The sequence below is a fragment of the Corythoichthys intestinalis genome, chromosome 3 (assembly GCF_030265065.1).
Source record: "Corythoichthys intestinalis isolate RoL2023-P3 chromosome 3, ASM3026506v1, whole genome shotgun sequence".
NCBI classification, from domain to species: domain Eukaryota; kingdom Metazoa; phylum Chordata; class Actinopteri; order Syngnathiformes; family Syngnathidae; genus Corythoichthys; species Corythoichthys intestinalis.
The window spans coordinates 20,413,218-20,535,067 of NC_080397.1; the positions used below are offsets into that span (position 1 = coordinate 20,413,218).

The 121,850-nt window shown below is 39.5% G+C and overlaps 3 protein-coding genes across 6 annotated transcripts; 2 read left to right on the forward strand and 1 right to left on the reverse strand.

Annotated features, from left to right (window-relative positions):
- Window positions 1-7,936: 7,936 nt before the first annotated feature.
- oxct1a (3-oxoacid CoA transferase 1a) lies at window positions 7,937-77,440 on the reverse strand. 2 transcript variants are annotated; one of them, XM_057831946.1, is made up of 17 exons: window positions 76,936-77,440; window positions 75,894-76,002; window positions 74,280-74,370; window positions 71,045-71,180; window positions 70,733-70,882; window positions 70,285-70,391; window positions 67,684-67,744; window positions 52,490-52,597; window positions 50,758-50,872; window positions 50,225-50,319; window positions 49,341-49,389; window positions 49,080-49,152; window positions 40,033-40,108; window positions 29,126-29,215; window positions 27,321-27,401; window positions 8,691-8,792; window positions 7,937-8,616 (listed from the first exon to the last, which is right to left on the reverse strand). In XM_057831946.1, the coding sequence occupies exons 1-17, from the start codon at window positions 77,029-77,031 to the stop codon at window positions 8,581-8,583; spliced, it is 1,575 nt and encodes a 524-aa protein (XP_057687929.1). In that variant the 5' UTR covers window positions 77,032-77,440; the 3' UTR covers window positions 7,937-8,580. The 2 variants fall into 2 exon arrangements, with proteins under 2 accessions (XP_057687929.1, XP_057687930.1); XM_057831947.1 differs by lacking the exon at window positions 76,936-77,440 and adding an exon at window positions 76,436-76,503.
- Window positions 77,441-88,889: 11,449 nt separating this feature from the next.
- rimoc1 (rab7a interacting mon1-ccz1 complex subunit 1) lies at window positions 88,890-107,653 on the forward strand. The gene is made up of 6 exons (XM_057832363.1): window positions 88,890-89,052; window positions 94,933-95,042; window positions 95,961-96,107; window positions 96,183-96,314; window positions 102,771-102,885; window positions 106,639-107,653. Exons 1-6 carry the CDS (start codon window positions 88,959-88,961, stop codon window positions 106,872-106,874), a joined length of 834 nt encoding a protein of 277 aa, XP_057688346.1. The 5' UTR covers window positions 88,890-88,958; the 3' UTR covers window positions 106,875-107,653.
- A 130-nt stretch (window positions 107,654-107,783) lies between these two features.
- fbxo4 (F-box protein 4) lies at window positions 107,784-113,450 on the forward strand. Of its 3 annotated transcripts, none has more exons than XM_057832361.1 (7): window positions 107,784-107,944; window positions 108,790-109,049; window positions 109,116-109,336; window positions 109,729-109,813; window positions 109,887-110,059; window positions 110,522-110,630; window positions 110,784-113,447. In XM_057832361.1, exons 1-7 carry the CDS (start codon window positions 107,804-107,806, stop codon window positions 110,842-110,844), a joined length of 1,050 nt encoding a protein of 349 aa, XP_057688344.1. In that variant the 5' UTR covers window positions 107,784-107,803; the 3' UTR covers window positions 110,845-113,447. The 3 variants fall into 3 exon arrangements, with proteins under 3 accessions (XP_057688344.1, XP_057688343.1, XP_057688345.1); XM_057832360.1 differs by having other exon boundaries at window positions 110,437-110,630; window positions 110,784-113,444; XM_057832362.1 differs by lacking the exon at window positions 108,790-109,049 and having other exon boundaries at window positions 109,087-109,336; window positions 110,437-110,630; window positions 110,784-113,450.
- Window positions 113,451-121,850: the final 8,400 nt, after the last annotated feature.

The following is a 121,850-nucleotide window of genomic DNA, read 5'->3' on the forward strand; positions in this document are numbered from 1 at the left end:
TTTTATGTTCATCAGTTTATGATTGGGAATGGCAGATATTTTAAGTATTATTTGATGGATTCGCCGTCCGATTATTGGTGACAGTAGTCACAGTACAGAATAACAATTTAAGGTAAATGAACGGATAGGCATAATGTGATACGACAAAACGTCTATTTTGGAACCAATCAAGGGCATAAATTGGGTCTCAACATTGGTAGGGACGATAAAACAGCATAAACTGCATGTACAATTTTTGCTGGGGACGGGACATTAATAGGACCAAACAGATTATTGAACAGGGGTCAGGGCCATATTTTTCACGAATATGAACCTAATTAATTGATAAGCGAAATGATCAAAATAAAATAAATCTGCATTGATTTATACTAACTTTTTTTCGGTGAATTGGGTCACGTGATGCAATGTTCGATTCAAACCTTTGTTTTCAAAAAGTACTAAAGAAACATTTTGCAATGTAAGTCCCTTTATTTAAAAAAATGGGGAGCTATCCGAGAATGGGTCCACTTCTGGGGGACACTGGTGCACCCCTAGACTCAAACTAAAGTATTGTAATATAGAAGTGATTTGGGGGGAAAAAATCATGGAAAAAAAAAAATCTGAGATATCCTAGCACCGATCTACATCTGAGGCATCCTAGACTACCCCAAGACTCGAACCAAAGTACTCTCATGAAATTGTGATGTGTAATTTCATTTCACAGATTTTTTTTTTTTAATGTCAGTTCATGTTCATGCCAGTGTCCCTCTGAAGTGGACCCATTCTTGGGTCTTGCACTCTGAAGCTACCACGTTGCATTACGATAATGCACATAATGCAAACAATGATCCAAATTAGGGACGGCTAGCTTGACTTCATTGTTTCTTGTGGAGGCTGGAACAACACAGTAGTTTTGCAAGTTAGCATGTTCACACAGATTAATGCTTTGCTAACTCTGATGCAGGTCAGACTTTTAGTAGCAAAATTAGTGGTGTTTCCCCCACCTCCGCAAGATCTACATCTTTTTACATTAGTTACAGTTGCTTGTGCTGGCCGAAAAGAACTTCTAATATTCCTCCTCTTCGAAGAGGGTGGAAGAGGCGGCATGTTGTATTTTTGTCAGCGGGGTCGTGTGAGTGCTCGTGTGTGGAGATGCTCGTGTGTGGCAGGAGGAGGGGTTGGGGGGTCAGGTCATCAGCCAATCAAATGTGCGTTTGAGGGGAAAAAATGGAAAGTGAAAAGGGATACATGTAAGTCTGAACATAATGAAAATAATCCACTTAATAATGATAGGGTCTATTCCATCCTTAAAACATACGGGAAGACGATCAAAATTACCCATGTGACTGAACTTATTATATAATGACAGTAAAGTGGCTTAAAAGTTGGTGGGGACAATTTGAGCATCCTGAAAAGTTGGTAGTGTTATGTCCCTACCATCCCTATGCAAATCTACGTCCTTGGAACCAACAATCCGTTAGCCCACTATATCGAGCACTGTGGAGATTTTTACAATATCTTAGTTCAGTGATTGTGGAAACTTTACACATAACCTAAAGCAAAGTGCCTCTCCTCCAGACTCTGGGACCTCGATTTCCAAACAACATGAAAAACTGACTTTTATCAGAAAACATAACTTTGGACCACGCCACTCTGTAGCAGTTCAGGGGCGACACTCCTGACAATGTCTTTTGTAAGAGTGTGCTTGGTGGTTCTTAGAGCCCTGAGTCCAGCTGCAGTCCACCCTGTGAACCGTCCACCCAACACACACATTTTTCACTAGTCTCGCAATCCTCTGGAGGGTGTGGTTATCCCTATTGCTTGTAAGCCTATTTCTAGCACATCTTTACTTTCCCTTCGCTTGTCTATTCACTATTATAAGCTTGGACACTGAGCTCTGTGAACAGCCAGCCTCTTGAGCAATGACCTTTTGTGTCTTGCCCTTCTTGTGCAAGGTGTCAGTGGTTGTCTTCTGAACAACTGTCAGGTCAGCAGTCATTCCCATTATTGTGTAGCCTACAGAACTAGACTGAGAGACCATGTCAAGGCCTTGGCAATTGTTCTGAGTTTATTAGCTGATAAAAGTGTGGCACAAAGTGTCTTTGATAGTGAACATTTCCACAATTTTTAAATTTTCTGAAATACTCAATTTCAGATTCAGCCATTGACACCAACTCTCACAAGATGACAACAGATGCAATGAAATTCCGTTCGATGAGTGAGCATCGGGCCGCTGCAGACTTTGTTCTGTGCCGCCACTTCTCTCTCTTCTTCAGAAATTACAGAGCAAGTTACAAGTAGACACACATATATCATACAACATAGCAGTGGTATGACACGACACACAGATCACGTGCAGGGATTTTTTGTACGAGAAAAAAGGAAAACTACCAGTCATGGCTGGAGGGGGGGGGGGGGGTGATAGCAAGAAAAGGCGGGGGCGGATTGGAGGTGGGGAGGTTGTGTGTGAGTGCGCAAGTGTATCGGTATTTGTACGCAGTGTTGTTAATCTTACTGAAAAAAAGTAATTGATTATAGTTACAAATTACTTCTCCCAAAAAGTAATTGCGTTAGTAACTCAATTACCTGAATGTAAGAGTAATTAGTTACTTGGCAAAGTAATTGGTGATAATTACTTTTTTTTTCCTCCCAAAAAAATAAAATAAAATAAAAAAATAAAAAAACATTGGCCACACTATGTGAAGTTTTTTTTTTGTGAAGGTTTTTGGTACAATTGGCCCGAGCCCAATTTTTTACCCTAATTTACCCTTCACCCTGGATCAACTGTTAAAATTTGTTAAAATTGCTCCCATTATTGCATTAGTTCCCTTCTTTCTACTTTCGACAAATGAAAGTTTTAAAACTATTTCATCATTTACTGGACTGTCTCAGAAAATTAGAATATTGTGTATTCTAATTTTCTGAGACAGTCCTGTATATTGTTCTATGTAAAGGACGTCAGCCAAGGTCGGCCCCCCACATTTTTACCACGCCAAATCTGGTCCCCTTTGCAAAAAGTTTGGACACCCCTGCTTTAAATGGTGGATTAATGTACAGGACTGTCTCAGAAAATTAGAATATTGTGTATTCTAATTTTCTGAGACAGTCCAGTATAGATAGATTGAAGTCAAGATTTTGCCGATTTAGAAGTATTTTAGATAAAAAGTTACTTAGGTTCGTTAGGAAGGTTCTCTACAACAGAGCCGTGATAAAAGGTCTACTGCTTTAAGATGGCGGCTGTTTACTAACGCATCTAGTGCCGTGTCTGTCATTTTGCATCTAGTTATATCTATATACAGTATATGCAGTGTTGTTAATTTTACTTTAAAATAGTAATTAATTACAGTTACAAATTACTTCTCCCAAAAAGTAATTGCGTTAGTAACTCAGTTACCTGAATGTAAGAGTAATTAGTTACTTGGCAAAGTAACTAGTGATTTTTTTTTTCTCAAAAAAAAAAACAAACAAAAAACAAAACAAAACAAAAAAACAGGTCACACAATGTGAAGTTTAAAGGATTTGGGGGACAATTGGCCCTAGCCCAATTCTTTACCCTCCACTTAACTAGACACAAGGGTATTGCGATAACTAGCTAGTAACCTTTGCTATGTGTGGAAGTCATTTAAAAGTTGTGAATCAACCGTTAAAGTTGTTAAAATTGCTCCCGTTATTGCATTAGTTCCCTTCTGTCTACTTTAAACATGTGTAAGTTTTAAAACTGTTTCATCATTTAAAGATAGATTTAAGTTAAGATTTTGCCGATTTAGGAGCATTTTAAATTTAAAAAAATTACTTAGGTTCGCTAGGAAGGACCTCTACATCAGGGCCTTCCTGAGAGGTCTACTGCTTTAACATGGCGGCTGTTTACAAACACATGTAGTCCTTAAAACATGTTGGCAGTGCAGCAGTGTCTATCATTTGCATATAGTTCTATAATATGATATCTACCGTGTCATGTGGGCGTAGTTTGTCGGCTATGGCTGCAGTCAGGTATTATTGGAGCCACCTAGCATCGCGGTTGCAACGGCGTCTTCTCCACTCCTGCTCTGCTCTCGTCCCCGTGAGTCCGTTTCTCTCAGACTTTTTTTTTATTCAACCAACTTAGTAACGCATAGTAACGCACGCCTTTCCCGCCTCAGTAACGGTAACGGCGTTGCCAAGATCAGAAAAGTAATTAATTAGATTACTCATTGCTGAAAAAAATAACGCCGTTAGTAACGCCGTTATATTGTAACGCCGTTATTAACAACACTGTTTGTACGTGACTGTAGAAAAAATAAGAATCGCAGAGCCCTGCGACCGGCCTTGGGCAGAGATCAGGGACAAAAGATAGGAAGATCTGGACCGAACCGTGAGTCCACAGAGCCAGTTCTTGGTCTGAGCCTCGACGCGATCTTCCAATGCCTTGAATCGCACTGTTTGATCTGTGGTCAATTTGTTGATTTCCTTGAAAGCTGCCATCCTGTAAACTTTCCGGTAGAGCAGGGCACCTCCTAAGCCATGCAGAAGGAACCCCACAACCGTCACGCCAAACAGCCAAATATCCTCGATATATTCCACGAACAGGACAGTAAGTGGTTTCCAATGGCCCGATGAATCTCTCACGTAACCAGTGGCGAAGGTGCCGTCCGGTCAGGATGGCTCTCCTGGAGCACAGTGTCTTGGCGAAAAAAATCTTGTCAACTGCGCTGATAAACCAACTAATCAGATCCATTTTTGTATGAGAGACTAGCGCGGTGGATCCACAGAGGGAAAAAAAAGCAGACAGACTGCCTAAGACAAAGATAACAGCAAGCAGCAGCTGGGAGGAAAAAGACGTTCGCCCTCGTCGAAGACAGGAAGAACAATTTGTGGGTTTCATAGGTAATCGTTTATATACTCAAAATTAAAGAAATAAACACTTGAAATACAGTATGTCAGTCTGTGAGTAATGAATAAGTACAATACACAATTTATTCATTCATCCTCCATTCTGCTTATCCTTACAAGGGTCGCGGGGGTGGTGGAGACCATTCCAGGTAACCATGGGCAGTATGGGGCATATAGCCTCATTTGGTTGCTAGTCAATTGTGGGGCTCACACTTTCCGAAGGAAATTGTTGAACTAAACTTTACCATGATTTTCAAATATTTTTGACCAGCGCCTGTAAATGCTTTTGTGGTTTTAGACTGACAGTGGGACCTTTGGCACTTTTCAGTGGTATGACCAGAGACTACCATGACTGTTGTTGGGTCAGTTTTGCGTTACACAGTACGAACTTTATCGCATATATTTTAAAAGTTGTTTTAATCTTTTTGTACGGTATTTGAGATATGTCAAACATTGTACTTGAGTGTTGGAAATGGTGCCTACAAATATATACAGTACTATGTCATAGTTGAAATTTTATAGACATTTTCAGTTTGTAATGATTTAAAAAAAAAAAAAAAAAAAAAAAAAAAAGCCTACCAAAAAGTTAGAGTACACGGTGTATTTAAATATATTTTGGTATTTAAAATCGTTACTGTGGAAAGAATCGTTACTTGTTCATTTGTTGTTAAATGTTTTGCAAGAAGTAATTTTTTTTTTTTTGCACTGAGGGTATTTTTACATATGTATCTGTTCCCACCCAAATACTGCATCTTTGAAATGATACCACACTCATGATAAAAAAAAAATTAAAAAATCGTATAGTCAACTTTTTAATTTGTGAAAATATTCCCATTCACTTTCTTAAGCACAGCCTGCCTATATGTTTGATCAGATCAGTGTCTATAGGTTCTTATCGTATGTGTTCTTTTGATTATGTACTGTGTGCTACAGTACATGTAAATTTCCCCCTTGAGGAACATGGAGTGTTGCTCTGCAGTCACAGTCAAGTGACTCGTGAAGATGTACAATTAAAAGGTTACATATCCCGAAAAAGGTCAGTGACAGGCTGACAGCTTTGACGAGTATAAAAAATGATGGCCAAATAAAACTTAAATGGTTCATGGACAGAGTTGTGACATAAAACAATCATATGTTGAGCACTTCACTAGGCGAGTCTGCTACAATTCGATTCCAAAATGCGTTCAGGCAGCTCATGGTGGCCCAATCACCTTTAAGACTCAACTCAACCAATTATTATTTGAATTGTAACATCCATCCATCTTTACATTTATATTAAAGCTTGTCTTCATTAAGGTATCAGGTAAAAGGAAACCTTCCGGAGCTAAAAGGACCGATCCTCACTGCACCCTGCCTGGACTGGTTATCAACGGAAGTGATATTTCTAGAAAATACATTGCACCCCAAATATCAGGCACTAATTAAGGTGTTCAAATGAACAGACTGTGAAGGCTTTTGGTAAAAGTGAAAAAATAGTGTAGACTGTTCTCTTTAAAAGATGGTTTGCTCTGAACAATTTCACCGTGGAACCTTTGGAAGCCAAGAACAAAATGAAGTTAGACACGATAGAACTGGAAGTGTTAGTGGATGAATCAAGCATACGAATGAACATGTATCACTTGTAATATAGGGGAACTGAAAAGAACTATAACCATAAGACCAAGTCCTCCCACAATACATATATGAATACAGTTTTTTTTTTTTTTTTTTGAAACAATCCAATAAAACGATGGCGCAATGGAAGAAAAATATTTTATTCAAAGTAACTGAAACCTTTAAAACATGCCATTTAAGAAATAATTATAGATTTTTATTTTTTAAAATTACGTCCTTTAAATGTCATCCTCCTCTACAAATGCATTCTTGAAATCTGTTTGGATTTCTCATGGATTGCTGCAACATCTCAGCTGTGATATTGTGAATTTCATCCTGAATTAACTATGGTGACTAAAATTCCAGTGTTTAGTTGCTCAAGGTCAGTCTCGCAGTGCTGCCACTTCCTCATGTGCTACAATTTCCAACATCGTATCTTTGTGAAGCGGGCTTCTGTCACTCTCCCATCTCGGGATTCAGCGGGTGAATTGTATTTTCCCTGCACTTAACACGACGGGGCTAAAAACAAATGTTTTTTCATATTTGCTGTATTTTTCTGCCGCACTTTGCCAGTGTTCTGACAAATTTGGCATGCGTGTAACGTTAAAAATAACTGAGAATGCAGCAATTCTAAAGTACACACTACGAACTTTCATTAAAGAAAGGAATATTAACGTATGTTTGCCATGTTAGCTGCACACACAACTCCACTCAGCTCTCTCACTTAACGACTTTGCCGTGTTGCACATGTATGTTTATGATGTAAATAGATTTTTAGCACCGTTGGATAACATTAAGAGTCCAACTGAATATAAAAGAGGGCTTTTTTCACCGCCACAAAAGCTTTGGGAGCAAAATTTTATAATGGTGCATAATTTGACAACACCGGTCCGTGAAAAAAAGACCCAAATCACACCGGTCCGTGGTGCAAAAAAGGTTGGGGACCCCTGATCTAGACTGTAGAAGTCTAGACTATGCAGCAATTTGAATCCCATACCTCAGAAATGGAAGGCAAATACCTCAAAAGCAGAATGAAAATTACAAAAAACTACCGTAACTTTTCAGGTTTTACTCCATCATTGCCATTTAACGCTTTTTGCGTCACTGTTTTCCAGCCAATGAGCTAACTAGGTTACAATATTCAAGCTTAAGGGGCTCCAGTTGACTTATGAAGGGGCGTGCTGGATTAACATCAACAGCAGGCTGCCATAGGCACTGTCACTTTTCCTCCAGATTTTCCGCTTGATGGACTAACCCAGATGATCTTCTTCAACCCAAAAATGCCTGTGGGGCAGAATCCTTACAGTTATGTAATGACCCTCAGGTAACGCAACCGCCTCTCTCCTCAGCAAGGCAATTGTGTGGAGAACGTTCATGCAATCCCAATGCTCCATTTATAGAAGGATCTGACCTGCAGCTCTTTGCTTTGCTTTCTAATTAGAATTAATTAGAAACACCTTGAAATTAGTTCATTTCAATGAATAAACAACACATTTTTCCACAACTCAAACTGCTTTTTATTGCTTGTAAAAAAAAGCAGGGTAAGAGCACATTCTGGAGTTAAAAAACAAAACAAAAACAAAAAACAAAAAAAACTTAAGGGTTCTTATTGATTCTTCTTGGGTTACTGTCAGAAAAATAATCCAAAACAAAGCTGTTTAGCAATTTGACTTTACAATAACTTTTAGATTAGAAATGAATTGCTCCTTTTTCAACAATAGGTTTACAGTAAATAGGACTTCAGAAATTAAAGTTGGAATCTCATTGGACCAAAGAGACCAAAAGAAGTTACAAACAAAAAGGTGCATGATTCCAAAACGTACGCAATTGCATGAGGCTATTGTGCTGCCATTTTTGGTTATCAACAGAATTCAAATTGGCTCTGGCAGTTGACCATTCTCAGATAATTTTTTCTCTTGAGAGGCCTATTGGAAACAGGTTTTGATAGGCTTTTGTGGAAGATGCACCTGCTGTCTTTTACAGAATAAGTTTTAAAGCTACTCTTAATAATTCACAGCAGCAGACTTCTTTTTTGATGATTAACCTTACTCACTGCTTGATGTCAGTTTATCCAGAATCATTTGAAAGTACACTTTGACCTGTATTCGGAATATGACAACACAGAAAGAGAGATTCACTTCAGATTTGTTGCATAGGCCTCAGATTGGGTGAAACCTAGAAGACACCAGTGAAATAAAGGTTAGTCAAATTTAACATTTTACTATCTAATAATGTTTCTAAGGACTGACCTCAAAGTCTGTACCAGTGCACCCCTTGATGTCGTCTGGAGTGATCCCCTCCCACACTTCTATGAGAGTCAGCCCTTTAGCCTTATCCACATCAAACACGGCCTGAGTGAGGAGAAGCAGGCATTAAGAGAAGAAACTACTGGAAAATTGAGTGTTTTGCTTAATAGGTGTACTTGGAGATGCAGTGGGTGGTGAGGGTGATCGAAGTGTACAACAGGGCCCACAATTATCAAGTTGACCTTCAAGCTTTCGAAAAAGAATTCATTCCCTAGAGCAGACATATCCAAAGTCCGGCCCGGGGGCCAAATGCGGCCCGTGGTCAAATTTCATCCGGCCCCTAGCCTCTCATAAAATCTATAACGTCTGGCCCACACACAGACTTAATAAATTGGTCAGCAGTACTGCTGCAAGAATATGAAGTAGCTTACAAACTAAATGCTGCTCCTCATTTACCCACTAAAAAGCAGCAGCACTCTAAGCAACATTACCCCGTGTGACCCTTTACTTCCAATTTTCTAAAATGGCGACAATGAACAAAAAAAGGAAAGTTGACTGCCGACGATTCAAGGATAGGTGGAAATTGGACTATTTCTTCACTAAAATACGCAAAAACTGTGTCTGGCTCATTTGCAGAGACAGTCGCTGTTTTTACAGAGTTTAATGTGAGGCGAGATTACCAAACAAGACACGCTGACATGTACGACAAGATTACAGGAAAGATACGCAGCGAAAAATTGAAGCAACTTGAAGCTAGTTTAATTTCACAGTAGCAGTATTTCGCAAGAGAGTCGAAAGAGAACGCCACAAAGGCTAGTTGCGGGATTGTTGATATTATTATTTAAAAAAAATAATAAAGCAAATGTGACACACAGAATGTCTTGCTAAAATTTGCTTAAATATATTGTTCTACGTAAAGGACGTCAACCAAGGTCGGTCCCCCACATTTTTACCACACAAAATCTGGCCCCCTTTGCAAAAAGTTTGGACACCCCTGCCCTAGAGGATGCAGACAAGGACTTTAAGGTCAGCCATGCTTAGAACGCTGGACAGTTTGTGCATGCAAGTGTGTGCGACACTGAGCACAACGCAGCAGTTGACAAATTAATCACTGACAACATGAAACATTTAGTGAATATTTTCAGTGGTAGAAGAAAGTTGTCTCTCAATCTTTCCAACTTTTATTTTGCTTTTCCTCTCACATGCAGCAAGCTCTCTCATTTTTTCTTGATGACTAAGGCGTGTTCAAAGTCCTCTCCGCAATTGATCCCTCCAATTAAAAAAGCAAAGCGGATAAACAATCCGTGCCAGGATTAGCGATCAGGCAGCATAGAATAGGAGGTCAACAAATCTGCACTCACAAGTGTTTCACATAATACTGGGATATACACCTCACATAGCGGATTTGTGTACACTTTCCCCCTCCCACTCACTTATCTTTCTGGCTCTTCCCCCCCTCCTTTTTCTCCTAGGTCATCAGGCCCCCCCACATCGTGTCAACCGGAAATAAAACTAGCTAACAATAGTACCAACATATTCATAATTAATGTAGGCGTTCAATGAATTTCTTGTTGTTGTTTGTTCTTCTCTTATGTCTCTCTACTTCTCTCTTTTTCTGTTCCCCCATAACCCCTCCCTGTTCGTTGCTTTCTCTTAATAAACGAAACACATTGAATAATCGCAATAGGAGTATGTCCTACTTTCACGTGGTACATTAAAACTGTTCAGACCAATAGGATATTTAGATTCCCATTCTCCGTGTCAAGCAGCTAAACAGGACAGGTTAAAAAATATATACATATATAATGCGGAAATACAGATTAAATTGAGGGGACAAAAAAATATAATACACTTAGTGAAAATAAAGTCCACAGAAGGGGTGCATGTGAAAACAAGAAAATTGGTATTGGTCTACCAATTGCTCAAACGCCTGTTGTGAATGTGGTATTCAGCACGTTCAAAAAGCACCACAATATTGAATAGTTGGACATTATCATTATTATTCAATTAAAACGTAATAGTGCATTTAAGGTTCACACTGAAATATCAGCCAACAAAACCCCTGAGCTGTTTATCCCGGACTACATATTGTAAATAAACGAGCTTTTCTACAATGCTTTAATTTAACACTGCCAAACCATAGTCAAAACAAAAGAGCTTAAGTCTGAAACACAGGAGGAAGTGTTGCAGGGTTGCATAAGAGACTTCACAACAGAAGCACGAAAGACAAAGTGACCTGGGTCCTGTTGCTTCTCCCAGCAGGGATTGACAGGCCGAGGCCTCTTCCAAAGCCTGTCACGGATCAGCTCATTAGATTCACACACACTAGCATGCACGCGGCAGGAGGCCGACATCTCACTCCAAAATAGCAAGACAGATGGAATGACATAGGGAGTAGGAGGATATGCAGACACCGACACTTAGCTTGACTCAAGCATTCTCAGTCATTATGGAACATTAAACATTGGTCGGCAAAATAAGTTGCTTTCATACATGACAGGAGCATTTTAACTAGAGAAAAAAATGTGAATGTAACATGCTCAGTGTGGCATGATTTTGACATTGTCTTTACCTTTACAGAATTAAAAAAGAAAAAAAAACAGGCTATGTTCAGACTGCAGGGATATCTGATTCAAATCATTTCTCCTCAAATCCAATGTTAGGGCTGACTGATCACGCTATTTCTAGCAAGTAACTCAATCAGACTGTTCAGACTGACATTTCTCTCTCTGGCTGTTCAGCCTGTTTACGAAGAGGCAGTGGCTCAAAGACCAAAGCCCCTTTTGGACTGATATCCTGCGAAATTCCCGTGTAATGTGACGCAGGATTTACCTCTGTCATGGGTTTCAGACATGGAGAGATGTACCGGGAATTACCCAGGTTGGACACTTTTACATGTGTTTGCGACTCAGCACTCCCTGTGCATTGAGGGCGAGGGACAGGATTTTTCAGCCCGGACCCGGACCGATGGGCTGCCTCGTCCTCGCCTTTAGGTTTCAGTAGCAAATTAATTTCGCTATGTTTCCTGTTTAATTTTGCTACCTTTTCAGTTTGCTCTGTTGATAATTGCAGTGTTTGTTTACCGCTTTTTGTCTTACTGCGAAGAAAGAGGAAATGACGATCGGCCTGCCATGATATTTAAGTTATCAGCCTTCGCGCTGTGACCAAGAAATTAACCGGCTGATGTCATGCATGCCGCGTCCCAGTGACGTCCAGGACATTATTATAGGATGCGACCCGGTTAATGTCCGTGTCATCTCCATGTCAGTCAACCCAGGAAATTGCTTTCAGACATAAGGGCTATCTGTTTAAATCCCAGGACTTAACCGGGGTTCAGCGTATGTCTGAAAAGGGGCTCAAGATGCATGATGCTGCATTTAACCGACCAGTAAAATACAAAACGTTTAATTATGAGTAAGCGGTTAAATGATTAAACAACTAGTCGTGCACATCCGGAGTCAAAACCCATCTGAGCTATTCAGACTGAAAAGCATTTTTTCCAAATCAGATATATAAACTACCTCTTGTATGTGGTTTCAATTAGACTTGCAAAAATACGATTTCTGTGCTTTGTGACTGTTCAAACTACAAAAGAGCCATACAGTTGGTACCTGGATGGGCTAAAAATCGGATTTTGGCTGTCAGTCTGAACAAGGCCTTGGAGCAGGGATGCTCATACTTTTTTGCTCCATGAGCTACTTTTCAAGGAGACATCTCCCGCGATCTACCTTAACAGCGGGGTGGGGGTGCTGTATAACCCTAAAAATTTGGTAACACAACTTAATTAACTATGTGTGTACATTTAAAAAAAAAAAAAAAAAGTATTATTTTTTTGATGCCGCAAGCTACCCACACTAACTTTGCAATCGACTGGTCGATCGCCATCGACATAATGGGCCTACCTTAGAGCCTTACAAAGATCCTCAATAGCAAGCGGTATAATCGATTTTTATTCAGATTGTACACTGTTGGTAAAAGGTGTTAGAGTGGTGGACACTGCCGTTATTAAAATACAGTTTGGTGTTTTATGGTATATTAGCTTTTCACCATTAAGAATTTCAACTCGAAAATTTAAAACTTCCACACTGTCGTCTCTGGAATGTTGTTCCATTCCTCTTTAATGGCTGTGCAGGATATTGGTAGAAACTGAAACATGTGCAATGGGTGACATCCGGTAATTATGCTAGCCGTGCAGCACCTGGGATATTTCCAGTTTCAAGGAGTTATTTACAGATCCTTGCAACATGGAGGCACACATTATCATGCCGCAACATTATGTAATGGACATGGATGAATGACAACAACAGGCGTAAAAAATTCTTCATGATATCTCTGTTAATTAAAATCCCATCAATAAAATATGCCTGTTTATTGCCCATTATGTACTGTACACCTTCAAATGCCTTAACCCCACAGCCGCCATGGGACACTCAATCCACAATGTTGACATCAATTTTGAAGGTGTGGGCTAATATGGTTACTTGTAATCTGTGGTTGTGAGGCTGGTTGGATGTACTGCCAAATTGACAGGACAACTGGCATGACTTTGGAGACAATTTATGGTAGGGAAATGAACATTCAATTCAAGGGCTTCAGCTCTCCAGTAAGAATATGTAAAAACTGTTCAGAGTTTGAGGAGAATTTCAATTTGGTTGCTGGAGGGATAATTCTTGTCATTGCTGAAAAGGCCACAGATAATAATTTTGTGTGTGAACAGTTGAATAATTCATTGGGGAATAAATTACTACTTTTGTTGTGCTTTTTAACTTATCTGTTTTTTTTTTCAAAAAGGAAAATGGAGTACTTATGTTTGTCATTGAAGCAAGCAAAACTCAAAATTAAAAAAAATAGTTCAGCTAATTTAATCTGTCAATGCACATTTGAGTGAATGCTGATTCTTTCAACTAAACACCGACAGAATGTCAAAGTTCCGAATTGTGATTTAATGCTACCCCTCGCAAAACGTATGGAATCACCAGTCTCGGACAAGCACTCACGCAGACATTTTATCACGTAGAACAAACTCAGATGAAAAGCTTAAAAAAAATAATGAATCAGCTCAATGTGCAACTCTTTAGCATTCAGAAACACTAGAAGAAGTGAATAAAAAAAAACATAGTGGAGGTCAGTAAATGTAATTTTATAGAGCAAGTGCAGGGAAATATATATGGAATCACTCCATTCTGAGGAAAGAAATATGGAATCATGAGAAACAAACAAAGAAATAACAATCAAAACACATCTCTAGTATTTAGTAGCACCACCCCTGGCTTTTATGACAGTTTGCAGTCTCTGAGGGATGGACTTGATGAGTATTCTTCATCAATTTGGTGCCAACTCTCTTTGATTGCAGTTGCCCGATCATTCTTGCAGGTCAGAGCCTTGCTGTGAACCTTTTTTTTTTTTTTTTTTTTTTCCCTCCCCAATTTCCACCACAGGTTATCAATAGGGTTGAGATCTGGGATATTTGCAGGCATGACATTGACTAAATGAGTCTTTCTCCAAGGAATGCTTTAAACAATCTTAGCTCTGTGGCATGATGCATTGTCATCTTGGAAAATGACAAACATATTTTGATTTGAAGGGATAAGAAAGCTGTCTAAAATTTCAATGTAAACGTGTGCATTTATTGAAGATTTAACCACAGCCATCTCACCAGTGCCTTTGCCTGACATGCAGCCCCATGCAGATTCTTGACTCTTGACAAGGTGATGATGCTGGAACTTTTGTTTAGTGCTGTTCCAGTGAGATTTACAAAGATAACTGCCTGAAGAAGACATCAAAATTCCCTCAGTCCTTGATGATATGGGGCTGCATGTCAGGCAAAGGCACTGGGGAGATGGCTGTGGTTAAATCTTCAATAAATGCACAAGTTTACATTGAAACTTTAGACAGCTTTCTTATCCCTTAAATTGAAAATGTGTTTGTCATTTTCCAAGATGACAATGCATCATGTCACAGAGCTAAAACTGTTAAAGCATCCTTGGAGAAAGACTCATCCAGTCAATGTCATGGCCTGCAAATAGCCCAGATCCCAACCCTATTGATAACTTGTGGTGGAAATTGGGGGGGGGGGGGGGGGGGGGGGGCACACCAAGGCTCCAACCTGCAAGGATGATCTGACAACTGCAATCAAAGAGAGTTGGCACCAAATTGATGAAGAATACTCATCAAGTCCATGCCTCAGAGACTGCAAGCTGTCATAATACCCAGAGGTGGTGCTACTAAATACTAGAGATGTGTTTTGATTGTTATTTCTTTGTTTCTCATGATTCCATTTCCCCCCCCCCCCTCAGAATAGAGTGATTCCATAAATATTTCCCTGCACTTGCTCTACAAATTAACATTTACTGACCACCACAATGTTTTTATTCATTTCTTTTAGTGTTTCTGAGAGAGTTGCACTTTTCAACTGATTCATTATTTTTTCAAGCTTTTTATCCAAGTTTGTTCTACATGATAAAATGTCTGAGTGAGTGCTCGTCCGAGACTGGTGATTCCATAGTTTTTGCTAGGGGTTGTAAAATGCAATTTTCTATTTCCATTTGCATTTCAATTTAGTTGTCTGGGACTCTTTTCGACTGATTTAAATGAGAGTAAAAATTAGAGATCGACTGACATGGGTTTTCAGGGCCGATACCGATTTTTATTAGTTAGAGGGGCCGATAACCGGTTTTTGGAGACGATATTCATTTGCAGTAAAGGTGTAAAAATTGCCATGAAAAAATTGAATAATGCAAACACTGAACTTCATTGAAATGCCTAAAGCATGTTTATTGAATGAAACAAGTATAAAATAATAGCTCCAGAAGCAGAGGTGGGTAGTAACGCATTACATGTATTTCGTTAAATTTACTTGAGTAACTTTTTGAGGAAAATGTACTTTTAAGTGTAGTTTTACTAAGTAATACTCTTTACTTTTACTTGAGTAGATTTGTGAAGACACAACGCAACTCTCACTCCGCTACTTTGGGCTACACAAGAGTCATTAAATTTTTCCTCTTTACTCTACATATTAGATTTATTATTTTTTTGTCAAGCGATGCCAAGAGTAGCACTGCTAATTTCACCAATAAGACGTCGCAAAAATAATCACATGACTCCATTACACCAATCAAATGCAAGCTTGCCGTTCTATGATCACGCCAGCCTGTTCAATCACGTGGCGTCTTTAAGGCGCCGTAAAAAATGAAGCATTTGACATTGAGCGCTGCCCTCAATATGACCAGAAAGCGCAGATTTAAACCACTCTGCCCGTTTTTATTTGGCACTGATTGACCACGGAAAAACGGAGTTATGATCCTTTTAATTTCATAATCGTAATTATAAAGGAACCAATTTCTCCACTAGAGGGCACGCGTGCTCTTTGGACGAATAACGCTTTATTTCTGTCTTTTTTTTCCTCTCTCACACCAGAATTCAATGATTTTTTTTTTTTCGTATTTCTTTGGTTTAATGTGGTTATGTAATGGGTTATTGTACAGTATCATCATAACAACAGTTTAGGTAAGTTTGTGCTGAGAGAAAAAAAATACCATTGTTTAAAATAAATAAATAAATAAATCAAACAAAAATAAGCACTTACTCACAATGTTACTGATTACTTGAGTATTCTTTTCACAGCATACTTTTTTACTTGTACTTGAGTGCCATTTTTTGGATGACTACTTTTACTTGAGTAAGATTATTTTGAAGTAACGCTACTCTTACTTAAGTAAAATTATTGGCTACTCTCCCCACCTCTGTTTGGAAGTGCCTGATGCGCAATACAAATGTAACTCAATTTACAATTACGATTTAACCAATTAGAGGACGGGGTGTAGAGTACTCGTGCAGGAGACAGCAGGCAGGAGAGAGGCACTGCTGCATCTGAGCTGAAATAATCCAGTTTTAAATGGATTTTTTCATATCGGCCAGTCGGATTACGAAAAAGATATCCAAATATCGGCGTCGATAAACGTCCGGGCAGATAATTGGTCTATTTCTCATAAAATTGACATTACTCACCTAGTGGCAATCAATATTCATATGATGATGTAACATATTTAGACAATGTTGGATACATCCAATCTGTCAATTTAAACTGCACTACACATTGGATTTTAATCCACCACTAAATCTACTACGGAATTCTAGCCAATTAAAATTAAACAATAAAAAACTGTAATCACAAAAAAAACAAACAAACAGAAAAAAAAAAAAACAACAAATTGGTTGGGTATCCTTTCAGGACACCTTTATAGATAGACTACTGTGCCAGAGTGCAAGGGAAGTGCGACATTATTACACGTTAACAAAGATTCATCATCTTTTCTGTGTTGAAGCAGAAATGTACTCAAGTAAAGCTAGATAGACATAAAATAATAGGATATAAGATTTGGACAAAATGATTCACAAACTCCAGTAGCTATGAGCTCACTGGGGTTCTCTTACTTCTGAGTCACATTTTTATTCTCCTTGCCTTATTATTAAAGTAAAATTTTTACATCCTTGAATTTCTGCTGCTGATCCAGTAACATTGCTTTCTAAGTTTCTCCATCCAAGGACCGTATTCTACAGCATTAGGATTTTTCTGTAATGTGTAAGAGGGTGAACAGAATCGACATTCCTCGGTCCACTCGGATGGGAGTGGATGATGACAAATATTCATGTACAGTGGTAGTAGTAAAGTATCTGAACCGTTTGGAATTTCTCACATTTCTGCATAAAATCACCATCAAATGTGATCTGATCTTTGTCAAAATCACAGATGAAAATACAGTGTCTGCGTTAACTAAAACCACCCAAACATTTTTAGGTTTTCATATTTTAATGAAGATAGCATGCAAACAATGACAGAAGCGAGAAAAATAAGTAAGTGAACCCTCTGCCTAAGGAGACAATTGAAACCAATTCTTACCAAACATTTAAAGTCAGGTGTGTACCCAATCACTGATGAGTGGTATAAAGCTGCCCTGCCCACTAAAGAACACACACCGGGTAAGAATTGCCTTGATGAGAAGCATTGTCTGATGTGCATCATGGCTCGGTCAAAAGAGCTGTCTGAAGACCTGCGATCAAGGATTGTTGATGTGTGTAAAGCTGGGAAAGGATACAAAACCATCTCTAAAAGTCTGGATGTTCATCAATCACCAGTCAGAGAAGTTGTCTACAAATGGAGAGAAGACTTGCTTCTCTGTGGCCGTCCACAAAAGATGACGGCAAGTGTTCAGCGCAGAATACTCAGAGAGGTTTAAAAGAAAAAAAAAAAGAACCCGAGAGTATCTGCTAAAGACTTACAGAAATTACTGGCACAGTCCAATATCTCTGTGCATAAATCAACTATATGTAAAACTATGGCCAAGAATGGTGTTCATGGGAAGACTCTATGGAGGAAGCCACTGCTGTTTAAAAAAAAACATTGTTGCTTGTATAATGTTTGCAAAAAGGCACTTGGACACTCCACAGAAGTTTTGGCAAAATATTTTGTGGACTGATGAAACCAAAATTGAATTGTTTGGGAGTAACACACAACGTCGTGTGTGAAGGAAAAATGGAACAGCTCATCAACATCAACACCTCATCCCCAACGTGAAGCATGGTGGAGGGAGCATCATGATTTGGGGCTGTTTTACTTCCCCAGGGCCTGGACAGCTTGCAATCAATAATGGAAGAATTATTTCAAGTTTATCAGGATGTTTTGCAGGAAAACCTAAGGCCGTCTATCTGACAGTTGAAGCTAAAAAGAGGATGGATGCTGCAACAAGACAATGATCCAAAACACAGAAGTAAATCAACTTCAGAATGGTTTCAGAAGACAGGGTCCCCCCAGAATTTATAAATCTAAATTCAAGACTTTTAAGACCTTTTTTAATGCCATTTCAACTGAAAATTAATACTTTTCTTGCACCCATTATTTAGATCATATTGAATCATATTAAATAAATAAAGCACTGAACATAAAATTTAACCTCAATTACTAAGTGTGTTTGACCAAAGAATGCACATATATTGAAGATACAATTTAAACACATTTAAAGTAACATTATAAAGTCTGTCAGAATTTTTTAAAACCCACACACGCACACAATAATTATGGACAAAAAGAGGAGGAGGACAGGACTCAGCCATCTTCTGTAACAGGCTAGCCGCTAGTGCACCTGCCAAGACCCCAGTAAACATGGCTAACTCTTGAGTTAAAACGGCGAAATTCACATTCATTCGAAAGGCAAACCGAAATGTTTAAGCAGGTCCACTGCCTTCGCATGACCCATAAACTGCAACCTAAAGTATCTGGATGTAACTTGAACCCCTATCACATACTCCAAAACAACGGGAATATGGCGGGACTTAACCGTGCAGCAGTTGTGTGTGAAAACAATTTCCCGTGTCAACTGACATGGGAAGCAGTGTGCGTGAAAGCAGGCGTTAAATCCTCGGGTCACAGCAGATGGCTGATGACTTAAATATCATAGCGGCGGCCGATGTAACTTCCTCCCTCTTCGCAGTAAGAGGAAAAGCGGTAAACAAACATCGCAATTATAAACATAGCAAGCTGGAAACAGCTAAATTAAACTGAAAACATGACCAAAATTAAAATGTCAAATATTACGTCTGGCCGGGCCAGGGTTCTTTCTCGCTAACTTTTTGAAATAACTATATACCAACGATGTATGAATGATAAACTAAGGAATACTTTTTATAAAATAAATAATTTGGATAAAAAAAAGAAGGCGCTGTATGGTCATTGCAGAGCCAGAGCGTGCCAATACGCCCTTTTTCATCTCTCCGTCTGCGAGTCTGCAAAACCGCATCTGTTTATTTATTTTTAACAAACTTTTCCAGCGTTAGTTCGTTGTGTAAATAAATTTATAATGATCATAAAAATATGTAGTCTATTTAAACATTAAGAAAATGTGCGTTTTTTTCCTGCTAACTGAGAATTCGTTACAAAAGACAGGGTTTTATGCAGACATCGTCACAAACGTTATCACACAAAACGCGGGTCGGGCTTTAATACCCGCAGACCAGTTCGGGTCGGGCTTTTTTAGGCCCGATTTTACCTCTATCTTAAAGTCTTAATGAGCTTAAATTGGCTGCAGTTACGAAGTCGGGAATGCTCCCTCTGGAAAAAAAAAACACGATTTGACCAACATTATGTTTAACAAACTTTTCCAGCGTTATTTCATTCTGTAAATGCATTTATAATGATATTAAAAATATGTAGATTATTTAAACATTAAGAAAATCTGCGTTTTTTTCTGCCAACTGAAAATTCGTTACAAACGACAGTTACGACATCGGGAACGCTCCCTCTGGAACAAAACGCAATATGACCAACATTGTGACAGCTGATGCCGACCAAAAATGACGTAATATCCGAAACAGATCACCAATGGACTCATATGAAGTATATGAATGGTGGTCTGTTTTGGTGTCCAGAATCCACAATACTTCTGCCTGCAGGGTTTTCGTTCCACCGACAACCGGACGCATTCCCGATGCAGAGGTGGGTGGATTCTCCGTTTTGCCGGTTGTGGTGGTTTGGCACGCACGAGTTGCATTTCGATTTGTAGTGCAGTGCATCGTAAAAATTCTATGCGTCATCTTCGTTATGGATTAAAAAGAAAGAAAGAAAAAAAAACTTCGTCACGGATATAATTTAGGTTGCACTGAGATGTTCTTGAAAATTAAGACCACGGTGAAAAAAATCCAGACTTACAACAGCTAATTTAATACTTTTAATACCTTTAATCATGGAAAACTAAATTCAATGCTTTTTTAATACTTTTAATAATCCGCGGGGACCCTGGAAGAACAAATTACATGTTCTGGAGTGGCCAAGTCAAAGTCCAGACATGAACCCAATTGAGATGCGGGTTTCCCCTCAAAATAACTCAAAATATAGCCATTAATATCTAAACCCCGGCAACAAAAGTGAGTACAAGCTTCTTCGGAAGACGGTACACAAGAAAGCCCGCCCGTCTCCTCAGACCATAGGACACGGTTCCAGTAATCCATGCCTCTGTTGACATGTCTTCAGCAAACTGTTTGCGGGCTTTCTTGTGTACAGTCTTCAGAAGAGGCATCCTCCTGGGGTGACAACCGGCACTCCTGTGACGACATGACATTTTGGAGGGAAAATGACAAGCAGTACTCAATTTGGACATTTAGGGTTGTACGTGGTTTCTAAGGGGTGTACTCACTTTTGTTGCCAGGGGTTTAGATATTAATGGCTATATTTGAGTTATTTTGAGGGGGAAATAAATTAAATCCATTATATAAGCTGCACACAGACTACTTTTCATTGTGTCAAAGTGTCATTTTGTCAGTGTTGTCCCATGAAAAGATATACTTAATTATCTGCAGATATGCGAGGGGTGTACTCAATTTTGTGACACACTGTATGCATACATACATAATATACATCCGCATGGCCTTTTAATAGGTGGAATTTACATCCCTTAAAGCAGTAATGTGAAGTAATTTCTACACATGCCAAATAGGGTCACAAGTAAAGTAATTAAACATTGTCCAACAAATAAAGCATGAAAAAATAATTTATATGTTGTATATTTGACAAAATAATCGCTGTTCCTAAGTTCGAGCCTGAAAGGGGACGAACCCGGAAGTGATACGTCACACCGGGAACATCGATGGCAGCTCCATACATACGGCCGCCATCCAAAGCCCTTCAAACAATGATTCAAACAGCAATATAAGCGATAGATCGAGCGCAAGGGAAGAGATCCAAGTTTTTGGAGAGTTGGAGGAAGAAGAGGAGCTTGGAAATTTATGTTGGACCTAACATGTATTAGCCAGACGCTAATCAGGATGCAAACAATGTGCCTAGACTACCTGACATGGAATGGATACAAGACCAATCGAGATTACAAGATTGGTAAGATATAGGCTGTTATTATTTTCATTATTTGAAGATGCAGGCATTTGCACATAATTTTATCTTTTTGTCTATCTGATGACATTGTTAAAAAAAATAATAATCAGACTTCGTGTTCATTTTGGCAGATCCGGCAGCTCTCGTGCATATAAAATAATAATATAAAAACGTTGGGGAGAAAGAAGGAGATGAGTCGTTGTTATAGCTTGACCGAGTGACCCACACGACACCTTTATTGGCTTTTACAACTTTACTCAACGTCTTGCCAAGCGACTCTGAACAACAAAACTTTTCTCTCTTTTAGTCAAGGAGTAAGGCACAAACAATAACACATCTAAATGATATGCGTACCCTCTACTGGTGAACTCCCGTATTACAACTAACACAATAATATCCACTATAGACCCTACCCACCGACGTCACAAAATCACGTGCTCGCTGTATGGTTCCGCCCCCTTGTCCGTCATTTTGTGTCTGTATTATCAATGGTCTCAATTGATCGAGCAATTTATAATGCATTTCATGGAAGACCCCGTGCTTTTGGATGCCGTAAACTCACTTGATGCGTTGCATAAAAGGCGTTATGTGGAAAAGCTTCAGTTTATCCATTCGCCAGATCCATATTTGATGCCTAAATCGACGTTTTTCGACCCGCTGTCTCCGCCGTATTTGCCTGACATCTGCTAGCTACCCTGATATGTACAACTATCTTGTCCACACAAAATCAGCCTATTCTCACGAAAGTTTGAAAAACTTTAAGAGCTTGGAGGCTTATAAATACTTCGTTGCTGGTTGGGTGAAACAGGTCCTCGTCCACGAAAATTCGGCAGGAATCTATCTTGTGCTTGGAAAGGTGAGTTACGAAATTTTCAATTCAAAATCTTTTGTTATTGCTAACATCCACTGTCAAGTCTAATGTATTTCATGTTGTTTGTCAATGGAGTTAGGGCTTTTAATGTTTATATGGTTTAGCGATAGCACTCTCACTACACACATACGTGTATGTTGTCGGCGATTAGCCTAGCAATGATCTTAATTGTTGTTGTCAGCCCCAAACCCTCTAAATATATATTAAATGCATCTTACCAGATATAAAATGACTACTACATAATCTGTGGTAATCGTTTGGAGCCCAGTTTTCTCGTCGAATTGCAGCAGCCCATCTCGCTCTCTTCTCTCCGGGTCTCTCGCAATCCGGTAGAACTTCAAGTCTCTCTGTCTTCTCCGTCTATCTTCTCTGTTATTGCAACCGACCGCCACACACGCCTTCACCATTTTGATTATTAATGTTAACGAGCAGAAAAACACGTCGTAAATAGGAGGAATGTACGTAGCCGTAACAGGTAAACATGATATGTTGACGGACAATTGGGCGGCACCAGTCAGGAGGAAGGAGTTGTGACGTCACGTGGGTAGGGTCTATATCACAGTCGTCGATGGCTTTCGCCACTTTATTGTGGCAACAATAAGAAAACACAATAATAGCAGACTGCCGCCACATTTGACCGCGAAGTTTTGCTTCTCGCTGATCTCCTTCTCGCCTCCTACTCCAGCGTCTCTTAAACGGATCGTGCATAGTGTCTTGTTATGAGCTTTTTGTTTACAAATGTATCGAACACACGACAAGCTGACAACCTTGTCTCTTTATTAACACTTGGAGCAGTTCTTATGGAAAAGTAAGAACACGGCTCGGGGCACTCGGGAGGAAGAGGCGTCTAATGGCGTGAGGAAATGTAGTTTTTTCACACAAGCGAACAGATTACAAAGCACCACTTCAGTGTTGTCCTGAGACTACATTTCCCATGATTCACTGCGTGACCTGCGCGCTCGCTGATTCGCTGCCAGACATTAAAAGCAACTTGTCACCTGTCAGCGGCTCTTGTACGTAAAACACAAACTAGAGGGCTATCAAGCGATCACCGTGAAAGAAACGCCGAACCGTACAAATACAATGCAATGCTTGAAGCATGAAGGTGGAAATACATAATACAAATACAAATAAATGTGCACAAACTCACCGGCAGTGTGTGTCTCTTACTGCAACGTGACCGTGAATTACCGCGACGCCGACCCGCTTATGTGCACATCCACACCCCTTTCCCGATTGACAGTGGATTAACCCTTTCGGACAAGATCGTAGATGACGCACAATTTAAACACGCTTAACCTAGCGAACGCAACAACAAATATGATCGGGGATTGCCACGAGTTAACTTTCGGCTAACGTCGCTAACTTATACTGTTCATTCCACAACAGTTGGCAGCTCTGCTTTGACAAAGTCATCAGTCATCTATCCAAAAATCACACTTACTTTTTGGCAAATCCTTGATCATAAGCAGACCGGTTAAGGAAGCAGGCATCTTCGAAGTGTTTGCAGCAGAGAACATTACTCGATGATGGCGTGAAATTCATTCACCTCGTGCGAACGAAAGATGTCCATTTACGTGCCCTGCTATCCTTTGGCCACTCATACAACTTTTCGTTTGAATGAGAACAAAACATCGCCACACACAGGCGTGGCATCTAGGCATGTGCCGGTTACCGGTTTCACGGGTTACCGTGGTGTGAAAACGTCGCGGTTTCAAAACCACTAAAATTTTCCGTCAGACCGTAGTACGGTATTCGCTATTTTTCATGTGTCAAAAATGCAGCCAGAAGTGGCTTGGCGCGACAGCGCCCAGCCCCTCCCGTTTGTTGCTGTGTGTGAAAGTGACGCTATCGGCTTCACAGCCAGTGAACCCAAAAACAAATAATCCAAACATAATTTAATTTATTGAGCTCTCAGATCATGGTACGTGGAATATACTAAATTAATACATTTAAAACGTACAATTGTATCTTTCAATGTGTGAGTAGCATCAACAGATTAGCACCATGAAAAGTTCGCCAAAAACAAAACAAACATTTTCCTTTCAAATTCAATATACAAACTAACTAAAAGCTTACAAAGACGAATGTTAGCCTAGGCTTAGCTGTGGGAGCAACTTCGTCGAGTGTTACAGCCACAGAGTGAGAAAACCAGCTTGATTCGCTTGAATGAAAGGGAAAAGGGGATAGCATCAAAGATCGCTAATTGCAAAAGATGCTCTTGCCCTAAGCACAAATCCACGTTCGCTGAATCAAGGAGAGGTCTCACTCCCAATGTTTTTTTGTTTGTTTGTTTGTTTAGATGAAACCTTTCCACAACAATATTTACACTTTAAACGAACTTATACATTTTTAACTTATGAATTCTTTGTTTTTTAACACATAGGCGTGGCATGTAGACTAGAGCTGACACAGTGGCTGAAAATGGCAAAACTTCACTTGAGCTTTTCCACCCTAAAAAAAAAAAAAAAAAGTCATGCAGTAGAATTTAAAAAAAAAAAAATTCAGAAGTAGTTTTACTTTTTTATGGAAATTATTTTGTTTTTGCTCTAATCTTGAGCAACTTGAGCTGTGGCTGTGGGTATAGTCTATAAGTTATATTTATTTAAAATATTTGTTTTTTTATTGATAATTTATTTTAACAATATATTCATGTTCCAATTTGCAACGTTGCAATGTTCTGATTTTTTTTTTTTTAATCCTGTTCAATGGAGAAAAAAAAAAAAAATTAACCCATACATCTCAAAATAACACATTTTGGAGCTATAATTGCAATACCGTGATACTGTGAAACCGCGGTATTTTTGCCCACGGTTATCGTACCGTCAAAATCTCATACCGGCACATGCCTAGTGGCATCTTACCGAAAAGCAATGCAACAAACAATACTGTTCTATGGCGGACTACCCTCGCACTTCCCGGTGTGACGTAATTTCCGAAGATTGCCGATGAAAAGCATTTTCGTTGTCAAGGGCGTTGCTATGGGTTAAACAAAGAATCTGGATGCCTTGCGTTAAAAAAAATAATGAAAATATGCTTATAACTGTTTAGCCATTGATATTATTCAAAAACATGGTTGGCCAACCTTACTTCACATTACAGCTTTAAATGATGCAGGATACAATGGGTTCTTTCTCAAACGGCACTGCATAATTTATAGATTTAACAAATGTCCTTGATCACAATTGAAAGAAATTCTTTCATCTGTGGCAAACACTTTGGAATAAAAACTCTTTAAGGATGTTGACGGTTTAAGCGTACTTTTAACCCTCACATTACATTCACTGTAGGTATTACACCTGTGTGCCTACAACGTTTAATTAAAGCAAAGTGAGATCAAATAGGACAATAATATTTAAGCATATTAATTTTAGTTCCATCATATTCAAGCAGGAGCAACAACAATTAAAGTGGCGACCTCAAAGCAGGGATTAAAGCTTCAATAAATGAGATAATGAGAGAAGACAGGCCTCAGTGTGAAAACAAAAACACTAAAGCAAAATCAATAACTAGCTTCCTAAGACACTAATTGGTACTAATCCTTCAACTTGACTTCATGAGTGTGTGTGTCTGCATAGGGGTGTGTTTGAACACATGTGTGACATATCCTGAGTCAAGATACCTAAAAGTACCATCACAAACAGGGTGGGTTGCATACATAAATACAAGCAATAATAAGAAAATTCTTCACACTGTATAGAACATGGCTTTTCAATACAAAATTTGGAGGATGATCGATTGTATCGCATTGTTCACGTTGGTATTCTATCTCTTGCATCTGTGATTTCAGTGGTTTCAATTTAAAGATGCTAAAACGAGTGGTAATGGCTTTTTAAAGAAAAAAAAATTAAACACAAAGGTATACTCTCGCTTTGACATGGGTCATGATTGCAGCTCTTGGGGAGAAATTATTAGCAGTTACTTGATGAAAAATGTACAGTGGTACCTCAACATACGATCGCTTCGACACACGATCTTTTCGACATACGACGTAAAATATGACTCGCCATTTGTTTCTACATCCGACGACATGCCCGAAATACGACGACATGACAACATCGCAGACGGACGCACGGCAAATTTTCTTGTAGGAGAAATAAACACAGGTTTCAAAAAGGTTGGTACAGGTGGTGAAACAAGGAAAAAGGTGACACCATTGAAATGAAGATGCAAATTATAGAAAAAAAAGAGCATGGAGTGCGCACCCGTGAACTGGCTTAACAATACATCGCCAGTCTTTATAAGTAAGGATGACAATATTATTGAGCTCACATCACCAAAGAAATCGCCAGCTTTGTCAGGTGTTTAGAATTTATTTCATAACTTATCCAACACAAAACAGCTACTGTCCGCCGAAGTTGAAAAGAAAACATTGAAAGCGAAAGTAAACTCAACCACGCCGCTCCCGCTCTCTGTCACGTCAGCCACGCGGTGCGTTCAAGTACAGAAAAAAAACATCCGCCACATTAGAACCCGATTCGGTACACTATTACAGGAATTATTATTATTATTATATTATACTATTATTCCGATTTTTATTCATACTTTTTTTGTTTTGCTATGAGTAATTGCCATTTGTAATATTACCAGCAGTATTTATTAAGGATTTAGTGCCGTGGAACGAATTAATGGGATTGTAATGTATTCTTATGGGAAAATCCTGCTCCACATACGACCATTTCGACTTACAAACAAGGTCCTGGAATGAATTAACTTCGTATATAGAGGTTCCACTGTATATTGAGGACAACAAGCATTAAAACCACTAAGTCACAGAACAATTTCACTTCTCAGTCCATTACAGCTCATTAATTTTGTCCAAAAGCGTACTTCTTTTTTAAGAAGGCTGCTTTACACTATTCATGTCAACTAAACAAATACACACCTTTTCTGTAATGATCCGGTCCACGCACTGCTTTCCTGTTAGAGGCAGAAGGCACTTGTCCAATATCTTGTGTTTACCTCCCTAAAAGATATAAGCACATACAGTATCAGTGAGGAGCCATTTACTCAGAGTCGCTTCAACAGTTATCCATAACGATTGTGTTGTAGTTTGACCTTGCACTTAGATGACGACAGTATCCCAAAAATCTGACGAGTCTTTTAAACAGACTCTCTGATTTTAAAATCTAATGGGTTTCCATGATGCTGGCACGTATCATGGTAGGAGTGAACTCTGGTAAATGAATTCCGGCGTTACCTAAACAGCCGAAACTGGACACACTCGACACAGGAATGTTAAATGGAATGACTGTAACAGCATCCTCGGGTTTGGCCAATTGGACACATTTTTGTAAAAACCTGAAAGCAACTCAAGATCTACTACACCAGTGGTCTCCAACCTGGTCCTCAAAGGCCCACTGTGGGTCGTGGTTTTTGTTCCGGTCGATCCAGCACAGACAGTTGAACCAATGTGGTTTCTGCTAAAATAAGCAGCACCTGTCTGCAATCAACTGATTGCACTTGCCAGATTGGTGAAAAAGTGTTGTCATTTGTCTGGTTGGAATCAAATCCTGCACCCACAGCAGGCCTTTGAGGACCAGGTTGGAGACCACTCTACGACACAATAATAGAATCTTGTCATACATCATAACATAATATGACAAAAATACCCATGGCCAGATGTATGTTTCCTGGATCACTTCTTTCATCTTCAGAACTCTCTTCACCAGGCAAGTTGGACAAGGATATCAATCGTCAGAGATTTTCTTAAGTGATCAAATAATGGAGGAAAACCGACAGCTAAGGTAAATAGCACACACTAAAACTGCCTTCTTTAGTTTAACTATCAACGGTCTGCTGTTCGACGGGCAGTGCCATTTTGTTGAGTGACGTCAGATTGAAGCAACTCGTGAAAAGACTTCGCTACTAGTGCCTCCCAGTTCGAGTGGCGTTCCAATGATATTTTTCCTTGTCGGAGGTTGGGAAAACTCACGACTTCCCACCTTCCTCCAATGCAGCACCAGTCTACTGAGACTTAACTGAAGAATGGCAACATGGTGAAAAGTGCATTTCGAGGCTATGGAAACAGACTCAAGAAATGGGCAAATTAAAGTTTCCACAAATTCCCTATGAAAAACGAGGAACAATATAAACTATGGTTACTTGCTGCTGGCGACGACATAAACACACATCCGAGCATCCGCTGCATTTTCCTTTTACACGGCAGCGGAGCAAGCCCCGCAACCAAATCGTTCCAGTTTGGACCCCGGAATCAAAAGATTGCATTTTTGCTTTCCGCTTTCCGCACAATCGTTGCAGCTTGTTGTCCCAGCATCAACGGGTAAACGGGCCCTTTGTGTTCACCTGCTGCACCATCTGGACAAGAGCTAGGTGCCAGACAGGCTGCGATTATCTGGGCGCTGTGTGCATGTGTAGTCTTGTTTCATTGCTCTTCTTTCCATTTGCATGGAGTCACAGTCAAAAGTGTACTTTACTTTACCAGTCGCAGTTGTACCATTCTGACTAATCAGCTCTTGACTCCAATTTTAAACTCAGATTTGAATCAGAGAAGACAAATTAGCACCAGACTGGTATGCATGCTGACCCTTTTCTGCTTAAGAGCCACTAAGCAAACCATTAGGAGAATTACCATTAATCAGTCAGAGTCATTCACAGTCATTAGTGCAGGAAGTGGACACACGGCACAAGGAAAATGAGGGAGCAAACACACACTCAAATGATACAAACCTTTGCAGAGTGCTCCATGGTTACCACCACCTTGGTTCCGGCGCTGGCCACCAAATCCATGGCGCCACCCATTCCCTTCACCATCTTACCCTGAAATTCCATGGCAATGTAAATATTCATGATGTACTGCACATATCAAACAAACATAGCCAATCAAGTAACCATCATATGTTGCACCGCAAAGGAAGAAAAGATGTGAATAGAAGAATGGCATGTCACATGAATACAAAAGGTCTTAATTTACCATATTATAAGTTAATGTATATGGCCATTTATCCCACCAAAATTACACACAGAGGTCAGTGACTGGGAGGAAAGGTGTTTTTTTGAATGCCCATTCATTTATTTAATATCAAACTGAGCCACAACAGAGGATTCAAAGAGCCTCAAAAGCGTGTCCGGAGCCACGGGTTGTTGCGCCAAGCCAAGCTTGTATGTGGTCATATGAAAGTATTGTTACATCTGATTGGTATAATGGAGTCATGTGATTATTGAAGCGACATCTCATTGGTAAAACTGGTAGAGCCACTGTGGGCATATCTGGCAAAAATTCGATACAAATTTGATAACGAGGGAAAACTTAACGACTAGTGTTGCCCAAAGTAGCGGAGTTAAGTGTAGCGTTTCTTCTTCACAAATCTACTCAAGTAAGAAGTATGGCATGGTAAAGCTACTCTTAGAAGTACATTTTTCTCAAAGTTACTCAAGTAAATGCAATGTAATGTAATGTTACTACCCACCTCCAGTTTTAGGGTGCACACCCTAATATAACAATCTCAATCATTTATATTCATGTTTTATTGTAAGAGGTTATGTATATTTTGGGGGGGGGGCTATTTTGTGAGTTAATTCTTAAGAACGGTTTGCTAGTTTACAAGTGTTGGTATTTATTTTCTATACCTAAACATTTGCTGCAAAGTAATACGATGGATGAATGAATGAAAATAAAAGAAACCATTTATCTCCCGAATAATAGGTAACATTGTGCCTCTATGTACAGTACGTATTTGTAAGAATTTGAAGGCACCAGCTTCAGTCAATTAAAGTGGCGGAGCCCCAATGTGAATCAAGCATCAGATCACGAAACGAAAATTACTATAAGTGAGCACAAAATGTGACTTTCAAAATGTGATAAACCTGATACTTTAATACTGCAGTCACTTGGTAGAACTTTTTTTTACTCCAAGTGCCTCTGTTTCCCCAGTGAAACAGTTCTGAAAAGAGGAGGCTGACATGCAGATATTGCTACAGGGTGACGACTGAGTAACTGAATTAAAATCCCATTTGCTCATCAATCATGTGAAGAGGCTGCTTTGCCTTGCTCTCTGCTTGATAACCAGGGGATATATATATGCCAAGTTCTGTGCATCATAAGAATCCAGACTGCCTCCAGGGAGGCCAGCTGGGTAGGAAAGATATCAACCCAAAGCAGTGCGAGGGTGGTGAGAGGAGCACAGGGGCAAGTTGATTAAATTTAATATACAGTCACGCATCATCTTAAGAATCATCCTTGTAAAAAGCTGTAATGAGTCCCCGAAATGTGTTTATTGAGGGAAAAAAAACAAAAAAAAGAATCCACTTTAACATATAGCCAACTAAAACTGCAAAGAAGCTCTCCAATTTAGTCAAGTTTGCACTAAGTCGATCTGGATCGGTGTATCTATGGTTATACATAATTGAACCGAAATCGATCAGAATGCAAAACATCTTTTAGATATGCCGTTTTGATGAAAATACTTTTCTTTCAAATGTCTAAAATGTTTCAGCAACAAAATTGTTCGAAACATCAAAATTGACTAGTTTTTGCTTTCAGCGAAATGTAACCCATTCTGATAAATGTGTACATATCGTATAAAAGCGCTCAAAAGCCCTTGAATCAAATCGAGGCAAAATTTGTGATACCAGTAAATATTGCATCATTGTCCATATAGTTGATATTTTATCGTCGTGGAATTGGTGATTTATACACCCAGTTCAAACCTCGGTTTCTTCTTTTTTATTAATGCGCAATGACTTTAGAAGATACTTGTAAGAAATTAATTCATTCTAATGTGATTCATGACATTCAAAGAGCTCTCTCGTTTGATCACTGGCCCTAAGGAATGAACACGTTTGACCTGATACTAGCAAGTCTGACTTGTCTGCCGAATTGGCCTGTGAGCAAAGACACCTGTAAGTGCACTATCTTCTCAGTAACCTGAGCTCCTGCAACTCTGTCTGTTTTGTGTGTAATGTGTTTATGTACAAATGTGCTGAGAATTGTGATCAATATGTTCCTGGGATGAATGGTATTTTACTCTTTGATCTCCAGCTGCACATAAAGTCAATTTTATCATGATCTTTATGCATGGCGGGGTGCAAATATGGCAATGTTTAGGCCGAAAAGGAGCAATTCCATTCTGACCAAAGTCATCAAAGGCCTGATTACTGGATGTCCTTAACAATTATCCTGTGGTGTAGGGTGTTAGGAGAATTTTCCCTCCTGATCTGCCCAGAAACAGGTAACGAATCAAAAGCATAAATGCTAACCTTTGAAATAGACTATTAAATATTAAACTCCCATGTGATACATTAAAACTGTTCAGACCATAAGGACACTCAGATTCCTATTCTCCCCGTCTAAGCAGCTGAACAAAGGATAGTTTTTTTTTAACTATTTTCGTGTGAGTTTGGCAGACACAATTTAAAGGTGTAAATGAAAATTTCATATCGGTATATTTCAAATATGGTGATATGCTTAAATGGTTTTAGTGAGTACAGTGAACCCTGATATTTGCAGTACCTGACCAGGAAAAGCCAACATACACACACACACAAAATTATGGCCATTATAATTGCACTACTATTTATTAGACCCCTGAAATGCTTGAAATACAGCAAACATTAAGCAGTTTGGTGTACTGCCATTGTGGATGTTTATATTGTGTTGCTTACTCAGAGAAAGCAGAAGACTGAAAGGGGTTTTGGGGGGCAGAGAGAAAGCAGGAACAAACAAAAGAAATAAAAAAAACAACAACAAAGAAATAACATCATTAAATACTCATGCTACCTAATGTAAGTAGCGGTGCTATCGCGGTTATGACTATTCTTACCAGAGGACACATTGTGAGGGAGGGAGCCCCTAGTAACCGAGGGATAAGAAGAGGGAAGAGAAGTCTGATAGAAGTATGATAGGGTGAGTACGCAAGCAATGTAAGTAAGGCCTTATTTCTAAAATAATGAATTCCAATGCCTTGTAAGATGTGACAAATCAATGCATTTTTCACTGATTAAAAAAAAAAAATCCACCCTGATTAAAACATTTTGCGCGAGGTCATCCTTTTTTAAATTTGCAGTGGTTTTTTAAAAGAATATTAAAATAATATTTTTGCTTGATACATCTTTTAAAAATACAGTGCTAATACTCGCCTGTTTTATAAATTAATCCTTGCCAGAGGCAGTTACACTTGTGCTAGTTAAATAGGCTTTAAGAAAAATGCTGGCAGCTTAATGGCTTTTTGAAACCTAGAGATAATGTGGGGGACAGCAAAGAGACTGGATTTCTGGCATTGAACCCAGATTACAGGAGACATCTGATGTTGACGTACTGCTTGGTTGGCGCCGATCTGGACAAGTGGGAGAGGGAAAGAGAGGAGACGACATTGACGTCAGGCACCATTACCAGAAAAACACACAAAATGCTTTTTACTTTAAGCTTTTTTTGAAGAGAAGTTAAACAACAAGTTTTTACAAAGGGAGTATGGGTCAAGCAGTCTATGGCAGGGGTTCCCAACCTATTCCACTAAGGCACACTGTGGGTGCAGGATTTCATTCTTACCAAACAAGATGACAACACTTTTTCCCCAATCTGGTGTTTTACAAGTGCAATCAGTTGATTGCAGTCAGGTGTGGCTTGTTTTAGCAGAAGCCTCATTGGTTCAACTGTCTCTGCTGGATCGGCTGGAACAAAAACCAGGACCCACAGTGTGCCTTGAGGACTGGGTTGAAAACCCCTGGTCTATGGGGTCAAAGAAGTTTGACAAGTATCTCTAAAAAGGGGGGGGGGGGGGGGGGGTACAGTGATACCTGTATATTGCAGGACTTTCTTTATCGGCCCACCTACGAAAAATACTCTAAAAGGTGCCATTAGTATTCATACCCTTTGCTGTGACACTCATATACTGTAACTCAGGTGCTATTTGTTTCTTCTCTTCATCTTTAAGATGGTTCTACACCTTGACTGGAGTCCAGCTATGTTTGATTATGGTGATTGGATTGGATTGTGGAAAGCCACAAACCTGTCTATGTAAGACCTAAAAGCTCACACTGCAGTGCAGTATAATCAGAGTATATGAGAATCACGAGGTCAAAGGAATTGCCTGAGAGGGATCCTCTTTCTCAAAGACAAGTAATTCTTATTTATAAGAAGAAGATATTAAAACCCCTCTTAATGTTTTCGTTTTAATGAAATTTGTAAATTTAGTTTAACTGATAGGTTGCTATTCTTGTTGACATTGCAGTGCGGTGAAGTCACCGGGCCCGCTGCTGAACTTCCAGCGTGTCACTCGTTAGCTACCCCAACATGTCGTCGGTCCTGCCCTTCCAATTTGAACCCGAGCAGAAAAGTGAAGAACAGGACAGGACTGTCGGTGGTTCACAAGACGAGCAGCAAAGGCAAAACGCAGGAAATACCTGGTACGACAAGAGTTGGGGAAAACTGGTGATGTACTTGGGGCAAGCGCGTCTCAATGACAACGGAGCGAGAGAGTGTATGCTGTTGAGAACTCTGTTTTTTTTGGTGGATCTTCAAGGTGAGCTATTGCGTGATCGAACCTATTCCAATAAAATTATGTAGATTGTTAGCATCCAGAGCTGTTGTGTGCTTTACATTCAGTACAGAACAAAAGTTTGAACACACCTTGTCATTTGTGCATTTTTATTTTCATATTGACATTATAAACTCTCACCGAAGGTAATAAAACTTTGAATGCACACGTGTGATAGTTAGGATTGGAGTCGTGTCGTGGCTGGCTGTCCTCATTAAATTCGTCATCTGACGGGAACAAATCCTGGGATCGACCTGATGAACTGATAGTAGAGGTGAATTATTAGCTTCCTCTGTGACTAGCGGTACGCCCGAAGGTTCGCCTACCACTGTAACGACAGGAGCGGCTTGCCTGCTAAAGAGAGCGGCCAGCAGTATGTCTTTGGCGCTTTTTTGCGCGCATTTCACTCGCTATCCAAGTGCGTTAAGGCTTCTTGTGAGGGAAAATAGTTGGAACAGCATTTGAGTTTAGTCTCCGCTTATATCCAGCCGCTCTGGTGAGAAAAATGGCGTGAACAAAGCCTTGGGTCTTTGGGAAAGTTTTGTCAGACTACAGGCTTTTTCCTAAACCTTTCTCCTATTTTTGTCAATAGGAAATCTGTAAAGACTTACATCACTCCCCTTGTTTCCATTTGACTGGAAATTGCATCCAAAAGCAGCACATCGTGGCATTTTACTTAGCGAGTTTAGGCAGCAATACACAATTGTTGTACATAATTCGAAATGTCCCACTTATGTCATCACTTCGAGCCCGCAAAACATGGCGCAAACTATCGGTCAAAATATGTACTAAATATTATAAAATATTGCCATTGACTTAACATTTTATGTGCTTCTAACAGCATATTTTAGTACAAGAGAACAATTATGGTTTAATAGAGCCTACATGTCTTTAAGATCGAGGATCCCTTGAAGAGATTAGAGACAGAATTGTGGCAAGGCACAGACTTGAATATTATGCTGCACTTAAGATTCATAAGAGCACTGTTACCCCATTAATCCTTAAATGGGGGACGTTTAGAATGACCAGAACCCTACTTAGAGCTGGCCCTCCGCTTAAACTGAGTGATCGGGGAAGAAGAGTCTTGGTGGAAAAGGCAAAGAAGAACGCAAAAATCACTGTGGTTGAGCTCCAGATATAGTCAGGAGATGGGAGAAGGTTCTAGAAAGTTAGCCATAACTGCAGCTCTCCACCAGTTGGTGTTCATGGCAGAGTCGCCTGACTGAAGCCTATCCTTGGTACAAAATACATGCAAGAAATCAGAAAAAGTGTTTACCATCTCAAATAGGAGCGTGACTTCTATCAAAATGGTGATGTATCACGATACTTTGTGTCTCAAAAGGTTATCGAGATGTTCCTGCCAGAATACGATACATTGTTTTAGAATAGATGTCAGCAGCCACGTTTACATGCTGACTTTTATTCATACCAATTCAAATCATTCCGAATGGAAATTTCACATCAGCTGTTTACATGTCACTTCATCTATTCCGATCCAGCGTTTACATGTGACTGCCTTTATTCCGAAAGGACGTTTGACAACTGCCGTCTGACATGCGCAGATTAATCAAAACAAAGCGTCACGTTGCAAAACATGGAGATCGATCGTCAGATCAGCTGCTGTTTTAACTTTTCGAGTGGAAACAAAACTTCAGAATGATACGCCGTTCATTTAAAAAGTTGTGTGGGTGCGCTGTGCGTGTGCTTGGAAGCCATGTTGCAAGTGACGTTACTTACGTCACCGAGTGACGTCACCACGTCAGTACGGAGCATGCGCAGAAAGAACGCAACCAGACACCATTCCGCTTCCCTGTTTACATGATATAATTTTACTTCTAATCGGTTTGGGAAAAGGAATATTCCACCCCTGTGAATCTGAATGAAATTCCATTCGGTTTGGGCCTGTTCATTCCGAATGAGGTGTTTATATGGAACACATTTATTCGGTTTGAACAAATACTCCGATTGTAATTGGAATATTTGGCTCCATGTAAACGTGGCAATGGAGGGGGGAGGAACCATCAGGTTGTTTCCAAAATCTTCCACTAGAGTAGTGACTGTGTTAGCTCATTGGTTGCAAGATAGAGTGGACGTTTAGCGTCATCAATAGCACTGAAACAGAGCATTCACAGCAAGTCTTACCAGTTTTGGGGGCATTTATTGGTCACTTCATGTTCATTTCAATGCAATTACAGGTAATTTCTTGTTGATTTTGGGTTAATTCCTATTCATTTAGGGACATCCTTGGGTCACTTCGTGTTAAAAAAAAAAAATTTAAAAAATCAACAGGAATTGATATGCAAATTCCCCAAAATCAACAGGAAATGACCCATGAAATGCCCCAAAATCAACAGGAAGGCACCAAAAATGTTGTATATTGTAGAATGATTTCCTTCCCCAAGTATCGATAATAGTTGCATATCGTGAGATAATTGTCATCATGAGTCTTGTATCGTAAATTGTATTGTATCGTGAGGTACCCAGAATATCCTACTGTGAGAAATAAATCTGCATTGTTTATAATACATAACTTGTAATTACCTTTGTTTTTAGTTTACTGTGACTGTAAAACTCAAACAGCAGTGGCATTATTAAGCTTGCAACCATTTTTTATGAAGAATTCTTCCAATATCTTTCCAACTGATGCTTGTTGTCAAGTACATTGGGTGAATAAACTGCCACATATTGCTTGAGTACACTGCCACCATACACTGCTCGTCTGTCAACCAGTGTCCTGAAATGGAGCAACTTCAAAGATTTTTTTTTCTACATATGGAGCATTGTAAATCAAGGTAGCCCAGCAGCTACCTTGCTTTGCTATTCAACATGTCTGAAAATCTCTGGTGACTGACACAAAAGGCACTCCATTTAATCACATTGCAACAGTCTGCTGCTCGCCTTGGTTACACGGCCAAATAATGATGTGCATTAGATGAAAAGAGGGGACTTTGAATTATAATCAATAATTGTGCATGCTAGCGTGTGTGTTGCTCTACTTCCAATGATTTCTGGCTTCAAATGAGTTATGCAATAGCTTTTGTCTATGAGCCAGACAGGGATGTGTAAACAAACAATTTTGCTTTAAAATGGGCCGTGGTTAAGGTAGGCACAAAAATGTGAATGTGAAGTCTGATGGCTTTACAGATTTGACAATAAGCACAGATACGAAGGATCCAAATGCAAAACTAACATCACCAGTGACAGTTCCTTCAAAGCCAGAATGGAGAGCAGAAAGGGAGTGTCTCTGAAGATTGGGGAATTTGGGCAAAAGTCTTGTAAGGTTCTGTATTCCAAAGGGAAGCCTATTCTTGTCTTCATCCAAAATTCACAGAGGACAAGACAGCGAACGCAACAGTTCATTGTCTTGACTGCACAGTCCTAACAGAAGCATCTTCATGAAATCGGAGCTTGACAATTAGACGCTTATTGCATCGTTTACAAAGCCTTATATAGGGGATGTTTCTGACTGTGACTGCAGGAATGGGATTGGCAGGGTCTGATTGGCCATCAAGCCTTCCACAAAGGTGGACTATCACACATGTAATGAGAAAGCATAATTAATGTTGGCCAATTATCCTTTATATGCCTCTAAGCTTATGAACAAGAAAAGCAAGGCACAGCAACATACTTATATGAAACACACAATGTCATCAAAGCAATTTGTTTATATTTGAATTTAAAACAGTTGTACTGTAATTTATAGCTACCAAATTTACCACAGTCAGTCAAACAGAGTTCAGCACCCAGGTTTCATCAATGGTTTAGTCAACTGTTATGTCAAAACTTGCAATACATAATTGGTTAATAGAAAAAAATGCTGTTTAGACAGCATGTCAAAAAGATTGTATTTCAGATTTTAAAACACAACGGGTGCATGTCTAGTGACCAGGAAGACTTTTATTTTGTGTGAAAAGTTCGGTACAAGACCCCTACATTTAGGAGAGCTTGGTCCAGCCCTAACAGCGCAATTATGATGAAACAGCATAGCAAATTTTTACTGTATTCTACTCAAGCGCTCCCTCTCAACCCATTGTTGATCCAGATGTTTCAGCCTGAGTGGAGATGTAAAAGCATTTCAAAGCCCTCAACTGGAAAATGTTTATCTGCATTTGCATATTGAAAGCATTCGAAATCTAAATCACGGCGAGAGCTGCATCCCCGACTCCTACGTTAAAACATTTCCAATTTCACGCTATGCACCTATCAAAGATAGTGAATAATTTTCTTTATCAGAGACTGGGGATTGTAATTCACTTCATCCTTCTTCAAAAAGGGGGGATCATGACAATTGAGGCATAAATGATGATTCATGTGTGTGACTGAATGGTCCACAACCAGTATGGCCAAAGATAACTGCTGTGTAAAGCCTGAACAATTCACAGCAAATCCAGGATATTCGACTACCATGTTAATTAGGCATGACCATAAACAAATAACAGAATTGCAGAGGTTAATAGAAAAATATAAGAATCTATTGAAAATGTTGTTCATATCTTTGCCAATAAGGACAGATGAATATTTCAATCATGCAGTGCCTGAAGCAAAATGTACACTTCAGTCAAGCGAAAAACTGCAATATGCCAGGGGCATTTGTGTCGAGCCCCACCCCCAACATTCTGTACAGGCTTTAAATGGGTTCTTGACCTTCATAATCATTGAGGAGGCTGTGGCCGCCCTGGTCCTGAGACCAATCGACCTGATCAAACATCTTGCAAGAAACCCATCCCCAAATCATGACACTCTTAGCAGATGCAAGCCAAGTCTGAATCCGAAGAATAATCACCATATCCTGGTCGAGAAAATGGCTACGTGTACATGCAAACAATATAAGGCTATTGCTAGGCAAATATTCCTTCTTTTTTTTTTTTTTTTTTTTTTTTAAAGACATTTTGAATGATCAATTTTCATGTGTGAGCGTAAAGGGTTGTAAATCAATTGGTATATTACTTTTTAAGTCAAACCCACGACATCATGACACACAGAGAACACCATACTGAACTGTGTAATTCCAGCAAACTCATCATTTTTCGCTTGCCTTCTTGTAAATCTTGCTATTCCAGTACTTACCACTGCCAACAATTGACAACGTTCAAGTCTTTCATGACACTAATGAAGTCATGAGTTTCTTCCTCACTCCAAAGATTTTTGTTGTTGATTTTCACAATGTATAATGTATCAATAAGGATTTCCTTTCCTCGGAATAAGATCAAGATTCCTTGCGAATGGAGCACGTATAGAACACGAATGATTCATTAGAAGAAGAGGATAGCTTAATAGCTGGTTACATGGCCAGATAGTATGTCTTGAAAACAACCCATGGGTAGTAATCAGGGTCACAACCCTTAGTTTTGTGGATCAATTATGTAAAGACTGGGCATCACAGTGTTGGACAAAGAGCAGAGGAGAGTGATGGTGATAGATGGGGGAATCCAAGCTAAAGCCAACATCCAGAAGAAGGAAAACGAGAAGGTGGAGAAGTACTAAGGGCTAAAGGAACAGATGTAGAAGGTGAACGATACAGCAGCATGGTTCCCATGATACTGGGAGGAATCATGGCAGTAACCCCCAAACTGGGAGAGTTTCTCCAGTAGATCCCAGGAACAACCTCTCAATCCACAGTCCATAATACACACAAACGCACCTCCACCCACCCCCCTATGGCCAACACACACTCACACACACTAACACCCCACCTCCACTCACACAGTGGTAGGAAAAAGTTTTGGCAAATAAATATTTATGTTCTTCATATTTTATTAGAATCCATATATTTGCCGTATAGTTTTTAAATAAATACATTTTAAAGTAATGATATCTATATGAATTGTTTATTTCTACTTCCACTGCTGAAAAAACCCAAGAGGAAACACTGCAATGTATCTGTCCGATGGTTATTATTATTATCATTACTATTATTATAATTTTATTTTTTTAAATTTTTTATTTTTTTTAATAAAGGCAGTCATAAAAATTGGATATATTCTCTACATCTAAACTTCACTTGAAGTATGAAAGTCAAAGCCAAGTAAGTGTTAGTTCTTTATGATGGTTGGCATCTGAACCCAAAGAATGAAAAAGATTGAAGAGAAAAACCAAACTTACTGGGATCATCCAGTTGGCAAGGTCTCCAAACTTTGAAACTTGCATGGCTCCAAGCATTGTCAGGTTGATGTGGCCCCTGAGCAACATAGACACATTCAACAGAAGACAGCTGAGTAAGGCATGTATTTTACATCTCGGTTAATGTCATCCACAGTAAATAGTAAATGAAGTACACTTCTACACACCCTTATCTGTACTATCATGGTGCCTAAAGTGCTTTGCAAAGTGCTCACATTCACACATTCATACAGTACATACAGCTGCAAGGCCTTGGGAGCAATTTAGGGTTCAGTATCTTGCCGAAGGACTCCCTAACAATTGACAGTTGGAGTCGGGATTCAAATCACTGATACTTCTGTCACTGTTGGCGCTGCCAACTGTGCCACAGCTGACATGGTAAAAACTCAATTTTTCTTTGGAGTTGTGATGGTGTATTAACGTGCACAGATTTTTATCTACAGTATTTTACAAACTTTTTCTTGGTTGTCTTAGAAGACGTGTTGCCTCTCATTCCAGCTGGTTTTATTAGTTTGTCAGGACTAACTAAGCAAATAATGAACCCTATACAAATGGGAGGTGAAATGTTCTACAAGAATATCAGAACAGTCCAGTTGCCATCAATTCAATGTCCTAAGAATGCAATTACTCAGATGAATAAGAATAATCACAACCTATATTACAAAGCCCCACCAACTCGAAAAGGGGATCGCCGTTATTACAGCATACACTGCTGGCCAAAAGTATTGGCGCCCCTGCAATACTGTCAGATAATGCTCAATTTCTCCCAGAAAATGATAGCAATTACAAATGCTTTGGTAGCAAAATCTTCATTTATTTTGCTTGCAATGAAAAAAACACAGAAGAGAATGAAAAAAAATGAAGTCATTATCATTTTACACAAAACTCCAAAAATGGTCTCAGCCTAGTACTTGGTAGCACAACCTTTAGACAAAATAACTGCGGACAACCGCTTCCGGTATCCATCAATGAGTTTCTTACAATGCTCTGCTGGAATTTTAGGCCATTCGTCTTTGGCCAACTGCTCCATGTCTCTGAGATTTGAAGGGTGCCTTCTCCAAACTGCCATTTTCAGATCTCTCCACAGGTGTTCTATGGGGTTCAGGTCTGCACTCATTGTCGGACACTTTAGAAGTCTCCAGTGCTTTCTCTCAAACCATTTTATAGTGCTTTTTGAAGTGTTTTGGTTCCTTGTCCTGCTAGAAGACCCATGACCTTTGAAGGAGACCCAGCTTTCTCACACTGAGCCCTGCATTATGCTGCAAAATTTGTTGGTAGTCTTTTCAGACTTCATAATGCTATGCACACACTCAAGCAGTCCAGTGCCAGGGGTAGCAAAGCAACCCCAAAACATCAGGGAACCTCCGCCATGTTTGACTGTGGGGACAGTGTTCTTTTCTTTGAAGGCCTCGTTTTTTCCTGTAAACTCTATGTTGAAGGCCTTTTCCCAAAAAACTCAACTTTTGTCTCATCTGACAAGAGAACATTTTCCCAAAACATTTTTGGCTTTCTCAGGTAGGTTTTGGCAAACTCCAGCCCGGCTTTTTTATGTCTGAGTCAGATGTGGGGTCTTCCTGGGCAGACACGGCGCTCCGCATACGCATAACACGCACTGCGCGTAGGGCACCAACTCTGCCTGAAGGGGCACCAAAAAAAAAAATAAAGTGTGTAAAAAATCCTAAAAAATAGTAATTGTAACAATAACAACAATATATAGTATTTAAAATAAAACTTTGTAAAGCCTGATAAATGCAAGTAATACAAATATAAGTAACATAGGCTCATTATTTAAACAAAAAAAGAATCTCCTGTGCGCCCTCTCGTCAGTCTACCTTTAGTGCCCCCCCCCCCCCCCCACGAATTCCCTAGTGGTTTGCTCCATTATGCTTCAGTCGCAAATTTGGCAGAAGTTTATTCTTGAAAGGAAATGTGATCGAAAAGACAACAAGAGTCGGGGGCGGAAAATGGGAGGAGGAAAAAGCAGCGAGATGATGCCTGCGCATCACTTGCAGGTAAGAATGTTTTTTTTTTTTTTTTTAAACAATTGTTTATTTATTATCAGCTACGTTTACATGACTACAATAATCTGATAACTGGGAATAACCAGGTCTTGACAATAATGAGATTTGACGTATTTACGTGCACTTCAGTGATGTGATAATCAGGAAAAACCTGGTTTACATGTTAAGTCAATAGTTCGATTTCTTTCCAAGTACATGACATAAAACTCTAGGTCTCAACATAGGCCTTCCTCCATGTCTACCAAAAACCCATGCTTGCTTGAAGTTGTCCCACTGAACCTCTTCAAATGCGAGTGTGGCGATTGCGTTACACAAGCTCGCTAACTGCAGAGTAGGCCCATAGGCTGAAAGCGAATCAGTTTGGCGTCCCTAAGGCCTCTCTTGCGACATCCGTTTTTCCATTTGTACACATGCTCAGAGATGTAAAATAGCGGTGTTTATCAGATAAAGGATAGCGGATCATGCTATTTACATGACCACTTGAATAATCTGGTAACTCCAGAAATCGGGTTATGATCGGTTTATTAGTGTGCACAACCAAAAAAAACCACTCCAAAACGCTGTGGTGGAAATGATGTGACTTGCAAATTCATTGCACAATGAAAATTATATGGAATGTTACTAGACATACCGGTAGTGGTTTTATACAACGACTATGTTCATACCGAAATTTTTCCATTAGTAAGAAACCGTAGTCATTTTCGAGAGGTTCAGAGGCCAAGAGCGACATCTACTGGTGAAACTAATTAGAAAAAAAAAAAACAATCTTAAAGCTATGTAGATTTCCCCTTTCATATTCATTGTTTCCACATTATGTCCAGAATGTTTATATGGTGCCCTATCAGTCCATGTCTATAAACAGGGGTGCACATAAGTGGTCCGCATGCGCGCATGCGTACCGGACGTAGACAAACGCGCTGGCCCTCAACGACTTCCATACGCTTTTGCGTACCGATGGCTAACCACCGTATTTGCGGCGGACACGAGAAAATAACTTCTCAAAATGTCAGAGGCAGGCCACAGTGAGTAATTACTTCCGTGTTCCCCCACCCCCGTCAAAAGACAGACAGACGACAGAGACGTCACCGGAGCTACCGAAAAAAAGGACTTTTGCTGAAAAGTAGGAGGTACCATGGCTAGAAGCAAATGATGCTCGCACGGAAATGCGGTACATAATGTGCTGTGAGAATCCCAATGTCGCCGATAAGAGCAGCGCATTTTATGTAGGGTCAAAGAATTTCAGCCATCCAAACTTTGAAAAGCACGAAAAAAACAGAGTATGTGGCAATTAAGCAAACTATCGATGTCAAACAGGACCCCGCTCGCCCTATGGACAAGTGGCGGAATAAAGGTAATGAAAAGCGACATGCACTGACAAACGTGTTTTTGCTCGCATTTTACAAAGCTAAACATGCACGTTCAATAAGGTCTTATGAGGAGGACATCCCACTTTTAAAAAGGGTTGTGGGAGCCGCATAATGCCCTTTATTTTGAATTGGTGCTTTTTATTTCTTTACATTTCACTTCAAAGTAATGGCAATTTTGTTGTGCCAGTTGATGTTAATCAAGCATTAATTGTTAATATAATTAATTAAAGTTAATTGGCTCTAAGTAAAGCTTGTCATAAATTTATCGCATTAGGCGGGTCGGCTCTCAAGCTCAATGAGGACCAAGTCACATCTCCAGGTCCTCCTCTGAGAACCCTGGCAAAAAAATTATGTGCACCCCTGTATATAAAGGTATAATATTAAAGTTATCATGTATCTGTGTTTTAAATATGGGCCTGCATAATTCATTCATTCATTCATTCATTCATTTTCCATGCCGCTTTTCCTCACGAGGGTCGCGGAGGTGCTGGAGCCTATCCCAGCTAACTACGTGCAGTAGGCAGGGGACACCCTGAACTGGTTGCCAGCCAATCGCAGGGCACAAGGAGACATACAACCATTCACGCACACACTCATACCTACGGACAATTTAGAGTGTTCAATCAGCCTACCATGCATGTTTTTGGGATGTGGGAGGAAACCGGAGTTCCCGGAGGAAACCCACGCAGGCACGGGGAGAACATGCAAACTCCACACAGGAAGGCCGAAGCCCGGGATTGAACCCTTGATCTCAGAACTGTGAGGCAGACGTGCTAACCACTCAGCCACCGTGCCGCCGGCCTGCATAATACTATAATTAATTTTGACAAATGTTCAGATATTGTTCATGTCTATCATTGGGGGGTTGGATGGGGGGCTGGAGGGGGGGGGGGGGCACCACAAAGCATTTATGCCTAGGGCACCAAAATAGCTAGCGCTGGCCCTGTTCCTGGGTATCCTACCATAGAGTCCCTTTTCATTCAGACGCAGACGGATAACACTGGTTGACACTGTTGTACCCTCGGACTGCAGGACAGCTTGAACTTGTTTGGATGTTAGTCGAGGTTCTTTAACCATCATCCGAACAATCTTTCATTTAAATCTCTCGCAATTTTTCTTTTTCGTCCACATCTAGGGAGGTTCGCCACAGTAGACTTGTAGCCTTGAGATAGCCCATGCTTCCTCACAATTTTGCTTCTCAGGTCCTCAGACAGTTCTTTGGTCTTCTTTCTTTTCTCTATGCTCAATGTGGTACACACAAGGACACAGGACAGAGGTTGTGTCAACTTTAATTCATTTTAACTGGCTGCAAGTGTGATTTAGTTATTGCCACCACCTGTTATGTGCCACAGGTAAGTAACAGGTACTGTTAATTACACAAATTAGAGAAGCATCACATGATTTTTCAAAGGGTGCCAATACTTTTGTCTGGCCCATTTTTGGAGTTTTGTGTAAAATTATAACAGGTTTTTTTTCCCCATTCTCTTTTGTGTTTTTTCCATTGCAAGCAAAATTATTATTGAATTACGCGAGAGAAACAATGTGGCCCTAAAAATGAGCTGTTACATTGACCACACAGTAAATTTGTCATATTATCACATATCCAAACACGTCAAGAACCTTCCTTGTTCTAATGGCTTTAATGTTTTTCATAAATGAACTCACCGGCTGCCATTGACGGTAATAGACGTCAAATCCATTCTATGAAAAATTGATTGGACTTCTATCACCGTCAACAGCACTGAAACATATTCAATGTCTATTGCTGTCAATGGCAATGATTAAGTTCATTTCCGATAATTGGTACAGTATCAACATGCATGAGTGTATCTGCTAATTTTAGGTGTCGTACCCAGAGGTTGCGCTAGACTTTTTCGTTGTCTGTCATTTTGACTGACAGTGTCATAAAAATCCGGTCACAATCTATTTTTATCTGTCACTTACATTTTTAAAATGATAATAATGACATATTCAATAGTATTTAGTTTTCATTCATTTTTAATTAATATTCTGTCCGAACAAACTTAACAAGAGGCAAACAGACAGCGGAGTGCACCAATCAGCGACGGGCAGACGTGCCGGTTAGCAAAGCGACGAGGGCAGAACGAGGGACTTGCGCTGAAGTAAACATACGAGGAGAACGGAGTTTATTCAACATGGCTAGCGCGAGACAGACTGTTGTCAATGTCTCGTGTCGATGTGTTTTAGCTCATTTAAAACTGAATTTACCGCGGATTGGAACATATTCTCGACTCTCCCGCCATCCGTGTTGTTGTAGAGACGACTTTCGGCGCGCAAGAGTGACATTGCTCGTGAAGAACACGTCACGCAAATAAACAAATCTGATTTGTCGATTGATTTTGTACCTACTCGAGAGGCTGTGTCCCAGACTTTTCTCTCAGTAGCCACGTTTACATGCTGACTTTTATTTATACCGATTCAAATCATTCCGAATGGAAATTTCACATCAGCTGTTTACATGTCACTTCATCTACTCCGATCCAGCGTTTACATGTGACTGCCTTTATTCCGAAAGGACGTTTGACAACTGCCGTCTGACATGTGCAGATTAATCAAAACAAAGCGTCACGTTGCAAAACATGGAGATCGATCGTCAGATCAGCTGCTGTTTTAACTTTTCGAGTGGAAACAAAACTTCAGAATGATACGCCGCTCATTTAAAAAGTTGTGTGGGTGCGCTGTGCGTGTGCTTGGAAGCCATGTTGCAAGTGACGTTACTTACGTCACCGAGTGACGTCACCACGTCTGTACGGAGCATGCGCAGAAAGAACGCAACTAGACACCATTCCGCTTCCCTGTTTACATGATATAATTTTACTTCTAATCGGTTTGGGAAAAGGAATATTCCACCCCTGTGAATCGGAATGAAATTCCATTCGGTTTGGGCCTGTTCATTCCGAATGAGGTGTTTATATGGAACACATTTATTCGGTTTGAACAAATATTCCGATTGTAATTGGAATATTTGGCTCCATGTAAACGTGGCAAGTGTTTGAAAAATACAGGGAGAACAGTCTGGCCGTGCCAGGCAAACACTCAGTTGCCTTGACATTTTTCCGAGTAAGACCAACGACGTCATGCATCAAGAGAGAAAATAGCTAATTAATATGCTCACTCGCCACCCTGTGGTCTGGGGTGTGAATTGCAACCTGTCAAAATGACGGATGGACTTCAGTTTTTTCCGTCACCATTTTAAAAAAAACGGTCAACGACGGAAAATATTCGGTTAACGCGACCCCTGGTCGTACCATACCACTATAACCATTAAAAGTTTAAAAGTGATTTTTATTTTATTTTATTTTTTTGAAGGGGGAAAGCATTGCATTTCCAAGGGACCCACTCAAACTAGAAGTGGGAATCACTATATTATAAACCTAACAACATAACTTGACAATAATAATTATTTTGCATACCAACAAAGGACCCATTGAGTTTCTAAAAGGCTCATAATATGTGCCAAGAGTCTGAGGTTTATTGTATGGTCATTGCCTGTGTGACTTTACAGTGCTGTTTACGAGCAGTATTGGATCTACACAAGTTTTGTGTACCCGTACACAGAAATGCACACTCACAACTAATGTGAGTGCAGGTGGGCGATATCAGACAGTTGACAAATCAAAAGCAACACAAGTGTTTGGGAGTATTGGCAAGGCTGTTTTGTACTTACATTTGATAAAGAAGGCTCTTTGTAAATATGTTGGGTTAATAGTAATTGTGGTTAAAACCTACATTGGTTTTTATCAATTAAACCCTTGTTCAAAAGCATATACCGTAAATTTCGGACTATAAGCCGCTACTTTTTTCCTTCATTTTGAATCCTGCAGCTTATGGTCCAGTGCGGCTAATTTGTTGATTTATTTAGTTTGATAGGTAACATTTTATTTGAGAACCGCCTCATAAAACTGGCATAAGACCGACAGATCGAAGACATGACACTATTATGGGCATTACTGAATGCTTATGACAGATGTCATTAAGTGTTGTTTAGGAAATTGTGTAACTAACTCTATTTACAGTGCCTTGCAAAAGTATTCGGCCTCCTTGAATCTTGCAACCTTTCGCCACATTTCAGGCTTCAAACATAAAGATATGAAATTTAATTTTTTTGTCAAGAATCAACAAGTGGGACACAATCGTGAAGTGGAACAACATTTATTGGATAATTTAAACTTTTTTAACAAATAAAAAACTGAAAAGTGGAATACTTTTGCAAGGCACTGTATATCCAGCTTGGATATTTTATATCCATTCAAAAGTGAGATAATTTGTCGGATAACACTAAATGACATCTGTTATAAGCATTCATCTTTGCTCAGGACAGTGTCATGCCATAATTATGACTGTCTAATGGCAGTCTTATGGCGCCACTGTCATATAAAGTTTTACCAAATACCATAACTTGCAATTAATGAAACAGCTGGAACAGTAACTGAAGAAAATATTGGCACAGAACATGAATTTTGATTGTTATTTACTGTCTGTTGCGCTGCAATGCATGCTAGGAGGCCTGTTGGACAACAACAGTGTTAACAGCAGGTGGCAGCAGAGGTTGACTGTTTCCCTCAAGCAAGCAGTGATGGCCAAATGAAGCTTCTTGAAGCAATGAAGCTATGCAGCCATTGGTTCAAAGCTTCATGGTGGTTCATTTAGCATATGACAGTCGTATGATGTCGCTGTCATATAAAGTGTAAATAAAATAAAATATATCCCAAAACAAAATAATAATATCCCATAATATAGTGAGGACAGCTGCGGCCTATAGTCCAGTGAGGCTTATCTATGAACAAATGCTGTTTTCGTGCCAAATTTGGTGGGTGGCGGCTTATAGTCAGGTGCGCCTTATAGTGCGAAAATTACGGGTACTTTTTTTCCCCAACTTTTTTTTTCTTTCTATTTACCTGTCCTGTTCAGTTGCTCAGACATGGAGAATATGAATGAGTGTCCTTATGGTCTGAACAGTTTTAATGTATCACATGGGAGTTTGGTACGTATACTCCCATTGTGGTTGTTCATTATGCTTTATTTATTGTCAAAAGCAGCGAAAAGGGGGGACATAAAGAAATATGGGAATAAGACATACAGTACTTTGAGGAAAATATTGATATGGAATATAGTTTACCGTAATTTTCGGACTATAAATAGCTACTTTTTCCATCATTTTGAATCCTGTGGCTTATAGTCCAGTGCGGCTGATTTGTTGATTTATTTGGGTTAATAGGTAACACTTTATTTGACAGCTGCGTCATAAGACTGTCATAAGACAAATGATATGACACTGCCATGAGCATTAATGAATGCTTATGAAAGATGTCATTTAGTGTAATCCGGCAAATCATCTCCAGTTAAATCTTTTACTTCCATTCAAAAGTGGAATAATTTGTCTTATGACACCGCTGTCAAATAAAGTGTTATGGTTAATATCTTTTGTTTTAAATATGCCATAATACAGTGAATATAGCTGCGGCTTATAGTCCTGTGCGGCTTCTCATGCGAAATTTGGTGGGTGGCGGCTTTTAGTCATGTGAGCCATATAGTCCGAAAATTACCATATTCGCAGATCTAAACTGTAAATTTTCTGTATTGCCTGCACATTTGATTTTCAGATCTTTTTGAGTCTTACCCTCGAATCATGGCAAATGACTCATCACTGGAGAAATAGGCAGCTCCAGGAAGCACTGTAACAGTCTCCTTTCCTACAGAACATTGAAACATCTTACATTGAGCTGAGTATTTGCCTAAACGAATGTACTACATGTTAAAGATTAATGAGCAACACCAATCTGTGAAATTGATATTCATGCTGTTTAGTGTGTGTCCTTGCTTCATTTTTTCTTTTTGCTTTCACTACAAATTAACATGGGCTCATATTGATTGGCCTCACCTGCATTAATCAGGTCTGCATCTACTTCACAGTCAGTTGGATATGGACCCTGCAATGATAAAACCAAGATAAACTAGGATTAGATTTAGGTTCACACAGCGACTCAATAAGCTTGGACACAATCACATTGCACTGCCTCGACAAGACTTTGATTTGTGAGGGGGAGACAGTTGTGCTTCACTAGTTCTAAACTGGCACTCATAATCAAAGACATTTTTACAAATTGGTTATTGCCATGGACGCCCACACTCTCCTGTCAACAAGTGATTGTCGAGTCATTCCATCACAGCTGCAACATCCTTTTCATTGGACTAAGACAGCAAATAATGATTTCATAAACAAAAAGAAAATAAGTCTAGCTACCACAATGAACTCACTTTAAATAAGGGCTCCAACTATAATTGGCCCCATGTAGCCATTTTTATAGGCTGAAGGCCTGTTCAGTCACCATTCAGGTTGTTATTACAGATTGAAGGCCTGTCAAGTTACCACTCAGGTTGTGTTTGTTGTTCTCGTGGACACTAACTTTGAAGTCCCACTCTTTCAGCATTTGTGAACCGATCATCTCGAAACTTGGTAGCAATTTGATGTGGACCAATATCTATCGATCCTTGGCACCATTTTTTTTTGTTTTTTATTTTGGTAACAGGGTTGAATAATTAATTGCAGAATTACAGTTAGAGGCTACCCAGTAGAGGGCAGCGTTCAGTAGATTAGGAATTTGACAGTAGAGGCAGGCGCATGCAGCACAGGACTTATTGGTGCCCATGTTGTCTGTCGGTCATGGGCCAGTAGAGGGCAGCTTCAGCTTGTAGTAGCAAGTGCTTTCCTCTACAGAGGAGCAGAAGGGGAAAAAATGAAATACTAAGAATAAAAAAACTTACCAGTCCTAAAATTCCATTTTCGCTTTGCAGATGTACAGTTATGTCTGGTTTAATGAAATTGCTAGCTAACATAGGGATGCCAATACCAAGATTAGCTGGAGAAACTTTGTTAAGGATCAGATTAAACATGCAAAGAAAAAATGTAAAGATTTGGTGTTTACACTCTGTGCATGATGGGAGGGGATGTACAGTAACTAAAAAAAATAAATAAATTAGACTATAGATATATATATACTACAATATATACAATATATGCGTTGACTTTGTCTCTTATTTGCAGCTGTTATTGGCAGACCAAAATTGTTTCCTGGAAAATGGTAGTAAAATATTTGGGTCTAATAACAGATTAATCAATCAGCTGACTAGTTTTCAAATAATACAATTAACTGACATGTTGACAATTTATTATGAAAGTGGGAAAGGGCTAGGAACATGTGTAGAGCTTCCCTGGGCATTTATTTGATTAAGGTGGAGTAACGCCAACAATTCTGGGATTTAAAATAAGTTAACAGCTCTATCAGAAAAAAGGATACCATACATTCCATCTTCAAACTCCAAAGCTGCACGACGAATGATCCTTTCTCGGACAATATCAGAATCCTTCTTTGGTTTTGGCTTTTCCTCTTGGATTTTCCTTACTGTGCGTTTCTGGAGACAGTCAAACACTGATTAACTAAAATGTCTGGATGTGAAATTATAGCATTTGGCTATGGCTGCAATTACTGTACAAAAACACAATGGAAAACATCATTTACATAATGCGAAATACTGAGCAAAAAATGCATAAGTACACATGTTCTGCATGCATAAGAATGGGTTATGTGTGCACAAAAAACGTTTTTTTTCGTCATTTGTATTTTGTGCAAACCAATGTTTTCCATTCTCACTTCACCCATCATCGTTCGCTTACAATTTCGCATTCCCTTGCATGTGCAAAATATAACTGAAATGCAATAAGCGCTTAAAGGAACCATATGTAAGAATTGCAATTCAAGTATTTATAAATGACAATAATATTTCAATAGACTTTGAAAAATGTTTTTTGACAAATACTTATAACACGGTTCTCAATAGTTAAGTCTATATTTTCCCATTTTAAAAGTCAATTGTCACCCTGTAAAAGCTGTTTTTGTTTCGATTCTGCGTTTTCAACGGATGTCCCGCCTCCACCAATCAGCCAATTATGAAATAAATCCTGTGTCTGCGTTCAGGTTGCCAGAGCTCAGTAATCTGTAGGTTACCTAAACTAAGGCTGCTCCAACTATTACAAACAGTCTGTTAACTATGTAATCTAGTTCTAGTGAAAGAAAATGGTTAGGAATCTCAAATGAATCATGGGACAGTCAGAAATAAGACAAGGATTAGTGGCATGCTCGTACTACATGCATCGAATGGGGTCGATTGACTGGGGGTAAAGCGAGTGTATCTTTAAGTGTTTACATCTGTTGGTCTTTAATTGAAATGAAAATGGATGCAGGAATAAAACGCTTTTTAGGATGCTGTTGATGCATTACAAAATGAGATATTTCTTTGCCATGTGTTTATATGTTAAGAAAAGTAGCTCTTCCTCACTCCTGTCATGGCAATAGTTCACGGATATCGCCTCTTTTATCTTTGTTAACCTGCCTCGCTAGAAATGATTAATTATTCATGCAACAATTTAACCCCAGTGCAATTTGAAACTATGTTTAAAGACTGTAGTATGTACTCATTTATTTTTTTGTATGTATAAGACATACGTTGTAGTCGACACATGCTGTATGTTTACATGATCATTGCTAACATTAGTCTGTAGTTTGTTAAGCTTCGGTCTTTTCTGATTTAAATGCCTAGCAATCATATGGTTGCTTTAAAAATGCTTACCAATTATGCACACCCCTGGTAATAATCATGTAGCACATACAGCATATTCACTTAAACTTCTGATGTATTAATATGTACCAGTAACCCTAATCCCCATGTCTGTTCTTTCTAACTGTCCCCTTAAACCTTTTTCAGCATAGCTGTAATTTCAACAAATATCCCAATTTAAACAACTACAGAAGTATTTCAAACTATTGGCCTTCAGATCTGTTTTTCTGTGTGACTTTGGAGAAGACAGTTCACCAAAAAAAGAATAATTATCTTTTTAATTCTTATACTATGAAGGCAATATGAATCAAAATGTCATGTTATAAATACAGTATACTTTGCATGTAATTCTCCTTTTAACATCCTTTTGTTGTATTCTGGTAAACCAGATTTGCATCAAACTTTGCTTTATACCTCAATCCTTTTTTCGTAGCTGCCTCCCTGGACAACTCTGTGGACATAGATGCTGGGGATGTGGATGTCCTCTGCGGCAAAAGTACCAACATCCACCACTTCTTCTACCTACAAAGAAGGAAGTAGATTAGATATTTTGGAACACTTTCAACATTTGTTAAAGAACTGAGTACTGACACCTGATAATTATCAGTCCGATAATAGGAATTTCGACGTCATCCCAATAAATCCAATAACATTATTAATAGGACCAATAATATGTACTGTGCTGGCTTTACACAGCAGTATGGGAAATCAGTTGACCATTTACGGGGCATTGCTGCCACCTGCTGGTCAAATTATTCGCTGCATCTATTTTTTTGTTACAGTTTGGCTCACAAGCTCATTCACTTACACAGTGCGGTGTCTAGCCATAGCACTGACAATCATGAATGTGTTCTGTTACGTTTCCGCCTTGAAAATATACAGTACTGTGCAAAAGTTTTAGGCAGGACATCTGCCTAAAACTTTTGCACAGTACTGTATATTTTTATTATATTATGTATATACAGGATATACTGTATGTATATATTTTGCCCAGGTGGAAGCTTCCATGATCCTAATAAATTTAATAATTAAAAAAATATATATACAGTACTGTGCAAAAGTTTTAGGCAGGTGTCCTGCCTAAAACCTTTGCATAGTACTGTATGTCTGTAAGTATTTTATGTTTACTATAACATATGGATGTGCAATATATGTTTACTTCTGTGGTGAAGGGTCATATGTACAGAACTTCATAAGTTGTTGTGTTATAGAAGCCAGCCAATACTTAAGGCTAGTAGCTCAAGCAAGTGTGCTATGCTATACATATAATAGTTCTGTATACTGTATAAGTGCATTGTGCAGTTTGTTGTTTCATTGAATATGTTTATTTTCTGTTGTACTTTCATAATATTGAGACGAGTGTCTTCCCATAAAAGCAAGAAAAGACCAAGGCTTGTGGTTTATGGAAGTGCATTAATTGTTAGCTGGCTGTTTTCGACAGTACATGTACTTTAATATTTTGGGCATAGTGTCGGTGGATTGGGATGTGTGCGTTTGTAAATCAAGTACTCCCTTTCTGTGACGGCACGCTCAAGTGTGCCGCTCGGCTGGCGAGAAACACATCTTAATAAGCCACTTAAAAGATGCCAATCGCTTCGATAGTGTTTTAAAAGTGTACGAGGACACACGAGCTGTGAATGAAGCTGCACTGGTTGTTTCATGGACCAAGACCACAACAGTCTCCTCTCCTGTAGTACCAAATATTTTTATCTGATGACAAAGCACAATACCTGTTGGGTTTAAGTTTTAGTTCAGTGCTCATTGTTCAGGAAACACATCTTCAATTATATTAACTAATTGATTGTGATTGACTCAAATAATATTTGAAAAAATATTGGCATTTTATTTGAAGTCAAGACTGTTCTTGTCTTTTTTTTGTTCATTGTAATAATGTTCATGTCATTATGAAAAATCTGGTGAGGTCAAAGGCAATTCTATGTTAAATCCAAAACATTTTTTTTAAAACCTCCAGTTGTTCAAAAACTCAGGTGAATATACATTTAAAAAATTATATATTATCGGTTATCGATATCGGTATCGGCTTTGAGGAGCAGGAAGTTATCGAGATCTGTTTCAAAAAATGGATATCGTGCACCCCTAGAACTGAGTGATATGGTCTTTTAAAAATGTCGCAGCGGTATTGGAGCCTCTCCCAGCAAACTACGGGCAGGAGGCAGGTTATGTGCAGGGCACATTAAGACAAACAACCTTTCACAGTTACAATAACACCTATGGAGTATTTGGAGTGTCAAATCAGCCTACCATGTATGTTTTTTGGGGATGTGAGAGGAGACCGGAGTTCTAAGAAATCAGATTTTTGATTTTCTAATCGATAACACACATCAAGCGACTACACTAATCACAGCAAGTTTTGCATTTGTTCATACAGCGCAATACACTCAAATTATTTCATTAAATACACAGTGATAGGAAGTATTGTGTTCCATCCTTTATACATATTTGGGGTGTGTGTATTTGACAGTGTTTTCCACATCGTGCCCAGAAAAAAAAATGAATGAATGAATACCTGAACCAACTGCATCACCTTCATTGTTTGGATACAGAGACCACAAGTGACGAAAGTGGGTTCAGGTTGACTTCAAGGAATGGATGTACATCGCATATACATACAGGTCTTTTCAATCCAACTAACATGATCCAAAAAAAAAGGGCACCAATTTGAGGTGAAATGGGTCAACACGATCCACGTCCAGGTACGAATGCACCTGCCCCTTCAATAAACAATGTTAAAATGATTTCATAAGTGAACCTGTTTGGGTAGAGGGCATCTTGGTGTTGACATTTAATATGCTCCAGCATCAAAAAAGCTGTATTGACTTTCACAGCAGGCAATGTTGAACACTTGCAGAATTGCCGCATGTAGTTCTTTGTACTTTTTTAAAAAGAGCAGAGTTGTCAACAAACAGTTCTGAGTCCAGTGGAAACGAGATGTGTTTCCCCTTTTCTTAAGACTGTTTAGTGATCACACTTCTAGCAGGGGAAAGCAATCAACAGAGCAAATGGGGACTTAGGGATGACAACATTATTTGTCCCCTTGCCTGTGTAACACGATGTAACCTACTTATTCCATTTACATGAGGGCCAAGCAGCCGTTCAGAGCAAATTGAATTTAATCTCGTCTTATCTCCACTTCCTCCCTCAGCACTTTGCGCTGAGAGGAGTCTGTGGCTAAGAGTGGATCTTGGCGTTGTCATGGATACGCAGACTTTGGGTTGGCGGTGACACAGCCAGTGCTCAGGACCATCAAGTCTTTTTTCCTTTCTCTTTTGATCGGGAAATGGTAAATCTCTGCTGTGAAAACCGGGCCATGCAAGATGTGATTGGTGCCGTAGCGGTAGACAACCAATAGCACAGTCCCACACATCCTCCCACATCTTTCCAATGAGGTTGGGCAGTCTTTTGTGAGACCAATCATTTGCATAGACGTCTTTATCAAGCGAGATTGAGCTCATCACTTAAATTGACTTTAAAATAGGCTAAAAGGGAAAAGAAATGTGACAATGTGGTCAACAATCTGAATTATGTATGACTTCAGCTCTTAGGTAGTCAATTTGGTTATTTTTCTTCATTTTATACAAAGTCCACTTTTTCCGTACCCCGTTTTCATCGATCACCCATGGCCGAGTTGCGACCCAATACGAATAGCATCCAATTAAAAAACAAACACAGAGTACAAAACTATGTGTGTGTGGTGTGTCCCAACCCTGAAAGATGTGCTCGGATGTGGTTCAGACAGCAGCCTCAAAACATGTGAAATGGTAATAAAAGAAAATCAAATGATAAACCCACAGATGCCCAGCATACACACACAAAAAGAAAATAACACGGAGGCAAATGAGCAGGTGTGTGGCGGGAGACCAAAAAAAAAAAAAAAAAAGCACACAGCACATTGATATTCCTGTATGCGTACGTCGATTTTCACATCAATGAGAAGAGAACAAGGAGAGCCAGCAGGAACACTATGGGAATCAAATTGTTCTCTAGTGATGCTTTTGTGGAGAGTTTCAGTGTTTTCTTTTTTTTTTGTCCATTAATATTGTTGGGTTACCTGCATATGAAGTATGGGAAAACAATCATGGATAATACTGTATGTAATCACACTATGCCTTATGACACAACAGCCATTTTCTACGTGCCTTTCCAGGACATGTAATGGCTGTGGATATTTGCCTTCTTCAGGCAATTGACTTCATAACTCTCATTGCAATAGCACTAAACAAAAGTTCCAGCTTCATCAGCCCGCCCAATGCAGATTTATCACTAAATATGACTTTCATCCAGTCATCCAAAAGCCAAGTCAGCTTTTCCCTAGCCCATTGTAACCTTCCTTTCTGTTTAGGTGTTATTGATGGTTTTCGCTTGATTTTTCTTTATGTAAATGCTGTTATATCCTTTAGACACTTTCTCACAGTTTGATCACATACTATGACTCCCCTTTCTTCCCATTCCGTTGCTACTTTGTAAAGTTGTGCTTCTTGCTTGAAGTTTTCTGTCTTGATACTTTTTATGTTTACTTGCTATGAACAACCTTGCATTGTAGTTTGTACTTGGTCCAGATTTTTGGACACAGTCGACTGTGAACATCCAGCTTTTTCGACATTGTGTGATAATTTAGCTTTTAGAAAAAAATGGAAAATACTTGTATTTGTATGTTTCAATTGAGTTCTCTCATGAGACATTGTTCAGGTCAATCTACTACATGGTACAAGAGCTCTCCAATGTGTGATCACTTCAGCTTATTAATTCATATGTGTTAGTTTTGGGAAATATTTTTTTTACAGGGTGATTCCATCATTTTTTCCCCTTAGAATTGATTATTTGATTTTCCACTCTGCTTGGACTGAAACAGTGACTGTTAGTGTTTGCCATAATCTTTCTTTTCTAGATTTCTTTTACTGTCCCCTAAAGCGAGAACATACAAGGGTCATCAATAAATAAGGTTAATTTATCAGTATAAGGACTTTTAATAGATAGAAGCCTACTTTTTTCATTTTTCTGTTTTACTTTTCTCACATGAATTTAATTTCTTCTGCAGATTAAAAAAAAAAAAAAAAACTTTAGCTAGTTTTGGCAATTAACATCATCATCATCAAGATACTTGACTGGTAAGCTTTGTCATTCTCTGCGCCCCGCCTGCCCGTAGGGGTCTGTGTGACTCAGCTTCATTCATTAAATATCGGTGGGAGTGAAACTCTCACACATGCTTTTGAGCACAATGCCGGATTTACATTCAAAAAGTACGAAATCTGGATCGCATACTAACAAGAAGGATTGTCTCAGGAGTGATTTGTTCGAGGATTCGAGGTAATTATTATATTTTTCGCACCATGCATGCATTTTGAAACATTGTGAAAAAAATCAATTGGAGAAGTTAGCTGCTCCATACCTCGCAATGTTTACGTAAAATAACTGCCAACTGCCCAGTTTTTGCTTTTGACCAAGAATCGAGAATTAAGTCCACACCTGGACCTATTAACACTAATGAGTCACATGACATTTTGGAGGGAAAATGACAAGCAGTACTCCATTTGGACATTTAGGGATGTAGTTTCTAAGGGGTGTACTCACTTTTGTTGCCAGGGGTTTAGATATTAATGGCTATATTTTGAGTTATTTTGAGGGGAAAATAAGTTAACTCTGTTATACAAGCTGCACACAGACTACTTTTCATTGTGTCAAAGTGTCATTTTGTCAGTGTTGTCCCATGAAAAGATATACTTAAATATCTGCGGAAATGCAAGGGGTGTACTGACTTTTGTGATACACTGTACGTAAAGTAAACAAATTGACCGTTTTTTAGCTTTTAACCAAGAGTCGATACTGTTTTACATCCATATCTATAAATAATTCATGGATTTAAGCATTTATTCACATGAATTTCAACATAAAAAGCTCTTTGTTGTGGACTTGTGGTAAGGCGGCGCCACAATGAACTCAAAAACGAGCCGCACATGTGTAATATTTACATAAAATAAATGCTACCATGCTAACTAATCCTGCAATGTAAAGGGATGCGCCACAATTTCATTGTTTGTTGTTGATTATGTTTTCATTGATTCTGATGTTAAATTGAGGGATTTATTAGCTGTTGAAAACTTGCAGTAAATAAAAAAAAAAAAAAATGCTATTTGTAATAGAAGTCCTCATACCGAAAAATTCCTCTTATTTATTGAATGACCCTTGTAGCAATTTATAGTTTGGGATCATGTCAATGATCTGTTTTTCCCTTCTATAATGCCGATTCCATCAATTTTGGCAGGAGTTGTATATCAAAAGAATGATTCGTTTCTACCATTACTAGCACAATCCATTGGTAACGTTGCATTGATTTAATATTATCCCCGACCAAGCAAAAGTGAAACCTAAAACTGCAAAGAAATGCACAAATGGGGGTAAAAATATTAATAAATTCTGTTTGGCTACTATTGACAAATGAATTGCTAATTCGAGGATGTGCATTTAAAACTAATGCTTTCCAACACAAGGATGAAGAGGTAAACCTTCAGTGTCAGGTCAGAAGTTGTGCAGCAACTTCACGCAAAAATGAAGAGAACATCACATAGACAAACATGGTCCCTCTTGACATTCACATCATGATGCTGACACCAGGTGCCTGCAGCCCCGTTTTGCCTGAGATCATGACATGCACGCTGCATTAAAAAAAAGCTCCCGTGCCTACTTTTTGGCCAGTCAAGTCAAAATGATTGTACTGCTTGAATTTTGTGGGTCATTTGCGCTCAGTTTAATGTATATTAATGGCAGTTTCTCTTTCATTATTAGTTATATTGTATTATAATTATTGTCACTATGAATCACATTGGCCATCTTAACTGAGATGCAACATGTAGTGGAAGGGAAAAGAGATGGGATGGCTAGAGGCGACAAGCAGATGAGGAGGACTGCGACACCACACTCTCATTATCCCCATGTATTTATAGAACCTCTATCTTTCTTCCATATGTGTGTCTACGTGCATGCAATTGGCTACGGCTTTGCTGTCACTTTTCCGGGGCTAGGCTCCGACACGCTCTCTCTGCCTGGAATTCTGACAACACAAGCAATCTGTTACCTCTCGGTGGATGCTTTACAGTATCCGAAGAAATGGAAAATAATATTTCAGAAACTAATATTGCATGTTTTCACTCAGACACACTGATAATTAAGGCCAATCATGAATAGGATAATTTAAAAGATCAAATACAATCTGTACAGGGATGCATGGTCTCCCACTAATTTGTTCAGACATCTAAAAAGTAATTCATGATGAAAACACATCAAATGGGAGTTCAGTAAGCCTGATTTTACACATCCTAACTATCAACAAGTAAAGTTGTAAACCTTTGGACTATATTATCGCATGTGCTTAAATTGCAAAAAGATGCGTAACTCGGGTCATTTTCTGGCTGCATGCATGCCCCCATCAACAGGCCAGGCTTGCACTGTGCAGCTATTCTGCCGTTGACTTACACACTTTTTCACTTGTGCACTTCAGAGGTTATTGTAACGCGCCATGATGGTGAAACTTCAGACAGAAAGACAAGGACAGGAGATCTCCATTCACTACACCACATTTCTTATGCATAAATAAACACACTTTCTTATGCTGACTGCAGTCAAGACACATCTTAATCACACTGAGGCTCATTAAGAAACCTCTTTAAGAATGCAATGATGTGATAAATCAATGTTTTTATTAGGAGAAACAATGCAAGACCAATTAACAATGAAAGGTGAGTGCTGTGATATCTGAAAAATGTTGCCTGTGATGAATAGCTAATTGAAATTGTACAAAATTATCGTATTCTTGATAGAATTATGAGGAATAATGTCCTAATGCTACAAGAAAAAAAAAAGTCGTAATATTAAGTAACTATGTAATATTGCGAGACATACTGTAAAACTGCGCTGCATCCGTTAAAATGAAGTTGAAATATTATTACAGTGGTCAGCCTGATAAATGCTTTTATCCACATTATTTGACAACAATTAGCAAAGCAACGCACAAAACTTTAAACTTGTAATATTAGGACTTATTCTCGTAGGCCTACTTTTTTCTCTCTGCATGACTTCAAACTTTTGAGATGCCACCATATTGTTGAACAGGTACAATAACAGTTGACTACTACCCAGAGTTATAGCATTGAATTCCAATAGCTGGCAATCAAACATTGTATTTCCTTAGACAGCAACTAGTCAAGACAGAATAACTAGTCGAGACAGAATAACTATTCATCCATTTTATAAATTGGTTAGTCTCATTAGCTTAGCATATGAGCTAGCCCATCACCAGTATTATTCCAGTAACGAGGGGTGTAAGGAATTACTGCTTTGAAAAATTAATATTGCAGTTTTACATTTTACAAGCTCGTTACTTGCGCTACATTGCTAGTTCCTTTGCGCACTATGTTGAAGAAATAAATACCACTGATAGCAGTCAGTCTGACAGTCTGATGTTTGCAACAACAGTGATGCAACCTGCATATACTGTACATATACAGTATATACCGGTACTCTATTAAAAAAAATAGATTAACACTTTTTCATAACAGTATAGTAAACTATCAGTCAAACCTCTGGGATATTAATCTGGCCAGTTAAGTAGCAGAGTGGGTTGTTAGTTAGTCTGTGCTGCTTTTTTGCCAATGAAATCAACAACAGGTGCATCAGAGGGGCAACAATGAGCAGCCCCCAAAGTAGGAATAGTTCTCCATGTTAAGGCCACTGATGCCATTTTCCCCCTCCTCATCTCTTTTAGCTGATTTTTTACTGACTGATATTCTACTGCTGTAATTTTTCATCTGACTTGGATCAAAATCTCTGTTGATAGCATGGTGCAGTACCTGGACGCTACAGAGGTTGGACAAGTAAACCAACTCCTTCAGGAAGGCACATTCAAATTGCAAGGTTTGCTGTGTCTCCCAGCAAAGTCTTCCAGGAGACAGGCAGTTACTTCAGGAGAGCTGGATAGAGCCGTAGTAGGTCTTTAAACCCTCAGCAAGATCTCACCTGCTCCTTTGTGCAAGGACATCCAGTATGAGCACTGCCAGAGCCCTACAAAATGACATCCAGCAGGCCACTGGTATGAATGTTTTTGACCAAACTACCACAAACAGGCTACATGAAAATGGCCTGCGGGCATGACGTCCTGTAGTGGGCCACGTGTTCACTACCCAGACCGTAGAGCTTGATTGGCATTTGCCATAGACCACCAGAATTGGCAACTGGTGCCTTATGCTCATCACCGATGAGAGCAGGTCCACATGCAACAGATGTGAAAGATTCTGGAAATGCCGTGGAGAATCTTTTGCTGCCTGCAACATCATTCAGCATGACCATTTTGGTGGTGTGTCAGTGAGGGTCTGGAGAGGCATATACCTGGAAGGACGTACAGACTTCTTCAAGTTAGATGATGGCACCCTGACTAGGTAGTTATTACTAGATATCGGAGTGAAATCCTTTGAGCCATTGTCTGGACCTGCACTAGAGCAGTCGGACCTGGGTTCCTCCTGGTCCACGACAATTCCCGACCTCATGTGGCTATAGTATCCAGGGACTTCTGAAAGATGAATGAATTGATACCATTGACTGGCCAACTTTACATTCACCTGACCTAAACACAGTGGAACAAATCTGGGACATTATGTTTAGGTCCATCCAGTGCCGCAAGCTTGCTCCTCAGGCTGTCCAGGGGCTCAGTGATGCTGTGGTCCAGATTTGGGAGACTGCCCAGGACACAATCTGTCGTCTCGTTAGGAGAATGACCCGAGGAAAAAAGAAAAAGTAACACGTAATACATTTATACCTTATAAATATATATCTTTAGGGAGTAATAAAGTAATGTAAGGCATTAGTATTTATGAGAGTAATATGTAATGTGAAATATGTTTTGGGAGTAACTAACCCCAACACTGCCTACCACAGATCACTTCAGTCACGAGTTTGGCTACACACGCTGGACCAGTTGCCAACTAATTGTGGTGCACAAACATACCTGACCAAAGTTTCCAACCCAAACAGAAAAATAGTGAAACAAACATGCTGATCACTCATCACCAGCTATGAAGCATTCAGGTGTACAGTGTCCTACCAGGCACCAAGGCCTTTCACTATACCTGTGATAAGGGAATAACTGGACCAGCTGGAAACCATGGAACATTCACCAATTGAACGGCAGTCTTTGGTTGCCGGGCAACCATAGAAAGAGCTGGTTGCGATCTGGCAATTTTCTAACTGCTTTTGTTTTATCTTGTGTTTATTTCTATTATTCTATTATTTTTAGTTTTGTCATACATTAATTGATAAAGAACCCTTTGTGTGTCTATCATTAAACGGTTTATACAAACAAAAAATATTTTGCTTTCGTATGTGAAACAGTTGGCTGGAGAGTTGATGAAAATGAATTTTAAGTAAACTTTCAATAATTACTCTGTATCGCTAGGAAAAGACACTTGAACCTAACATAACAGGTTTACCAGAGGGGTAAGAACACATTTGAGAATCTGTGTATATCATATCTCGATAAAGCGACAACCTACGTAGGACATTCTCCCATAAACTTTGTGGCTTGTAAAGTTTTACAAAACGGCAGCCAATATACACTTCCTTGACGTCATCCTCATGAGCCCTCGGGCTGTTGATGACATGGATATCTCATATATAAAGTCTACAAACATGATGCGCAGTAATCCATTGTTGTTTATTTTTCCATCGGGGTTATCAACAAGCATTATGGCCCGGCGTTGCCGGGCATACTACTTATGCTGCATAGTTAGCAACAAAGTTTGTTCAGTTCACATAAGAAATCTCGTAATCAAGCCTTCCCCATGATTTTTGGTCGTCAATTCAGTGGTTCATACTTACCACCTTGGGCCGCATGTTTTTAATTTTGCTCCTCTAAAAAAAGTTTTTAAAAAGTTTTTTAAAATGAGTACGTTGGACACCTGAGCATGTCAAATTTGCCTCATTCCTAACAATCCAGGCCACATGGTTACACTTCTGGGGACACCTGCCCCAACGGTAGAACCGTTGTTACCCAGGCCTATAAGGCTTGAACCCTTTAATAGCGGCACATTTTGAAGGTACCAAATTAACTTCGCAGCATATGACTTCCATTCCACTGCACCGTGAAATGCTTTTTTCTTTGGTGGGAACATTTCCATGGTGACTGTCAATAACCCCAACAACGAAACTGCCAATTTTCGTTCAAATCTGACATACGGTTTGGGAGCAATTGGAATACATCGGTTTTGGGATTTTGTTGATTTCCTGCACTATTCAAAGCTCTGCAACCTTGGAACTTCTGAGAAACACTATTGATGTCACTCTCTATTAGAGCTGTCCCGACTAGTCGACATAGTCGACGTCATCGATGACGTAAATCCGTCGATGAGCACAACATCCCGTCGACGGTTAATGAAGGGTTAAAAAAATATATGGGTGGAAAGTTCAGAATGTCGGACGCTCTGTATGCAAGCGGGGAAAGCGGCAGAAAGTCAAACAAGAGCACCAGAGTGTCCAAAACATTGATTTATTTCAAAGAAACAAAGGAGGGTACACTCTTGTGTCCTGTCTCTTCAATGCCAAGCTTGGCTGCACGTCAGCCGTGATTAAACACCTAACGCGCCGTCACCCAGTTTGTAAGTACATCTAACTAACTAACTAACGACATGCTTTATTGAAGTTGCTAAGCCTGTCGCGGTATGCAATGATTCGAAATGTCCATATATCGCACGGCAAATAAAAATGAGGACGGTAATTTTCATGGCTGCGTTTTATCGCTGCGCGCGTGTGTGCGTGCTGATGGCATATGAGACTCCAGTTCCTTTCTCTTATCAACACGCTGTAGAATTAAAGTTCAGACATACAAAATGAGAAAACACATCTATATTAAACACGTAACGTTAGCACTACTACACGGAGGTGAATGGGGGGAAAAAGGCAACCTACTTTAGCCTGCTATAAAACGTTGGCAGTCGTCTAGTGAAAGTAAACTTGCTGTTAAAAGGTGACACTTCAAAATTGAAAAATCGCTGGTTAACAGCGTTTGCAAACGACAAAAAATGGAAAGAAAAAATGACTGACACTACATTCAATCAACAAGTGCTTTTTTTGCGGAGTGTAAAGCTCAAGTTAGCCGTTTAGCGAATGTACTTCCGGTGAACATTTCAAAATAAAAGCATGTCATGTTCGTCATGTAAATAACGATTTCTGGAGTTAATCCCACATACTTCAGAATTCATATTCTACACTAAAAATACCTTTAAAATGACACCCTTTATGAAAAATCTGATTGGCAATTAATAATTATTATAATTATTATTATACTATCAAATATTGTACTATACTATAATATTAATGCTAGGTGTTTTTTTAAGAATTGTTTTGAATCATGTTGGAAAGGCGAAGTCAGTGTTCTGAATCTGTTTACATTCCATTCTTTTGCACTAGTTAATTCTATCAGCATTTGAACTCATTGTTTATTTGTGATTTTTTTATTGTTATTTACGTGTTTATTTGTACTTTAATAAATAATTTAAGTGTTCCAAATTATTTTTGTGAATTGATAAGCGTCAAAAAAAATGTCATCGCTAAATTAGTAAAAAATAAATAAATAAAAATAATAATAATATATATTTTTTTAATTATTAGATTAGTCGACTAATCGTAAAAACAGTCGGCTGACTAATCGGGAGAAAATTAGTCGTTTGGGACAGCCCTACTCTCTATGAGTATGTAAAATTTGGTTAAAATCCAGCCATTCCTTCTTTAACCTGATTTTTTCGATTTTGGAGGTGACTCGGGCATCTGGTTCGGATGCCTCCTGGACGTTTCTCTGGAGAGGTGTTCCCGGCATGTCCCACTGGCGGGACACTCTGGAGAGACTATGTCTCTCGGCTGGCCTGGGAACGCCTTGGGATCCCGCCAAAGGAGCTGGTTGAAATGGCTGGAAAAAGGAAGGTCTGGGCTTCCCTGCTAAAGCTGCCGCGCCCGCGACCCGACCCCAGATTAACCAGTACATGATGGATGCCTACTTATCGGGGGTATTATACAAAACCTACCAAAGAACACTCGCAGACGCTTATGGAAAAAAAATTTGGAAAATTTCTAGAAAATCTGTCGAGCCGTTTCTGAGTCCATAGGCAACGAGCACACATGCACGCACCCCTGCACACAAAGTTCCGTTTATACATAAATTTAGATTAATTAGATTTAGATTAGATGGAACAAACAATAATAGATGTCGGTGTCGGGTTAATGGCTCCCAGTTGGAAACCTAGCAAGCATGGTAATAGGTTGGAAGGTGGGCCCCACTCTTTATTGGCATTGCTCTTGGGGTGAGCAGCCTTCTTGGCTGGGCAGATGGCAACGGTGGTGAGTGGGGCGGGGGTCATGCACTACTTCGTCTTATTCCCGAAGGGTGCTTGATGAAGTGATACTACTGCTTGGTGCCATTGCTGCTGCATGTTATGGTATTTAAATTAATTAAATGAGCGTTTGAACATAATTTCGGGGTGCTTCTGTTTCTGTGTTGGAGTGCGCATTGGTAAAATTGCTACTTGATGTAAGTGGCACTCTTAATAACAGAACGGCACATTTCGACGACACTTCTATCTTTCTGAATGGTTGCAGAGTAGTGAAGTGCACAATGGATGTCACACAAAGGGCATGCAGATTTTTGCCATTTGAAATGGGTGTTCCAGCGGCAATTAGCAATGAACACATTTGTCCAAAACGGATTGGTATTATATAAAATGAATGGCAATTTACTTTTCCTGAGAAAAAATACAGATAAGGTATTTGGTGAAAAATGGAAGTTTTCATTTGACAATGGCCAGTGAAAAAAAATACCTCTCTTACTCAGTCATTCACTCATGGTCTTTCTCACTGGGAGATGCATTGTCATTCATGTCACTAGCATCGCCATCACAACTTCAACAGCCAATTACCACGTTTGCTGGCACCATTTCTTATATCCTCTCATTATATCCCAATGGTAAACAACAATGGGCTCTTATTTAGCAAGTGAAGCACCACCTTCTCAAAAACCACTTAGATGCATCTCTGGCTGTCATCAAGGCCAACGAGTTCTGTCGTAAAACATTATTAAAACTAATTACCACAAGTACTGTCTTATGTACAGGTGGCCATGGCAGCTAATGATGAAATCATTTTAATCAGTAATGTGAGCAGTCACTGCTTGATGGATTGCTTCTGTCTATACTGTATTTATAAAAAGGAATTATTTATTTTTCCATCTTGCAATTTATGTTTGCACAAACACACAAGGGACAACCAGTGTCTGCATTATATGTACATGAGATGCGAAGCTGAGAATGTGTAGCCAGGAAACAGTAATAAGAGGGCGGCTTTCACATTTCTACACTGTCAAATGGCAGATAAGTGGATAACCAGACATAGCAATTTAAAGGAGATGTGACAGAACCGATCGACCTGACACTGTAAGTTAGCCGATGTGAGAGGTCACTCAAGATATTCAAACTTGAAACTTCCAACAGTTCTGCAATATTATGGTTCCACAACTACAGCAAAAAAAGACCCTTTGTCCTCTGTATGTGGTTAGATGTGATGACTGTGCTGTAAAGACTGATACTGGTTTATTGTTGTTTGATAGTTTTATCTCACTAGGAAGCTAAATGAATTTTTAGCTTAACTCTTAGGGGAACAGGTGTTTAACAATAAAGTAAATGTATACAAATTCATTAGAAATATATTTTTTATGCTAGAAAAATGCTTTGATGCATATTTGTCTTGTGGCTGAATATAAGATATAGGTGCAAGTGCTGAATTAAGCTCCCACATGTGATGTAACTGTCCATTTTTATGCATTTTAAAAATATTACATTTCATATACCATTCAATTGGCCTGGACTGACACAACTACTTGGATGTTATGGTTTGTTCATAGTCTGTGCAAAGCCAATGTACCATATGTACATTATATCTAATGGTCCACGCGCTCACTGTATTATTGATTTACCACCAAACTGCTCGACAGAATGTGTGTACAAATGCTGGGATATTCAAAGGGAGTTAGGCTCGCAGTGTAGGGCTACAGATGATCTTTCTCTGAATGCACTGTAGTAGCAATGACAGATATATACAGTATACTATATTCCACATCCAACTTGAGGCCAGATTCAAATGCGATGATATCCTTTTCCAATATTCTTTTACTTTTTCCATAGACATATTCCACAGTCAAAAATGGGCCACCAGCAGTGCCTGTTGCAAGAAAACCATTCAAGACAACAATTTTACGAATTGACCGAAGAGAGTAGCGTTTGCTTACTGTATTGTTTCAAATTATGTCAAACTGTTTTGTATTGGATGAGGAATTTCTTGTGCATGGTGTCATGCCTAATTGGCAGTGTATCATGATGTGATTTAAATCTGCACAATTTTTCGTGATGCTTGTTGCTAGTGTTGTAAACCATAAATACACATCGCCTAAGACAATATAGAAGCTATTGAGTCTCTTTACTATTTTCTGGGCCTTCACTGTGCATTAAAGGGTAGAAAAAATAAGCAGAATTTCAATATTATATATGCAATGAAACTTAATCTACCTCAACAATGGTGGTTTTGGCTGCCTTGCACATGGGCTGGTTGAAGTTTCTAGCAGTTTTCCTAATAAAAGGGACAAAAAAAAAAAACAAAAAAAAAACAGCAGTATTATTTCGCCCAGAACAAATGAACCTACTGTATGTTCATAGAGTTTACAGGTAGACATTGCACTCTTGTGGTTAATTATGACACTACAATCATTTGCTACACTCAGTTGTGTGGTACATACATTCACAATCAGAACTGAAAGCTTCTGGAAGGTTGCACAAAACAAATAGTACAGAAGTAATAGTTACAGTGAAGTTAATGATTCAGAATATAGCATTTCTGCAATTTCACTTACTTTAAAAGTTGTTTAAGTAAATGGAAACCTTGAATTGTCTGCTAAATGTTTGAGCAAGTTAGCTTTTGTCGGCCTGAATTGTAATGATTCAATTCAGCTGCAGAATCAACTCTGGTTAAGTCTATACTTATCTTGTAAGGGGGCAAAAAGTGATCAGAACACAGACCTGAATTGACCAATACAATTAATGAGTGGATTAGTGCCTGAATCTGAAATGGTAAATCAGGTCAAAAGGCCATTGAGATTTAATAAATTATTTTCCATACAATTATTTATAATAAATACACTGTAAATATTACAGTCGCAATTAAATTATTTGTGACATCTGTGAAGTCATTATCTGGAGGGACTCACATTGCACATTATTGATGTGGCACTCCAGCAAAGAATGAAGGTTTAACACATGTTTATATAAAAGCGATTTAACAGGAAAATTGGTACCCGCTAAATGTTTTGTCGCTACAATGGTACACTGAGTAATTAGGTTAATTCTATCTGTGACTAAAATAGTAACTCAGTTTACTCATATATCAAATAAAATATCCATTATGAACTGAATCGAAATGCCAGTTATTCAGTCTAGAACCCTCCCTGAAAAAATGCAATCTTTCTTGGGGGGAGGTCTTTTTAATAAAGTGAAACAGCATTTTATTGTATAAAAGGCTACAACCTGTTTTTATACCATGTCATCCTACTATGTGTTATACTCTATATTAGGACAAGCTGAAATAAACAACAACTCTACTGTTGTATAGACCCTACTCACGTGACGTCACAGCCACGCCCCCGCGCCATGTTGTCCGGATACTAGTCATGTTAATGCTTTAGCGCTTCGTAAATTCCTCCTATTATGGCGTGTTTTTCTGCTCGTTAACATTAATAATCAAAATGGTGAAGTCGTGTGTGGCGGTCGGTTGCAAAAACAGAGAAGATAGACGGAGAGACTTGAATTTTTACCGTATTCCGAGAGAGCCGAAGAGGAGACCGAGATTGACTGCTGCAATTCGACGAGAAAACTGCGCTCCAAACGACTACCACAGATTATGTAGTAGTCATTTTATATCTGGTAAGATGCATTTTATATATATTTAGAGGGTTTTGGGCTGACAATCACAATTAAGATCATTGCTAGGCTAATCGCCGACAACATACACTCAGACGTTGTGATGAATGAACTACCTGAAAATATATAATTATAAGAGGATAATCAGACAGTTGTCATACAATTAATTTACAATTTCACTATTGAGGTCAAAAGCCAAAAAATAAATTCAACTAGGGACAATTTGGAGTAGTGCTATCGCACTTCATATTTATTACGTATTATATATGTATATAGTGAGAGTGCTATCGCTAAACCATATAAACATTAAAAGCCCTAGCTCCATTGACAAATGATATGAAATACATTAGAATTGACAGTGGATGTTAGCAAGAACAAAAGATTTTGAATTGAAAATTTCGTAACTCACCTTCCAAGCACAAGATTCCTGCCGAATTTTCGTGTACGAGGACCTGTTTCACCCAACCAGCAACGTAGCATTTATAAGCCTCCAAGCTCTTAAAGTTTTTCAAACTTTCGTGAGAATAGGCTGATTTTGTGTGGACAAGATAGTTGTAAATATCAGGATATCAGATGTCAGGCGAAGCCAGCGGGTCGAAAAACATCGATTTAGGCATCAAATACGGATCTGGCGAATGGATAAACTGAAGCTTTTCCCCGTAACGCCTTTTATGCAACGGATCCAATGAGTTTACAGCGTCAGATAACACCGGGGCTTCCATGAATTGCTCTATAACTTGCTCGACTAATTGAAAACAATGAGAATAGGTCTAAAAAAGAGGTACAATATGGCGGCCGGAAACAGCGACACGCCCATTTTGTGACGTAAGTGAGTAGGGTCTATATACATGTGGTTTTCAGGCTGGTGGACACGCAAGTGAAGTAGGTTTGACTAATTTGGCCATTATGTACATGGGAAAGAATCTTATTCGCCTTGTGAGTACAAATACTTTTTGTGTTTGTGTGCTAGACTGTTTGTGGCTGGGAGCATTAGGTGACCATGACATTGTCTTTTATTCATAATTCAAATATTTGCTTGCCACAACTCCATAGAGCAATTAAAAAATAATAATAATTACAAAAATAAAAATAAAAAGGAGGCGAGGGACCAAGCGACATGCACTAACTTGAACAATTTGTAAACTTAAATTAAAGGTATCAATGTACAGTTTTTCATTATTCCATGGCAGTAATTACCTGAACACAATGTTTCCAGCCCGGTCAGCTTTCCATGCTTTGATCAGAGCAAAGTCTCCAGTGATGGCCTTCTCCATGATGTAGTGTCTGCCGTTAAACTCCTTCACCTGTACAAAAACAGTTCAGTGTGAACACATGGATCCAAGTTACAACATTGAGAACTAAATTTGTTTTTGAGAAAGTGATCAATTACCATGTGCAATACTTTTTGGGGGGTGATTACTTTCATTTTTTAAAGGGAACATGTTTGCAAAATTGTATGCAGTTCAGTAGGAAATAAATCAACAATTAACCAAGGGTTGGTTCACAGCAATTCAGGCTCATTTTTTGTGCATCAAGTGTGGACTTCTCGTCGGCAAAACCAATTCAGAAGTTATTATGCATTCACCGCGGCTCTCACACATGAAACACATTTCTGTAAAACTTCAAATGAGTTAAACATTTTCACCTCTCTTTTGTCACTAGCGATGTCAATGCTGCCATCCTTGTTGTACTTTATAGGAGATCCTCCCTCCTGGATCAGTGTGCCATAGCCAGTTGCGGTGAAAAAGGCTGGAATCCCTGCACCTCCGGCTCGAATTCTTTCTGCCAAGGTGCCCTGCGGTGGAAATGTGACAAAATACGAGGAGTGCAACACAAAAATGCGAATTGTATGCACTTTTTGCCAGTGCTAACAAGTAGTGGCAGCCCAAAGTGGCTGGCAGACACCAGATTCCCCCAATTTTTAAACAACTTAGTATAACCATTTTTCCTCACCAACCTGTGGAGTGAGTTCCACCTCCAACTCCCCTGATAGATACTGTCGTTCAAACTCTGCATTCTCCCCGACATAGGATGAGATCATCCTTTTGATCTGCTTGGTCTGAAGAAGCAGGCCGAGACCAAAGTTATCCACGCTGAGGATGATAAATACATTTGACTTTTACATTGCACTCCACTCGAAACTTCACACTTGTAGCTAAATTAAAAGTACAACTAGCAGAGACAACATTAAAGTAGCATATAATTATGGTTCAAGAATATTACTTACTAAATCTAAAGTTAACTGACAAGTGACAAAACATGTAGGTGCAATAGTCAATAGTTGAGAGGCAGTTCTAAGAAATTTAGTCCAACTTTCAGATTAAAAACTAAAAAAATTATATCATTAGCTACCTGTCAAACATACAGTTGAATTCGACAATACCAGATGGAGATCTGGGAATACTGGTACAGCTGTCTCTTGATGAGGCTTTTTAGGAAATGTACATATGTTTTCCTAAGGGTCTTCTGTTGTTCTTGTACGTTCCTATTTGTTTTATGTTGAGGTATATTGATAAGTTAATGCCTGAATCATGAGTGTGGAAATAAAGCTAATATTAGAAAAATATAATGTTAAAATATCAGGCATGAAAATGGGTCAAGGGTTAAAAAGGTGAGACGGGTGTGGAGGTAATATGTTCCGGTACACTGTATAACTAGGGCTGTCCCAAACGATTAATTTTTTCCCGATTAGTCAGTCGACTATTTTTACGATTAGTTGACTAGTTTAATTTTTTCCCCCTTTTTTTTTACTAATTTAGCAATGAATTTTTTTTATGACGCTTATTACGGTAATTCACAAAAACATTTTGGAACACTTAAATTCTTTATTAAAGTAAAAATAAACATGTCAATAACAATATATCACAAATAAACAATGAGGTCAAATGCTGATAGCATTAACTAGTGCAAAAGAATAGAATGTAAACAGAATAGAACACTGCCTTTTCAACATGATTCAAAACAATTCTTAAAAAAAATATCTAGCATTAATATTATAGTATACTACTATATATAATAGTATTATAATCATTGCCAATCAGATTTTTTATAAAGAGTGTCATTTTAAAGCTATTCTTAGTGTAGAATCTGAATTCTGAAGTATGTGAGATTAACACCATAAATCGTTATTTATATGACGAACATGACGTGCTTTTATTTTGAAATGTTCACCGGAAGTACGTTTGCTAAACCATTAACAGTAAACTTTACACTCCACAAAAAAAAGCTCTTTTTGTCTGTCATGTCGTGTCAGTAATCAATTTTTTTTGTTTGCAAATGCTGTTAACCAGCAATTTTTCATGTTTGAAGTGTCACCTTTTAACAGCAAGTTTGCATTTTGGAGAAGACTGCCAATGTTTTATAGAAGGCTAAAGTAGGTTGTCGTTTTTCCCCATTAGCCTCAATGTAGCAATGCTAACGTTTACAGTGTTTAATATAGATGTGTTTCCTTATTTTGTATGTCTGAACTTTAATTCTATGGCGTGTTGATGACCAATAAACATCTGTGAAAGTAAGTGGAGTTCATATGCCATCAACACGCACGTGTATACGCATGCACAAAATGTATGCACACACGCACGCGACGATAAAACGCAGCCGTGAAAATTAGCGCCCTCATTTTTATTTACCGTGCGATAAATGGACTCATTGTACATTCGCGACAGGCTTAGCAACTTCAATAAAACATGTTGTTTTAGTTAGTTAGTTAGTTAGTTAGTTAGTTAGTTAGACAGACTTACAATCTGCCAGCTTGTAATTGTCTCATTTTCTTTTCCTTAACTTCCTTAAAATTTTCTCCTCTGATCTACACAATTCACGTAGGTCACCCTTTTTGAATTCAAGGCTGAGAATTTCGCCGAAAGGTGAGAGATTTTCATGCCTGAAATATACAACAAGTATTATGAATACTGCATTTTTCACACTATTATCCGCCCTAAAAGCCTTCAATTTTTTAAAAAGCCAAAATTGCCCCTTATAAACTAATGCGTCTAAAAAATTGATGAAGATGGGTTAATCATGACATGCCATTCACTTTAGTGCAGCTTCATCTAGTGCACATGTGTCAAACCGATTCCAGAAAGGGCCAAGTGGGTGCAGGTTTGCTTTCCAACCAATGAAGAGGAAACCTTTTCACCAATCAGATCTTTTACATGTGTAATCACTAATCAGTTAAACTTTGTTAGGTGTCAAGTTCATTGGTTAAACTCTCTGTGCGCTATCGGTTGGAACAAAATCCAGCACCCACTTGGCCCTTTCTGGAATCGGTTTGACACCTGTGATCTAGTGGATGCATAACACAACCCCAACTACCACTGCGCCTTACAATGCCTATACTATGTATAAAACCGTTTAAAATAGGCCATTCATTGAAGGGGTGTCTCACACTCTGGTGCGCCTTATAGGGCGGAAAATACAGTAATTTGAGGATGATTAATTTGCATGTTGAAGGAGAACCTCTATAAAGGTGGTCAGTCTATTTTTTTGTGTGTTTGGGGAGAGTGTAGGTCCTACAATTTTACACATACATTCCTGTGTGGCATATACCTTATAGCATACCAAAACTAGTACAAAAATAAATATGGGGGGGAAAAAATCTAAAATATGCAGTTGCTCGCAATGAATTTAAATATTGTAGAAGACCTAATTAGGTTCAGTATCTCAATTCAAAAAGTTAAACCCATGGTACTGATTCAGACAGCAGCAATTAAAATATAAACTCAGTTTTCGTAATTGCGATGATTATAGCTTACATCTGACAAACCCCATTTTTACAATTACAAAAAAAGAATTACTGAAATAAAATGATTTTTGATATGGAAATCAGGTATGAATTGGCCTTCTCAAAAGTATTTTCCTATGTGTTTCTATGGGTTTCAAAAGTGAATACGCATCAAAACCAAGCAGAATCCATTCCGCTTCCTGTATTTGACACAGGTGACATTCAGAGTCTCATTCTTTAAACTGTCCTTTTATGGCTCTCACCATTATGCGCCATGCACAATAATAAGGGCTTTCAAATGCAGAAAACAGCAGCTGACTGTCCACAAACCAGCTGAATTTGCAGAAAAAGTATTGTGCTGTACTCAGTACTGGCATGTTTTTTCTTCACGTTCACAATAAGATGGCTTTATTGAAACGGCTTTCCAATACTTGTCTCTTCCAAATGTGTGTGAATTTTCAGGATTACCTACCCTGCATTGTTGCTGACTGCAGTGAGACCCTTCACGCCAGTCTTCAGTAAACTGTTAATGAGATTCTCTGGGATGCCACATAACCCAAAGCCTGAAATTCAAATAAAAAACAGTAACAAATACATACAATATACATAAAACATATTCGGATGTGTCTTCAAGGTCAAATTCCATAATATAATCCTGAAGCTTTTCAAAGACTTGTGCAACCACATCAATGCAGCAATATAATTACTGTAACACATTTTTCCAAAACTTGACAATGGAACATTCCGTGTCAAGAACCTGAGCACAGCATGCTAAAAAGAGATGTAATTACAGGCAGGACAACGCACATGCACACAGAATTAATCTAAAAATGTCTCTTTCTACCCAGTCCTTAATTTTCCAAATACCACAATGTATCATGATGATTTTGCTCTGTGCACTGCACACAAATATACTAATTTATTGTTTTGAATAAGTCTGTTAAGATTATTTTCAGGTAGCTATTTTTCCTATTTCAAGAAATCTAGGTGAGTAAAAATTTACTTGAAGCACTGGCAGATAATTTCACTTTTTTTCTGGTAGATTTACACTGAAAACAAGGGATTTGAACTAGTTTTAAGGAGGTTTGTTTTGTGCAGTGTACTGATCCTTGAATGCAGACGAGGACAATGGAAATATTTTTATAGTCGTCTCACCTGACTTCACTATAAATAACAGCTGTGGAATGTGTGCGCGTATTGAGTATACTGCATTTAAGCACAGGACAAATAAACTAAGGTAACAAAATTATTTTTACTGTTGTAAAAACCTTGCAATTTAGATCAGAACCTCCTATCAGTATAAAAACACTTGTCTTTTAGAAGCTTCAAATAATGTAGTCAGTCCCTATTTGCAAATTATTTATATACAAAGGCTGATACAGGATTCTACATTTACATGAAAGTTCTTTATACTAGGTGTTGTCTTTACCATTGAGAAAATTCTATTCTATATCTTATGTAAGTCGCAAAAGAGTATAAGCCACAGGTCCATCCTAACTATTAAAAAAAAGTGCAACTCATAGTCCGTAAAATATGGTATACAATATGTGTGTATGTCGCTCTATTATGTTTGTTGATCTGTTACTTTTCATGGTAATAATGTGACTGAAGCATATCATCAACTGCAAGCAATCTTGACCACAGCGAGGGCATCACAGGATTTTTTTTTTCGGCTCTGATGTTTTTACCACCGTTGTACACCCATAAAACATCAAAGCTATCTTTGGTCAACGCCTTTGCATTGGATGCCTTCTCATGTCATTCAACTTAACCTTGTTAAATATGTGGTCTCCTATTTTGGTTCATGTATGAACACATACAGTAGGTTCTCTACAAATAAAAAAATGCTCTGAAAACTTTTTAAAATTAAGCGAACTTAAAAGATGCTGGGGGGGGGGGGGGGGGGGGAGTCAAAATGGTAGTAAAAATGAATTCTAAATAAAGACTTTATTGAGTTTTCATTTAACCTAATGTGTTTTAGGACTGAAAGCCAGAGGATATACCCAATGCAAGCACGCGGAGGTTATGCAAACTTCAAAATCAATTGAAATACGACTGGTTTGAGTTTATGAAAAACAGTATTTACCTCCAACCAAAACAGTCGCACCATCTTGAATATCTTTGACTGCTTCTGTAGGATCGGAGTAGAACTGTGAACCTCGCTGGATTGAGGTCGAAAAATAACAGCTACATGTCTGGGGGGTAAAAACAGAAGAGTGAACAAAAAAAATCAGATATGTATATGTTTGGGTGCAGTGAAATCATTGTGAATCAATATGTATTATTTTTATTATTGTCTTAACTATTGTTGCTGTTATCTCAAGTACTAGTATATGATTGGTTTTGACAGATTTTTTTATAATTATTTTTATTTTTTCATGTCCAAAATAAAGCATTCATTCAAATTCTTAGAATGTATGGTGATAAAAAAAGACGCACCCAGCTAAAGTGGTGAAAATAAATGATGAAGTACAGTGTAAAGAGCCGTTTGAGAGGGCTGTTTACACAATTGAGTAAATGGAAGTAAAACACAGCTACTGAACAAATCATACAAAGAAACGAACACAAGCACAATCAATATCCCCCTACATTTAAAGAAAACATTTGGTAATACTGTAGTAAACCTACTTTGCATATTTCACAATGTCAATTACTGTCTTCATCCAACACAGATTCCTTCTTCGTTTTTTTTTGTTTTTTTTTTTCCCATTAAAGTATTGTGTTAAATGTGCGTCTATTCAATTTGTTACATCAGATGTCTTTTATGACACTAGTTGGTATAAATAGCATCCAGAATTAGTACAAGCAAACGTGGTGGAAAAAACTAAATAGGAGTTGAGTTGTGACGGTAGAGGTGAATTATGCAAAGACTATATAACTTCCACCAGCACAATTTTTAGAACAAGGCTGACTGGCTTACTGCTTTTGTACTCATCTGTTGCGGCAAATGTCACCATAAAATTGCACTCTGCACATACAACCATTCAAAATAAAGTTGGCCGACGCGAACAAAGTGAACGTTAAAATTAGACGACAAAATAATATAAAATAAACGGGGGCGTTTGATGACCTTCTCCACGTAGTTCTATATCACATTGTGTACAAACACATGATATGCAAATACCAACCTTGCTCAATGGGAGCTTATCGGTGTTTAATGTTGTTCTGCATGGACCGATGAGGTATTTAAAAGTATCCGCTCGACATAAGGCTTTGAATGCCATATTAAGACACAGACACCGGACGGCAGGTGACAGGAGGACGTGCAAAAGCGTACAAACAACAGGCACTGGCTGTTAGCTTTTAGCAAATAGCTTTAGCTTAGTGTAAAAAGTCAACGCTGCAGACACATTGGTTGGCGTTTCAATGGGTCGGGACTCTTGATGCATTCACGGAAATCGTAATAAATTTTCAGCGTGTGTAACGTTTAAACAGCCACATTTTATTGTTGGCTCCCTCTAAAATATATGGCGTGAAGTTTATATTTTTGGCAGCTAGTTATTCGAATGCACACGTGATTTTATTTCAAACATCAAAGTTGCCAAAAAAATTAAAACATTGTTCCCGATTTTTCAGAATATCCGAATGCGCTAAAGAAAAAGAAGCTGCCGTTTCCTTACTCATTAAAGCAATATTTCGGAAGCCCAGACGTGGCTAAGGAAAAACTGTATTTTGAACCCACGTTGTAACTGTCGTGTGCAAGAACTACAGTGATCCCTCGTTTTTCGCGGTTAATGGGGACCAGAACCCGCCGCGATAAATGAAAAACCGCGAGGTAGCACCCACCCACACACTCCCCAATTTTTTTTTTTTTTTTTTGGTGTGTTCAATGTATTTATTCAGATTGAGCATTGGAAAGAGATACATATAAGACGTTTTCTCACTTTTTTTCCCAAAGTATAATTAAAAAAATATATATGTATATATATATTTTATTTTATTTTATTTATTTATTTTTTTAAAACCTGTCCTGTTCAGCTGTTTGACACAGAGAATGGAAGTCTAAGTGCCCGGATTCTGAACAGTTTTAATGTTTCACATGGAGAGTCTGACATACTCCCATTGTGATCATTCAAAATACCTTTTTATTATGACAAAGCAGCGAACAGGAAGGGATTATGGGGGGACAGAAGAAAAGAAATACAAGAGAAGAAAGAAAAGAAACACATACACAAACAACAACAAGAAATACATTGAACATCTAAACTAGTTACTAATATGCTGGTGCTATCGTCAGGGAGATGTATTTCCGGTTTACACCATGTGGGGGCCAATTGGCCAGTGAAAGAGGAGAATTGGGGTGGGGGTGTCTATAAGACTATAAGCTAAGTGATTGAAAGGGGTAGAGTGTACACAAATCAGTTCTGTGATCTAGAACCCAGTAATCATGTGAATCTCTTATGAGTGTAAGCCCGTTGGCGACCAACCCTACGCCGCCGCATCGCCAATCCCGGCACCGGAACCCCCAACCCGAGCATGCCCTACCACATCCAGCAGCACGCAAGCCCCACCGGGCGCGCGACAGCCACGCAGACGGGCGGAGAGACCGCGCAGGCGCCAACCCAGGGCCACGGCCCCCACCCAGCCAACCCGGGGAGGGAGGGCGGGGGGGCCATGCGCAGCCCATCCCTCCTCCCGCCGCCCAGCAAAGGAGCCACCGTCCCCCCCCCCCGGGACCCAGGGTGGTCCCCCGGGCCACCCGCGCGCCCATCAACCGGCCTTCAGGGATGGCAGGAGGGGACGCATCACCAACCCCACATCTACCCCCACCACCGCCCGCCCGCCCGGGCCACAACCGCAGCCCCCCAACCGGCACGCCACGGGACCCCCAGCGGCCCACCAAGCCCAAGGCAGGGCAGGGTCCCCCGCCGGTGCAGGCAACACCCCGCTGATACACCCGCCCCCAGCCAGCGACCCGCGACGGAGCGCAGGGCGGATGTCCACCCAGAGAAGAGAGGGGAAGGCGGAGGCAGGAGAACGCCATGGAACTGCCACAGGACGATGCAAGATCGGAGCCCTGACCCCCCACCCCACTCCCGCAGCCGGCAGCCCAGGCAGAGGGGAGGCCACACCCCAGGAGCCACGCCATAAGGAAAAAGTGTGGGACCCACCTACCACCCTATTACTGTGGCTGCCAGGTTCCCGGCTGGCAGCCATCACTCAGCACCGTGATGGGATTGTGAGGGGAGGGTAGTGCAATGTATGCATTAAAATAGGAGAGCTTGGCTTGGGGAAGTGGGACCGCAGCATGGAGTTTCTGCCCAGCCGCCCGTCCCACCGCCCTTTGCCGGAGCTCTCCTGTGGAGTATGATGTGTGTGGTGCGTTAAAGTAAATTGCACACTTTGATAAATAAGCTTGTAACAAACATATTACCTTATAGAAAAAATCTCTAAATGTAGGGCAATTAAATTTGATCGAGAACATGATGAGAAAAAGAAAATCGCATGTGGCTGTGTAGTAGGTATAGAATTTGTCTAGTCTTTTGTTTTTCCTGTTCAGCTGGTTGACGTGTAGCAAGGTAATTATAGGGAAACATAGGCATAATTGAATATACAGTGCCTTGCAAAAGTATTCGGCCCCCTTGAATCTTGCAACCTTTCGCCACATTTCAGGCTTCAAACATAAAGATATGAAATTTAATTTTTTTGTCAAGAATCAACAACAAGTGGGACACAATCGTGAAGTGGAACAACATTTATTGGATAATTTAAACTTTTTTAACAAAAAACTGAAAAGTGGGGCGTGCAATATTATTCGGCCCCTTTACTTTCAGTGCAGCAAACTCACTCCAGAAGTTCAGTGAGGATCTCTGAATGATCCAATGTTGTCCTAAATGACCGATGATGATAAATAGAATCCACCTGTGTGTAATCAAGTCTCCGTATAAATGCACTTGCTCTGTGATAGTCTCAGGGTTCTGTTTAAAGTGCAGAGAGCATTATGAAAACCAAGGAACACACCAGGCAGGTCCGAGATACTGTTGTGGAGAAGTTTAAAGCCGGATTTGGATACAAAAAGATTTCCCAAGCTTTAAACATCTCAAGGAGCACTGTGCAAGCCATCATATTGAAATGGAAGGAGCATCAGACCACTGCAAATCTACCAAGACCCGGCCGTCCTTCCAAACTTTCTTCTCAAACAAGGAGAAAACTGATCAGAGATGCAGCCAAGAGGCCCATGATCACTCTGGATGAACTGCAGAGATCTACAGCTGAGGCGGGAGAGTCTGTCCATAGGACAACAATCAGTCGTACACTGCACAAATCTGGCCTTTATGGAAGAGTGGCAAGAAGAAAGCCATTTCTCAAAGATATCCATAAAAAGTCTCATTTAAAGTTTGCCACAAGCCACCTGGGAGACACACCAAACATGTGGAAGAAGGTGCTCTGGTCAGATGAAACCAAAATTGAACTTTTTGGCCACAATGCAAAACAATATGTCTGGCGTAAAAGCAACACAGCTCATCACCCTGAACCAGGGGCGCTGCCAGGGATTTTGGGCCCCATGAAAAGATATCACTTTGGGCCCCACCACCAGTGCCGGGACACACACACACATTTAGAGTATCAACTACGTAATTTCCTGCATTCTGGTGAATCTTTACACACTAATTTGTGCATTTTCTGCATTAATTTAAGATGAAAATATATTTATGTAAACATACGGCGTATAGAGCAATAATGAATAGACTGATATCATCTTTAAGAAATGTACTGAAGCCCATCTTTTATAATCTAAATATATTTTTATTAGAAATATTCTCAAATACCACAATGAATGACTTAAGTTAAAAAAAAACTTTTATTCTAACAATACTACAGCATACATTAACGCCAATCAAAAAAACAATCTTTAGAATGATATAACAAACAAAGCGAACACCACACATACATACACACACACACACACACACACACAAGCAATCACACTCACAATTACAAACAAAGCGAGCAGATTGCAGGTTGCTCAGCCTTAGTCACCAAGAGCCCAGCGCCGAGCCTTCTTGATAGCAAAGTCAGTGATCAAATCATTAAAGTCTAGCTTCCTAGCCAACTGACTTTCAATGGACAACATGGCAAGACTAGAAAGCCTGTCCTGACACATAGTGGACCTCATATAATTTTTTATGAGTTTTAGCTTACTAAAAGCTCTCTCGCCGCCTGCAACCGTTACGGGGAGTGTGCAAAATATTCGTAAAGCGATGCACACTTCTCCAAAAATGCTTTGCAGTTGCATCTTAAAAATTGCATTCAGGAGACCAAGAGAGGACAAGTTAGGGGGGAATGTAGCAGTATACACAGAGTTCAGGGGCTATTACAACAGGCGAGGGCAGAGACAACTGTTTTGGTGTGGAGAGCTTGCGAAAGGGTTAACCTGCTGTACTAATTAAATGTAAGCTAAAAGTGGAGCAAACACTAGCTAGCAAACAATTACAGTATTTCATTATGGAGTAGGCTTAGCCCCATTTGAAAACTTACAATCTCCACTATAGGCTACAGCTCCGAAGCCAGGTCCCTTCCTTGTTAACTAACTAAATTTAATTGATGACAAACTAAATTCAATAAATTCTTGACAAACTGGATTCAACCAGATTAAAAAAAGAATCCACACCAACTTTCAACATCTGTATGATACCAAAAAATGCCGTCATTATTTGGAATTCATGTTCTTGAATTGGTCAATGTCGCTCACTGAGGTCGGGAAAATCCCGTATTTCTTACGGAGTGAGCTGGGACCTGCTTCTGAGCTTTCTAATAGACGTCGCGTGAGCTAAAATAACAGGTTAATTTTCAGCACTACACTGACACAATTTACACCAACCTTCCTTTTTGAAGTACTTTTTCACATCCTGTTGGCCTTTTCTGTCCCTCTCCTGCTTTGCTTTATTTTCTTTCCTCTTTTGATAGCCTGATTTCTGTTTTGAAAACATTTTTGATGTAGCCTACCGCAAGCACAGTACTCAGAGTCATTGACTGGTGTGCACCGCTGCTCAGCCTGCGCGCGGTCTAATCAAAGGAAGGGCGGACGAAACCAATTCATGAAAATACGCGGGAGGGGGAGGGGTTGCTGGCAATACATATGCTCTCTGGATGTTTACTTTTTGCCAAAAACAAAACAAGAAAAAGAAACCCTTCGTTTTATACCTTTTAAAATTATAATGATTAATATTTAAATTTGCAAACGATTACCTATTTCTAATTTTCTTTGTGGGCCCCCTCAGGCCATGGGCCCTTAGAATCAGTACCACTTTTCCCCCCTATACGGCGCCCCTGCCCTGAACACACCATCCCCACTGTCAAACATGGTGGTGGCAGCATCATGGTTTGGGCCTGCTTTTCTTCAGCAGGGACAGGGAAAATGGTTAAAATTGACGGGAAGATGGATGCAGCCAAATACAGGAACATTCTGGAAGAAAACCTGTTGGTATCTGCACAAGACCTGAGACTGGGACGGAGATTTATCTTCCAACAGGACAATGATCCAAAACATAAAGCCAAATCTACAATGGAATGGTTCAAAAATAAACGTATCCAGGTGTTAGAATGGCCAAGTCAAAGTCCAGACCTGAATCCAATCGAGAATCTGTGGAAAGAGCTGAAGACTGCTGTTCACAAACACTTTCCATCCAACCTCACTGAGCTCCAGCTGTTTTGCAAGGAAGAATGGGCAAGAATGTCAGTCTCTCGATGTGCAAAACTGATAGAAAGATACCCCAAGCGACTTGCAGCTGTAATTGGAGCAAAAGGTGGCGCTACAAAGTATTAACGCAAGGGGGCCGAATAATATTGCACGCCCCACTTTTCAGTTTTTTATTTGTTAAAAAAGTTTAAATTATCCAATAAATTTTGTTCCACTTCACGATTGTGTCCCACTTGTTGTTGATTCTTGACAAAAAATTCAAATTTTATATCTTTATGTTTGAAGCCTGAAATGTGGCGAAAGGTTGCAAGGTTCAAGGGGGCCGAATACTTTTGCAAGGCACTGTATATGCTACCTGACTATGATTAGCGTTACAAATCGTCTTTTTTTTTTTTTTTTTATGGGTAGTTTTGCTGTTTTATTCCTTTTTGGTTCTGTTTCCTGCTTTGCATTTGTATTTTGTCTGCAGGTTGTGGTTGGGCCAAGTGCGCTGAGCAAGTGGGGAACCAGAAAACCCCAACCCCACAGCATCCAAAAAGGACTGCAATCACTGGTCAGGCATCACTATTTTGACTACGGTTTTGTCAGAGACAATTTGCTCGAAAACTAAGCGTAAACTGGACTTTGCTTTGTAAAATCTCTACTAAACAAAGAAAACTACCTATCGCAACATAGATTGATATTAAAATACTTCAATTAGCAAACATGAGTGTGTAACTCAATTCGGTAGTTTTAAAAGGATGATGTCTAAGTACTAGAACTACCATAAAGGTTATTAGCAACATATAGTTTTCCCAATAATGATATTGTAATCATTAACTCATTGATCCATCATCAGTGCCGCTTACCTCACGAGGGTTCTGGAGTCGATCCTAGGCGGGGTATACACTGAATTGGTTATCAGCCAATAGCACAGCACAAGGAGAAAAACAACCATACACGCACTCATACTTAGGACAATTTAAAGTGTTGCAATGTATGCTCTTGGTAGGGATGTCCCGATCTGATATTCAGTATCGGTATCGGCACCGGATACGGGTATTTTTGAAGTCTCGGACAGTACTGGATCTGATACAGTAGTCAGTTACTATTGTGCTTTTCGGCTGCTGTAAATCAAGCCACTAGGTAAGTATGTCCGCTGAGTGAGACTACTGCGTTTTAGAAACGAATGATAGTAAATATTCTTGAGAAAGTGCCAGCAGAGCTCAGTTTATTACAAAAAATATATATATTTTTTGCATTATTTCCAAAAACATTTTTAAATACAGGTTTCGGATCAGTATCGGCAATACATATCTTGAAAAAAATCAGATCCGAAGTCAAAATATCAGCATCAGGACTATTTTTTCTGGATGAAACCTATGCATGCAGAGGGAGAACATGGAAATTCAACAGAGGAAGGCGAGAGCCTAAAATTGAACCCTTGAACTCAGAAGCGTGAGGCAGGCACACTAACCACTTGCCCACACTCATTCCTGAAAATATATCCTAACAACACACACATACGTGTGTTGTTTCATGTTGTGTTTTCCCTCCCACAATTTTATTGTCTACGGAAATATGAACATTTTTGTGATGCTAATGGCAATAATGTCTTAACTTGGAGGGTCAAAATTGTGCAACACTGTTTTGGCAGTGACCATGCACAATCCAAACCACAACTACAGATTAGCACATGCAGAGTTTGGCCAACTTTGGAAAGATACATTTCACTTACTGTTGGTTGTTTTCTTTGCCAAAACAGCATATTATGTTCATTTTGTCTCCAATACTTAAAATTCCACCATGCCTTGTGTCCATTCCTAGGTCTTCGGCTAAAAATAGAGCAAGGTTGACAGCATTAATTTTTAATATTTACATCCTCCAATTATAAGGAAATTGTCAAACAGTGATAATGGGCTTATCTAGCTTATACCAGATCAGAGATTCAGAATCAAGTATATACTGTAGGTAACGCAATGGAATTTGTCTGCGGTTTTTACAGTACTGCAGAGCTGCTCTAGATGAAGTATCTAGTATCAAACAAGCCACCATAGTAACAGTATAAGCAGTACAAAAGATTAAAAAATGAACGAATGAAGTAATGAATATTTTTTAAGACAACACATAAGTGCAAAGAATCACTTGCTGTAGCTATCTAAGAATGGAAGTAGTGCAAGGATTCTGTGCTGATGAGGAAGACTTCCGTGCAACAATATAAAGTGACCTGAAATGCAGTACTGTGGTATAGTAGGGTGACCGTATTATTATTCCACAAAAAGACGACACTCGGCCCGGCCCTGAGATACTTAAATTTTACTTGAAGTTCACGCAAAGATGGCTTATCACTTTAATATATTTAAAGTGTGCCTCCTCCATTTGGATGGAAAAATTCAGTTTTATTAAAAAAAAAAAAAAAAAAAAGCTATATAACCAAAGACACAATTCAAATTCACAGAAGTTACCTAACAGGCTTTATTATTCCTAAAATAATAACGCAAAAAAGCACCAGAATTAAATAGTGATTAAAAATGCCTCTTCTGTATTGGCGACTTCTTAAATTCCTTGAACAAAATAATAGCTGTCTTTTCAATTCTTACTCTAAAAATTAATAATCTGAAACAATGTTCTAAATAATATGGTTTCTGTAGAAAATCCAGCTTTAACAAAAATCTCATTTATATTTCCAGTGAAATAATGTAAATTAAACCGTAGCCTCAAGACTGTCACTACAATTGTCATTGACAAATCGTTATTCCCACTTATTCCCATTATCATTTTCATTCAATGTACTAGATTGCATGCAAACAATAACCGAAATAAACAGATAAAAAATTCAACCAGCATGTTTTCAAACGCAGCATTTCAAAACTACATATCCCATAAGGCCTAGCTCGGCTTACCTCACTGACAGCTAGCACTGGTAGCCGGGGCAAAAATCCAACATTGCTATAAAAGTTTACAATCATCGGCAGGGTAACGATGCGATACCAGATGGGACTTTACAGATTACACCAGGATAAAGCTCCGACAGAAGTCAACAGATGCCCAAAGGTAAGTTGAGCAAGTGTACATACCGATAGCCTGTGAGCCTGTGAATGAGAATTGACAGTGGACACCATGATAAAGCCAGTCTATGACTATGCACACATGCGCAATTGGTATCCAAAGTATAATAAAGGTATTTTCGACTTAATTACACTTTTAGGTACATGAGCATTTGATTATCATCAAATCAAATGTATTTATATAGCCCTTTACAAAACCCGAAATGTCCCCAAAGTGCTTTACAACAAAGACATACATGGCTCCAAGTAAATAAAAGGCAGGAAAGTATTATACAATGACATTAAGAAAAGAAAAAAAAAAGAGAGAAAGGAAACAAAACAATGTATCACGATAAAAGTCAGCAAATAAAACAATAAAACAGATAAAATCCCAAAACATTAAAAACCCTTAAGAAATAAAACCAGGCTACACTAATCTGGGGGAAGGCGAGTCTAAAAAGATGTGTCTTTAACCGAGATTTTAAAAAGCCTAAATTCGTTGTGGTGCGGATTTCAGGGGGAAGACTATTCCACAACCTGGGGGCAGCAACCACAAAAGATCGGTCTCCCCACTATTTGAGTTTGGACCTCGGAACGTGCAAATGAAGTTGGCTAGTAGAACGAAGAGTCCTGCCAGAATTACAGATGGTTAAAATTTCTGATAAGTAAGAAGGAGCCTGGCCATTAATAGAATTAAAAACAAAAAGTAAAAGTTTGAAATCAATTCTAAAATGGACTAGAAGCCAGTGGAGCGGTGATAGCACGGGGGTAATATGTTCACGTCTAGGTGTATCTGTTAAAAATCGAGCAGCCGCATTTTGAACAAGTTGGAGACGAGAAATTGAGGACTTACTTACAGTGCCCTCCATAATTATTGGCACCCCTGAAAAAGATGTGTTTTCTAGCTTCTAATATATTTTTTTAATTTTTCAAATAATATGGGACCTTAATGGAAAAAAGAAAAAAATCCAACCTTCAATAGAAGTGCATTCATTCAGTGGGGAAAAAATCCCACATAAAGAAAAAATTATTTGACATCAAATAATGTGTGTCACATTTATTAGCACCGCTGGTGTTAATACTTTGTACAACCCCCTTTTGCCAACAAAACAAGGTCTGGGGACTGAGATGGCCATGGAAGGAGCTTGATTTGTGTCTGGTGAACCATTTCTGTGTAGATTTGGCCCACCCCCATACTTCACAGTGGGTATGAGGTGCTTTACCTACTGTGAAGTATGGGGGTGGGTCAGTGATGCTGTGGCGCTGTTTCGCTTCCAAAGGCCCTGGGAACCTTGTTAGGGTGCATGGCATCATGAATGCTTTGAAATACCAGGACATTTTAAATCAAAATCTGTTGCCCTCTGCCCGAAAGCTGAAGACGGGTCGTCACTGAGTCTTTGAGCAAGACAATGACCCTAAACATATGGCCAAATCTACACATAATGGTTCACCAGACACAAAATCAAGTTCCTCCCATGGCCATATCAGTCCCCAGACCTTGTTTTGTTGGCAAAAGGGGGTTGTACAAAGTATTAACACCAGGGGTGCTAATAATTGTGACACACATTATTTGATGTCAAATAATTTTTTCTTTATGTGGGATTTTTTCCCCACCGAATGAATGCACTTGTATTGAAGGTTGGATTTTTCTCTTTTTTTCCATTAAGGTCCCATATGATTTGAATAGTTAAAAAAATATATTAGAAGCTAAAAAACATCTTTTTCAGGGGTGCCAATAATTATGGAGGGCACTGTATTTGAGGGTTATATACGTATTGAACACAAGACTTAACTGGGCAGGCTCTTTGGGAACATGTCACAGGCCTGACAGTACCGTAGTATTCTGTGCAAACCGTCAGTCAAAAACAACAGACATTTTCATGAATTCATAAAACCCCACCAGACACAACGGACAGATGTAAAAAGTGTACATGTCCGGGCAAAAGAAGACGTTTGGTCACCCTATGGTATTGGAACATTAGTGTTACGCAATATAAAGTGACAGTGGGATAAAATGCTCATCAATACTATACAAAGACACTAATACGGAATACTGATAAACAACCTTCATAAAATATACTTATTCAGATGTTGATGCTACTACATTGAGTATGGCAGTAGCATACTGTCAGAACAAAACGTGCAAAAAATGGCAGATTGGCACGTATGGAATTACACGTCTTTAACTGGGCGCAACAAACATTTGCATAACCAAAATCTCTCAAATATTTTTTGCAGTTAAATTTGCACCACAGGTCCTTCTACATGACAGGTCCCATGACTGGATTAGATCGACCCAGTGTTAGTAAAGGCTCTGGATGTCAGACATACATTGGGGTAGTGCTGCAACGATTAATCGATTAACTCGAGTATTCGATTAGAAAAAAATATTCAAATTAAATTTTATTGCTTCAAGTATTTGTTTAATTAAAGTGGCGTTGTAATGGTTTAATTTAAAAGTGTTTGCGCTTAGTTCTATTGATTAGGGTGGATACACTGCCCTCTGTTCACATGGCTGAATCCAACTGCTCCCTGTTAAGACCAACGTAAGCTAAGTTTTTCTTTGGGCTAATATTTTTTATAGATTCATAATATAGCTTATAGGTATATTTAGCTGTTTTTGTGTGAATGTGTCTGAACTATTTGCTAAGAGCATTGTGAAAAGAAAAAAAAAAAAAAAAAACAACGTTAGCATTTTATTGCATTTAAGCTTGCGGACTTTTGCTATGTAAGTTAGCCAATTGTTTTTTTGTTGTACATGGATCCTCTTTTTTTTTGTAATACCATTTGAGGCTCAGCTCAGGTATCTTAATTTTTCATGTTCCTTATCTGATTATTCGAACTAACTAGTTCATCGATTAATCGACTACTAAAATAATCGATAGCTGCAGCCCTACATTGGATTGGCAGACCAGGGTTGTCGTCCTCTATTTTAAATACTGGAATATATCTGCAATATTTGATTGTTATTTTCAGAAACTGATCAATTTAATTTCATGAACTTTATGTTTTGATCTTTGTTTTCCTAGTGACTGATTTACTTGCAATATAGTGAAATTAATTCAGAATGTGCATGTAACTAAGGAGGTATCGGAATAATTATGGGCTAGAGTTGTGTAATGAAAAGACATGTGGTAATAAGAGAAATCAAATTCATTCATGGAATCAAATTAAATTTACAACTGCACTGTGTAACAAAGGACGGTTCCTCTGACAGTAAACACAACACAAGCACGTTTTCTTGTCCAAACACTTGTAAACAAAAGAGGACACGTAGCATGACGTCACACACGACAGAATTATCGAGACTCACTCATAGTGCTTGTTGTTTTCTTTCAGGCTTTTAAAACCCTTATTGCATTTTTAATGCTAAGGTTGTTTTATGATATAAACTATCATTATATTTCAGAGAAGGAATTCTAAAACAGCCGCATTGCATTGCTTGGACACGTGACCCCTCCTCACGTGACTAGTAGTTTTAGTCATGGCCGACGACTACAGGCGACACGGCCTCGACTTGGAGAGAAGGATATTGGAGTTCGACGCCAAGTGTTCTGCTCTCAAAGCCGAGAAACAAGGTAGAGATAAAGTCTTTCTGCATACAATCCAATTTTGGCTCTCTAGAGACATCGCCTAGTGGCTGTGCTTCGTCTATAGCTGGCTAATAAGCTAGCTGTTGTTAGCGTTATCATAGGTACCTAGCGATGCAACCACAACTGATGTACCGATAAAAGCTTTTAAACTTGCTAGTACCCGAACAGACAGCGCCTTATACGTACATGGTGGGATATATCATCAAAGCAAAATGTGTAATACTGGGATTGTTTACCCCCATTGACGATTTCTGATTGTCAACATTAAGAAACTGAAATTTGGCTAGCGACATTCCAACGATGAGCTTAAAATGTTATCATATAACAAAAATGACTAGGTTACGTACGTTCTCAGTAAAAATTTCGACCGCTGAAGTTTTTTTTCCTCCTAATATATATAGATATGTATGTATATTGTGTATATATATTGTTAAACCACAACGTAACATTAAGTGCACTGCTGCCGTACACCTCTGGCGTTTCGTGTTGGAACCCTTCGTCCCTACATTCTAAAAACATGTAAAACTGTGCACTATTGTAAAGTAATGTTTAATTGGATGGAGTTGGATGGCATATCATGTTGTCAGCTGACTCCCTCTGAAAAATGTTTTGAGTTTTTCTCTCTTGTACTTTTTATGAGGAAAATTACATTTTTAAGACTGCGATAGTTCTTGCATAGCTTCCACCAAGCTACTAGTGTCGAAGGGCCACAGGTTGAAATTCTTATGAAACCTGGTCACCTCAGTTGTACCCAGGATCATCATATGGGGGATTTGCCAGTGTATGCAAGAGTAAAAAGCCTTGAACTTTCAGTAATAATGATGGGTAGCAGTTATGATTAACAGTGGCTTCATCATTAGATTGACCACTGTCACAGTTTGTTATGTGTATGTATTTTTGACTAAGGCACAACAGTGATGTCTGCCAGTTTCAGTGTCCTGCAGCATGGCCATAATCTCTGCTACGGTGTACCTAAGGAAAGGATACCATAAATGAATTTTTGTTTTGACCTATGATATTTTATGACAAATGTTTACATCGATAGTATACCAGAGGAAAACCGGATTTTTTGTGAAACAAACTAATGCTATCTTGCAAGAACATGATAAACGGGAACATATCGAAATTCCTATACACGAAAGCCTTGACTACCTACCAATAAATGTATTTAGCTGAGAAGCGTATTCTAAGAGGAATAAAATGAGCCATTGTATGTCGGTCTGTTATTAAACAAAAAAGGGTTAAGGGTGGGCCTTTTGTTTGTCGGTTAATATTGTCAAAGAACAAAGGTTAAAGTTGAATGTCAGCTCAAGTCAGTGAGTGTCTGTGTGATGATTGATTGTGCGTGAGTTGTGGTCTAAAACAGCTCTTGTGTGAATGTGCATTCTGGTACCGTTTGTGGTATTAGAAGTGCCCTAAATTATTTTTTTCAATATTTTTTAAGTATTTCATGCCCTGGTTGAAGTGTGTTATCTGTACAGTTTTTTTATGTGATTGCAATCACATTTGCATGTTAGATAAGTCTACAGATGGTAGGTTTTCAAATGTATCGCATTGAGATGTAACACCGTTGCTTCACGCCCACTCAGGGGTTAATTTGTGCCGGATCCTGCCGGAACAAGATCCGCCACCTCTTGATTTTGGCCTCCCTGTATTCCAGGACTTATTTGGGCTGATCCGGCACCTCTCGTGTATAGAAAATAATAATAATATGTAGAACGGTGATTTCCTTGGCTCATTCGTCGTCGCTCCTTCGTCCGGTTCTTCCTTCGGGGTTGGTGGTGTAATGTATAAAAACGGAGACGCCTCGAATGGCTGTTGCATGGAGACTTTTATTAACTAAACAAAAACTAGTTGGGGACAGTCAGAAAGACAACAACGCGCCCTTGAGCAACTCTCCTTTTCGCCCCCCTCTCTCCCCCTTACACTCGCCCACTTCTTCTATGAAAAATTGGGAATGTCGGTCACACTGAAACGGGACATTGGCCCCTTGGGGATGTCGGTAACAATGTTGTTTATAAAAATGTAACGTCATTTGAAAGAGTCCGAGATTTGTTGATGCACTGAAAAGCTGGACCAACAAATCACGCCCCTGACATAAAAGCAAAAAAAATAAATAAATAAAAAAACCTTTGGAAATTTGCGGCATCTGGGGAGCAAGCGACCAGGATTAAACGATATTTCAACATGCCAAAAAGACAGCTCCATTTACTGTACTTTTTCAAAAAGAAGGAAGATGGTTCAAAACGAGTCAGAAAAGCTACACCAGAGCAAAAGGCGCGAACCGCGACATCAGCTCACTTACAGGAAGATTCAGAAGGAGAGGAGAGCGCACTGAGCGGAGAAGAATCAGGGACATCCACCAACAGGTCAGGGATGGACAGCAGCTCAGTTCAAGATGAATGCAATAAAGTAGGCGACACCGTTTTGAATTATTTTCAGTTTATTTGCTTACTTAGGCGGCTGGGCCTATGCAGTAATTACAACGGTGTTATTGGAATTATTATAGAAGTATAATGAATTAACAGATAAATATGTTTGTTAACCATAAACTCAAGGCACGAATATAATGGCGTAGTGATACATTTGGTGGTGAGGCCGTAGCCATGTATAAATCATCTAGCAATGTTATATTGTGATTAATACAAGGCAACTGACCAATCAGTGAGCTTCCTCAAACCCACCCGATATTATAATAAATAATTATAATGGAATATTTGTGTTATTTATTGTAACCTCTGATTTTTTTTTATGTTTTACGAGTTAGAGTTGTTGAGAAACTAATTGCTGAATGTGTACTGTAGGCCCCACCTGTGGTTATGAGGGCAATTGCTTGTGCTGTGCAGAGTATAACCAAAATAATTGTAAATTGTTGTCATAACATTTATACCATGGATATTATCTGAAATTGAGGCTTGTAAGTCCCACAGCATGGCAAGTGGGCATTTGCGTGTTGTTTTCAGCACCATTTTCTGCGTGCGTTCCGGGACCTGTGCCCGTCTTGTCATCCCTTCGCTGTCACATGTACTTTGCATTCCGGCACCATATGGTTTACAAATTAAGCACTGCGCCCACTAGTATCGTGAGAGCTGAGCATTGAGAAAAGATCTGGAGGTTCCACTTCCTGGTTCTAATATGTGCAGCTTAGAGTATATAAATAAAACATTATTCAAATCTATACATGTGAATTTGTTGTATTTTAGTACAATACTTCCGTCGTATGACCCGTTGCTGTCTGTGTCACTTTTTTTCCCCCTCGACCACTACCCCCGTTGTGCTGTTCGGAACCTTTCTCAGCTTGTGCGCCGGCCTCCTTGCCTGGTTCACATTCACAATAAACTTTAACACCCCCCAATGCATCACTTCCAGACACCTGCAAGTCGACAAAGACCACTTCGTACCGTGTAAGTTTGATGGCGTCGAATGAATGTTTTATTCATGGAGAAATAAGGATTTTGTTACCAGAAAGTCAAAGCAAAACCTTTCCTCCTAACTGAAATACAGAATCCTTTAGAGGTATTGAAAAGTGAGTGAAATTCCTTTTTTTTTCTCTCGTTTTTTGTGTAATTGTGGAATGGCTAAGCTTGATGTCATTTTTAAGAAGATTGTAGTCCGTATCTCAGATGTGTCAGTCACAACACGCGTTGCCAATGAGCTTCCTACCGACACACCCACTTCACCGATGGCCAATCAGAGCAAAAAATATGTACGTTAGCTCCAGTCATAGCGACTAACAAAAGCACCAACCAATATGGCGGTCCTGACACTTTCAAAGTAAAATGTCATGCTAACCTCGTAAAATGCCATCTGAGATTATGAAAACTGAAGTAAAAAACATCAAGTAAATGAAATCACAGTCTGGTTACTTAGCAAAATGTCATGCTTACCTCATGAAACAGCATAAGTGATTGAAAACTAATGTCAAAAACATGAAAGGTACCTTTTAAAGTGCCTGTGACACGAAAAAGCATGTTTATTTCATAATACACGCGGTATTTTATGCTCCTGAATGATATGGACCGCTTGGATGTGTGTGGAAGCGATCGCTATATTTATTTAGTTTTTTTAATCCCGCGCCAGGAAAATGAGTGACTTCCGGCTTCGGTCTTGTATTGAGGAGGAGGGCGCTGTGACGTGTACGGTAGAAGACGTCCTCTTCACTATACAGCGTACTGTTGTGTATGGGGACGAAGGATTCAGCTGATTTTGCGGATTAATATGTTTATTTTTCGCATCACGCCAGCCAAACGGCTGCAGAAAAATCATTCTGTATGAGGGAGAGGCGTATGCGCCTTTTTGGAGTTTCAAAAGGTTCCCATTCACCGTGGATATTTACTGTGGGACCATTGGACTTATGAGGAAGTGAGTAAACATCTTGTTTTTTATTATGTCAAATACGAATACAGCGATTACAAAGTAAACACTACAAACTTCCTTTAAATGAAGGACTACTTACGTTTGATCATTGATAGGCATGTAAAAAGCTGTCCTAATGCTCATTAGCAGCAGCACGTTAGCGGCACAATAACTCCAGCCACCCTCCTCCGGGGAACGAACTGTAAATTGCTCTCCGCCGGGCGGTTTGCTGATCCGCAACGACAATAGACAACCGGGTCGTCATGTCAAATAATCCAGGATAGTTATGTGTGATTTTCCGCTTTGAAGACTTTGAAACATCACTCGGTTCGGGTTAGCATGTCAGCTAGCTGTCACGCCTTCTGGTTTGTTTACATTCTCCGAAGCCGGGGAAGGGAAATGACATATGTTCGATTTAGGTGTCATAAAATATAGTTCGGGAGGTGCGACCGTAAAGGTGAAGTCGACAGTTTTGACCATTATGGAGTAATTTTGCCATGTCGTCCTGAATAAATGCATTTTTATTATTTCATATTCCATTCAGCACAAGACTGTTATTTGTCATGACCATGCCATTTATTTAGCAATTGGGGAAAATACTTGGATAAAAAGAATATCCTGTAAAAATATTGAAGTAAAGAGACAGAAACAATGACATTTTGCCGCTCTCTTCGTCGCGTTTTCCTCGTTGTGAATAGTTCCCCCTCGACGGGCTGACTGGTCCTTCTCAAGCCATTTATATTGCTATTGGGGAAAAATACTTGGATAAAAAGAATATCCTGTAAAAATATTGGAGTAGAGAGACTGAAACAATGACATTTTGCGGCTTTCTTCGTCGCGTTTTCCTCGTTCTGAATAATTCCCCCTCAATGGGCTGAATAGTAAAATCGATGAGCCCAGTCTACCGCTGATGTCATCCACCTGTTGGGGACGCTAAAGCCCTATAATGGTAGGCGTGGCTAACCGGCAGATTAAAAGGCTAATTTCTCGTCATCTGTGCTTTGCTAAATTGTTGTATATAGTCGAATCGTCTCAAAATATGATTCTAATTCACATAATAATGCCGTTTAAGACTTTTTTTCTTGTGTCGTATGCTCTTTAAAGTCAACTGCCAGACAGTCATTTTGTTGTTTACTTATAGCATCAGGTTGGATGGTGATACCCATCATGTCTACCTCGCAGTTCAGACATTCGAGGTTTGAAGCTTGTGCCAGGACCTGTTGCTTTCTCCTATGTTAAAGTCATACATAATGGGTTCATTTAATATTCTATGTTACCCAAAGTGTGAAGGAGCGTGTATAAGTGTTGTTTAATATGTGCCTTGCAATTTCCTTAGCAAACAGTCCAAGGTATACTTTATTCACCTCTCACCCCAGGAACTAGTCCACCTTTGACGTTTATTAGGACTCGCGTGACAGAAAATGGATGGATGATTTTTTTCATTATCGTCAGTGCGTAATAGTGAAGCATCTGCGATTAGTAACATTTGAACTTTTTGCGTTTCTACAGATGATGACTATTTACAGAATGCGTCTTTGATACTGGACAAGTTGAAAAGCTATTACAGACAAGGAGGGGAGAGCAGCAGCCTTTCCAAACTGCTTCAAGATTACACACAGGTACTTCATTTCATTAAATAGACCTGTTGTAGACTGTCAGTCTTGTGATTGAAGTGGAAATTTCAGTTTAAATTAAAAAGATTTTATAGTTGTCATTAAGTTGTTGCAACCATCTTTGTGCAGGTTGGTGATATGAATCCAATTTTTGGGCTGTCTTTCGATTATGACTATTCTTGATTAACAGGTTTTTTTATTTTTCAGTGCAAATATGATTCAGAATTCTATCAAATGTCCCATCCATTCACTTTTTAAAATTTATTTACCTCAGAAAAAAATTGCTCTCAACAAATATAAAAATACAAGACTGAAATTAGTTGCCCTCGTGTTAACCAATGTGTACTTTGTAGTAACATTTTTGTTTCTTTTTAAAAACAATACAGTTGGTTATCAAGGAATGTAATCCGTAAACCTTAAGGAAAATATTTGGTCATTGTTGATGTTCATAAACTCCAAATAATTCTCTGAGTAACTGAAGACAGCCTAAATATTTTATTAGAACCCAAATACGCATCAAGTTGGGATATTGTGTTTAAAATAAATTTTTTAAAAAAATACTGGTACAATTATTTGCTAATAATGTTCAACCTATATTTAATTGAATACACTACAACGAAGAGATTTATTGTCCAAACACACAAGCATGATTATTTTTAGCATAAAATCATTAACTTCAAAATTTTATGGGTGTAACATGTTCCAAAAAAAAAAAAAAAAAAAAAAAACTCGTACAGGTAGTCTGAAAGAAAAAGTTTAGGAATACTCATCAAAAATTTGTTTGCAACATCCTACAGGTGAACAGGCAAATTTGCAAATCATTGTATTCTATTTTTTTATAGACATACCCGTCCCAACTTTTGTGGATTTGGGGTTGTATCAAAAAAAATTATGCAAACACTGCATGTTGTTTTTGCATCATAGGTTATCCTAGATATTACGTTTTATGAGGAAAACAAACTGGTGGATCAAGGGTTTCCGGAGGAATGTTCACCATATAAAATCCAGCAGCTCCTGCAAGATCTGACTGAGCCAGAAGTTCTGGTCGGGAGACTAGCACCATCTCAAGAGGTGTGGTTTATTCTTTCAAGCAAATTATATGGACTACCTAGTCTTGACAGTGTGACACTGTGTTTGGTCTATTAGGTGCAAGCTGTTTTGGGCCTGGAGCTGTTAGAATGCCTTTATTGGAGACGTGGTGCGCTACTCTACATGTACTGCCACACCCTTCACCAACGGAAGCAATGGATCAAGGAAAACAAAGAGACGTTCCTCAAGGTACACTTTGATCAAAATTAGCAAAGCGCTGAAATCAATGTTCTTAACTGAATCCTTGGCTGACCAAAGTGACACTTCTCCAGAATTTAGACTGCCTTATTTTTTACATATTTTTAAAAATTAATTGTTGTTTGGTTGGATCATTCTGTGCACTTGTCAAATCTGTATGTGTGAGCTCCCCTGTTGCTTTTAGAGATGTTTGTAACTATCAATCAAACCACAAAAATGTGTAGGGCTGCAGCTATCGAATATTTTAGTAATCGAGTAATCGACTGAAAATTGTATCGATTAATCGAGTAATCGCATGAAACATTTTTTCTTAGGTAAAAAGCAATTATAAATTACTGATGCACGATAATGCATTTTTCAACCGATACCAATAACCGATAATTTCCTCCTCATTCCAACCGATAATGTCAAGCCGATAATTCTATTAAAAGATTTACGTAAAATTTTAAAGTATACACAAAAGAAAATATTACTGTGCAAAAATATAATTTATTGCTCTTTTTTCAACATAAAGTATGAACAAGTCGTCAATTCAAACATCTAAATAATGACAGATTGTCTGACATTGTGTAATGGTAAACCTTAGGCAACAATTACAGAGTAAATACCTAAGTTGCACAAAAATGCGTTTAAAAGTAAGCCATTCCTAACATATATAATATTAATCCGCTGCAAAACACGCCTCCTTAAAACTAGTCAGTTTTAAGTGTAAATCTATTGGCAATAAGTGAAATTATCTGCCATCGCTTCAAGTGTATTTCTCTCAGATTTCTTGGAAGAAAAATAGCTAGCTGAAAATAATCTTAAAAACCTTGTTTTAAGCAATACATTATTCTACTTAATCCTAAAAAAAAAAAAAAAAAAAAAAAAAAAAAATTGAAGATTTTGAATAATATTTGTGGCTACAGAATATTGATTTAAGAATTTGATTATCTACTGTGACTGTAATTGAGCAGAGAAATAAGTTAAATAATTTGACAAGTGATTGCTAATGTTATATGCTTTGTTGCACACTGTGAAAATGATTACCTCAAAAGAGCGAGATGTCATGTACCCATTCTGCAGCGCTTTGTTTACATTTGCGGCTTTCACGACATTTGCGTTACAGCAGCTAAACTGCTACACAGCAGTACTATTTGGACGGAGTTGGAGCTCGCATCCGCATGCCTGAGTTTTATTAAGCCGAAAATAAAGGCAGCGTTACAAAGTCATCTGACCGCTCGTCATTTCACATTCTGAATGCATTCTTGACTGGCTGACTTCGTTTTCTCCATGTTTAAATTATCTTATAACCACTGTGCCGTCATGATAAGCTTGCTTACCGGACATCACTTTTTCATGAAGAATGGTGGTCGTATAAACTGCATTATTTCTTTTATCCAGGGCTTTGGTTCTTGGGTCATTAAGGTAAAAAAAAAAAAATTAAAAAAAACGTGTCTCGTCTCGGCGGCAGCTACATTCGTACCGGATAATCCGCCCACCCCGGCCGGTTCGCCGCGGCATATTCGGGTCCTGGCTCTGCTCGCACGCCGTGGGGGAACGCTCGAGAAACCGGGGTGTTCGCCGGAGGTCCAGAGGCCGGGGAACCGGGCTCGGCCCGCCCCGCCTATGGCGAGGCGGCGGCGGCCTGCAGGACTGGCCAGAGCGGCGGGCTGCGTCGGAAGACAGCTACTTGCCGACTATCGGTCTCCAGTAGTGCCGGTGTTTAGCCTTAGATGCGAATTTACCACCCGCCTTGGGCTGCATTCCCAAACAGCCCGACTCTGTGTCGTCACAAGCCCTGTAGTTTAACTTAGTGTTTACAATAGCTTTAGCATTCCTGCTAGCAGCAGCCTCGTATTTGTTCCAAAATTCTTTGTGATGCAGTTTTAAATGGCTGCTGGGTTAGTGGTTTTGAATGAGGACGCGTTCTTTCTGCCTCGTGGAACTTCTACGGTACATGTTTCGCAGATGGCGAGAGCGTCGTTTTTTTAGTAACAGCCGCCATAATATTCAACTACTTCTTGTCTTGTAACTCCGCCTCCTCAACCACTCCTCCCTCAGGGGCTGCAGAGAGGGGAGGGGTTGAGGAGGCGGCGTGCTGAATTCTTCGGTTGCGCACATTTGGAGGCAAAATCAAGTATATAATTTAGAGCTGAAACGAATACTCGAGCAACTCGAGTAACTCGAGTTTAAAAACTGATCCGAGTAATTTTATTCACCTCGAGTAATTGTTTATTTTGACAGCTCTAAGCATCACGTTTTGCTCGGACTACTTTTAATGCGGGACAACGCGCTGATGTCACGTGCGTAGAGGAAGAAGCAAAAAAAAAAACCAAACACTGCAGCCGACAACCGCTACAAACGACGCCGACGTTGCTAAATACTAGCCCGCTCATGCTACGTTAGTGGCAGCTAGCGTCCAATGAGTCTCATAGAGATCATTTATGTTGAACTAGATGCGCAGTGACAGACTAGGCCGCGTCTGGGCAGCGTTAGAAAACAGCCGCCATCTTAAAGCAGTAGAGCGCTAAATGCTAATAAAGAGCGCTAAGCGCTAATATATAAGATTAACGTTACTGTCACTACTAGCTCACCTTACGTTAGCACTGCGGAGGGCTAGGTTTCAATTAATTAAGACCGCTTTCGATGCGTGGCTAACGTGTCTTACATACAGGCTTTAACATAACATAGCGTTGTGGAGTGATGAGGGTGTCAAATAAAAACTCAATAATGCTAACTATCAATTTTAGCTCAGTAGTCATTGCTGGATAAAACACCAAGTAGCACTAGTCCCTAATGTGCTCCAATACAGCCTGTATCATACATTTATTTTGAACAGTGCAAAACTCAAAATCCTATCAGGACTTACAGTTTAGACTAACTTAAAACTTAACTAGAACTTAAAAATGGCTTGACACAAATAGAAATTTAATTGAAAAACGTGGGAAAAAATCCTAACTTTTAAGTGATGTGTGTTATCAAGCGTAAAGGCATTTTTAGGTGTGTTTATATATATATATATATATATTTTTTTTTTTTTTTTTTTTAAATAAGATCTAAAGGTTTTTTGAGTGAAAGCAGTGAATTAGTCATTTTTTAAAATTCTAGTTACATCTGAGATGCAATTGTTGGCTGTTTTCAACAATATACATCAAAAATAAAGACATTGATTGACTGAAAATGATAAAATGTCTTGTTTTCTCATGTATATCTATAATTGCTCTTCACCTAAAAATATATTTGTTTTATTCGATTACTCGATTAATCGATAGAATTTTCAGTCGATTACTCGATTACTAAAATATTCGATAGCTGCAGCCCTAATATAATTATCGGATTGCATTATTGGTTGAATTTTTTTATTATCTGGATTATCTGTGTGACGTCATAATTGCCATTATCGGCCGATAATTATTGGTGACCGATATTATCGTGTATCTTTATTATAAATATAGATGAGAAAACAAGACATTTCATATAATATTGAACCATTTTCAGTCAATCAATGTCTTATTTTCGACGTACATTGTTGCAAACAGCCAACAACTTAATTGCATCTCAAATGTGACTAAAAAAAATGACTAATTCACTGCTTTCACTTTAAAAAAAAAAACTTTTAGATCTTATAAAAAATATATATATTTCTTACCTAAAAATGTCATTACCCTTGATAACACACATTACTTAAAAGTTAGGTGTTTTCCCACATTTATCAATTGAATTTCCACTTGTGTCAAGCTATAAATTCTAGTTAAGTTTTAAGTTGGTCTAAACTGTAAGTCCTGATAGGATTTTGAGTTTTTGCAGTGTTCAAAATAAATGCCGTGCTGTATTGGAGCACATTAGGCACCAGTGCTACTTGGTGTTTTATCCAGCAATGACTGCTGAGCTAAAATTGACAGTTAGCATTATTAAGTTTTTATTTAACACCCTAATCACTCTACAGCGCTGTTTTCACAGATTAAATAAAGCCTGCATGTAAGAGTTGGCCACGCATCGACAGTGGTCATAATTAATAAAAACCTAGCCCTCCGCAGGGATAACGTTACGTGAGCGAGTCACACTAACGTTAATCTTATTTATGAGCGCTGAGAAGTGTACTGCTTTAAGATGGCGGCTGTTTTATTAACGTTGCCGAGTCGGTCATTTCGCATCTAGTTCTACGTACATGTGATATCTATGACATGCATCAGACGCTACTTGCTACCACCGTAGCAACATGCGGGCGTAGTTTTTAGCAACATTGGCGCAGTTTGTAACGGCTGTTGGCTGTAGTAAGGTTTTTTTTTTTTTTTTTTTTATTGCTTCTTCCTCTACGCACGTGATGTCAGGGCGTTGTCCCGCATTAAAAGTAGTCCAGGCAAAATGTGATGCTTAGAGCTGGTGAAATTAAACGATTCTTCGAGGTGAATAAAATTACTCCGATCAGTTTTTAAACTCGAGTTACTTGAGTTGCTAGAGTATTCGTTTCAGCTCCAAAAATGTGTATAGCATTTTACATGCACAAAAATGTAACACAAAGTGCTTCACATATTAAGAGAAAACTGAACGGATATCATTCACACAATTAAACAATTTACTGTTTTCGTTTTTACACACAAAATAAAATGTAAGACTATTTCCCCTCTGAAGTCTACAATAAATACTTAATACCCTAACTGGTTTGTGGCTTATGGCCTTATTTGGTGGTGGGTGACACTGGGAAGACGTTATCCATATATGACAGTTTCACCCCAGGGGACCTAAAAGAGCAGTGAAGTAAAGATGGGAGCTTAACATTGGGCTGAATTACGATAAACAGCGAGCTAAAGCTACGAAACTGGAAAATGGGTGGGGAATCATGGGCCAAGCTAAGGAGACATGGATATAGTTATGCCAAGGGACTCGCTTGCCGGCCTAGACAACACAAATGCATGGACCTCGGCGTAAGATTCCGTTGAGGAAAAAAACATGTGGAGATGTGAAGGATTAGTAGTAGTTTGTCCTGTGTCAATGAAAGGGTCGTATCGCTCAGAAGGTGTAAAGTTTGGGTGCTTAATAATCAAGCATCATCTTGTACTATCATGCTAGCTTTAGGAAACTTTATTTTGAACAAGCCTGAATTCATGCTATCCTCGACTATTGCAAACATATTACTAAGAATCTGATACATATAACCTGAGTTGAATCTTACCCGGTCTTCCCACTCAAGCAACTCCTGTAGCTTTAAGGTTTACAATTCAGAGGGAGAAATATAACAATACATCTCTAAAGTAGCAACTAGGAAATTTAACTGCTCACAAAATGATCGCGGGACTAAATGATTGTTTTTCAGTGTGTAATTGTGTATATAATATTTACTTTTATTATGATTTTTACTTCTACTACTAGGTGGATTAGTATTACCAAAGGTTTAAGAGCCAAAATAATGAATGATTTTGTTTTTTCTCCATCTCTCATCTTGCACTTATCCAAGGTTGGGTTACAGTGGCATCATCTTAACAGGGAACCCTCGACTTCCCTCACCTCAGCTACGTTTAGGCGTTCCAGGCCAACGGGGGAGATGCATATAGTCTCTCTTGCGTGTCAAGGGTCGTCATCAGGGCCTCCTTAATAAACATCCGACAGATTCTGACCAGAAGGGAAAGGCTGGTCACCCTGAACAGGATACTTATTTAAGCTGCATACATCTGCGATCTTATTGTTTTGGTCATGACTCACAGCTTGTGGGCATAGGTGGGTGTAGGAACCTAAATCTACTGGTAGATCAGAGCTTCACCTTTCAGCTCAGCTTCTTCACCACTACAGACCGATACAGGGTCGGTATCAGTGCGGACCTGTCGTTCTTCCGTTACAGTCTTCCTTTACTTGTCAAAAAGATCCCACGATACTTGAACACCCCCACTTGGGGCAGGACCTTATCTATAACCTGAAGAAGGCACTCCATATTTTCCGACTGAGGACATTGCCCACTAAGATGAAGCTGAGGATTTTCCTCCCAGCTGCTTTATACGCTGCTGCGAACAGCTCTTAAGTAAGATTTGAAGATTGCGGTTTGCTGATCTTCTAAACTGCATTACTTGGTTGTTCCTCATCACCACACCTGGTTTAACTGCGTCAAGTTTGAAGAGACCATAACCATTCATGCTGACATTCACACTAAAGGAAAAATTGGAACGTTCAGTCAACCTATCATGCATATTTTTAGGTTGTGGGAGGAAACCAAAGTACAAGGAGAAAACCTACAAGGGCAACAGGAGAACATGCAGAGTCTACACTGTAAGGGATTTGAACTTGATGTTAAGAATCAGTACATGTGTACCCTCATTAATGTGAGGAAATGTTATTCAAGAAGATGACCTACCTATTGATTGTTTGGTGTACAGCGTCATTTGAGGCTACTATTTGAGGAATAATATTACATTACATGCCTGAATGCACATAGCTTGTATGTATGCCTCACCTGACTGTAATGTGTTCATGCAGTGTATCCAAGAAGGAGTGCGCTATCTCATGAGGATGCTGCAGGTGAGGAACTCGGTGAAGCTCAATGATGGGGTTGTGCTCCATGACACCACCACTGCAGGCTTCCTCTCCGAAGGTATTATTTTTTTCTAGACATATTTTGCATTTTTTGTTTTGGTTTTATACAATCCGCCATTTTAATTTAAGTTTTACTGTCCCTCAGTTGTCCATTGACACTTGCGCAATTTACCGTAATTAAAGCAGTCAAGGACATGTTTACTTCATAATGCTTCCCATGCATTATGTGGGTGATAATGAAAATATTTCATTTGAGAAATAATTTTTCAATCATAGTGCATGCAGTAAACTGGATTTGTATTGGTCGAGAAGTGTCAGGCGAAATGCAAAGTCCAAACACGTTTCAAAAAGAAAAAAAGCACGAATTCAAATGGCCACAACACAAATACCAATTGCAAATGCTTTACAAAAGAATAAAATTACATGTAAACTGCCACAACACGGTCCCCAACTGCCAAAGCACGATTGCAAATTGGCAAACGCACGAACCACAATTGCCACAACACGAATGCAAATAGCTCGCAATAGGACCGCAAGAAGCCAGAGCACAGATACAAGAGGATGACCCGGAAGTAGACTTAATTTTACAGATGTAGACATGAAGACTACAACTCCTGCTGCCGCGTAACCACAAGTTATCACGTCACATCCCCACATGTGCAGTGCATGAAAATGTAAATTACAGAAGTTCGCTCACAAATTGACACTTTGGTACATATTGCTTTGCGACCATCTCTACGATGGCTGCAGCAGGACGGGAGTTGTAGTCCTCATGTCTAGGTCCATGGAATTTAGGGGCAGTTTACATGGCAACTCTGCTACACAAAGACTCAATGAATATGTTGCGGAATGGCCTTGTCTCTATATGGTGTCGACGAAAACTGAAGGCGAGGACGCAAACCTTTGAATCCGGGTTCCAAAGTGGAAGGATTCAATTGCGGGGGCTTGCTCCGCAACCATATCAATGGAAAGCTCTCGCGCCGATGACGTCAGCACTTGCACAAGTCACATTGGGCGTGCGAAGCACTGCTACTAAACATTAAAAAAAGCGAACATGAGGGAATGTCTGCTTTAATTTACTGTTTTTATAATATTTTTTATTTAAATACGTTTAATGTTTCCATTTTTGAGCCTTTTGGAGGAAAAGAAAAATGCCATTACTTGGACTGGGCAGGTATGTTGTCTTCCGGGCTGAGCAGGTTGTTGGTGTCAAAGTGCATCATTGGCTGTGGTCTTGTAAATCTGCACTGCCTCCTAGGGCCTGGCATGATTACTACATCGTTTTCACACAGAATTGCGACATTGTTCGAATGGAGACAGAACCATATAAATGCAAATATGAAATTTGTCGTATTCTCGGAGCGTCACCATGTAAACTGCCCCAGTCTATTTCTGATGCTACCTCTACACTAGGATGGCTAATGGCCTTAAACGTGTAATTAGTTGGACTATACGGCATGTCGGCTACACTAGTATGCCTATAATCCGGATTAGTTGTTAGACGGATAATGTAAGCAGGTAACATTACCCGCCGCTTCATATGGACTGCTGTTTACGTACAACAATCAGATACTGAGGAAGTCACGTCATGCCTTCGCCATTTGTAGTGCGGCAGGACGGCATCGTAAACAGTGGAGGCAGACGATCAGGACGTGACATTCCTGCTCCTTTTTACTTTTCCACACATTTTTCTTGAACCTTCAAACTACGTCTCAATAACATGCTTCAATTGAGTGCCCATTTGTGGTCCTCCCATCGCAGATGACGCGGAGATGAGCATTTTTTACAGAGCTCGTCTCCCTCGTTGTCCCCGATCAGCCAGCTGCGGGTCTGGCACCTCCCAACTCAATGCCGACCGAACATGAGTATATAAAAATGCGTACAGGAACATTAAACCCCGAAAAGTGACCTGCGTGGTACCCCCTGTCAAATAGGTGCTCGATCAGGTTTTTTCCATGACATTTCTGCCTGTCAAAACTTTCGCCACTTCCAGGATCGCCACAGTTTGGCACAAGCACTCCTTGTTGCGGCTTCTAGGAAATATATGCAGCGCCACACCATATGCTTCTATTTGTTATTTTCCAAGTGGTGAGAGCGCAAATGAGCATCGATTGTAAGCCGAGCGTGCTCTCCCTTCACTCTTGCTCCTGCGTGATGCATTCAATTGCGATCACGAAAACAACAGTGATAAGAGCGCAACTGAGCATCGATTGTAACATCCCAAGTAACGATATCAGGCTTTCGTTGTTTTCAAAAGATTTATTTCAATCACTATTCGGCGACTACTCGTAAAAGCTGAGCGTGCTCTCCCTTCACTCTCACTCTTGCGTTATGCATTAAATTGGGATCATGAAAATAACAGTGATCACAAAATAATGACAGTCTAGAAGGTATAGTAATATTGAAATTTGCCAATGGCAAGTAATAAGTTTGAGGTTCAGAGGTAAATCGCACGGGTGATGACGTGACATATGAAGCTGCTCCTTTCTACGCCTGCGCAAATGTAGGCGTACCTTGCAGAAGCGGGGGGGCCTTAAATGCACCTTAAATGTCAGTGTGGACAGGTATAAAATAGTCAGCAAAATACCCTGGAGAAAATTATCTGTCCTAGTGTAGAGTAGGCTGAGTCATCCTTTTGTATTTGCATGGTGGCTTTTTGCAGTTAAGTTGTAAACCATTTGCATTTGTTTTGCGAGCCATTTGCATTCATGTTGCGGGCAACTGGGGTTCGTGTCGTGGCTTTTTGCATTTGTGCTGTGGCTATTTGAAATCGTGTTTTGGCCAATTTGCATTCATCCTTTTTTTCCTTTTGCAAAGTGTTTGCAATTGGTGTGTGTGTGTGTTGTGCCAATTTGCATTCCTGCTTTTGTCTTTTTGCAAAGTGTTTGGACTTTTCGCCTGACACTTCCCAGCCACCGTAAATTTGAGTGGCATGAAAAATAATAGCTACTATTCAGTGTTCTATCAACATAATGGCTCTGTTAACAGTAGGGTCAGTAGTAGTTGTTGCATGTGTCAGACTGGAATGGTAAAATTAGTACTGAAACATTTTTTTTTATCATTTCCATTTCATCTACAACCCCCCATCCCCCCCCCAAGTGACCCCCTTTAAACTTCATATTCAACTTGTTACATGATAAAATACACATGATTTTTTTTTTTTTTTTTACTGTTATTAGCAAGTCTTGGGTGGGTTACAAAAGTGTTTTTGACAAGTGGAGGCTTGGTGAAATAGTGCTGCTGCCCGTGGGAACGTGCACAGGGGCGTGTTTGAATAGAGTGTTTGACCCGAACAATCTTTTGAAGGGAAGAAAAGGAGATTTTTGGGGCAGTCCCAGTTAAAATGTCAGGACTCTGTGTAAGCAGCAGGGCATTTAAGCAGCAGGGCATTGGTGGCTCTGTGTACTCATCAGGGCATTGGTGGAGCATGCATGGAGTAGAAAATTATTTTAAATTAACACTAAAAATTTTACCTTTTATATAAAAATAGATTCTAATTCATAATTTCACTAGTTATCAATCTTTGTGAATCTTTGAAATTGCTCTTTGAATATATTTAAATGAGCTAAACTGGTATTAAAACTATCACATCATCAACCTGTAGTTCTGGTTATCGCAGCATATGCTCAGTGTACGAAAGTAAGCACTTGTAATTTGAGTTACCACTGTGCTGAAAGAAAGTAAAGGTACATATCATTACATTTGTACTGTAAAATAGGATTTATTCTTTGTTTTGAATGACCACTGATTTTGAATTTGCATTGCACCTATCTTTGTATTGATTGTGACTTTACTGGACTTGTTTTCTAAGGCATTTTCTCAGACACGCACCTGTTGACCATGATGTACATTGGAGAAATGTGCTTCTGGGCGGTGAAGTACGAAGACTACAGCGGTGACAGTATGGATTGTAAAGAAGATCGCCTCCAGTTTAGGGACATTGGCACGCAGATCCTCAACAAGTATGTGCTCGCCTGCGAGGGCCCGCTGCAGGCCCAGGGCTGGAACACGGAGAACGCCAAGGAGATCCTCAGTGTTTTACAGTGAAGCCTGCTGCGTTAATGTCCAGGTTGTCCTCAGACGCGGATCTGAGATCAGTATTCAGTGTTTTTTTTTTTTTTTTTCTATCCCTAAATTGAAATAAATAAATGAAAAATGGAACCTGACAGTTGAGGTGCATTATAACAAAGGCTAAGAGAGTAGGCAATGAGAAAAATATTTTTTGCCAGGCCAAAGGTCTGCTGGACCTCACTCCAAGCCACATGGTCCAGGTCAGTTGTGTTATAAGACAAATGGTATAAACCTGAGAGTTAATTTTTTCTTTTCTTTTGGCCCCTTCTGTGGGAAATGCGTTCTCTTCATTCTAGACTGTTGACTAGGGCACGTGGTTTGCTCTCAGAATGTGTTATACTAATAACATTGATATTAATATTTTAAAAAATGATTCTTAGTAAAAATCTTTTTTTTTTCTTCAACAATTGTCTATTGATAACAGCCTAAAATCAAACCTTGCACAGTTACATTTTTATTTATTCTTAAGTTGCCGTTTTGGTATGCTTTTAATATTTGACATCTGTTTATACTCTATATACAAGTTTGTAAATGTGTATAAAATACACAAAGCAAAGATTTTTTTTTTCTTCCCAGAGAGTGAAAGCTTATGTCCAGATTTATTCATTATCCACCACTTATATCCCCTTTGTTGCAAAGTTTTCACCATTTAATTAAATTTGTTTAGCTTTTATTAGAAAAAAGTGCTGTTTTGAATGGAATTACATTTCTGTTTTTCTATGTCCTTGGTGACAATAAAGCCAGTGTTGTTTTAACAGGTGTATTTTTTGTGTCTGGGGGCCGTACCACTTAAGCACTACAAAACCCATAATGCACTGTTTGCGTAGGCAATGAGGAAGTAAGCCATAACTCGGCACGTAGTAGTTCCAGATTCATTAACTTTATCAATAATTTCAAACCAAGTCATGACAGGAAAGACTACCCAACATTCTGAATCGGTTGTTATTCGCAATCTTAGGCGCTTGAAAGAGTTTTATTGGCCTTCCAGTGTGAGTGAAGTTGTGAATTGTGGGGAGGAAGAACCAGGATTTCTGGACAGTTTACCAGTAAGTGATTCAATGATTTGCTTAACAGCCTCTTATCATGTAACAGTGGTGTGTCATTTAACATTTTCATTGTAAATTTAAATCCCTAAAATGTTGGGAGTTATTTAAGAAAAAATAATTTGATAATGTATAGCAGGCCTGCACAATACTGTGTATATCGTTTGTACATCTCATTATGCGCATGCGGAATAGTCCTGTCACAGGACGTGCGACTTATTAAATTTTAAAGTAAAACTTTTTTTTTTTTCATAAAAGCAGCAATTGTACAGAGACAACGCAGTATTTTGAATAATAGAAATGTCCCAGCTAACTATAGATAGTAAGCGGGGTACACCCTGAATCGGTTGCCAGCAAATCGCAGGGCACAAGGAGACGAACAACCATTCGCGCACACACTCATACCTAGGGACAATTTGGAGTATTCGATCAGCCTACCATGCATGTTTTTGGGATGGGGGGGGGGCCGGAGTACCTGGAGAAAAGCCACGCAGGCAAGAAGAAAAGTAATGTGTTATAAATATGTTACGTTTCCTTGAACCAGGATCAGGGACTGTTCTAGTCAAACCATGTCCAGGAGGAACCCACTGGTGAAAACTTCAAAGTAGGAAAACGTGGTGTGCCCACCCGCTTCAACAATCACAAAGCTTAACCACAATAATAAACCACCGCGCACCCAGAGATAACCTTTTCAGCCCCTCACCGACCCGGGCCCATTTACACCCAAAAAAGGCCCGGACCTGGTTGCATTTGTCTAAAAGGCTTTAGCAAATTGGCGTATGGATAAATATTTATTGTAAGATAAGGCAGTACTGATTGAACCATAAATAATAACTTTCATTCTGAAGGTGGACGTGCAGTTCCAGGTCATGACCTTGTTGTCATCTGTAGACATCTGTCGCCTAGGAGCAACCAGCCGTTACTGGAGGGCCTTTGTCCGAGACCCTCTGTTATGGAGGTTTCTACTCCTAAGGGACATACCTCACTGGCCCTCCATCGATCACTTAACGATGCCGCAAGTCGATGCACCAGAAGCGCCGGGTATCAGTGAGGATTCAGAACTGGACGATTACGAGAGGACAGAAACAAGAATTGACTACATGGCAGAGTTGGTTAATTTTGAATACTGATATTTTTATTTTCAGAAAATGGAGTGTCTATTGCCTTCCTGCAGATATCTCAAAGGGTGCCCATCATGCAGAGAGCGATGGCTTCCCTTGTGGCCGCCATACCGTGTACTTGTGTCCTTCCTGCAGTCTCTAGTGCCCTCAGCTGAGCCGCGCTACGCCATGTTTGGGCCAGGCATGGAGCAAATGGATGTCTCCATAGTTACAAGGCTCATGCACGCCAGTGATATTTTACCAGTGTCGGTCAATCCAAACAGCCACATCAATGGTAAAGCACTAGACTTAATTCAGCTATACCGCTTAGTATATAGTAGAAGGTAATGGAATCAGAAATCTATCCTAACTTTCTTTAGGTGGTCTCAGAGTGCAAATTTAACCCAAGTATTGAATGCAGGCAAATGTATTTTCAGTGACCAACCAAACAACTGATTCCTTTAGTTCATTGGATTTTAACCTTGCTAAAGGCATACAAAAAAATAACAATTTTCACATGAGATAATGAAGATTTAGATAATAATAATAAAGGGTGCATTTTATTCATGCACAAAATGAGCAAATATTAGCCTTGCACTGTGCTTTGTCAACCAGCAGGAGGCAGTCTTGGCCTTGTCGAGTGTCATTTCAGTTGCTCACAAATAAAGCTTTATCTTCACTCTTCAGGACCATCAGTAATTGGCTCTGGCATTAGTTTCATGTTCAACGACCAGCACAAATTCAACATCTTTACACTTTACTCAACCAACAGGTTAGTAGTGTTCCATACCCTGAAAAATATGTTAGATGCAGCACTTTTCTGGTTATGTCATTTTTTTGTGCAGGGCAGAGAGGGACCGTGCCAAAGTACAGAACCAGTATATGAGTGATAAACTCTTCACTTTAGTTGGAAGCGATGAATCTGGGCACCCAGTCTACAGGCCGTCACCTCAGGTGCAGCAGGTGTGCAAGGTAGTGGATGGAGTGATCTATGTGGCTAATGCCCAACCAGGGAGAGGTGAGACCAACAAGTGGAACAAATACTGTGGATTGTCAAAACCAGCAGTGGCTAAATTTCCCCGTGAGAAAATGATCCAATTTCACTATATTGGCTCAGCATGTGATTTTTTTTTCTTTATCACAAATATTAGGTATCTGTCAGAAATATAGTGAAAAAAATAACAATAATTCTCTTTATATTATTCTGATGAAATTGGTTCTATATATATATTTTTTTATCTTTACAATTATTACATTCTACACAACATGTAATTAAACAGCATTTCAGTTGAGCATCAGTGTTTTTCCCGAAATTACTTCTCTTTTATTTTTCATTTTACGTCTTAAAAGTTGACATTATTACATTATTGACATTATTATGACATTATTAAATAGGTGATGGAGAGTCCGAGGCGGCTCAAATCAGGGCCGTGTTGAGCTCCACATCCAAACCCCTGCTGGTGCTCTCATGTATCTCCAGAGAGAAATGTGAAGCAGTCGGGACCACCAGACTTCAAACCACGCGTCGCACGCCCTGTGTTGACATGGCAAACAGACTCGGTCTACCTCAGTTGCCTAATCCCTGGATGGTAATTAGCATTTAATTCACAAATGAATGGAACAGCAATAGATCATCTATTTGGGGAAGTTAGCTTGACATCGTTGCAGACGAAATTGTAGTCTGCTTTAGTTCTACTGTCTAAGTGTCCTTGAACAGGGTACCTCCCTTTGTTTTGTACCAGGTGCAGGATACAGTTGCAGAATCCCTGTCCGGTCTTCTGGATGGCATTTCTTGGTTGCTGAGATCCTCAGGAGTCAAAGTGTATGATCGCTAGCATAGCTCAGTCATGGGTGTGAAATAGGTTCAGAAATAGAGTGGAATAAGCACAGACACACAAGGATTGCGTTGGCAACAATAACACAATTTTGGTTATTAGAAATAATAAATTGTTCTCTTTGTTAAGTACACTTTTCTTTTAAGTTGATTTTATTTAAAGTTAAATCTTACCTTGCATAGTCAAGTCAAGTGCAGTTGGTTAGCAACCAAGGTGTTCCCTGCCTCTTACTTGTAGTCAGCTTGGAAAGGCTGCAACATCACTGCGGCCCTTGTTGGCATAAGTGATACAGATAACGAATAGATTTATTAATATAGTTAAGTTAAAAGTATATGTTCACAGCATTTTTATTAATTAACATGGCTGGCATGGCGGTTGCGTGGTTAGCACATAAACCTCACAGTTCTGAGTTCAAGGGTTCAAGCCGAGCTACGGCCTTCCTGTGTTGAGTTTGCATGTTCTACCCGTGCTTGCGTAGGTTTTTTCTGGATACTCGGTTTCCCCCCACACGCCAAAAACATGTATTGTAGGCTGATTAAACACTCCAAAATTTCCGTAGGTATGAGTTTCTGCCTGATCGGCTGTTTGTTTCCTTGTGCCATGCTGGCAACCAATTCACGGTGTACTCTGCCCACAGCCCATAGTTGGCTGAGATAGGCTCCAGCACTTCCACAACCCTGTGAGGATAAGTGTCATGGAAGATGAAGAAATGAAAATATTAATTTATAGTTATTGTCATCTACGCTAGGATCGTATACACAGTAATGACAGGAATAAAACAAAATAGATTATTAATTGGGCCTAGACATTTTTAAAGCTGCTCTCTACATCAGAGGTGCCCATTACGTCGATCGCAATCGACAAGTCGATCGCAACGCTAGTGTGGTTAGCTCGCGGCATTAAAAAAAAAAAAAAAAATTTTTTTTTTTTTCCTTTTTTATGTACACATGTAATTAATTATGTTGTGTGAGCAACTCTTGAGTTATGCAACAAAAAAGTATGAGCAACGCTGCTCTACATGATGATCAACCTCCTGCTAATTTTTATGGCTACCACAATATGAACTTTATTGAGCCTCATTACCAGTGTTTAGTGTAAAATTTTCTTTATTGCAGGCTCAATAATCTTTCAAATAACTACAATTTTATATTAGAATTTAAACATAAATGGTGAAAACAAACACTGCACTTCATTCTACTTCATTTACCCCCTACAACAGATTTGGATTTTGTAGCTCATACAAATGACATCTCTGACAAAGATGAAAAAGTCATCTCACTATAGGTACATCAAAAATACGCTGTTATGTTACTAATGTCACAATGGGATTTTGGTAATGTTGAAAAATCTATTTAAACCTAGATTTTTGCAGGAAAGGGAGGAAGGTACACTCATGGATTGCAGGACAGTTGACAAAGTTATTTTGCTGCAAAAATATCTTCCAATCCGAGAAAATGAATGCAAAAGAAGGATGTTTTTCAGGTAAAAATTTAAAGCAGCTGTTTTCATTTTTGTCTCACTCCCGGGGTCAATTTATATGTGGAGTGCTATCTGACTTCTGACCTGTATTATTTCCAAGTGCTAAAAACTTTTATCCGTGAAATATGAGAAACATTATCATCTTTTAGTTTACAAAACGAGACACAGAACATGTTCTAGGAGAATAGAGTGCATTCTGCATTTCTTTTTTTAAATTTTTTTTTTGGTTTTTTTAATGTATGGGGAAAATATGATCTCTAGTAAATGTTCCACCTCATACATGATTTTTTTGTGCAGTGCTTATGTGCGCTGAACCGATGCTTCATAAGTAAGCCCTTTTAGAGTTTACAGTTCACAGTCATTTTGCCAGTTCTGACAAGGTAATGTGCCTCCCTGGCACTCTTTTGTTCTTGTTCCCTAGGTGACCACAAATAATCTTTGTAAAGCACCAACCTTTCTATCAAAATGTTCCGGTACCTCTATAATCATTTTTATAGACATACCTGTTAGATAATAGTGTGCTGATTGATGCAATTTAGTAGCATTAGGGTTATCTGACTTGTACTATATTTTCATCCTGATGAATTTTAAAGTAATGTGATGTAAGAAGCAACCTGTGTGTGCATGCAGTTGGACTAACTTTACCAAATAAACCTGTGGTTAATGTATGGTGGAACCTCCAAAGTCAAGCACAGTTTGCAGTCTGAACAATAATACTGGAAAAATGTTCCTCAAAAGCTAGGTAAAACTTGTTTGAACTGTAATCGTATATTAGACGTTGACTCAGTTTGCTTCTAAAGAATTAACTCTACTAGTGTATTATGTTTATTTTTTTCTATCATTATTATTTTAATCTTTAATATGCAACAGTGGTTTATTTGATCTGCCAAAAATAAACCATCGGTACTTCTCTGACTAATTGTCATGAACATCTACCCTGTCAATTACATTATTATATATGCGGCAAATATCTTTGCACCTAATGGCAGCCAACACACCGCAGTATTTCTGAAACTGTTAGCAAGACATCTTAACAACTGTCGTTTTCTTTCCAAAATAATGACACGACTTATCAAAACCCAACAAAGTGCTGTCACATTAACTGGCGATGCCTGCTTGGATGCGTGGCGAAACATCTAACCAGAAATGTCTAGATGCGATCGATTCAAATTCCTGAAAATTAAATTAACTAGATGAATGAGAAACTTTCCAGGCACCTATTAAATCGGTGCTAAGATAATTACCATTCAGCTCAATGCACAATGGCTATAATGGTTAGCGTTGTTGAAACAGTAGTAGGTACAGATTTTGCGTTTGTCCTGGATGGCGATTCTGCATGATGATGTTTAAGACGGTGGACAGTAGTCTGTCTGAAAGTGGCCATGAATCTTTAGCTGGCCTAAGTTAAGTGCCATGGCTGGGGAGTTGGGGTTATTTCCAGTGCAGGAACTGTGTTTGCATGTGTAGCTTCATTTCATGATGGACGAATGAAAAACAGAACTTCAGCTGTCTCGTCTTCTCCCAACATCACAGAGGCCTCAAGGGGATGAGGTCATGACTCAGCCTCGGTTTCTTTACAAACACATTATGTGCTTGCTTGATGCGTTTAGAGACACCAGGAAGCCGCCTCTTAGATATCATTCTGTTTCGAATATTGGCTTCAGACCAGCAGCACACCCTTTGACCTTGATTACACTTAAACGGAGGAACTAGATGAATGTAAAGCTTCTCTAGGCCTACATGGTTAATGTGCTTTATACATCAATAAACTTGGAATTGCATCAGTAGAAAAAAATTAGGAAAATGTTGCTCAGCCAGTTAGCTAACATAACACACACTGCCAGCTTAAGCAGTAGCACATTTACTGATTCTTGAACTTGGTCTGTTTCTTTTCTTTCTGTTTTTTTTAAATGAAATTCGCTTTATACACCCCTTAAAAGATTGTTTTTTTAGTCGTAGGAGAAGCTGTTGCACCCGGTAACACAACAATACACACCCATAATTTCTTTCTAAAACACCGAAAGAGTTAGCTTAGCACGACCACACGTTACAATCCGCATTGAGTCTGCCGGCCCGGAAGGGAATCATATTGCCAGCATGGAGGCGCGTCCAAACAATGACGTAGTACGTCCCATTCCCTATAACAGGGACCTGTTGCCTGGCACTTGCAGCACAAAGAGCGAATTGATGTCTTGTCCAAAGGACTCCAGAATTGATATCAAGCAAGAGGAAGCTTGCTGTAGCGGATGATGTTGTTGAGTCTCGTTAGCTCGTTGAGTAGACGTGTTGCCGTGTTCGGCCGCTCGTTTCTTTCGTGACTCTGTAGTCTATGGTGCCCTTGCTAGAAACGCGCACGGCTAAATAGTTCCCCTCAGGAACACAACATGCCCCACACAGTTCCCTAGGTGAATTCTGTAATGATGTAGTGGTCACGACACAGGTCCCCCCAGAATTCACCCACACAGGACGCCAGGCGTAACCCGATTTAACGGAACGGTCGGGTTGCACGGCCGGTGTTGTGCTGAACAACACCGGCGCCTCCGGAAGCCTCCGAGGTTGTTCCTCTGCCAGCGCCTGCGAACGCCGGTGTAGGCGCACTATCCTATAGACCCTACCCACGTGACGTCACAACTCCTTCCTCCTGACTGGTGCCGCCCAATTGTCCGTCAACACATCATGTTTCCCTGTTACGGCTACGTACATTCCTCCTATTTACGACGTGTTTTTCTGCTCGTTAACATTAATAATCAAAATGGTGAAGGCGTGTGTGGCGGTCGGTTGCAATAACAGAGAAGATAGACGGAGAAGACGGAGAGACTTGAAGTTCTACCGGATTCCGAGAGACCCGGAGAGAAGAGAGCGAGATGGGCTGCTGCAATTCGACGAGAAAACTGGGCTCCAAACGATTACCACAGATTATGTAGTAGTCATTTTATATCTGGTAAGATGCATTTAATATATATTTAGAGGGTTTTGGGCTGACAACCACAATTAAGATCATTGCTAGGCTAATCGCCGACAACATACACGTATGTATGTAGTGAGAGTGCTATCGCTAAACCATATAAACATTAAAAGCCCTAACTCCATTGACAAACGACATGAAATACATTAGACTTGACAGTGGATGTTAGCAATAACAAAAGATTTTGAATTGAAAATTTCGTAACTCACCTTTCCAAGCACAAGATAGATTCCTGCCGAATTTTCGTGGACGAGGACCTGTTTCACCCAACCAGCAACGAAGTATTTATAAGCCTCCAAGCTCTTAGTTTTTCAAACTTTCGTGAGAATAGGCTGATTTTGTGTGGACAAGATAGTTGTACAGTTCAGGGTAGCTAGCAGATGTCAGGCAAATACGGCGGAGACAGCGGGTCGAAAAACATCGATTTAGGCATCAAATATGGATCTGGCGGAAGGATGAACTGAAGCTTTTCCACATAACGCCTTTTATGCAACGCATCAAGTGAGTTTACGGCATCCGAAAGCACCGGGTCTTCCATGATATCAGTTATAAATTGCTCGATCAATTGAGACCATTGATAATACAGACACAAAATGACGGACAAGTGGGCAGAACCATACAGCGAGCACGTGATTTTGTGACGTCGGTGGGTAGGGTTTATTCCCCTCACTATCCACTTGCGGGGGCCTGCGCTTGTCAGTGACGTTCCTTATTCTCGCTATATGATTATATAACTTTAACATTTGTTAATAATACGATCTGTGTGTATTATCATCCATCGCTTTTCCTTTTCAAATGGGCACTTTTAAGCGAATGCAAGAAGTAACAACGGGAACATTTTTAACAGGCATTTAACGGGAGAGCATTTCAACTCTTCGGCCAATCATATAGCGACTCTTCGGCCATTCGGCCAATCATATAGCAAGAGCGAGTGGATAGTGAGGGGGAGAGGATAGTGAACCTACACCGGCCCTGTCGTCTTTTCTCGTCCACCGCTTTTGGACAACGATGTCGTCGCTTCGGCTCCTGTTTGGGCGTTTCCCTCGCTTCTTCTGCAGCCGGTCGACTTGGTTCGTTTTGCCAGTCGCCCTCATCCCCAGCCGTGCAACTCCGACCGTCGCGCCCGTCGCCCTCGTCTGCAGCCTCGACTGGGTGGCACTGCAAGTTGCACGTCTCGACCTCATACTCGGCCGCGGCTGAGCAACGCATGCCGCCTCTCTTGGCGTCCGCTTCTCCGGCCACGTCTGGGCGGTTGTACGTGGCACTCCTCGTCCTCATCGGCCACCAGATCGTCCTGCTCGGTCGTCCTTCGCTTGGTATCCCGGACGTCCTCCTGATCGTCGCATTTGGTCGTCCACCGCCTGGCGTCCTGGACGTCCTCCAGATCGTCGCTAGTGATGGGCGATACCAGTGATTTTGGATTCGATCCGATACCAAGTAATAACAAGGCCAAATATTGCGATCCCGATCCGATATCGATACCGGAAGTTCATATTTTATATACAACATATATATATTTATATACACAACCCTCAAAAACTATTAAAAGTCTCTTGGTGTCAAATATGCATTGCAATAGAAAAACTGCTGCTTTTAATAACTAGCAAAGCAGTTTCCCTACAAACTCACAAACCAATCCATCAACAACAAATTCTGATAAGTCAGTCTCACTCTTTAACCCTGACCCTTAAATTCATATACGCAGAAAATTTCCCTGCTACACGTTGTATTTGATCACATTTTAATCTACCTAAGTTAAATATTTTTGATCTAATTAAAGAACAAATTAATAGTAGCATGTTACTGCCCTCTAATAGTAGATCATTAAAAACAAATCCAATAAACAATAGTCACTTGCAATTAAAAAAAAAAAAAAAGTAATAATAGTTAATATTAGAAATACAGTAAGGGGAGATGTGTCTAATTAAAATGTTAAGTAATAATTTATATATATTTTTTTTATACCCAACTTGCTTGGTAGTAGTTCACTTGACTACCCTGTGGAATGTTATGTGGGCTGATTAGTCCTCATTGTATCAAAAATTAATAAAATGGAGACTCACATTTAGGTTACAGTAATACTTCACTGTTAAATATGTCACTATGGTCATTTTACCTTTTTTTACATAATGCGGTATGAACTTTGCTTTTCACAAACAAGATGTAGCTATAACTTTCCATTACAAAGCATATTCAATAGTGCTGCAAAGTTCTTTTTATGTAAGATGACAAAAACGCCATATTTATCGTTTCATATTGCACATCAGCCACTAATGCTTATATCGTCTCTGATTATCCATTAGCACCTACGTTACCTGGATAAGTACTGCCTTTCGCAAACGCCACTTCTAAAGAGCTTTGCTTTTTCTCCAGCGGCTTGGTCTTTTTTCTCGTGTCCTCCTCGGCTTGAGCGGCACGTTTTTCATTTAATTCGTCATGTGCTTCGGGATGCACGTTTTAAGGTGTTTCATGAGGTTTGTGGTATTACCACAATATATGACAGTTTTGGCACAAACTGTGCACTTAGCCTCGTTGCTATTTACTGAATTGAAATATGTCCAAACCAGACTTCTTTTACGTTCTGTTGTCAATGCTGCAGCCATCCTACCAGCTTCCAAATGTTTGTTGTGGCTGTGTTGGTGCCTCGTGAGAGGGGCGGAGGAAAAGCATGCTGATCGATACACAGGATAAGGATCGGGACGTAAATGGGGGCGGGAGCAGACGCCGGTGCACTGCTTATGTGCGTGCACTGCTTACGTGCGTGTAGAACGCGAAAGGGAAAAGAAGTACAAAAAGTGTGCACAAAAATATAGCCCAAAAATAGACAAAGAAAATATAATACTGTATATTAATTCCAAATATCGATACTTTTGCTTGGGGATCGATACCTAAAACTCAACGCGCTGGATCGAAATATCGATATTTTGGTATCGATCTTCCCATCATTAATCGTCGCGCTTGGTCGTTCTTCACCCTGCATCCCGGATGTCCTAACGATCGTCCTGCTCGGACATTCCACACCTCGCATCCTGGACGTCCTCCTGATCGTCCATTCAATCGTCTTTTACCGACGCCCCGGTGTTGTGCCGAAAAATAGCCGCCCCGCGTGAAATGTTCCCCCTGCCGCGTGAAATGTCCCCCCTGATTTATAACGCTTTATTGAGCGTTTATTTGATTTGTTTATTTATTTTATTATTGAGCGCCCACATGTCACTCGTACAGCTTTTTCTTACCAATCGATGAGCATGGAAACGATTTTCTTGTACCGTGAATATATGTATTATTTTACTCTGCTTGAACTAATAAATGTCATACCTGTGTGATTGTCATTGAGATATGGTCGTGAAAACCCGTAGACTAATACATTTCTGTTCAAAGATGGGTTATGTAGCCCAGTCCACGATTTGTTACTAAAATAAAGTACTAGTATTTTGTCTAATTTATTTATTTAAAACTGATTTTACAGTCGTAAATCCATTGCTGTAATGCGTCTATGAAAACATTTGATATTTTCACCTCAATAAAGCGTTATAAATGAGCGTTCCGTCAGGGGGGACATTTCACGCGGGGCGGCTATTTTTCAGCACAACACCGGACAGGACGCTCTCGAGAAAACCAGGGCCGGACGGCACGCTCTCGAGAAAACCTGGGCCGGACGGGACGCCGTCGAGAAGGCCGGAGGCAGACGGGGCGTCGTCGAGTAGGCCAGAGGCGGACAGGGCGTTGTCGAGTAGGCCGCAGGCAGGCGCATCGTCGTCCAGTAGGCCGCAGGCGGGCGCATCGTCGTCCAATAGGCCGGAGGCGGACGGAGCGTCGTCGAAAAGGCCGGGGACGGGCGCAGCTGCGTCGACATAGAGCAGCGCCGGAGCCGAGGCAAGCGAGAGTGGCGCCGGAGCAAGACAGCAATGTCGGCGTCGGGAAACGCCAGAGCAGGAGCGTGCTGTCGCCGCACGGGCAATGGGACGGGAGGAAAACCGCGAGGATCCGGAGCGGAAGCGCCCCCACCGTTGACGGGAACCCCAGGCAGTAGGGCTGTCGTGGCGGGGGCCTCGAGCGTCTTTTTAAGTCGATAAAGCATGTGACTGTCCAAAACACCAGAGAAGGTCCGCCTTAAGCGCCCCATATTTGTCCTTATTGGGCGGAAAAGCAGCAACTCGCTGAACTCTGATCGCCGCCGAGTACCCGAGCGCGGCCACCACGTGGTAGAAGCGCATGGTATCGTCAGCTATACCGTGGAGGGCGAGCTGCACCTCCGCGCACGTGAACCACGCGGCCGTAGAAGACTCGTTAAACATTGCTAGCTCGAGAAAGCCAGCGACCGCCATTGCTTAAAGTGTTCGTAAGACGCCTCTGAGACTTCAACGAGGCAAGTCGGGGTCACCAGTGTAGCGGATGATGTTGTTGAGTCTCGTTTGCTCGTTGAGTAGACGTGTTGCCGTGTTCGGCCGCTCGTTTCTCTCGTGACTCTGTAGTCTCATGTGCCCTTGCCGGAAACGCACACGGCTAAATAGTTACCCCCAGGAACATAACATGCCCTCCACAAGTTCCCTAGGTGAATTCTGTTATAATGTAGTGGTCACTAAATTGCGATCATTTGATGGTGGATATGTTGGAAGAGAAACGACAAACCTGGTGATGGTTCTCTTAAAAAAGGAATTACAAAATATCCTTCAAATTCAAATAGGTAGTTTCAATGCTTTGTACGTGAGTAGGTAAATAGTTGATGATTGATTTTCCCCATATGACCCAAAGCCGAGTCTTTCATTCATTACTAAAAATAACTCAACTGTAACCCTCTGTAACTAATGTAAGTGTGTTTTAGCATTAAGGTGTGAAACTAGAAAAATCCCACGATAAACTCCAGTATGTCTAGCGCATAGGTGTCAAACCAGTTCCACAAAGGGCCAAGTCGGTGCTAGAGATGATGCCTCTGAACCAAAATCTACTATTACAAATCAGTGGCCTACCACAAAGGTGACAGCAGGAGGGAGTCAGGTCAGACGGCAGGGGCAAGTGGCAAGGAAATTGATGCCAATTGGTGAGATGGCGCCAGTCATATAACCACTGTGGAGTGTCAGCATGAGAGCCCCGCCATGTGCAAAACAACACAATTAAGAGTGAGACTTAAGTGTAATCAGTAGAACCATCATGCAAATGATGTTTTTTCTCTTTCGCTTGCCTGTGACCGGCTTAATGTTGGTCTCTGACACAGAATACAAATCAGGACCTTAACCCTGATGAAAAGCTGGACGGATGAATGAAGTGCGCAGTAAAAACGTGGTAGAAGAGGTAATTGAGGAGTTCAATGGAGAACTTAATTTTCACCATTAAAGTAATTGTTTGTTTTACGTCATGCAACCTCATGTTTTGTTGCATGGTGTTGATTTGAATGTGCATCATGCTCTATGTTCTATAGCTGAAAATAGGGCAGCTGCTCAGCAAAAATGAAATGCTATTTGGATGTCCCCTTACCCCACCTACCTCCAGCAAAAACATGTGCAGTATAAGCAATTTTCGGACTATTAGCCGCTCTTTTGTTCTTTGCATTTGAACCCTGCAGATTTGATAAGTGGTTTATTCATTATTTTTGGTTGAGACAAACGAGCATCATGTTTTCTGGTTGAAAATAAAATAATGACATACTATATAATTTTAATTTCTCTCCACCGCCTGGTGCATCACGATGATGATGTAACAACACTCTTCAGTTCTCGTGTGCTCCACCGCAAATGCATCTTCAACTTTGCATGTGTGTTGAACTCCGTTTGTGTGAAGGCGAGCCTTTTTCATGTAAAGACAAATTTGGTCAAGAAAAGACTTCAGGCGCCACTACAGAAGAACAATTCAAGTCCAACCAAGGATTGTTCGATATTTCTACTATTACTCGTGCCGAAAAAGCTTGCCAGCTGCTTTATGAAACTCAATGCTGTGTACCAGAATACTTGAATGAAAGAATAAATATCAACTGTTTGTTATGATCAGAAGATGCTATGATAGCACCAACTAGTTATTTTCAGTCAGCACTCAGAGGACGAGGCTATCGATTATTTTAGGAGTCGATTAATCTATCAACTAGTTAGTTCAAATAATCGAGTAATCGGGAAATGTAAAACAATGGCTTACTAAGATTGCACTTTCAAAAGAGCGTTAAATGCAAACACAAAATAAAATTTCCGAGTATTTCTTGAAGCTATGCAGAATTGCACTTTTCATTTAAAGCTAAATTAAAATACCTGAGCTTAGCCTCAAACGGTATTAAAAATTAAAATAAATGAAGATTTAAGTACAATAAAAGAACAATTGGCTAACTTGCATAGCAAAAGTCCGCTAGCTTAAATGCTATAAAATGATAACGTTTTTTTCCCCCTCCTCTTTACAATACTCTTAACAAATCGTTTAAACACATGTTCCCACAAACAACAGCTAAATTTACAGTGCCCTCCATAATTATTGGATTTATAATAATTATGTTTTTTTTAGCTTCTAATATTTTTTTTTTCCTTCTAAATAATATGGGACCTTAATGGAAA

Coding starts and splice junctions, on each gene's coding strand:
- oxct1a (XM_057831946.1), bottom strand. CDS start 77,031: ATGGCATTCAAAGCCTTATGTCGAGCGGATACTTTTAAATACCTCATC. Junction 67,745..70,284: donor GCTGGAAACATTGTGTTCAG/GTAATTACTGCC, acceptor CCCTTTTATTAG/GAAAACTGCTAGAAACTTCA. Junction 27,402..29,125: donor CCATGGAGCACTCTGCAAAG/GTTTGTATCATT, acceptor TATATCTTTTAG/GGAGGTAAACACAAGATATT.
- rimoc1 (XM_057832363.1), top strand. CDS start 88,959: ATGGCCGACGACTACAGGCGACACGGCCTCGACTTGGAGAGAAGGATA. Junction 89,053..94,932: donor TCTCAAAGCCGAGAAACAAG/GTAGAGATAAAG, acceptor GCGTTTCTACAG/ATGATGACTATTTACAGAAT. Junction 96,108..96,182: donor GACTAGCACCATCTCAAGAG/GTGTGGTTTATT, acceptor TTGGTCTATTAG/GTGCAAGCTGTTTTGGGCCT.
- fbxo4 (XM_057832360.1), top strand. CDS start 107,804: ATGACAGGAAAGACTACCCAACATTCTGAATCGGTTGTTATTCGCAAT. Junction 107,945..108,789: donor GATTTCTGGACAGTTTACCA/GTAAGTGATTCA, acceptor TTCATTCTGAAG/GTGGACGTGCAGTTCCAGGT. Junction 110,631..110,783: donor AGTTGCCTAATCCCTGGATG/GTAATTAGCATT, acceptor GTTTTGTACCAG/GTGCAGGATACAGTTGCAGA.